Source organism: Pseudorasbora parva, chromosome 10 (genome assembly GCF_024679245.1).
Source record: "Pseudorasbora parva isolate DD20220531a chromosome 10, ASM2467924v1, whole genome shotgun sequence".
In the NCBI taxonomy this organism is placed as follows: domain Eukaryota; kingdom Metazoa; phylum Chordata; class Actinopteri; order Cypriniformes; family Gobionidae; genus Pseudorasbora; species Pseudorasbora parva.
In genome coordinates this window covers 33,675,466-33,797,361 of record NC_090181.1, presented here as the reverse complement: position 1 = coordinate 33,797,361, position 121,896 = coordinate 33,675,466, and the positions used below count along the sequence as shown (strand labels likewise).

General features: G+C 38.9%; 4 protein-coding genes across 4 annotated transcripts; 2 read left to right on the top strand and 2 right to left on the bottom strand.

Moving 5' to 3' along the window:
- Positions 1 to 10,374: 10,374 nt before the first annotated feature.
- On the bottom strand, positions 10,375 to 17,164 carry zgc:109986 (uncharacterized protein LOC553566 homolog). Its single transcript, XM_067454673.1, has 8 exons — positions 16,967 to 17,164; positions 15,908 to 16,029; positions 15,685 to 15,823; positions 15,478 to 15,599; positions 13,486 to 13,596; positions 13,287 to 13,393; positions 10,880 to 10,979; positions 10,375 to 10,746 (listed from the first exon to the last, which is right to left on the bottom strand). The coding sequence occupies exons 1-8, from the start codon at positions 17,061 to 17,063 to the stop codon at positions 10,624 to 10,626; spliced, it is 921 nt and encodes a 306-aa protein (XP_067310774.1). The 5' UTR covers positions 17,064 to 17,164; the 3' UTR covers positions 10,375 to 10,623.
- A 441-nt stretch (positions 17,165 to 17,605) lies between these two features.
- Positions 17,606 to 27,046, top strand: srp54 (signal recognition particle 54). Its single transcript, XM_067455946.1, has 17 exons — positions 17,606 to 17,695; positions 18,104 to 18,220; positions 18,349 to 18,450; positions 18,534 to 18,625; positions 18,711 to 18,795; positions 20,471 to 20,575; positions 20,683 to 20,749; positions 20,840 to 20,897; positions 20,991 to 21,141; positions 21,265 to 21,413; positions 21,500 to 21,600; positions 21,728 to 21,814; positions 23,428 to 23,501; positions 23,596 to 23,704; positions 25,780 to 25,950; positions 26,053 to 26,148; positions 26,370 to 27,046. Exons 3-17 carry the CDS (start codon positions 18,373 to 18,375, stop codon positions 26,459 to 26,461), a joined length of 1,515 nt encoding a protein of 504 aa, XP_067312047.1. The 5' UTR covers positions 17,606 to 17,695; positions 18,104 to 18,220; positions 18,349 to 18,372; the 3' UTR covers positions 26,462 to 27,046.
- A 713-nt stretch (positions 27,047 to 27,759) lies between these two features.
- On the top strand, positions 27,760 to 75,320 carry sec23a (Sec23 homolog A, coat complex II component). The gene is made up of 20 exons (XM_067455942.1): positions 27,760 to 27,879; positions 29,753 to 29,988; positions 30,172 to 30,229; positions 35,895 to 35,981; positions 36,078 to 36,314; positions 36,446 to 36,525; positions 41,764 to 41,908; positions 45,462 to 45,620; positions 46,992 to 47,107; positions 47,380 to 47,503; positions 47,630 to 47,710; positions 47,832 to 47,921; positions 63,048 to 63,154; positions 64,536 to 64,689; positions 64,809 to 64,886; positions 64,976 to 65,137; positions 67,240 to 67,326; positions 70,026 to 70,181; positions 74,455 to 74,520; positions 74,682 to 75,320. The coding sequence occupies exons 2-20, from the start codon at positions 29,768 to 29,770 to the stop codon at positions 74,769 to 74,771; spliced, it is 2,298 nt and encodes a 765-aa protein (XP_067312043.1). The 5' UTR covers positions 27,760 to 27,879; positions 29,753 to 29,767; the 3' UTR covers positions 74,772 to 75,320.
- Positions 50,319 to 59,995, bottom strand: LOC137091479 (adenosine receptor A3). The gene is made up of 3 exons (XM_067455943.1): positions 58,763 to 59,995; positions 54,804 to 54,957; positions 50,319 to 50,599 (listed from the first exon to the last, which is right to left on the bottom strand). Exons 1-3 carry the CDS (start codon positions 59,844 to 59,846, stop codon positions 50,404 to 50,406), a joined length of 1,434 nt encoding a protein of 477 aa, XP_067312044.1. The 5' UTR covers positions 59,847 to 59,995; the 3' UTR covers positions 50,319 to 50,403.
- Positions 75,321 to 121,896: the final 46,576 nt, after the last annotated feature.

Here is a 121,896-nt window from a genome sequence, read left to right as displayed (position 1 = left end):
GTATTTTATTTATTTATTTTCCCCTTTTTCTATTGTTGCACTTTGAGATTCTTTGGAATGAAAAGTGTGTCATAAATTAAATCTATTATTATTATTATTATTATTATTATTATTATTATTACATATGGACTACTTTGAAGATGTTTGTATTACCTTTCTGGACATGGACAGTAAAGTGTGCATAGACTGCTGGGACTAAAATATAAAATATCTTAAACCGTGTTCCGAAGATGAATGGAGGTCTTATGGGTGTGGAACAACATTAGGGTGAGTCATTAATTATATCAATTTCATTTTTGGGTGAACCCTTTAAGGCCTCTTTTTGCATCCAGCCAATACAGCATCAATTTGTCCTGGAATGACAGTTACATGTCCTTGTGGTCAGATGAATTTTGAGCCAATTCTCTTAAAGAACAGGGGTCAGGTCACTAGTGATGCTGGTGGATGAAACACCCAGAACTTGCTTCTCTAAAACACCCCAAAATTGGCTCAATATTTGTTAGATCTAGTGACTGTGCAGGCCATGGGAGATGTTCAACTTCACTTTAATGTTCATCAAACCATTCTGTTACAAGTCTTGCTGTGTGTCTTGGTGCATTATCATGCTGAATTATAGCGAATGCCATGATATTGTAGGCAAATCCATCACTGATCCTGTGCTTTACTGTGGTGTCTTCTCCACCACCATAACTCCCACGGATGTGGGAAAGATAGTGAAGGTGGACTCATCAGAGAACAACACGTTTCATACTGTCTACAGCCCAAGATATTCAGCGTCGGCACCATAGAAACCAACATTTGGCATTGGCACAAGTGACCAAAGGCTATATAGCAGCCCAACCATAAATATTGACTCCAGAGCTGTCGACAAATAGGTTTGGTGGAGAGTTGAGGTGCACCTTTAATTCTGCAGTGAGTTTGGTAGCTGTGGTTTTATGTTTTTTGTATACAATTTGGGTTTGTACCTGGACATCCCTTTCAGACAGCTTCCTCTTGTGTCCACTGTTGAATGTGGTTCATCCTATGTATACTGAAATTACCCTACACCTTTACCTCCTAAAGAAAGATTAAAGAAGATTAAAGAAAATAGTCCAAAACCGTGGTACAATGAGCACACTCTGGCCCTTAAACAGCAGCCAGAAAAATGGAGCGCAGCTTGAAGAAAACAAAACTGGAGGTTTTTCGTATCTCATGGAAAGAAAGCATGATTGCATAGAAAGGCTGTAAACTGCTAGATCGGCTTTCTAATTTCTTGACTCTCTTGGAAGAAAACAAAAACAACCCTAGGTATTTATTCGATACAGTGGCTAAATTAACCAAAAATTAAGGGCTAACGTCTGATGTTTGCAAACAGCACAGCAGTAATGACTTTATGAACTTCTTTACGTGATTGATAATATTAGGAAGAAAATTATAACCATGCAGCCATCTACTACAGTAGCACATAAGACAGAGCATTTTAGTGTCACTGAGGAAAAATTACATTCATTTGATGCTAAGGAGAAGAATTGGCTTAACTCATTAATATCTGGTGTAAATCTTACATAATAAACATGTATGCTGGACCATATAGTTTTCTGTTGCATTATTTTCCTGTTAAAGGTCCACTGAAGTCAAAATTGAAGTTTTTTTTAGCTTTTAGTATGACTGTGTTAGCCTTAAAGTTATGAATAAGCTGGTATGTTCCAAAATTATGACAAATTTTGCATTTAGGAGATATAAGCGTTCACAATGTGTCTCTCACTTCCGTAAAAACGAATCTCAGATTTTGGTGACATCATCGCAGACTTCACTTTCTCGTCAAATCTTCTGTCCAATCAAAATGCTGTCAGAATCTAAAAGCCGCTCCCTACGCTGCTGAAGCAGTGGCTGAAATCGGTCAGTTGTTAACACACATTTACTAATTTCTACATGGTGAAAGGCACATAGCACACTTTTGATAGGAAACGATTCAGTGTAAATATGCTTTCATTTGAGGCAAATTAAGTCCATTTTTACGTTAGTTTCACACACCGCAGCAGCGCACACACACCAACAGCTCTGGTCTAAATTTAGACTACAGACACGAGAGCGCAGTGCAGATCATATGCTCGAGTCGGTACAGACAACAAACATATCGACCCTTTTGAATTCTGCACAGAATGCTGCATTTCAAAGCGATATGGAGGAGATTATGATGATAAACAGTGTTAGAGAAAACTGGCTTTCCCAAACAGAAAGGTCCGCTCTGCGCTCTAGTCAAACTGTATATTAATGAGACGCTATTGGCTATTTCAAAAAAGGGGAGGAGCTGCTAACAGCTGGAGCCGTTTCAGGGGAAATTACGTCAACACATTGAATAATGCGGTGCGTTTCAAGGCACTTCAATGGGCCTTTAACACTGTGAAGCTGCTTTGAAACAATTGGACTTGTAAAAAGCGCTCTCTCTCTCTCTCTCTCTCTCTCTCTCTCTCTCTCTCTCTCTCTCTCTATATATATATATATATATATATATATAAAGGTGACTTGACTTGACTTGACTTGAATACCATAGCTCTCGATACATCACAAACACTTGCTGTGGTTACAGATGAGCCAGTGAGATGCGCACCAACAATTTGTCCTCTTTTGAACTCTGATATATCTCCCATTATGTTGTGTATTGCAATCTTTTATGTATAGGAGTGCTATCGCTCTGTTAATTCAACCTTCACACTCTGCTTTTACTGAGTGTTCCTGTTATCTCAATGAACTGAGGTTATGCTAGCAAGCAGAGCATTCCCTTTCGATATGATTCATTCATTGTGTCTTTTTTTTCTAACACTTACTGTATGTAGAATGCACTGCAAAATGCCATGCCACTAGCGCAGAATGAAAGGTCATCCTGTGAGTCCATTGTCTAGGGGGTGCTTGATGCCAAGTGCCCCATAGCACGCTACTAGAGAGATAGGGGCATAAAATATGTCTGATAAGAAAGGCTCTGATCCAGAACCAGAGCATGATGCCATTAGGAAAAACCCCAGAGAGTAGGAAACGACTAAGCAGACAATAGGCCAGATTTACTAAACAGGGCCAATTAGTGTGAGAGCGCAATCCCATAACAGCGCCAATGGAAGTGGAAAGTTCTGCGCCTGATCTACTGACAACACGCACTTCAAAGAACACTGACTCAGCCATATCATTTCCATAATGACCAATACATTCTACCAAGAGCAGCACAAATGAGCGTCTGGTTTAAGACATGTTTTTTTTAGGCAAATACTGGAAATTACTAGCAAATACTTTAGTAAATTGACTAGCACAAACCTTAGTAAATCACCTTGTGTGATTTTTTTAAATACTTTAAACACTTTTCAGTGATATTTTTTTCACTGTGTGTAGTAAATCCTAACAGTAGTTTAACGCCAAAAGAAGAATCTGACCCAATATCCATGCTTGAAGTGCAGGGACGTCTAGAGTGTAGAACCTGGCAAACTAAGGTGGATGGCGAGTGTTGTGTTTATGATTGATGAATAGTTCAAGGAGGCTCTGGGTGCACGCAGAATGTGCGTCTCTTGATTAATAGGATTTATTAAACTTGTTTTATGTCCATGACATGAGTGTTATCTTCTTTACATAAACTGCACTGGCAAGTGCTATAGCCAATAAGAACACAGCATACGTGCCGCTGGCATGTGATTGGTTTGTGGCAAAACTTAAGAATACTACATCCCCCTTCTTTTGAAATAAACAATGTAAATACAAAATAATGTGTATTACATTAGTGCAAGGAAGAATTCTGTAACCAAAATCACATGCACACTGGAACAGTAATAGATTAAAAAAAAAAAAAATCATACTGCCTGTATTCACATATCAATAGATTGTCACATTTGCATAACATATAAACTGCATTGAACATTGTGTGAACACATTTTTTCTTTTCTCGTTTGAAAGGGCAGCAATCCGCCTACATCCTTGTACAATTACAGATCCAGAATTACTCTGGGCTTTATCTGGCGTCCGGATCTGGTTCTGTAAGCGGTGGATTTGGGCAACTCATCAGTATGGGCAGGTGTGTATACAATGTCATTTTGTGGTTTACTGTGGATTGGTGTTGCGCATAGCTCAGCACCATCGTCAGAGTTTCTGCTTCCAGGATCTTTTGTGTCCAAAAGGTGACGTCTGTTTCGTCGATATTCCTGTCCAGCAGTAGTACGCACATGATATCATCTTTCAGTGTTGGCTGCTCTGATGATGACAGCTGGCTTCCAGTAGCCTTTCTCTTGTACTCTAACTGCTTGGCCTTTCTTGAACTGAGATAAGGGTCTAGCCGATCTGTCATAGTAGCTTTTTTTTATTCTGTTGCTTATGCAACCTTTTTGCTCTGACATCCTTGCAGCTAAGGACTTTTGGCAGATGCTGATGATTGGTATTCGGAAAGGTTGACCGCAGGCGGCGACTCATCAACAGCTGAGCCGGGTACTTGAAACCATCAACAGGGCTGTTGTGATACTCCAGGAGGCTGATGTGTGGATCTCTTTTGTCAGCTTTGGCCTTTTCCAGCAACATCTTAGCAGTCTGCCCAGATTTCTCTGCTAACTCATTACTTTGTGGGTGGTATGGACTTGGTGGTATGTGTAAATTCCCATGTTCTGGCAAATTACTCCAACTCACCCGAGCTGTACTGGGGGCCGTTGTCTGAAATGACATCCTGCGGGATGCCATGTCGTGCAAAAGCATCTTTTAATTTGTTTATCACAGCAGATGAGGTTGTGCTGCTGAGCTTGTCTAACTTAAAATATCTGCTGTAGTAGTCAACTGTCACAAGATAGTCCTCATTGTTCCAGGTGAACAGATCAGTAGCCACTACTTGCCATGGCCTGTCTGGGATTTTGTGACTGATCATTAATTCTTTGGTGTTGGATGGGCAAAACGTAAAGCAGATTGAGCATTTGCTGATGATGTTCTCAATTTCTTTCCCCATCCCAGGCCAGAACATGATATCACAGGCTCTCTGCTTGCTCTTTTCGATGCCTAGGTGACTGGCATGTATACGTGACAGCATGTCTGGGCGAAGACTTGTGGGAACGACAATCATTTCATCTTTGAATATTATTCCATGCAAGTACGAGAGCTCATTGCGGTGGTTCCAGAATTCTGACACACTCATGGGACATTTTCTTTTCTCTTCTGACCAACCACTTTGTATAACTTGTTTTAGTATCTGGAACTGAGGGTCCTTTTCAGTTTGAGCTCTGATGTCCTCCATCTTTGAATCACTGACGGGAAGACTGTTGTACACTGTATGTACTTGAATATCCATGCCTTCACTGAGGCTCGTATCCTGGTCTGATAGTGAAGTTATACTTCTGGAGCTGGAGGATCATCCTCTGAAGCCTTGGGGGAACTGATGCCAGGGGTTTCTGCATGAATGATTCAAGGGGCTTGTGGTTACTCTCGACGATGGCTTGGCGGCCATAGATGTATTGATGGAAACGTTTACAGCCAAACAGAATGGCGAAGAGTTCTTTCTCACTTTGGGCGTAATTGATTTCACTTTCAGAGAGAGACTTTGATGCATACACGATGGGTTTTCCATCCTGCAGTAGTACTGCCCCAAGCCCGTACTTGGAGGCATCAACTAGTAACCTGGGCTCTTTGAAAGGATCAAAATAGGCTCAGATTGGGCTTGGTTCGCATGTGATTAGCTCTTTTATCTTCTTGAAGGCCTTGTCCTGCTGGACGTCCCAGAAAAACTCACTTGACTGTAATGTGGTCGCTTGATGACCTTGTTAAGGTCCCTTGGGTCCAGACATACCCTTAGCTGACCGGTGCGTGGGTTTTCGGCCACGACCATGGAATTAACCCATTCGGTTGGCTCTGTGACTTTAACAATGACACCATGCCTTTTCATGCTCTCAAGCTCTTCTTTAAGATGATTACATAATGTGAGAGGAATGCCTCTGGGTGGATGGACTACTGGGGTTGTATGTGGGTCTAAGTGTATGGTACAATCATCAGGAAACAGTACAAACCTTGAAAACTCCTCCAAAACTGGCACTTCTGTCTGTCTCTCTGTAACTGATAGTACGAGCTTTATGAGGCCAAAGTCTATGCATCCTTTTAGATCTATGACAGGGGGCACCATTATGTCGTCTAAATAAAATGTCAGAACCATCTCAATGTCTCTGTGCTTGCACTTCATGTCACATTTCCCTTTCACCACCAGACGTTCACGACCGTAGCCAAACAGGGGACAAGATGTTGGCTGCAAGCATAGAGTGTTCAATTTGGTGTACACGTACAGAGGAATGACATTGGCTGAGGATCCAGTGTCCAATTTAAACTTGCATTTTCGTGATTTGGACCTATTTTAATGTTCACATAGACTTGTTCTGTGTCTGAACTCTGTTTGCTCTGTGTCAGCAAGTCAATAAACAGCTCATCAGACTCCTCAACCTGGTCTGTACTTTCATTGCTTATTGCATGGACAGCTTTCTCACAGCTGGAGCGACAAACTTTTGCAAAATGGTTTACTACATATTTTACAAACTTTTCCTTTTGCAGGACAGTGAGATCGATTGGCGTCAGGTTTGTTTCCACAGTAGCCACATCCTTTGGTGTGCACTGGGGTAGCATTTCTAGGTTGCAGGTTTTCAATGTATTTCTTTGTGTATTTAGCTGTTTTGGAACCACGCCCTGTGATGTGTGGCGGGCGATTGCATGCACTGCATGTTCATGTGAAGTATTCATGCTGCTTGAAATGGTTTTTAACTGTGCTTGTGCCAACTCATGAGATCCAGCGACATCTATCGCTTTTCAAGCGTTAGCTCAGAGCCCACATTCAAAAGTTTCTCTCTCACTTTCGGCAAATGTATCGCAAACGCAAACACAATGCGATCGCTGATCATCTCGTCACTATTTGCATAGTTACAATCCTTGACAAGTAGACGCAGCTCTGTCACAAACTGCTCAAAGGGCTCACGTCTCCCTCGACTTTTTCATGGAATTTATAACGTGCAAATATCACGTTTGCTTTGGGCTCAACATACACCAAGATACGGTCGTAATATGACTTTAGGATCTTTGCTTCGTCAGCAGACAGCGGCCATGTATTAAAAATGTCATGGCCCTTTTCTCCGACCCATAGTAGAAGATAGCTACATTTCTCATCCACACCCTTTTTCTTCAGAGGTCCGCTGAACATCAGCTCTGCGTGCTGTTGAAACTTCAGTGGTATAGTCTCTGCTTCCTAACTGAATTTATGTCAGAATTTTCAGGAAACGGTAAGGCTTAATCCAAGCCTGTGTTTGTTACGAATTGAATACTGCCCCCAGGTTTGAGATGCGTTGGGTGGGGGACAGCATGCTTTTGCTCAGGCTGATTCTGAAACTTAGACCTTCCAAGTTGCCACAGAAGGCAGAAAGCCCATCTCGACAGGGGGAAAAATGCTCTTTGTGTTAAGGTCTTTGTTTTTTATTTGACTATAATAGCAGAAATAGGTCTGGCCATGCATACCAAAGATAGCAAACACAACGCCGGGAAATGAACAAGGGTAATGGGAGGTGAACACACAGGTGCTTTGGGGACGCTCCAGCCTCGGTGGGACTTAGCCTTCTCCTTCTTGTGCCTAAGACATCAGGACTGCTCAGGATCCAGCACTAGCTTAGGGCGGAGTCCCTGGCGCTTGGGAAATGGGTAGCGCTTCACCACCCGTTCCGCCTTTTGCAAGGGGCCAAGCAGAAATGGGCGTCTGCTTGGAATGTTGACAATAACTTAAGGCCAACTCACACTGCACAGACAAACATCAACAAACAAGTTGCCAGCTGGATTTAGAATTTTATGAAAAATAACTGTCATGTTCACACTGTCCCAACATTTTCAGTCAGGGGAAAACAAACACGCACGAACACCAGCAGATGTCGAAAGGGGTAACACACTGATCTGACAAATTTTCTGAGCAGTGTAAACCGGCCTTTAGGGTGAATTAAGGCAGCAGAGGAAGTTGCTCGTTTTTGCAGGAAGTGGTGCATTGATTTTGATGCATTTTGTGCAGCTGTAAAGCCATCCACTACGTGACCAAATAAGCTCAGGGGAGGGACAGGGGTGTCCAGGAGTGCTGTTTTGTCTGTGTTCTTGATCTCCATTAAGTTTAGCCAAAGGTGATGCTCAAGGACCACTAAACTACTAGATTTTTATATTTTTAGTGGCACACAAGGCTCCTTGAAGGCTGCTGGGCCAGGAAAACTCTCGTCCATGGAATGTAGAAGTTAGGCGATTGAAGGAGAAAAACTCTGACTAAAATGGCTTTCAGTGAGACTTAAACACGGCCCGCCTGTTTTAGTGGCCTGACTGAAAAGCCATTTGTCTGGTGTGCAGACATGAACCATTCCCAGCCAACACGTGCATGTGAGGCCCACATGGGTTAAACATGGGCTACAGGGTACAGAGTAGGTATGGGCTCAAAATGGGCATCTTATCTGGGGCCCACTTGGGTGAACTAAGTAGGTCCCACATGGGCAAACCCAGCTGGGCTCCCCATGTGGGACCTAGATGGTTCACTAATGGAAAATTAGTACATGGGTTGAAAATGGGCTACTCAGTGGTCTAACCCATTCACAGTCAAGACAAGTGCAAACACAGTCAATTCCAAAGGTTGATTATATTGGTAGATAGTACACAAATATCACCTTTGAAATAAATTTGTATTGTTATTTTGACACTTAAACACAATGTGACTTCAATCTAATCAAAGTCTTAAAATGCCAGCACAATTGCAATTTTATCAAATATTCTGCCATGTAATGACATCAAGAGCAGAGAAAAAAAGTTTATTTTGTGATCACAGAACAGCGCCATACAGGGACCATTTTAGCTTTTATTCAAAAAGTGTGCACACTGAATGAAATATTTCCATCCTTAAATGTTTAATTTTCCATAGATATTTAATAAATGTTTATTTTGTCACAGAACTAGTTTCCACTGAGCAATGAGACCTGAGGAGCTTTATCTTCAGCTGCCTGTGCTTTTTTCCCCTTTTTTATTTAGTGTTAATTCAAATATCAAATGCACAAAAGATATCCAATATAACACTAGAGCGGATTTTTAGAGCAGTGGTTTTCAAACATGTCCTGGACGCAGACCAACCCTGCACATTTTGTGTGTCTCCCTCATATTTATCACACCTGATTCAACTCATCAGCTCATTAGTAGACTGCAAGAACTAAATTGGGTGTGTCTGATAAGGGAGACAAAATGTCTGAGATCCTGACACCTTGGACTTCTGGAGACTGCAGTTCTGGAAAAATGTGGTTCTGGAGACTAAAGGGTTTCTGATGGTTTCACACTTAATTCTTCACCTTAATTATTTGGCAGTTAGTGTGTGTTGTTTCTTCGCCATCTGTTTTTGTCTGACCCTGCTGAGCATTTACTTTAGATTAACTTGATGTGAGGTACCAAAATGCTTTAACTGTGAAAAAGGGAATAAAAAAGTGGCACAACGGTTGATTAATTTGTTTGGTCTTTTTCAAAGGGCCGCTGGGAGAGCGCTGACTGACAGGGGAGTGTCGAGCTACACTGTTTTTCTTTGATTTGTTTGTGAAATACTTTTATCTTAGACTGTACTTTTTGATACTTTTGTGTTGTAAATTTAGTCATTTTTAATTTATTATAATTATAATAAACTAAAGTATGAACTACTGGTTTCTGTTCATTGAATACTTTTTAACATTGTATTGTAGTTAGTGGATTACATGTAATGTTTGTATTTAGGGGTTTACTGTAAGATACCTCAAACAGAAAATATGGTAACCCATATATATATAAAATCTCTGTAAACCTGTTGTGGCCCATAAGCGCCCTACATAACACCTATCTGGGTCCCGTCATCAACCCATATGGGCAGACCCATGTAGGCCCCAAATGGGTGCTACCTGGGTTACCTATATGGGCCAGGTATGAGACCCATCATTAACCCATGTAGGCCCCAAATGGGTACTACCTGGGTTACCCATGTGGGCCTGGTATGAGCCTATTAGGAGACCCATCATCAACCCATCTGGGCTAACCCATGGAGGGCCTCCATGGAAACTGAGGACAAAATTAGCTGGGTCCCAGTTGGGTAGCCCAGGTGAGCCCCAGATATCAGCCCATGTGCAACCCCTTTGGGTCCCACATGGGTGTGTTGGCTGGGAATCAGGCTTCAGTAATCTAAGAAAACAGTTTTCCCATTAGATAAAATATATATATATATATATATATATATATATATATATATATATATATATACACACACAATTCTGTCAGCGAAAGAAAAAAAAACATCCCCTACTTTGTTTCAACAGAGAGTGGAACACAAAAATGAATTACAACAAAGTTTGACACCAAACCAATGAAGAGGGCACTTACAATAAAACATTTATTATTGGTCAGTAAGGAGCAGTGACATCATAGATTCTCTGACATGTATGGCTAGTTACATTAAAGGACAACTCTTCATAATGAAACTCAACTTTAAAAAGTTGACAAAGATCACCTTAAACAGGATGTTGTATGTTAAATGAAATCTATTTGCATAATTTGTCCTGTTGAAGGCCTCACTGAGGCTAATCATATTCATTGTTCCACAGTATCAGAAGAGTCCAGAGCTTTCTCTTCTAAGAGTCAAAGTACTCTATAAAGATGGATTTGCTTGAGAGAATCTGGATCGGTGTCATTTTTTGGATAAACACTGTAATCAAGTTGTATTTCCTCTATCCATTGCCTGAGTGCTAATGTCTCTAGGAACTGGAAAAGAAAAGAAAACAGAATTGTTTTATCAAATCTTGATAAAGGCTGATGTATTGAATTATGCAGCCAAGTGCCAATCACAAATAGGAGACAAATACAGTAATATCAGAGATAGAGAAAAGCTTCTTACAACAGCATCTTGAAGTAAATTAAGTGCTTCTTGAATGCTGGGTACAGTTACCAACAGTGCACCTTTCTTTCTGAAATTTTTATTAATAAACAGCCAAGATCTGAAAAGAAAATAATTGGTAATTTAGTGTAAACCTTATTTAAGACACAAAAATACTATACTATCAATTATCCAAACCACATTGATCTTAATAACTACCATTCGTTTTGTAATTCATCATTTATAAGTGATTTGTTAACAGAAATATCTAGTCAAATGGTCACACCTTGAAGGGATACTCCACCGCTTTTTCATATTAAACTGTTATGTTATTCCAGACTGATCTCATGAAATGGCGTACGTATGACATGCGTATGTAATTTTGGCATGCTATCAAGACGCATAAACGCTTTTTAGCGTGTTTATCAATGCTGTTTCATTCGACCCCCCTACACTGCCCCTGCCCCTAAACCTGCCCATCACTCACACACACACACACACACACACACACACACACACACACACACACACACACACACACACACACACACACACACACACACACACACACATCATTTGAATGAGAAATATGAACGACTGCACGTGTGTTCTTTTCACAAAGGGACACGATCATCATTTCGACAACTAAAACATTAAGATCATGTTCTTCACATGAAGATATGACTTCAGAACACTTGGAATGCAACATGAGTTAATACTTTTATACTGTTTTTTTGGTCAGTTTTTGCAATAAATACATGTGACTGTACATTTATTTGCCTGTTACGAGTTTTATATTGTTGAGAGTGGGTAGGTTTAGGGTAGGAGTTGTGTTAGTTGCTCCAAAATATAAAATTAATCGCCTTTAAAATACGAAAACATATACACTGACGGCGGCATTCGACGCCTGTCCGCGGCGATTAAATTTATATCAAATCGTAAATGTACATACTGATTTCACCCTGTGCTACAAGATACACTCATCCTGCAGCTCTTCTGTCAGAAGTCGATTCAAAATTGAGCTCGCGCGTTTATAATGTTCACGTCTGCCTGGTGTGAGATACCTGAGACACGGCGCTGAGCTTCAGTCCGGTGTGTGACCCCCTTTAGGCACAATCGGCTTAAGAACATGCATATAAACGCACTCAAAGTGTTCTTTTCCTCTCTAGGCAGGCATTTTTTTAGGTTTATTTATCAAAATGTTATTTTATATATTTTTGTGATGTTCTGAGTTTCGATCGCGGCTTTTAAATGTTATGAGAGAACGGTTAATTTACGAATGTGTAGTGTAGCCTAGTTTTGATAACTTTATTAAAAGTGGTGGCTGTGTGTGTAAAGTAAAATAAAAATAGTCTTAGCCTCCTACTGACTAGTGTCCTGCCCTTCCCAACCCGTTTATACCGTTTATTTTTTTCCGGTCTATGGTTTACACGCACATAGATGATTCGACTATCGGTCGACCATAGAGAGATTCAAAAATTCTGATTCGATTGTGTAAATCCTTAGTCGGGGACACCCCTAATTATTAGAAAGCTTACGAAATCAAGATTCACCCTGTGAAAACCGTTTTGAAATCAGACCTTGTGTTACCCTGGAAACAGTGCTCTAAATTATTCTAGCGGGCTCCTCCCCAAGTGGCGTCGTCATGTTTCATATTTATTTAACTACTTTAAAATTAAAACCTTTTCTAATCTTGACAAAACACATATCGTCAGAAAGGTCTGATTCTCACGGTTCTATATCTGCAAAGTGTTTTGTGATATTTGGACAAAAATATAAACATTTGACACAGGAAATTGCATTAAAAAAATCTATGGAATTTCAATGACACCCTGTGGCTATTTGTGGTAAAGCGCCTAAACGAAAAAAAAAGTCACGGATGAAAAATCCTCCCTTACATCTCCCCCTCACCCTTCTCATTCCGAGAGAGGATTTTTCAGCCGTGACTTTTTACTGCGCCGAGTCGAAGTACTCTCAGAAGTGATATTCCGCCATACATTATAGTTCTCCTTTTTAACCCGTGTAGAAAAGCGCCACATTTTATTTTGTGTCACCATACTTGATCATTCAACTATTTGTGTAACTGTATTTAAATAGGGGAAACGTGGAGGTGTTTGGTCGCTTCTAACTTGATCTCTGTTTGGTACCATAGTGAATGAACTGGGCTAAGCTAAATGCTATCAGATCGTCACCGCGCATCAGAGCGATTAAGTGCACGCACTGAGACGAGAGAGGTATGCATCAACTTGTCTTAGCTAAGGGAATAACATGGTTTAATATGAAAAGCGGTGGAGTATCCCTTTAATTTAGCAATTTCTATAGTATTTCTATTGACCTGCATAATAATTATGCACACACTATATATAATTAGTTTATTATTAAAAAAACATTTATTTATGTATTATTAAGATCACGGTTTTGCACTTACTGCATTTGATCACTTGGTTCCATGAAGAATTCAAAAACATTATTCATGATCAGAACGTCTGTATTTTGCACTAAGGCAGCCTGAGAGCAGATATCTGCATGTATCACCTATGTAGGGCACATTGAACATCTCTATAAATATCCTATCCGGACAAAACAATAACTAGATGAAAAAAGGAAAAAAAGTTGTGATCAATTACCTGAATTCTGTCACTGAAGCCATATTTCTCTATAGCCATTGTTTGAAGCTTGACAAACTCTGAACTTATTTCAACCCCCACAAGCTGAGATGCTGCACTGTAAAGGTAGCCCTGAGAAGAGAAAACAAATCAGAGGCAATATAATATAGATACATCATCAGACCATGAAAGAAAGATAAAATCTGGTGCCAAGGGGCTACAGATCAGGGGCCTCATTTGCAAAACCATCCATATATTTCATCCTAAAAGTGTGCGCACAAAAGATAGATTTTGCTTACACACAAATGTTTTCAGATTTATGCAATCATGCATATGCCAGAATGCTGGATCCTGGCTTTTTATTTTATTTTATTATAAAAACCTTTATAAACCCAGTCAGCAGAAGGCTGTGCTCTCCTCCCCCAAAATAACCATATATGGAGCTTGCAATGCCTAGTTTTACTATGCATATCCTCATCTCCATATTATTTGCATATGCATATTCATCCACGTGATACAATGTTTAACGGTACAAGACATTAAGAAAATATAAGATACGGATGTGCCATCGCATACATTGCTAAACTTCATTCAGTAGACTATCATTGCCTTGTTTTTGAATAAATAATTTTAAATTTTAGAGAAAGTTTTTCCTTAATCTATTCTATTCCACTGGCCAAATAGTATTTTTAAAGGTGAACTATGTAGTATTTTTGCAGTAAAATATCCAAAAACCACTAGGCCGGTGTTATATATTTTGTTCAGTTGAGTACCTACAATATCCCAGAAGTTTCCAACTATTTGTAAATTGTGAGAAAATTGCTATTTTAACTAAGGACAGGGACGTTTCAGCATTGCATTTGAGGGAGTCGCCGGTCAATTGCGTCATATCTGCGTTACCCTCGGTTTCGGCTTTTATTTCGCAGGAGCGCTTTACTCTTAGCAGTGTGAACAAGTGAACGCACAGAGTAAAGTCATAACATCGTTTTGAACACACTTAAATGTATCTAATATGATAAACAGAGCTACATTACCTCAAAATCATAACCGGAAGAGCGGATCTGTGCAGGCGCCCGGCGAATGTGTCCCGTCCCGTCATAATAAAAGTCCCGGTATTCGCGAGGCGAGTATTTGTTTAACAATCGCTCCAGCAGCTGTGCTCAGGTCCATAACACTCGGTCCTGCTCTGCTTTAGACTACAGTAACGTTAATAACCGCATGCATGAACGTGATTTCTGCCCGAGTCCTATTTTCCACCGGCTGTGATGAGAAGACCACATCTCCCAAGATGCTGCGCTCACACTTTGCGTCATCAAACTACGATTTATTTTGAATAGGCGCCCTCCAGTGGACGAAAGCTGCATAGTGCACCTTTAATTGCTTAGTATATTTTAATAGAAAAGGGGAAGACTTATTGCGCATTATTGATCATTATTTGCGCAAATATATTTTCTCAGACCACGAATTCTGACATTATCCTACGCCAAGCAATTCTCGCTGTAGTAAAAACATTAAAACACAGCATGCCAGAGGAAAAGTGTTCAAAAGCTTTGCATCCACAGCTTAACTCCATTAATGAGAATGGCAGATTTAATCTAAATGTGTTGTTATTGTTACTGTTATTGTGAACATGCACTATTTATGATTAGGACTCATAATGAGGATTTAAAGTGTTTTTTTTAGCTCACCATCAGTCGCTAAACTGCTTTGTCTCCAAAATGTTTGTACGCATGGGTCAGAGTGTGCATACAGATGTTTTTATAAATCACAATTTATGAGTAGGAAGTGGCATACTCTTCCAGGGCCTGTTTTGTGTGCACACAATGGTTATAAATGAGGCCCCTGTGCTGGTAAAAGGTTGCAGGTTTAAACCCAGTAGGGAAAGGCAGTTAACCACTGGTTGCCCCATGGCGACTGTTTCTATTTCAAGTACTATAAACATCATCTAATTTACAATTGATAATGAGTTTAAGTTAAACAAGTTACTTAAACAAACCCTCTTCAGCAATTTACCCCAAATAGCACAGCTCCTAGTCTAGATCCCACATCCACCACCAGTTTTCCAGTGAGGTCTGGAAGAATGTTCTGGAATAGGAACTGGAGCTCCGGGATTGAGAATGAATGCGAGATGAACTCTGTGAAAATATGATTAATTGCATATCATGATATTGCTTTTTTTTTAAATTTCATACACATCTAATTATCCATGCACACACTTACCCAACGGTGCTGTTCTGTGCGATCCACAGTTGAGGCAGTAGTTGCGACTCATTTTTCCCTCCTCACACAATGAATCCACAGTTTCCTCATCATATAAGAATGCATCTACATGCACTGTGGGATGGGGTTTCTGTTGAGTCTAAAATGTAAAGTATGTTTTAGGATCTAACAATGAAATGCAGTTGTGAATGCCAAAGTACAACACATCTAATAATACACAAACCTTCTGAATAGCCATAGTCTCTGAGGGAGCCATAGCCTCCAGTGGAAGGCAAGCCCTTAGATCCTCTGCAATACTTTGAAGAATAACACTTTGGTTATCCACCAGGAAGTCATCCAGATCATCTAAAAATGTTGATGAAAAACGATTACTGACGTAAGGCTGACACCACAGGTGAAAACTAGGGTTAACATTTTAACTAAGATAACACTATATTTCACCGGTTAATTACTTAAGTTACATTAACAATTGCAAAATTGTTCATGTAAGTAAGCAATGTTAAAATTGCACTAATTTCCAGAACAGATATCTGAACATTACATAAAGCCAGTAGGGATGCACCGAAATGAAAATTCTGGCCGATACCAATAACGATAATTCTTTATAATTGAAAGCTGATAACCAATTTATTGGCTGATAATCTAAAAACAAATGTTTATATGTTTTTTGAGAGCATGATTACAAAACCAAAAGTCTCACCATTAAAAGCAATGTCCCAATCACACAATTATAATGATGTTCTCATTATAATTTTATCTAGCTTATATGACAGAGACAGACTTGCATGTGTTAAACGTATCTGTATTTTCCTTTTCAATGTGATTCTGATCATATTTTAAGCAATTCAAAACCATCACGGCTAACAGTGTGCATCTGAAGTGTCTCAGCTGAGGAAATAAGATTTCCATTATTTATAGGCTTTTATATTTCTGTAAAATGTTCTTATCAGCCCGTTAACGATAACTTTAAAGACGAACATATATTGGATATGGTGTTAATAGTTAGGTGTATGTATGGCGAAAAAACTCACTTTGAGAAAATTTCCTTTAAAGATATTGCTACTGAAATATATTCCCATGTATTGTAATTAGTTATTACAGAGGCAAATAGATAAATTGTAATAAAATTAACACTTAAATGTATATTTTGGATGTTTTCTTTCCACTAGCCTGAATTAAAACAAGTTATGGAAGCAAAGTTTCAAAACTGAGCAGTGCCTGAAAAAAAAAGATTTGTAACGTTAATGTTATGAGGACACATAAAAAATGTTTCTGATTTTACCAGATGTTTTCAACCACTCAAGCAGCTTTGGAAGATGTTGTCTCTCCGTCTTTGACAACACCTGCAGCATTTCATTCTTAGCGTCGTTAAAATTCATCGATTCAAGCTCTAGATATTTATCTTACTCCAAACACAATCTAGGTTGCTAGAATACAACTGATCAACACTGCGCCTGGGCTGCGCTAGTAGAAGCAGTGCGGTAGTAGCCGTGAAGAGTGTGGTCTGCTTTAAGGTAGAACTTTACATTTTGTGAACATCAACCTAATAATATGATAAAATATTCCAGGTTGTAAAAACAGACATTTATGTTTGTAATTTCAATAGAAATTATAAAAAAGTGAAGACTCTTATAGGTAACAAATTTAACCATTTAGCGTTGAAATCAATTTGATCTACTGCTGTGCCACCTTAACACAAGCTTCCAGAGCTTGCCTCATGACCAGCTTCTCTAATATAAAGAATATTTTAAAAATAAATAATGATGGTATAATCGAATTTATATAAATAGAGATATGTATATAAACACTAGTATATACACATATAATAATATTTCACGCTAGTAAAAAATGACCAGTGAATGAAAACGAATGTAAACTATAAATAATAATAATAATAAAAAAGCGAACTTTTGTTTTACACGGAAGTAAAGTCACGTCACGGGAAGTTGGGGGTTAGATGACGTTTGTAGTCGCTTTTCCACTCGCCGAAAAACAGCTGCTACGAGTTTAGGTAAGTATTATTTCATCGAAACATATCTCCATATCTTGACTTTTCAGATATGGAACGGTTTAAATTAACATCGGTTTGTGTTAAATCTGAATTAAATCCTGTATTGAAGTAAATCAACAACGGTTGTGCGGTTTACAACGGCTGTCTGGCCTCTTTTCAGCATTGGGCTTTAACTGAGTCAGTTTTAACACACATTCAAATATAAATACTATGATGATTTCATAATGGTTTAAATGCTCATGTGTGTGCCAACATTTGTGTTTTTATGTAAGTAAGTTACGATAACTTACATGGCGTAAAATATTTCAAATTCATCAAAATCGTAAAGTCCATTACGTTAGCTGGTAATAACATATAAGCTCGTCCGCGATATTTTTGTTTAACAATTTCTGATTTGTGTTTGCTTAGGTTGAAAACATCATTGGGCTGGTTCCACTAAAGTCTTGAGGTTCAGAGTGAGCAGTGACAGGAGGGTTGTTTTGGGGGAAACCCCCACCGAATTGGAAAGTATCGTTTACATAACAAGTAAGAAAATATACATTAGATCAATTGTGATTGATCCCATTTTATTGTCATCACTCAAATCCTACTTGAAGTCTTTGTGAATGGAAGCTGGGGTCATCTGTAACCCCTGTTGATCATCCCTGTTGCAGGTTGGCAGCCTTTTTATCGCAAAAATGGTTTTAGCTGATCTGGGGAGGAAAATAACCTCAGCTTTGAGGTCTCTCAGCAATGCCACCATCATCAACGAGGAGGTACGGTGAACATAAGGCAGTTTGGGCTTGTTAAGCAATGTGTTCCATCATGAAATATCAACAATGTTTACAATCTTCCTTAGGTATTAAATGCTATGCTCAAAGAAGTCTGTGCTGCCCTGCTTGAGGCTGATGTGAATATCAAGTTGGTAAAGCAGCTTAGAGAAAATGTCAAGTATGTACCAAGAGTTTTTGTCATTTTATGGTAAATTCCCTATTATAGAATGTCTGTTTGCTCTATAACCACTCTGCAATTGCAGGGCAGCCATTGATCTGGAGGAGATGGCTTCTGGGCTGAACAAGAGAAGAATGATCCAGCATGCTGTTTTTAAAGAACTTGTCAAGGTAAAAGGTTTGTTTTTTTGTCTCTGTTCGATATTGGTTTTCCTTGTGGAGTCCTTTATGTGTAGGAGATCTCTAATTTGTCTTGGATGAGAGAAATTATATTTAGGAATGCACCAATATGAACATTTTGTCAGATACCAATAATATTTAATATTTGAGAGCAGATAACGTGATAAATTTTATCTTATATTGGCAGATAAATCTAAATACATTTTAATATAATTTTTAAGAGCGATTACTACAACAAAACTCTCACCATTATAAGCCATGTGCCAAGCACATAATTATGATGTTTCATTATAATTTTATACCCTTTGCGCCACTGCGCATGTTGCTCTTAACTGTATTTTTCTCTCTTTTTTTGAAGTGATTCCAATCATATTTCAAGCAATTCAAAACCATTATCAGTGCGCTTCTTAAGTGTACATTTACCGGCTTTTATATATCGGACAAATTTTCTTATCAGGCCAAAAACTAAAATATAAAAAATGGTCATATGTGACCCGTGCTGGCAAAATGAGTCGGAATGCACACAGGATCATTTTGAGCTACATGCAAAACAAGTAAAAAATGAGTTCATTAAGCATTTGTCTAGCAACCCCAATACTCCAAATAGCAATTAAGCATTTAAAAGTATCTTTATTTGTATATTTTCAGAGAGTAGTTGCCTACCTGTCTTTTGTCCATGAAAAAAACGATATATTACTCACACTGACTAGCAGATCTGACACATGCCCAAAAAGACATCTCAGACGGCGTGCGATCCCAAAATACAGACTTTCGCAGAATTACAGTACTTTAAAATAACTGTCTAGGCGAGTATTCACGCAAACCTTATCTGTTATTGTTATATACGTTTGGTTAACTGTCAGGGAAAAACTTTTTATGTAATATTATAAAAGATCCATGCAGTACAGTAGGCCTTAAAGCATTAGTTCACTTTAAAATGAAAATTTCCTGATAATTTACTCATCCCCATGACATCCATAATGTTAATTTCTTTCTTCAGTCCAAAGAAATTTAAGCTAAGGACATTCCAGTATATTTCTCCATATAATGTATTTCAATGGCAACCAACGGGTTGAAATTCCAAATCAATGCAGTTTTAAAGCACTTCGAAGGGTTTAGATGGCTCTTCAGGTTCCCAGCTGAGCATTAGGGTCATGGTTGTCATTGAAATACATTATATGCAGAAATATCCTGGAATGTTTTCCTCAAATGTAATTTATTTTCGACTGAAGAAAAAAGGACATGAACATCTTGAATGAGATGGGGGTTAGTAAATTATCAGGAAATGGTCATTTTAAAGCAAAGTAATTAATTAATATCTAGGCTGCCTGTTTCATTAATGTTAATCAAACAATTGTGGTATCATAGAAAACATTTTTTTATGTTGATTTGGTGTGTGTCTAATTAGGTGTTATTACAAGGTGTTTTTTTTTTTTTAACTCAAAATTGACTTTGCTGACTATCGACTTTAAACGGGTCATTTTTTGTCCAATTACAACAAACCATATATAATTTTGAAGGTTTTTTTGTGACTCATTTTACCAGCACAGGTCACACATGGTGGCCGATATATTTTGCATTCCTAATAACATTAAACCAAATTGAATTGACCGCTCAGTGATAGCAATTGATTCTAGAAGATTAATACTGAGTGCTTTTATTGCAGCTGGTGGATCCTGGAGTCAAAGCCTGGACTCCCACAAAGGGAAAGAACAACGTTATCATGTTTGTGGGTCTGCAGGGCAGTGGGAAAACCACAACATGTTCTAAGGTGAGCAGTTCTTGGGTGTTTGCCCAGATTTTAAAGACCTTTTAGATTATATACCGTTTTTTTGGAGCTAATCACACAAGCAACATCTTTTTGTTATTTTTTATTAGTTGGCATACTACTACCAAAGAAAAGGATGGAAAACATGTTTGATTTGTGCCGACACATTCAGAGCAGGTAAAGTCGACATGTCTTTACATGTATTTGCGCACTTATGCTTTGTGTACTTAAGGGGAAAAAGTCCAATATTTTTTTTTTTTTTTAAAGGTGCCTTCGACCAACTCAAGCAAAATGCAACAAAAGCCAGAATACCCTTTTATGGGAGGTAATAAAAGCACTATTCCCTGTACTCCACTGTTACAGCTGTATTTGCTCTCCAAAACCTGATTTTTTAATTCATGTGGGTGTGATTTAATAGTTACACAGAAATGGATCCAGTGATCATAGCTGCAGAGGGTGTGGAAAAATTCAAGACAGAAAATTTTGAAATAATCATTGTGGACACAAGTGGTAGACATAAACAGGAAGACTCACTTTTTGAAGAAATGCTTCAGGTGTCAAATGCTGTGGTAAGATAAAGACTTTCCCCTCTTTTGATAAAATATTAAACAGCAATAAAGATAGTAAAATATGCAGGAAATTGAATAAAATAAAGCGAAATGTTTCAAGGCCATTATCATCTGTTTCCACAGCAACCTGACAACATAGTATATGTGATGGACGCCTCCATTGGTCAGGCTTGTGAAGCTCAGGCTAAGGCCTTCAAAGACAAGGTAGATGTGGCTTCTGTTATTGTCACCAAATTGGACGGCCATGCTAAGGGTGGTGGTGCACTCAGTGCGTAAGTACACACTTTATGCTTTTGTACTTTCAGCACTTAAATACAGTAAATAAATAAAAGAGTTGACAGACTGTTTATGTTTACAGTGTGGCGGCCACAAAGAGTCCCATCATTTTTATCGGCACAGGCGAGCACATTGACGACTTTGAGCCTTTCAAGACTCAACCCTTTATAAGCAAACTGCTCGGTAAGGTTTGAATGTACTGCTGAGCTGCTGTTAAATCCTTTAGATAAATGCTTTAAACACAAAAACATCTAATTGTCATTGGATGCTGGAACTGCTACTTATGTCGCAATTCTTATTTTTCCTCAAGGTATGGGTGATATTGAGGGACTGATTGACAAAGTGAACGAACTAAAGCTTGATGACAACGAGGAGCTAATTGACAAGCTCAAACATGGTAACTATAACATTATTGATATCCACAACTCCCGAACTCTGACCTTTCCCATGATCGCTATGGCAACGTAGAACAAGCCGGTAACGAACTTCCGGTTTACGTTAGTCTATAGATACTGCTATCAGCTAAACGCTTGGTTGTATTATCAGGACTTAGGAGTAGACTTTTTACAACAACGCTTCAGGCAAAATGATCACCTCTCCCAGATGGTCGCATGGATCTGACTATCTTACAAGAACTTACTAATATCTGTAGCACTAAGCGATTCACCTGAGTTATGCGGTGCAGACATTTTGCCACTGTGTGGTAGGCTTAGCTGTTCCTATGAACCACGCGAGAGTTATCTTCCGTCCATGCGCCTGTAAATCGATTTTATTTCATTATAAATAAAGGTTTATTTGTTTCTATTTATTTTATTTTGTTAGATATTTCCACTTTGCGGGAGTCCCGCAAAATAATTTTATTTTCCCGCAACCTGCACACAATAATATCTTGCCACCCGGATCCATATTCACCCATCAAATATGAACTAATTATATAGACTCAATTCAATTTACAGCAATGAAATGTAAATTTAATGCACTTAAATTCCTTGAAGTTCATGCATCTTTTCATGTTGAAAAAAAAAAGTCTACTGACAATGTCTGACATGAACAACATTTCAACACAATTACAAATATTAAAATACAAATATTACTTCTACTTCACAATTCTTGAGTTAATTTGAAGCTTGTTGGGCATTGAATGGAGTGCGTAGGGTGCTCGGCAACATGTCAAATGGGCCCTTTTATGTTGCATAGTTTGTGGAAGCAGGTCCAAGCAGGTTTCGGAGGTGTGAGACCCAGGCGATCGGCAGCGCTCATAATAATAATAATAATAATAATAATAATAATAATAATTCATTTAATTTATATAGCGCTTTTTCTAGACACCCAAACCAGTTTACATATAGAAGGGGGGAATCTCCTCAACCACCACCAATGTGCAGCATCCACCTGGATGATGCGACGGCAGCCATTTTGCACCAGAACGTTCACCACACACCAGCTGATTGGTGGAGAGGAGACACAGTGATTAAGCCAATCATTATATGGGGATTATTAGGAGGCCATGATGGACATGGGCCAATGGGCAAATTTGGCCAGGATGCCGGGGTTACACCCCTACTCTTTATCGAAGGACATCCTGCGATTTTTAACGACCCCAGAGAGTCGGGACCTCGGTTTAACGTCTCATCCGAAGGATAAGACCCCGGGAGAGCAGCCTTAACTCGGCTAGTCGTTCTGATGACTGCCGCTGCCTGGCAGAAGCCCCTCCCATGACGCGAATTTGTGTCTGTTGTGTAGTGAATGTCACACGTTAATGAAGCGAAATGTTCGTGCGAATAGCTCGATTTATTCGCGTCCGGTGTGAACGCAGCATAACTGTTATGTGTGCTAAACTGGAACTGAGATACCGTCAACCGGAACTATCGAGTGTCATGGCGACGCCCAGTAAGACTTGCAGGAAAGTTGTGGATAAGAATGTGTTTTTGTGTTTTCAATGCCATATTTTGGACAACAAGATCCTTCCAGTGCTTTTTCACTAACAGATGTGACATTTATCTATCTTAGGTCAGTTTACACTCAGGGACATGTATGAACAGTTTCAGAACATCATGAAAATGGGACCTTTTGGTCAGATCATGGTAATGCCAACCTTAACTGAAAAGATATCTAATTATGATTATCCACAGAATATTTTTTGACTCATCATTTCTGTTTTTCTTTGAATGTCTTTAGGGCATGATCCCAGGCTTTGGAACTGATTTCATGAGCAAAGGAAATGAGCAGGAGTCTATGGCCAGACTAAAGAAACTGATGACAATAATGGATAGCATGAATGATCAGGGTAAGTGCTTTTTAAATTCTTTTAAAGGTGTCATGAACTGGCTTTTTATAGGTTTTTAACTGTTGTCTGAGGTCAACCTATGACGTTTGCATGGTTTTTACATTCAAAAACATCATAACTAATAAGTAATAGGCTGTTCTACACTGGTTTTGAGGCTCTATCCTGAAAGCTGGGTTTTAATGGGCGTGCCGCACTGAAGACTTGGACACCCACGGCTAGGATGGGATAAGATTTGCATATTTAATGAGCTTCTGCTCACATGAAAGAGGGATTGTTTTACAGGTCCTGTTCTTCGCGTGTTTTCAAAGCTTTGATTATGTTTACAGTGTGCAATATAACATGAGTTCATGTTTCGTGTGTAAAAAAACACAGTATTTTTAACACAATTTACTTATCTGTACAGCGCTGTTTCCTCTGTCCTAAAAACGGCCTGATGATTTCCTTGTGAAGAGAAGTCCCTCTTTCAGAAACACGTAATGAGTTCTGATTGGGCCAGTACTTCCCGTGTTGTGATTGGACAGCAGCTTAGCGCACTTTGCCCGGAAAGGTCCCGCCTCTTACCATAAAGAGATGCAAGCACTGAATATCCACGTGGGAGAGCAACAAGACCACGCCCCCTTTTTATGTGTACTTGTGGGCGGAGGGTTAGTCAACAAACGGTTCTAGTGACTTCATTACATCCCTGCACTTCCTGCTGTAGTCCAAACCGGCCGTTCGCTGTAGGCTTTGAAATGGAACTTCTGTTAAATAAAATATCTCGCTTATTTATGCTCTAACAGCAACATTTCACACTAACTAAAGTTTGAAAGATGGAATCGCGAAGAACAGGACCTTTAAAATCGGCAACCGGGATAATTCTGTGACAGGGCTCAGTCTCAAAATCAAACAAACACAATGATTTATCTCTCATCCACCCGTGATTAATTGATTTGTTTTATTTTTTATTACTTGGCCCGCCCGATCGGTGGATATAAGCGTGAACCGCACGCACACACTAACGCATTTGCGCGCTCTTCAAACACAACGGAGATCAAGAAATAAATGTTATTTCACCATTTAAGATTCACCGGCCTGCTGACGTGCTTACGTTTTGGTAGCCCTTCTGGAAAACACACAGACCCGGGACTTTGGGCTTTGCGAGCCCTGGGAGTCTGATCTCGCATTGAACCAACAAAAAAGAGATTCTCCAGCCTGTGACAGCTTGCTGGTATGCTCTGTTAGACATGTCACATACACATAATCAATACAATGTGTAACATTGCAATCACTACTATTGCATATACAAAATCATGTTTTACTCACATAAATGTGTTGCACCATTCCTGTCAGATCCAATATAGAAGGCACAGCATTGTGTTTTAATCTCAGTATGTCTGCATGTTGACCTGTGTCTTGTTTACAAACGATTATCTTGCTATCTTCAGCGTGTATTGCTCAGTAACGTGATCAGTTTAGCTCCACAAGTCAATGGGCGGGGCTACAGAAGCAGCGTACACAAAGAGGCAGCGTTTCACCCTTCTAATATGTCATTGATTTGAGAGTCTTGTTTTCTGGGCCTGGTGTCTATAAAAGCTTTTCTTTGACTTAAAAAGGAAGTTTTCAGCTCTGAAACTTACAGGATATTCTTATATTACCATGACCTTTTATATATCAAAAGCTCAAGGGAAAGTTGATTTCTCAATTCATCACCCCTTTAATAATGTCTTATATCAAAACTAATTCATTGACTTAGACTACCTAGCCTAAAAAGTGCTGCAGGTGTGAAGTTAAGATTTTCCTATGGGTTTTATAATGGGGTTTCTCACACCTCATCTAGTTACTTTTTAGAAACCTACATTACAAAAATTATATTCAAAATTTGTGTGTTCGATATGGTTGTGTAATTTACATTGTAGAACAAAATGTCCAAGTATTTGTTTTTTTACCACAGATTTCTTTTACTCACAGAAAAAACTAAACAGGAAAATATTGAAGGAACCATGTCTGATGGCACGTCTGCAGCACTATTGGGGCATTTTAGGCCCGGTTCTGAACTAGACCAGTTTAGTTAACATTTTGTGTTTTTTACAACTCAGAACTCGACAACAAAGATGGTGCCAAGCTCTTCAGTAAACAGCCTAACCGCATCCAGCGAGTGGCCCGGGGATCTGGAGTGGCTACCAGGGATGTACAAGAGTTGCTCACTCAGTACACTAAGTTTGCCCAGATGGTCAAGAAGATGGGAGGCATCAAAGGCTTGTTTAAAGGTTGAGTGATTTGTATCCAGTGATTGTGATCAAACCGAGAAAAATAATTTTGTTTCGTTAAGCATTTGAAAATCAGTGACTCATGGTATCGTTGCTTTGAAGGAGGGGACATGTCCAAGAACGTCAACCCATCACAGATGGCGAAACTGAACCAGCAGATGGCTAAAATGATGGATCCCAGAGTGCTTCATCACATGGGTACGAGCTTCCTTAAAACCTTAGTTTTTGCTTGACCATTGATTTTTACCTTTACTATAAATGGGGCAGTTGTTGCATGCAACAACCTACTTAAAATTAGCTAAAAAATGCATTGCGACTTGCACTTTTCAATGTCGTCATTAAATTTGTAAGGATTGTTGAATATCGATTATGGTTGTAAAAGACTTACTTAAAGACAGCTATCTTTGTTTCTTTGCAAGGTGGTATGGCCGGACTGCAGTCCATGATGAGGCAGTTTCAGCAGGGAGCTGCTGGCAACATGAAAGGCATGATGGGATTTAACAACATGTGAACCTCTGATCCCGCAAACGAAGGATGCAAATGTTGGTTTTAGAAAACCAAACCTGGGCAGATGAAGATGGTTTGATTTCTATGTCTTGCCATACATAATTTAATTCTTTATAAGGTGTAAAACATTTAGCAAAGACTCATTTCCATGTAAAGCCCAGTGTTTCTGGAGCAGAAAAATGGCGACTGTTAGAAGAAATTTTGCTCCCTGACTGAGATCAAGTCCAGCGATTGTCTAAAATGTCTTGTAATGTCAGAGAGTGTTCGTCTTGGCAAATATACACAGACATCTGAGTGCTTCACAATATTGTCAACAAAATTGACAACTGACCACTTTCACTATCTCAACTTGATAAAAGGTAAAGCCGTAAAGGTTATATGATTTTACAGTAATTGCTATGAACATCTTCATAGCATAATATATTCATGAGTAGAAATCATGGTTTATTGTATAATTTACTATTTCTGATTTCTTGATTTGCCATAGAAAAGCTTTGGCTTTGTATCAGATGAATACAGTAGTTGCTAAAGAGTATGTGGCAATATTTTGTCATAATGTTATAATAAAATTTATATGGCAACATTTTAACAGCAGTTGTCTTATCTTCTTTGATTATGCAGAAAATGTAATCAAATATTTAACTTTTTTTTTTTTTTTTAAAGACTGACCATAATACTTTCACAGTTTATGTACATTTGAAATCCAGGCTTTGCAAAACAACAGCTAGACACATTTACACAGAGATTAGTTGGTAATATTTTTGTTGTATCGCTGTTTAATTGAGTGTAACTGCATAAAAATATGTAAATTACAAAAATGCTTTTAAATTGTAAAGTATCCTGCAAAGAGTGTAAATTGTTCACATTTTAAGTTTTGTATAACTTTTAATGCTAAAACCAAGGCAACTTTAATTAAATATAATGGTACATCATGAAACATAAGATGTTTGTTTGTAAAAAGCTAGTTTTTTGCTTTAGTACTTTAATTGTATTCATTAGTTAAAATGTATTGATCCAATTAATTCCATGTGGGATTTTTAAAAATGTCTAATCAAAAATGTATAAAACTTTATTATATCGAATAATTCCAAAAACAAGATTATTGCACGAGAATATAGTCATAAAACGTGGATAAAAGGTGTAAAAAATAAATAAAATACATCACTACTATAATAATGCTACTTATACATTTGTTAAAATAAATTATTTAAGTAAATACATGTTCCTCCTGGTATAATTAACTTGAATGTAACGCAGTTGATCAAAGATAAAATGTAAATCACAACTCATGAAATGTGTCTCGGGCTCTTGACGTGGCACCGACTCCATGTTGAGTAGCTACGTCATCAGCTCGAGAGCGCTCGAGCCCGTGAGCGCGCTGCTGTCACAGAGTCTACGAGGGACACAAAATCAAGGCTTCAGGTATGTCAGAACACGACTTTCCCTTTAGAACGAGATGATCATTTAAATCACGTTAATGATTTGATTAGTAGTGACGGTTGTAAAGCGTTAGGTGGCCTGTAGCTCAAGGTATCGAGGGTTTAAAGGGCATTTAGCTTGAAGTCAGTGTGGAATGGAAGCATCATGTCTACATCAGCAGTCAGGTCACACATTTCAGTGTGTGTTTACTGAAATGTTTGACCGGGTCTTTAAGAAGTAGTTGTAGCACTCCGGTTGTTTTCTTGTTGATGTAAGATGATTAACGTTAATATTTCCTACGCTATCGAACTAGCTTTCTGTGGCTAATTTTGGAGGGTGGGCTGACGCCCCCAGTGGATCCATATAACTTTAGTTCAAGTAGCTAAAATAAAATAAACTAAACTTGGTCAACAAAGTAGGACGTGTCTGTATAGCTGATTATATAGCTATAGTTTTATGTATTTCCTTGCGAGAAATAAACACATCACTACTTTAGCTGTTAGCTTTATAATGTTAGAATAGTCACTTAACTGAAAACTGCAGACTGTTGCATTGTTTATTTATTCTGTGTCCTATTATTTCCCTAAAAGTGTCCTATTATTTCCCTTAAAAGTGTCATTTGCACACTTGGCTGTTTTGAATGTGTGTTTTTCACCATTGGTTTTGTTCTTCTCATCTGCACATGTGGCATTCTGTAGTTATGGTCTGTAACAGTTAATTAAACAGTCTGGGGTCTGCAAAGAAGTTCAGAAAAATAATTGTAAATGTTAAGATAGATGTATACTGGAATTCTATTTTTATAAAAGAAAATATATAGCTATTTAAATTATGTTGATGATCTAGCTTGGCATCAAAAAGTTTTTTAAACCATCTAAGTTAGTAGACAGCATTTCTTGTGTGTGAAAGTGACAAAAAGGGACAGTTTTTGTCAGCTCACCCTCATATTGTTGCAAACCTTTCTTCTGTTGAACACAAACAAATATCATTCGTTAACCAGACAGTTGATGGCACCCATTAACTTTCATAGTAGGAAAAAAAAATGGAAGTCTATAGACTACAAAAGTCTAAGAAAAAAATACCATGGAAGTCAGCAGGTGTAGTTAACTGGCTGGTTACCAAAATATATTCTTTTGTGTTCAACAGAAGAAAGAAACTCATACAGGTTTGGATTGGATCAACTTGAGGGTGAGTAAATGATGACACAATCTTAATTTTTGGGTGAACTATCCCTTGAAGGCCAACTATGGTAGCCCATACTTGGAATTTCTTCTCTTTTTTTCTAACTTGGATTTTCTAACCCATTCAAGTAAATGCACCATCTGCAAAAACACACACACACACACACCTGTACATGGAGCAGTGGCCAGTCATTTTTGCTGTGGCTCCCGGTGAACAATTGGGGTTTAGGTGCCTTGCGGTTGATAATTGATAATAATTGATAATTGAATCCGCAACTTTTGTGTTACCAGTCTGACTCTAACCATTAGGCCACGACTGCCCTAATGGATTTTTGCATCAAGACATAAAGATAAGCTGTTACCCTAGTGAGATGCCTACCTAGATGGCATTTGGCATAATTGTTTCTGAACAGAACTTCTATCTCTTATCTCATTCCAGCTTTTAATGATGTGTGATGAGACGTTATAGTTTGTCCTGTGTCCAAAGGGTAATGATGAATCAGACTGGGCTGGCCTGTCTCAGTAATATACGCACAGATCAGATTGCATGTCTTATTTGAATCCATGACTGCGTACATTTATTTAGATTTATTTGTTTTACTACTTGATCTTTTAGTTGTTCCTCAATTAAGAAGCTATTACAGGGAGTGAAATCATTAGTGCTTCAGCCGTTATTGTAAAGTTTGTATTACTTGTAGATTCCAGAGGGTGCTATGGCGACCTTCCAGGAGTTCATCCAGCAGAACGAGGACCGCGATGGTGTCCGTTTCAGTTGGAACGTTTGGCCGTCCAGTCGTCTGGAAGCCACACGTATGGTCGTTCCGGTGGCCTCCCTGTTCACCCCGCTGAAAGAGCGGCCGGATCTTCCCCCGATTCAGTACGAGCCGGTGCTGTGCAGCCGGGCCACGTGCCGAGCTGTGCTCAATCCTCTGTGGTAAGTCTGTTAAGTCAGAGCAGACAGCATAATGAGTTCACAGATGGAGGATCTTCTACTTATCCATTGCAGTAATTTCCAAATAAACACATTTATTATGAAAGCTGGATACATTATATGCAATGCTCTAATATTATGCTTCTGTTTTTTTTTCTTTTTTCCCCCCATTGTTTAAACAATCAGTCAAGTGGATTACAGAGCAAAACTCTGGGCATGCAACTTCTGTTATCAGAGAAATCAGGTAAATTCATTGCAGTTTTAAAAAGTGTAAGACTGAAGCAAACAAATTGATTGTTAATCGATGAAAAAAATCCAAGGATTAATTATATATATATTAAAAAAAAGCATTTCAGTGAAATAGATTAATTGCCAATTAAAAAGTGCTCTATGTAGGATTTTTGCAGTAAAATATCCAAAATAGACCAGGCCAGTGTTGGCATATATTTTGTTCAGTTGAGTTCTTGCAATATCCCAAATATTTCCAACTATTTGTAAATAGTGATAAAATTGCTATTTTAACCAAGGAGCCGGGACGTCTAAGGGAGTCGCCTGTCAATTGCGTCCTATCTGCGTTACCCTCGGTTTCCGGTTTTATTTGACACTTTAATAATAATTATTAAATAATAATTAAAAGCGCTTTAATAATAATAATACATTGTATTTATAAACCACTTTTCATTTGAAAGAAAATTTCAAAGTGCTACATAGGGAGGAAAAATAAAATAAATCATTTAGGGTAATTAAGAATAAGTTAAAATCAACAACAACAAAAATGTGAACACAAAGGCAAAGCAATTTAAACATTGAAAGACTTTCAAACAGGCAACTTTGTAGTCCCTTTTTAAACGCACCAGTCGTTTGTGGAGCCCTCAGATGTTCAGGGAGGGCATTCCACAGGTGTGGAGCAGCGGCATAGAAGTCTCTGTCCCAACTCACCAGTGGTGCTAGGTGGATGTTTGTGGAGCAGAAAAAACATGCTGAGATGTCACGATATAAGAAGCGCATAAACCTCAGCGAATCAGTCCTCTGATGACCTGCAAGAGACGAGACAGGGCGCACCCCTGCCCAGATAGAAGGGATGGTTTCACCAGACCGGGAAAAAAATTACTTTCGTCAAGCTCTTCTGTCAATGTAATGAGGCCATCATAGGAGTCCAAGTTTTTGAATAACTTATAAACATGATGGAGCATTGTAGTTGTTATATTCCATCAGCTGAATGGCCCGAGTAGATCATTATGCCAGCCACACAAACTTAACGTATGTCTTTAACCACCAACCACAGAGGCAATATGCAGAATAAAAGAAGAACTCGGCACCAAACAATCATCTGTGACATTACTAGGAAGATTGAGATCGCTGGTGATGTAGACAGCTGTAGAAAAAGCTGTTGGCCAGTTAGCGGTAGCACTACCAACTGTTAACAGCGGAGTGAAGTCATCTGAGACGGTAAAGGCTTTGCAACAGTCCCAATTATATCTCTGACTGATTAGACTGGTCACAGTCATAATAAATAAAATCTAAATCTAACATTATAGTTAGCTTGATTCAGGTGGAGAAGTGGCGAACAGATAACCCCAGCGTCCTCTCCCCCTCATTGCTTTACTCTTAGCAGTGTACAGCAATTGTCACTGCAGCTGCTGAGCGAACGTACAGAGTAATGTCATAATATCATTTTAAACATACGTAAATGTATTTAATATGATGAACAGAGCTCCGTTACCTCATACTCACCGGGAAAGCTGAAATAGCGCCGGCGACTGGTTCTCGTCATAATAAATATCCTGGTTCTTGTGTGCGATGTCTTGCCCAACAATCGTCCAGCGGCCATGCTCAGCTCCACAACACTCTGTCCTGCTCTGCTTCCAGAGATGTATAGTAACGAAGTAGAACTACTTCACTACTTTACTTAAGTACTAAAAGGCGGTATGTGTACTTTTCTAGAGTATCATTTTTTTCTCCTACTCCCACTTTTACTTCAGTAGATTTTTTCGGTTAGTTTAATACTTTCACTCCGATATTTTTTTATGTGCTGCATAGTTACTCGTTACAATTATAAAAATGCTACGAATCATTCCATTCCAAACAAACATACCACTGCCAGAACGGTAGATGGCAGGTTTGATGAAGCTGGCACATCATTGAGCGAATCAAGCGATTGAGGAAGCTCCTGTTCTGCCTTTTTTTGCCACCAAAGCCATATTTGTTCGGTGAGTGCTGTAGAATATTGTAACTGCTGCGAGGCGCATATGCGAGAGAGAACATGCGTCCTGGCCGCGTGCGCACATTCACCGTCTAACAACTCGAGCGCTCTCTATTATAGTCTTGTCAATTGCTCCCTAATACATTAACAGCTGTATTTTTATTAATTAAGATTGACAAAAAAATTATAATTACAGTAACAAATCTATTGATCATGGTTAGTTCATGTTAGTTAGTCTAATCCAGTGTTTCCCAACCGGGGTGCCGCATATTTAATATGGGCTGTAACTTAAAAAAAAATGCTTTATGTATTTTTCTGTTAATGGATACACATGCTGGCTCCTCAGTTATACAGTAAAACAACAGCGATAATAAAAGAAAACGTGGGCAAAACGGTCACTCTTTGTAAAAAAATGTTCAATGGATGTGAGTGCTGCCGTGTGTCTGAATATGACCAGTCGTTTTCTCCATCATCACCCGAGTGTAGAGCCAGGAGACGCGAATGAGAAGATCTCTGTGCACTCGTCCCAAAGCGTGCACACGTCTCACAGCGTGCAAATATTGAGTTCTCTTTCAAATCTTGCACTTGAACGGACAAACTCACACAAAAAGTATGTCTACATGTCTATATTGATGAGTATCCAAGCAGACATAATAGTCTGTATGGCTTAAGAGAACTGTATACAGTCGAGAAAGAGGACATATATCCCTGTATTAGGTCTTAAAGGGGCAGCAGCCTTTACTGCTCTCTGTTTAGAACAAAACAAAAGATAAGGACAATACTCATTGCTCTTGATTGAATAGCTTTTGTAAGTTTAATAATGATTAATTTTTAATTTAAACTATATGTTAAATATTATTTTACTTTTGATTACTTTATTCAATTTCTCTACCTTAAATCTAATGTTAGACCTAGGAGTGAGGTGAAAACAGGAAAAAAAAGTGCAAACCGAGTTAGCTATCAATTATATATGGTAGAAAATTAGACTATACATCAAAATAATTTTTTTGGTAATGAAATATTATCAAACTTTTGACTTCTTTCTTTAATAACTACATAATACAATACTTGCACTTTTACTTTTAGTACTTGAGTAGTACATTTTTAAATAAACTAATTGCAATACTTAAGTACAAAAAATGTTGAATACTTTTGTACTTCTAAGAGCACTTCCACTTCTACTCAAGTCACTTTTTTGATGGAGCACTTGTACTTTTACTCAAGTCTTGGTCTCTAGTACGTTATACATTTCTGTCTGCTTCATACTACAGTAATGTTAATCAATGTTGAGGTAGTTACTCAAAAAAAGTAATTAGTTACTAGTTACTTCTGTAAATTGTAATGAGATTACTTTGCTAGTTACTGCGCATTTGCAAAGTAACTTCACTACTTATTACTTTACTTTCCCGTTTCTTCATTTAGAGTGTAGATACATGGTCAAACATCATAGCCCTATCATCACTTATCCTGTCAGCATAGTGTTTATTGTATAAATGTTTACAAAATGGCATGTAAAATCCACAAATAACAGGGTAAAGGAGGCTTTAATGGGGTCGTTTTAAAATGTCAACACACAAGTTTCAAAACACAGGCTTTGGGAAACATAAGAACAAAACCAGCTTTTTATTAGATTTATGGCACACACAAAAAATAAATAAATTAAGTGGACAATGAAAAATATAAAGATAATGGTCACTATGTTTAAGAGAGAGAATGAGTGTGATTCAAGGCCAATTCTTGAACATAAAGTTGAAAACTCACTCATTTAAGAACATGAATTTATTGCATGGACAGAGCTGAAAATAATGTAGCTAAGTGATTAAAATGCAAAGCATAGTTCAGATAAGAATAAGCAAAGATAAGAATAAAATAAACAATGCTTTTCAGGTTTTTCAGGTAGGTCTAACATTAGTTTTTAGGTAGAGAAATGGAATAACGTAATCAAATGTAAAATAACGGCATATTTAACTGTTTAAATAAAAAATTAATCATTATTAAACTTACAAAAGCTATTTAATCAAGAGCAGTGAGTGATGTCTATCTTTTGTTTGATATTGAACACACAGCAGTAAAGGCTACTGCCCCTTTAAGGCAGCTTGCAAGGATAGTTGTCATCTTTTTTGTATAAAGTTCACCTAAGGCATATACAGAGTAGACTACAGACTATGTCTGCTTGGATACTCATCAAGACGGACATTTTGACATACTTTTTGTGTGAGTTTGTCCGTTTAAGCACAGGATTTGAAAGAGAACTCAATATTTGCGCTTTGGGACTAGTGCACAGAGACAGATCTTCTCTCAGGGCGCGCAAGTTCTCATTCGCGTCTTCAGGAGAATATACCCGCGTGATGACGGTGAAAATTACTGCTCGTATTCAGACAAACGGCAGCATTTGCATGCATTGAACAAAGTTTACAAAGAGAGACTGTTTTGACCAAGTTTTTTTTTTTATTAGCGCTGTTGAAGTGTATCACACTGAGGAGCCAGCACATGTATCCATCGACAGAAACATACATAAAGCATTACTGAGAGCTATTGAGAGCGCCGTGACCACGCGCGCTGCCGCGAGATAAACGCGTGCCGCAACTCTGTTATTCAACGGCTCTGGTTTTAACTGTTATGCCACACTAAATGCGCCAAAATGCAACAAAATTTGTTTAAGACTTACGGTCGAATGAAACGCACTGAGTGTGTGTGAGTGAGTGAGTGAGTAAGAGAGGCGCAAAGGCGGAGGGAGAGCTAGGAAAATCCGCTGAACGAATATGCGTGCGTCGTAAAAATGAATGATAAATCAATGTGGCGGCCAGTGTTGATTCTGTGGCGGGCCGCCACAAATTAGTCTATGTGTGGGAAACACTGCCAGATATTTTAATCCAATCCGCAAATTCGTTTGAAGAACCAAATTAGCCAGAGATCAGTTATCACCATTAAAAGATCTTGTATCTGTCAAATCATCTCGGATGTATTAAGCGAGGTAGGAAGAACACATGTTCCAAGATTTCGAGCTCAAACTTGCCGTCATCAAACCACGCCTGTGTTTTGAAAAGGCGCCCTCTAGCGGACGGAAAAGTTACATAGTGTAGATTTAACAAAATTGTTATTCCACATCCTGCCCAATGTCCTCAAAATATGCAATTTGAAGGCAATGTAAACAAATAAAGTGAATTTGTATATGTGAATGTAGATACCAAAGGCTCTGGCCAATTACTTTGCTGTAAAATTACATTGCGACTCTCTGTGGTCATAATGTAATTCCATGGATTGAAATGATGAAAAATCCCAGGGTGTCCTTCAATAAAGAGTAGGGGTGTAACCCCGGTATCCTGGCCAAATTTGCCCATTGGCCCCTTTCCATCATGGCCCCTAATAATCCCCATATAATGATTGGCTTAATCACTCTGTCTCCTCTCCACCAATCAGCTGTTGTGTGGTGAGCGTTCTGGCGCAATATGGCTGCCGTTGCATCATCCAGGTGGATGCTGCACATTGGTGGTGGTTGAGGATGTAAATGTGTAACATTTTCCCCCTTTTTATGTGAAACGCTTTGAGTACCTAGAAAACGTTATATAAATGTAACAAATTATTATTCATTTTTTTCATTATTGATTTTTTTCGATTAGTTGTTGCAGCCCTGAAAAAGTCCATAGCATTTTTAAAAGTGCCATTTAATTATTTTCATTAACAATTTTCATGTGCCCTGTCATAGTTCCCACCAACGTACGCTGGAATATCAGAGGTCAACCAACCTGCTGAGCTTCTCCCACAGTTCTCCACTATTGAATATGTTGTCCAGGTAATACCTTTAATTAATTAGCTTTCATATCCATAGAAATATTTGGCACTACAATTGGATTTATCAGTAGCCACTGATTCTATTTCTGTTCTGTAGCGTGGTCAGCAGATGCCCCTGAACTTCCTGTATGTGGTGGACACATGTATGGAAGATGATGATCTGCAGGCGCTGAAAGAGTCGCTTCAGATGTCCCTCAGCCTGCTTCCTCCCACTGCTCTGGTTGGCCTCATAACATTTGGACGCATGGTCCAAGTTCATGAGCTGGGCTGTGAAGGCATCTCTAAAAGCTACGTCTTCAGGGGCACCAAAGACCTCAGTGCTAAACAGCTCCAGGTGAAGATTCTTGTCCTGTTGCCAATGGAACTGCATGAGAAACTAATTTACGATACAAGTGTTTGACTGAACTTGTCAGCACAAGTGTCTCTTAATGTGCAGTATTTGAATATCATGAATCTTGTTTACAGGAGATGCTTGGATTGTCTAAACCAGCTGCAGCGCAGGGAGGCCGAGGTCCACAACAGCCGCAGGTTCCTCCTTCAAACAGGTGAGCTTGATTAACAAACTGTAACAATTAATAAGCTTTAACTCTTTTGGCTATATAGATGAATAATTACTTTGTATAATAAAATTGATGCTTGAAAAAATCTTGATAACTTTTCATGGGGCAACTTCTGTATATTAAAAAGGGTCATGACATGCAAAATCAAATTTGCCTTGATCTTTTGATGTCCTAATTCTAAACAAACCATTTATTTAAACTAGATCCTAAAAACGGCTTGTTTTTGATATTGTGGGATCTGTGATATCACACAGTCAAAACTTGTGCATACTAGCCACTCTAAATATGTGACATTAGTAATATTCAAGATATTGGGTGCTTCTCAATATCACTTCTCGTTTCCTCGCTCCTCCGTCCTCCATCCTATAACCCAGAAACCGATGGAGCTCAGCCATCTTGTAGGACATCTCAATTCTCTAATTGCACCGCGAGGAGTGAGAAGGCTTCTTGAGGAGTAATGAGCAAGGATATACAGGTGTACCCTTTGCGGAAGTGTTTTTATTGATTAAACGTGACACAAGCATTAATTCTCCTGCCCCTTCACATCGTGCCACAGTTTATTCATTATTATTATTATGTTTACATGTACAAGACACATGTTGGTCAAATAATAACACCTGACAGTTGCAGAATTATATCAAAGCACAAGAAAATGAAAGAAACTGATGGAGAAACTAATAGAAACTAATACTATACAACAAATAAAAAGCAGTTAATAACTGGAGGTCATTGTTAATAATAACTGGTAATATTAATTAAATTATGGACAAATGTGATATTTTGTGGAGGTTGAAGCTTACAATATAAATAGTTATCTCTAATGTTCAAGAATCCTAACTAAATCCAACGGTGCATAGTCATCATTAATTGACTATGCTTTGAAGTGATGTTAAAGGGAGCAAGGATATATCATTTCACTTTATTCAATTCCTCCATCCTCACGTCCTTTCCTTGCATCCTGAAGGGATGGAGCTAATGCGTGAGGAAAGAAAGCTAGGAAAAGGAAACAAGGACACACAAATAAGAACTGGATAGCACCTATTGACTAGCAGTTTTACATCAATGCACACTGGCATTCAGTCGATTAAAGGCATAACTCACCCCCAAAAAATACTGTCATTAATTACTCACCCTCATGTTCTTTCAAACTCATAAGACATTTATCCAGGACACAAATGAAGATCTTTTTGTTGAAATCTGAGAGATTTCTGTCCCTCCATTGACCGCTATGCAACTACTGTTTTGATGCTCCAAAAAGTTCATAAAGAGATCCTAAAACTAATCCAAATGATTTTAGTGGCTTAGTCCAAGTTTTATGAAGAGACTCGATTGCTTTATACGATGAACATTTAGGCTTTAATTCACATATAAACACTGATCAGGGAACATAAACAGGAGCTCAACCCAACGTGCTTGATGAGAACAAACCTCATTGGCCGTTGCCAAAGCTCAAACGTGCTGCGTAACACAAGAATGAACCTCATTGGTTCTCGCACGTCAAGTAAAAATACTTGAGCTTCCATTTACCACAACTGATGTGTGAGCTGATGAATGTTTATAAGTGATCAAGCGATCGTGTCTCTTCAGAAAATTTGGATTTGGATTTCAATTCGTATGTATTCGTTTTCCGATCTCTTTATTAACTTTTTGAAGTGTCAAAGTAGTAGTTGTGTAGCTGTCAATGGAGGGACAGAAAACTTAAGATTTCATCAAAAAGATCTTCATCTTCATAAAAATGCCCTTACCTGTGTCCTTCAAACCAGCCGCCTCTGGAGGAAAGTATGAAAAAAGGACTGGTGGGATGATGTCTTGCTCCATTTCACAGACGATGAGTGAAAGGAGAATTTTAGAATGACACGACAGTAATTCATGACACATCATTCAACAACAATAACTCATTCCTCATGTTATACATCATGCCATTTCTACGCCATTGTGCTTTTCATTCCGATCAAGTGTTTACATGTCCTATCGATCAGATTTAAAAAGGAATAAACTAGGGCTGCACGTTTTCAAGTTTTTTCATTAACCGTTAACCGAGGCCCTTAGCGGTTAATACTCGGTTAACCATAGTGTGCGTCTGGGTTATTTTTAGTTTATTAATTTGACGACCGCCATCTCCGTAGTGAACGCGCCTATAGAGAGAAATGCACATCATGGATTACATAAACAGAGAGTAGCCTATTTCTTTTCGTTTTAAATTGTTAAAAGACATTTCAAGCTTTCTTAAGATATATTTCATGTCTGTGAGGCGTATGCTGTGTTTCGTTAAATTAGGATGAGATGCACGCTACAGTTCACAGAGCAATGCAAGTGGCCGCGAGGGCGCCGGCATGATTAGGGCATGTAGTAAAATATGCAGCCGAGAACGATTCACATTTCACACAGCGTTTGACTCGCGCGGCTGAGCCTCTCCCGGCAGAGTTCAAGCATCTGTGGACTCGTCCCTTCAGCTCTGGCCATCTTGCTTTCAGTCCGCGATTAGCTTTTTTGTTTTCTTCATTACAGTTAAAGTAACGTCTGCTTTTCTCTAGTCATTCACAAGTTTCTCACTTCAAACTTTCTTTCTTCTGATCCGTTATGCACTGCGCGCGCGGCTCCCGATCTGCTTCTGCCCTAATGCGACTTATAGTCCAGTGCGACTTATATGTTGTTTTCCTCTTCATGACGCATTTTTTGACTGATGCGACTCATACTCCGGAGTGACTTATAGCCTGAAAAATGTGATAAGCATTGCATTGCAATACTTGCATTTTGCCCCGTCACTCTCATTTTTAAAGTGCTTGTCACTACTCGATCTGTACCGGAACACGATTTGTTCTGCGCATGCGCGAAAACGTACTTTTGACGTCACTTCCTGTCATCGCCAAAGTTTTTTGCGACAACGGTGTCACTTTTTAAATATATATATTATTATAATTTTTTTATTGAACAAATACAAAAGCAAACAGCCACAGTTCAAAAAGGATTCAACAACAACAACAAAACAAATATAAACAATAGACCGACAGCAAAATGAATTAAACAAACAAACAAACAAATACATAATTAAATAATAAAAAAGAACACTATATATATAAAAGGAAACTATAAAAAAAAGCACAAAAAAAACAATAACAAAATTGAGCGAGGGGTGACATGCAATTTATAGTAGCCTAAATTAGATTCAAGAGAGTGAGACAGTGAAAAATATGGCAATGCCTTTTTTTCCCTTTTTACATATATTATATAATATTATAAAAAGGTATATATACTTCTTGCACCGCATAGAGGACTTTAAAGCTTTGGCATTGCTGGAAGAAAAGACAGTATCTAAATTACATTTCAGATCTTTACAAAAAATAATAAAGAAAGGTTTAACAGACTTGTGTATAAAAAAAAACGTAGCTAAAAAAAATAGATTTATAAGAAAAAAAATAACTTGTCTTTAAGACTATTGTCAGAGTTATACAAAAAAATACAAATGGGACATCAATATAATTGATTTCCTAAATTTCTTCCAAAAAAAAAAAGTAACTACATGAAAACATGAAAACAATCCCAAAAATGTGAGGGACAGACTCATCTTCCACTCCACAAAAGGAGCAAAGGGGATCCATCCCAGGAAACATTTTTTTTAATATAAATAAATTATCCCGTGTGTTTCTTAAATGCAGACATATGTATTCTTTATATTGTAGACAAGTATGTTGAAGTAGAAATGTTTTTACTTTTTCATTTAAAAAATGAAATATTGAATGCAAACAAAAACATCTGAATTTCCCAAATGGGGTCAAGCAAGTCTAAACTATTTAATCAATGTAATTAGTGCCACATAATACATTTGTATTTTCCAAGTGAGGTCTCGTAAATGTGGAGACTTAGATTCTTATAAAGATTTTATTTAACTAGGCTATATGGTATAAAAGCATCAAAACAACTTAAATTGTATTTGTATGATGGGTAAATATTATATTAACAAAGCAAGATAGGCCTACCTACCTTAATTTCAAACCTAACTGCAAAGTATTTGCTTATGATTAATGTTATGTTTAAATCCAGGTAAGCATGAGGACAAGAAATTTCCCAATTCTCAAAGTTTGTATACAGTCCAAAAGCAGGACAAACAAAACAACAGTGCCAGATGGTTACGTTGACAGCAGGTGCAACAACTCTTCCATTCTTACGATACCTTTATATAGGTAACAACATGTGAAATATAGCGCCATCTCCTGACAAATACACAAACACAACAATTAACATTTTATTATCAACTCTTCAAAAATCACATATTCATTGTTCTTTATTGTTTATTTTGTATTTATTTATAGTTATGCAATAAATAAAAAACTATCGCGGTACGGATCGAGTGGTAGTAATTCAAATAACTGCCGTAAATTGCTTTGCCATGTCAAACAGGAAGTAGAAACATTTTCGCGCATGCGCAGAACAAATCGTGTTGCTGGTACGGATCGAGTAGTGACAGTGCTCCCACGCTTTCTTTGCCCGCTTAGAAAGCGGGTCATGACTTCTTCTTGTGGATATTACAAATGTCTGGGAGCGCTCTGACGGTCTCTAGGGGTGCAAAAATATATTACAACTAAATTCAAAGCACGTCATTGACGCCACTTAATCGAGCAAAATGTTTTACTCGGTTACGCAATTTTTAACGGTTAATCAGTTAATCGGTTAACCATGGACACCCCTAGAATAAACCACCCCTTACAAACCGATCACTATTGCATTCGGAACAAACTTATTTGGGTCTATTAAGGTGTTTACATGAAAACTTTTCAGTCTAATTGAGTCGTCAATCCAATTACTAATTGATTATTTAGTTGCATGTAAAATAGCCAGTGTAATGGAGAGTTTGCAAAGAAATGTTTTTGGAAAAAAGCAGCAGCCAACTGTACTGGATCTGACAGCATATGCATTACTAATTGTAAGTAAATGATTTCATGTTTTGTCTGTAAATGATTATTTAATATGCATAATGTTTTCAATTGCATGCAATAGAGAGTGGGTGCAGTGAGAGTCACTGTTTCCTATGCAATGAAATAAGCCAATCATAGCAGTGGCTATGATTGATAAGAGTTCATTCATTTCAGACAGAGGGGCAGAATGAAGGTTGAAAATAAAAGTTTCTCCATATTAATTTGCTGAAAAACTATTAACATTTTTAGAGTGAATGTCATGACTCCTTTTAATATATTTTAATATGGTGGTCACTGATTATGTGCACAGGTTTCTTCAGCCAGTACAGAAGATCGATATGAATCTGACAGATTTGCTGGGAGAGCTGCAGAGAGACCCCTGGCCCGTCACTCAAGGCAAACGACCGCTGAGATCGCTCGGAGTGGCCCTTTCTATTGCTGTCGGTTTGTTAGAGGTGACTTATGTTATTATCTTTAATGATTTGCTGTGCTGGCAGCTTTGCTACCAGCTGAAGTTACAAAATTATACGTTTACACTATCGGTTTGGACACACCTGCTTGTTCTTTATTATTTGGAAAAAAGTAATAATAAAGAACAACCACTTTTGACTAAAGCTGCACAATAAATTGTTAAAAGATCACAATGTCATTGTCAAAGACACACAATATCAATGTCAACGCCCCAAATATTTTTTTTAATTCCTAAATGAAAAATGATTTAACACTGCCTATTAAAACACTTCCTAGTAAATTGCCTAGTAAAACACTGCCTAGTAAAATACACAATATTAATTTCAACACCCCAAACTATTTTTTTTTATTTCTAAATTAAATATTATTTGACACTGCCTATTAAACCATTGGCAAATATGACCACAGTGGAACATTGAACATTGAGAGAGCAGTTATCATTTATAAGTATGAAACGGCTTTAAAGTCTTTTGCTTGAGTCTTTCACACAGTATCATTAATTCTGTTGCAATAATTCAAATGATCTCAAAAGTGAAAATGAAAGCTTGTAGTTCAGATATGAACACTGACTTGTATGGTTGATGTCTATGAAAATGAAGCAAATCACTTTTTGAAAGTAACTTGAAACTTCAAATACAGGTCCTTCTCAAAAAATTTTGCATAGGTGATAAAAGGTCATTATTTTCCATAATGTAATGATACAGATTTAACTTTCATATATTTTAGATTCATTGCACACCAACTGAAATATTTCAGGTCTTTTGTTGTTTTAATACTGATGATTTTGGCATACAGCTCATGAAAACCCAAAATTCCTGTCTCAAAAAAATATCCAACCAATAAAAGAAAAGTGTTTTTAATACAAAAAAAGTCAACCTTCAAATAATTATGTTCAGTTATGCACTCAACTTGGTCGGGAATCCTTTTGCAGAAATGACTGCTTCAATGCGGCGTGGCATGGAGGCGAATAGCCTGTGGCACTGCTGAGGTGTTATGGAGGCTCAGGATGCTTCGATAGCGGCCTTAAGCTCATCCAGAGTGTTGGGTCTTGCATCTCTCAACTTTCTCTTCACAATATCCCACAGATTCTCTATGGGGTTCAGGTCAGGAGAGTTGGCAGGCCAATTGAGCTCAGTAATACCATGGTCAGTAAACCCTTTACCAGTGGTTTTGGCACTGTGAGCAGGTGACAGGTCGTGCTGAAAAACGAAATCTTCATCTCCATAAAGCTTTTCAGCAGATGGAAGCATGAAGTGCTCCAAAATCTCCTGATAACTAGCTGCATTGACCCTGCCCTTGATAAAACACAGTGGACCAACACCAGCAGCTGACATGGCACCCCAGACCATCACTGACTGTGGGTACTTGACACTGGACTTCAGGCATTTTGGCATTTCCTTCTCCCCAGTCTTCCTCCAGACTCTGGCACCTTGATTTCCGAATGACATGCAAAATTTGCTTTCATCCGAAAAAAGTACTTTGGACCACTGAGCAACAGTCCAGTGCTGTTTCTCTGTAGCCCAAAGTGGCTTGACCTGGGAAATGCGGCACCTGTAGCTCATTTCCTGCACACGCCTGTGCACGGTGGCTCTGGATGTTTCTACTCCAGACTCAGTCCACTGCTTCCGCAGGTCCCCCAAGGTCTCGAATCGGTCCCTCTCCACAATCTTCCTCAGGGTCCGGTCATCTCGTCTCGTTGTGGAGCGTTTTTTGCCACACTTTTTCCTTCCCACAGACTTCCCACTGAGGTGCCTTGATACAGCACTCTGGGAACAGCCTATTCGTTCAGAATTTTCTTTCTATGTCTTACCCTTTCACTTGAGGGTGTCAATGATGGCCTTCTGGACAGGGTCGGGTCGTCAGTCTTACCCATGATTGCGGTTTTGAGTAATGAACCAGGCTGGGAGTTTAAGGCCATGTCCACACTAATACATTTTCATTTGAAAACGTATATTTTTCTCTCCGTTTTGGCCTTCCATCCACACTGAGACAGCGTTTTAAGTCAATGAAAACGTATCGTTTTGAAAACGCTCTCCAAAGCGGATGAATTTGAAAACGCCGTCATCGCGTCGTAGTGTGGACTGTGAAAACGGAGGCTTTTTAATACGATGACGCATTTTTAGCCATGTGATGCAGTCATATGACCAATTCACGCCGTATTTATTTTGGTACGTCTCCCAGTCTACATTTTCACTTGCTTTTAGCACTTTATATTCATGTGTTACTCGCAGCAACAACTCCACCTCACTGTCGACCCATTTAAAAAACTCAGTGCCTTTTCTCGACATTGCCGCAAAATTTCAAAGAGTAAATAAACAAGTAGCGGTAATGACGCAAGTCGAAGCGTCTTGGATTTGCACATGCGCAGTACAGGGATGTAAGCGTTTTCAGACGTTTTAGTGCAGATGAACATTTTTTGGAAAACGATTGAAAATGATAGTGTGGACGCGGAGCGTTTTGAGACGAAAACTCAGTTTTTAAATTTATCCGGATTAGTGTAGACGTAGCCTAAAAGCCTCAGGAATCTTTTGCAGGTGTTTAGAGTTAATAAGTTGATTCAGATGATTAGGTTAATAGCTCGTTTTTTGAACCTTTTCATGATATGCTAATTTTTTGAGATTTTTTTTAGCTGTATGCCAAAATCATCAGTATTAAAACAATAAAAGACCTGAAATATTTCAGTTGGTGTGCAATGAATCTAAAATATATGAAAGTTTAATTTTTATCATTACATTATGGAAAATAATGAACTTTTATCACATATGCCAATTCTTTGAGAAGGACCTTTAAAGATTGTATCCGTTACATCGTTTCACCATTAGGTGGTGACAAGTGACAAGTTAAAAAAAAAGTTATTGAGTCATTAATTCAAGAGATCAAAAATGCTGATTCGTCCAGTACGTGAAGGCAATGAATCATTCATTCAAATAAAAAAAATTAAAAAACTCAAATTAATTAAAAAAAATTTAAAGACTGCAGCAATTCACTTTTTGAAATAACCTCTAGTAAATTGGATGCTACTTTGTTTAGTTGTCTATTCAGAATCTTGATCTCTTTAAGAATAAAAATGGATTCTCATTCATCCATAATTGTGCAGCTCTACTAAAAGAATCACAATTATGAAATCACACAAACAGAAGTATGGGAATTATGATGTGACCAAAATGTATAGCTACTTCAAACTCAACATCATGTAGTGCATACTGGGATGCTTGTTAAACAGCATTTGAGAAGTTACTATGTATGTGGAATCGTTGCTGACTGCTTTCTTGTTCTTCTTTTTGTTTTTTTTCCCTCAGAAATGCATTTATTGTAATGGAAATATATAGTGTTCTGAATACTTCACATGTAGGCGCAATTTATAATTGTATTACATTTTATATTGGTATTAAGCCTTTAGGTTTTTAAGTTCATGAAATGCATAAATTAATTTAAGTGTGTCCATGCATAAATTAATTTAAGTGTGTCCAAACTTAAATTGGTCATCTTGCACTTGTGCTTGTTAATTGGTTCCCTCCATTTACTCCCCTAATGTAGTGCACTTACCCTAACACTGGCGCTCGCATCATGGCTTTCATCGGTGGACCAGCCACTCAGGGTCCAGGCATGGTGGTAGGGGATGAACTGAAAACACCTATTAGATCCTGGCACGACATCGAGAAAGACAATGCCAAGTTCATGAAGAAAGCCACTAAAGTGAGTTTTCTCATATTTTTTGTCTATATGATTGGCTTGATGGAAGTACCAACATCCTGATGGTACCAATGCTTTCATGAAGATGAAGTATCTTCAAGTGGCTATACTGTTGACTGATGGGTTTTAAAATGTTAATGTCACAGATAGGTGGGTTTGTGATATAAACAAAATCTTGTATCATGATATATATCATAATAAAGTTTTTATATCAATTTGATACCAATTTTATATTATATCAAGTTTTTTTATACCAATTTGATTAGTAACAGTACTACAAAAACAGACAAATGTATAAAATAAATGTATCACATTTATAATAAAATCATAGTCTTTACTGTGTAAATTAAATACACATTATATAATCACAAAAGTGATTCAGTCAAGAGCGGTGAGAGATGTTCTCTTTTTTGTTTTATTAGTATAATAATAATAACAGCAGGTCAATTTTGGATGCTGCCACTTTGACCGACTGCACAAATCCATTATACTCGTGCTTTGTTCCTTCTCAACTGTTTTTGTTCACTTAAGACAAATGACTGTTTACATGTCACATAAATGCCACTTTGACACATAGGTATGTGTGTTTAACTGTTCAAGCCCAATTAGGTGGCAAAGAGTTCAGTTATCTCGCTCTCTATGAGCAGCGCTTCATTATGTAAGCAATAAGCTTTCATGACCGTGCAGCACAGCAATGTCACATGAGTGTAACTGCGATAGAGATGATGCGTACCAGTTACCAGTTCTGCTGGTTAATCGTGTTTACCGGTATATCCTAGTCACAGAGATGCATTGGAAAGTTCACAATAAAAAAAAAAAAGTCTGCATTCTTAACTTTTTGACATTTCAGACCAGAACACTGTAATATCTGAATGTTATTATCTGGGGGGGATAAACTGCATGTTTTTTTCTTTCATATGTGTGAAAATAGCTAATAGCTGCTTTTAAAAACTGATTCTCATAATTCGTAATGGATTTGGGTTTACATTTATGCATTTGGCACACACTCATTTTAAAGGAACACTACACTTTTTTTGAAAATAGGCTTATTTTTCAAGTCCCCAGAGTTAAATAGTTGAGTTTTACCGTTTTTGAATCCATTCAGCTGATCTCTGTATCTGATGGTAGCACTTTTAGCATAGTTTAGCATACATCATTGAATCGGATTAGACCATTAGCATCGCGCTCAAAAAAATATCACTGCGCCACTTCACCCATGGTACGGCAGGAAATTCCCTGATTATTACGCAGGAATGATAGAATATTTCCTATCCATATCGGTCTAAAATCTGTTTGGGCCACAGGAAGGCTTTCTCAAACTTAATTTTTTTTAAAGAATTTGTACACATTTAAAATAGTATCATTCCCTTGTAGCACTATGAAGCCTTGGCCAACCGTGCCGCCGCCAATGGACACATCGTTGATATTTATGCATGCGCTCTGGATCAGACGGGATTACTGGAAATGAAGTGCTGCACCAACTATACAGGGTAAGTGAATCCAAAAAGTTTTCAATTTTCATTTTAAATTGTGTTTCAGCATTCTGACAGAGTAGGCTTAGATATTGGAGGTGACTGGTGCATATTAAAGCATGTTAAGAGTCAGCAAAACAAATCTAGACATATCCCCAAGATTTTCAGCATGGATGAACACTTATTCAACTTTTTTTTCTTTGCCATTATACCTGTTTACTGTATACGTGCATTCATGATGAAAGTCCAAATAAAGAAAATGCACCTTTCTGCTTTTCTGTAATTGTCAGGGGTTATATGGTCATGGCGGACTCTTTCAACACGTCTCTGTTCAAGCAAACTTTCCAGAGGGTTTTCACTAAAGATGTGCAGGGTGCCTTTAAAATGGCACTTGCAGGGACTCTGGAGATTAAGGTGGCTTGCTTTTTTACATAATTAAAAAAAAGTTGTTCTAATTGGCTTGTTTTGGCTATTTTACTTAATTTATTTAATTGTGCTATATATGGCTTTCTTTTTAACACTGTTAAACGATTATTTCAGACTTCAAGAGAGATAAAGATTTCTGGAGCAATTGGCCCGTGTGTCTCCCTGAACGCCAAAGGTCCCTGTGTGTCAGAAAACGTAAGTAGCGCATCTTATTTAAACCAAACAGGCTCAATTATATAATATTTTCTCTTAGGTTTAGCTTTATCTCTGGCAATACAAAGAACATACTTATAGTCATTTTGACATCTGCTTGTAGGAAATAGGAACTGGCGGCACAAGTCAGTGGAAAATTTGTGGACTGGACCCAAATACCACTCTTGCATTCTACTTTGAGGTTGTGAATCAGGTATGTGCAAGTAAACTTTTTTTATTCTCTTTTTACATTCTACCCTTGATTTACGCGTTTACAAGTTAACATTGCCACATATGATTTTGGAAAACCATCACAGAACAATAATTTTGACATTTATTCCCTTATTTTGTAAAAAAAATCAAGCAAAAACTCCCTTCACAGTATTATGCATGCGTACCATATTTTGTTGATCCTGGTACAACATTCCTGTCTAAAAAATGTAGTCTTAGGCTGTGTTCGAAATCGTCCCCTGAACCTCATTCAATGTTCCCCACATTATCCCTCTAATACAGTTCGCTTAAAGGAGTGAATTAAAACGAGAATTCGGGCACTGAGTGTATTGGTAGTGCTGTAGCTTTTGCAGTTTGTGCTTGTTGTTTAATAATTATTTGAAACTTAGCTAACTGGCAGCTCCAGTAATGATGAAAAGATTTATCTTGAACTACGTCATGAAAACTAGTATGTATAAACCTTATTAAATTATTTAATAATCAGTCAAAAAATGTATATGATGTGCGCTAAAGCCACATTGGACCAGCGGTTTGGAAAATGGATGGATGAATGATACAGTTGCTGGCATCATCTTCTGGTCAGGTGCGGGAATTCATTTGCGCGGCCACTACAGGGCCATTGAGTGTACTTCAGTTATACGCTTAATTGCGGTGCATTATGGAATTGAACAAGTGCATTTGATAATGTCCAATATGTTTCAGGACATCACTACAAATGTCTGTTCCAGAATTCTTTCTGACTCACCCACCGCTAGCCTAGCTTAGAACAACGACTGGAGGTAAACGGCTCCATCTAGCTTACTGCTCAATAAGTGACAAAATAACGTCTACATTTTCTGAAATATATCATATATTGTGTATTAGCTCAATCAGTGTTTCAACTGCAGAAAGACAATACAAGTAAAAGACTTGTAAACAATGTCTCGTAGGGTCACAGTTACATAAAAAGTCATTCAGTGTTCACAGCTGTTAGTTCACTGGAGAGATGCAATCTTTAGCTAACTATATGCACTATATTTAGCATACGACTGGAGTATATATATTCATTATACTTAACATTTTAGTGATGTCTATTATTTAATATATATTTAAATAAATCTATCATGAAAATATGTATAAATTTTGCCATTGTGTATAAATAATTATATTTCAAAAACAAATTCGAGGGAAAAAATGGCCTTATGTGTTATTATATCTTAAAATAAAATAAAAACTAAATTTATGATAATAGTTTGGGCTCTGTTGTTAACCTTTAATATTATAATGTGTAAGTAAGGGCTCCCTATATAGTTTACAGCATTATCATTTAGTTAAAATTGAATAAGGACAGACAATTTTTTTTTCAGTAAACCACTGTTGAATAAAAATAATAATAAAAAGCACAAAAAAATGGTAAAACTGCTGTCCCGAACCCATACCAAACCACCAGTTTTATCTAACTCCAAAAGATATGGTGAATAAGCTAAAGTCGCAAAAAGTCAGTGTGTTCCTTTTAAACTTGACATAAACTGTAAACTTCTCTCAAACGTCCCTCAAATTCGATTGGATGATTAGAATGTTGTTCCAGGATCAGCAAAGATGTTGATCCAGGACCATGTTATACTTGATAAAATCACCAGTCACAGATGCTGTTGTCCCTGCAGTCTGACACGTTTCAGGTTCATGTAGATTTCCATCTTATATGCAGGTGATCCACTAGAGGGCAAACTTCCATCATACATGGGATGTTTTGTTTTCTTTCTTTCTGCAATTTGAAGCATTACTTTCCTGCAGTAGTTTTTAACCTTTCATAGCTTTTAGTGATTCACATAATTCACAATTATTCCAAATGTTGCTAAATATATTAAGGAATATGACGTGACATTTTTACAGTGAATCATTTCAAGTTAGTCTCAAGTTCAGTTATTTTTATATTGTGAATATTCAGTGTATGCATGGCATTAATGCTGGCCATCATACATTTCACAGTTAATGTACAGTGAGTATTTAGCTTTTATATTACGAAAACTATATTTACATAGCAAATGATATACAGTACATCAGATCAGATTATGCCAGCAATATTATATAAGTTCCCATTGAAGTCAGTCATTATTAATATGGTTTTCAAGTTTCTGACTGCAGTTGGACTATAATTGGCAGTTTCAGATGTCTGCTAAACATTTTAGAGATAGCTTTTTCTCATTCACATTGCACTGTCCTTTGAGGATTCCTTTAAAAAAAATGATTCTGCTCAAGTCATAAAAGAAAACAATGCATCTTTTTTTTGATGCAAAAGTCTTGTTGAATATTGCACAAGGTTCCTTCTTTCTGTCTGCAAGTCTGTTTACATCATAAATTGCTTCTGGTTAGCTCCGCCAACCCAGTGTCCTCTTCTGCTGAGGTGAAACGATGCTGTAGATGCTTCCTTAAGTCATGATTATTTCTACACTATTTAATCCAGCAAAGGTCAATAAGGGTCGTGCTCAAACCAGCGTGAGGTCCTGTTGGGGTTGGCTGTTTGTTTGTAGTGCCGGTGGTTCACTGGGAGCTGGTGAAGAGAAGCTGTTGCTCTCGCGGCGTGGCTGTATGGTTTTGCACTGGGAGAGGGAGTTTTTACGAGGATAGTCAAACATCTGTCGGATTTTATTCAGGCTTTTGCGCAAAGCAGCTCTGTACCTACTGAAAGACACAAACAAGGTCATGGTAAACCTCCCACATACTCGCATGCTCTTCGAATCTAAATAACCACATATCAAAACTATGATTCATAGCCGCTGTAAATGTTCTCTTTCTAGATGTTGCCTGAATTGGCCATTACGTTTTACACCAGCAGGTTTTTACCTACACCTTCCTTTTACAATCCTGCTCCACGTTCAATACCTGCCGCATTTTATTTACGAAACATTATTGAATGTGGCATGTATTAATATGAGATGCCACATCTGATACTAAAAAGGCCAGAAAAGTCTTAATCAACAATAGAAAGGTAATGTCTGTCCATGATTACATTTCCCAAAATAGAGAGCTTATTTCCTGGGAGAATATGTCTTATGGGTCTTCCTGTCTGTCTTCTATCTATCTTGACATTTAGGGCTGAATGACTAAAATCTTATACTTACAGTATTAGTAATGAGATATATCACAATACAGTGCTTTCACCTAAATATTCAACAATTATATAGTTTATATAATAATATATAAAGGCATAGTGAATAGTCCACAAAAAAAACAAAACTAAGAAAGGACAAAAGAAATTTAGACTACCGTTAAAAAGTTTGAGGTCTGTAAGATTGATACATTTTGTATTTATTTGATCAAAAATAAAATAAAACAGTAAAATTGTGAATTATTACAATTTTGAAATATTTTAAAATTAGATTTTAGAATGTAACCTATTCCTGTGATGGCAAAGCTGAATTTTCAGATTCATTACTCCAGTCTTCAGTGTCATAATCCCCCAGAAATAATTCTAATAAGAGAACTTGCTGCTCAAGAAACTGTGATGTATTATTATCAAAACGGATGTGGTGCTTAAAAGGTGTCATGAACTGGCTTTTGTTTTGTTTTATACTGTTGTCTGAGGTCAACTTATGATGTTTGTGTGGTTTTTACAATCAAAAACATCATAATGAATAAGTAATAGGTTATTTTTGACCCTAATTTTGAGGCTGTCTCCTGGAATGCTCGTTTTTATGGGTGTGCCACATTGAAGCCTTGGAAGTAAACGCCCACGCTTGGGATCGGAAAAGCTTTGCAAATTTAATGAGCTTCGGCTCCCCTGCGGGGACACTTGAGGGATTGTTTTGAAAGCATGCGGGGAAACGGCAACCGGAAATATTCGCCCAGCTCGCAAAATGTCTAAACACAATGATTTCTCTCTCATCCACCCGCGATTAATTGGAATGTTTTTTTTTTTTTTTTATTACATGGCCTGCCCGATTGGTGGATATAACCGTGAACCGTGCATTAACACACACACACACACACACACACTTACACACTCCTATTTGTGAAATGTGGACATTCCATAGGCGTAATGGTTTTTATACCGTACAAACTGTGTTTTCAGGATTTTATGATTTTTTAAGCATTTTGAAAAGTGGGGACATGGGTAATGTCCTCATATTTCACAAAAACATGAACGACTTGAATTTAATTAACATTGTTTATTTCAGGAAACTTAAGTTTATTTCAATGATATTTCAATTTTCATTTAGTTGATTCGGGTTAACATTCTTAATTTTGTCCAAAAATATTAAGTTCAATTATACTAAAATGAATATCAAACAAAAACCATAACAAGTAATCCAGTGTAATTATAGATTATAGATGTTATCTAACAAGAAAACCTTTTACAAAATCTTATTGGCTAGCGAGAAGATGGTTTTGTTACATCCATGGCATGCCCAAAGTAGTTGTTTTTTATTATTGAAACAAATTGAATTGTTATTAGCAGGTCCTAACTCTGAGCACATGCTCTACACTTCACCAAAGTGGTAAACTCCAAAAACACTAACATAACACACTTTTAAATACCATTACACATTAAAAAGTCCCTCCATTTTCTCATCTTGTTAAAAATGCATAAAATAGCAATGTATTTAAACATTTACTCTCTGAATTCAGCCCCTTTGCAAAGCATGATGGGAAGTGAATGTCCAGTTTGTTTGGGTTACTTGATTGAATGTTATTTGAAAATAAAAATATGTCAAGATATGTCAAAGAGAGAAAAAAAATTAAGATATGTCTGAGTAACGGTTTTATGTCAATATAACATGAAGTTACATTTGAACCACAAACCTGATATAATGGTGTTAAATCAAGATGGCTAACTTAAATAAAGTGAACAGTATCATGCAATAAAACAATTTTTTACCCGCACAAAAAAATGAAGCATGTTGCTTCTTTCATTCATGGAATCTCATCCTTTCTGCAAATCCAGTCTCTTATTTACAAACAAATCCAAACAAATTACAAACAAATCCCCCCCCCCCCCCCCCCACGTCACCTGGATGTTCATTTAAAGATAAAGTTCATCCATGCATTCATAATATCGGGATCTGAATGAAGTTTATGAAGTTCATTGCTTGGAAATTCGATCTGGTTTAGCTATTTATCAAGTCCGTGGTACGAGTCGGTGGGCGGGGCTAATCTGGCGTTCTTCTTCTTCTTCTTCTTCTTCTTCTTCTGTTGAGGCAGTGTTTCACCACACTCTGACGTCACAGTCTGGCATATTCTGAGATTGATCATTTGCTGGGCCTGGTGTCAACAAAAGCTTTTCTTTGACTAACAAGGAAGTTTTTACTGTGAAACTGTTACCATGATCTTTTATTTATCAAAAGTTTAAGGGAAAATTTTATTCTCAATTCATGACTCCTTTAATAGTTTTGTGGATGCCGCGATGCATTTATGACGAATAGAAAGTTCAAAAGAACAGCATTTTATTTGAAATTGAATTGTGCAATAATGTGAAAATCATTACATTTGGATGATTTAATGCATCCTTGCTAAATAAAAGTATGAATTACTTTTGAAAATAAAATAATATACTGACCCTAAACGTTTGAACAATATTGTACTTTATTTAATATGATAACTTTATCTTTTAATTTGGAAACTAAAATAATTCCGAAGACTCCTGCAAGAGGCAACAACTTCAAAGTTAATTTAGTTCTTTCTGTCTCTCCAAGATTGACTGACCACCAGAGAGCTGTGATAAAGCAGTAAAGTACAATATAAATGGTATAGCAGAATCTGTACAGTCATCACTGAATATATTGTTATACTCTCTAGCCCTATATGCATTGTAAGAAACATACCTGGCAATGGACCCTAATTCCACGATATACAGTAGGGGTGTAACAATACACTTGTTACGATTCGATACAATCGCGATTCTAAACTTACCATATAATAATTATTGCGACAAGTCAAAATAAAGGATTTTTTATTATTTTTTTAAATAAAATTATTGTTATTATGGTCACTGAAACTATAGTTATTATAGAGCACTGAAACACTGAATTAACTTTGGGGTTTCCCATTTTTACACACAATAACCTTTCTGTAATTATTGTTAATTTTTTTTTTAAATGATAAAGTGTGTGAAATAAATTCTTCAAATCAAGAAACGGTGCTCGCTGTGTCCCACCTCTCCTGCTATTAATGCACTATACATATAAGAATAAACCATCTAATGCTTTGAATAATTACACTACTAAAACCAAATGTGATCTGCTAATTTAAATGATGTTTACGCTCTCACTTTGAGGAGTGTGCGCTTCAGATGATCAATGCAATCAGTCACAGTTCTAATCGCAAAAAAGCGTGTGAAAATGACTATTCCCAAACTGTAAATAGTTACTTCTGCATGTTGTTTCTGCTCGTCACGCAATCATTTGAACGTCGTGTTTACCACCGTATGTGCGATCGTTGTGAATCTTTTCATCATATAAAGCCCCTGTGTCTCTTCAGAAGACTTGGATTTGGATAAGACACTCGAGTGATTATTTTTACGATGCCTTTATGACAGTTTTTTGGGATCTTTTAAGTTTGAGAGGAATGGAGGAGCTTTAAATGGAGAGACAGAATTATTTCTCTGGTTTCATGAAAAAATCTTAATTTGTGTTTTGAAGTTAAATTAAAATCTTATAGGTTTGAAATGACACGAGGATGAATATATGATGACAATTAAATTTTTGAGTGAATTATACCCTATAAATACAGTAAGCTGAGCCTTGAATAAAACAACTCTAGATCCCAAATAATATAAATGACATCAACGATACATATCGTCGCATTTTTACATTGTGATATCTCAATATACGCTGTATCGTTACACCCATAATATACAGTCATCAGACTGGTGGACTTATTGGCTTACGTTTGAGTCATGGAGATGATCCATGGGTTGAGAGTTGAAGTGAAGAGGACAAGCCATGTAGCAACAGCCGAGGCAGGCTGCGGGCTCTCTTTTCCCGTCAGAGTTTCATAGAAGCAGATAACGATGTATGGCAGCCAGCAAATAAGCAGGCACACTGTCAACAACACACACAAATTACACACAATGACATGGTTAAAGATTTCTGGGGCAAGCTTATTTCATTAGCTCAAGAAAGAGGAATATTGACTTGCATTCTCTCGAGGTTTTGTTGCATGTGTGATGTATTTTGCTAATTAGTTTCTCCATAATCTACCTGGACCCTTGCTGGTCACCAAAGACAGCGGAACAAATATCATACATTTTAAATAATTAGGTTTTCAGTTGATTAAAAATGTAAATCAAATTAATTACATCGAGTTAAATCACAATTAATCCACAACAATTAATTTTGCAGTCAAGCTTGATGGCCTGTCCAAGACTTTGACAATATGCAATATTTTGAATTGTTGGTCTTCATATATACAGTACACACAGACTGTCTGTGGCCACTGTAACTGTTATTTCATTCTCTATATATTTTCTGATTTGCCTAACTTGTCAAAACACATCTTCTATTTTTTTTATTATTTCCATAATAGGCAAAACTTTCAAATTTAAAAAGAACACAAATGGAAATATAAGAATTATGATATGCTAATGAATAGTATTGTGACCAACTTCATGAGGTGGATTGTAGGTACCGTTTTTTTAAAACAGCATTGAAGTAGTATGCTGTACACTTTTTGGCTGTGTTTCCTTCCTCTCCAGTCCAACTCTTCCATTAAATAAATTAAAGTTTTAGTTTTGAATAGAAATTCATACATAGACAATTTATGTTTGTCAGCAAAACCAATTTAAAAAATTTAAACAGAAGCCTTTATATTAAAAATGCTTAGAGGGTTATGAGAAACATTGAGAGTGAATTGAGTTGTAACAAAGTGTGTCTAAACTTTTGACTGACAGCAATACTCTACCAAGACAAGTCACAAATGAGGTTTCTTTAATATCTCAGTTATTTTTTATAGGCAGTAAGGGTGAGGAAATTAAGACAGCTGTGTATATAAAACCAAAAAAAAGTTTTTTTTTTTTACTTGCATCTGACACAGATAGGAAATAATCTGCATAAGATCCAGTTTTCGCATCCAATCAAAGCCAATTCCAAATGTGTTTTACATCAGCTCCATATCCGATATCTGAAAATCTGACCTACATTTAAGCACACACATCCGATTTGATTGTATAATTTAACCAACAAACTTCAACTATTAAACTACTCATTCTCTCTCTCCCATTAATTCATTTGAATTCATACAATGTTTCTTTTTTAAATTCATTTCAGAATTCTAGATCTAACGATCTTCCGATAACCTAACAAATGGAAATGATCGTTCTTCCATTATTTCCGCTCTATAGAGCTCTGGAAGTTGACATAATGCAATCTAAACCCCGCCATTTTGACAAGCAATCAGGGGAGTGCTAGAGTTTCTGTTGCATTGGTATCTATAGTGGTCGAACAATAATTTAAAAACAGGCTGTTTAAACCTTACTATTTCTACATGGTGGACAGCTGCTGTGTGCAAGGATGCCCGAACAGGTGGGGGAAAGCCAAGAGGAAAATAATGTATCGTAGTAAGTTGTTGAAATGCTGTGAATTTTAGTTAATTCTTCCTTCAAACTAATTTTGCCTCACGCAACGAATGCTAAAAATAAGTTCCCATTAAATACGACACCTAATCATGAATAACATAAGTGTTTTTATATTTAAATAACATTCAGAAACTGTAGGCTATTTAAAATTAAATTTAAGGATCAATAAATAAATACTGGAACAAAAATTAAATTTACTGATTATGACTTATGATTTTATTTAACATGCAGTCTGTCTGCAATTTTATTCTATCCGTTAACATCACTCCTAATCGGAAGCTTCCGTAAATATTTAGTTTTTACGTAGATTTAGGCTTCAACTAAGTTTAATGGTGCAACGCAAAAATATTTAGTGGTGCATAAGTTTATATCAAAACTAGGCTAATTACAACTTGCGCAGAGCTCCTTTTTCTCAAGATATCATTATCCTTATAATTGTATATAATGTAAAACGCAGCACAGCAGACCCAGGCAGAGCGTACTAGCTCACTGATTGGCTGTGCTGCGGCAACTGCACGAACCTATGGCGAGGCGGCTGAGGCGTGCACCAATCGGGTCACTTCGCGCCCAAACGAAACTCTGACACCGCTTAATTTTGCATATTTAAAGGTGCCGTAGAATGAAAAATTGTATTAACCTTGCCATAGTGAAATAATAAGAGTTCAGTACATGGACATCACATACTGTGAGTCTCAAACCTCATTGCCTCCTCCTTCATATGTAAATCTCGTAAATGTAAAACTCCACGGGAAAAAGAAGTGCTTCTCAACATAAACTCAACCATGACGCAAGCGTTGGGGATCATTTATACGCACGCCCCCAACATTTGCATCTGTGCAAACATGTTCATTGTCAGGCGGAAATGAAGGAGCCGAATCTATTGATGGTAAACAAGACACTCGAAGATAGCAAAAACGGCTCTCATGACACATGGTTGAGGTTTATTAATCGGATACCACAACAAATCGTTCGTTTGTTCGGCCCATTTCAAGCAAGCTTCACTCAGCGTCTTAAACAAGAAAGGGGCAATTACACTATATTCCTGCAAGCAGTAAGTAATTTATCCACTTATTGACTAGCTGTTTAAACAATTTCTGATTAAATTGAAAGTTTCTTAGAGAGACCGCATTGTCTAGATAATGCAAGATGCTTACAGTAACAATAGGAAACACCAAGTACCATACAAAATTAAATAGTGTGTCTAATGACAAAGGGTAATATTATTTTGTATTACAAAATACAACCGTAAATACCGTTCACTCGATCCTTCTAGCAAACGTCACCTTTTCCACCATATAAGTTAAAACGATACTCAATGGAGATTGGTGAAATGCAGCCTACTTTTTTATTGGTGTTTTCAGATTATCCGCGCGCAAGAGATCTCGCGTGCATATGGTTGCCAGATTTGATATGTTTAGGTAAAACACTGGATAGCATACAGGTTTTTTTCCACAGAAAAGCTCTGTTTGGGGGATTTAATTACTGAACATTTTATCAATCTCCATTTGAGATGTTTTGCTTAAAGTGTCATTTAGTCGGTCTGTGTTCTATCAGGACGGTCAGGACTCACGAGGATGAACAACTGAACTTGTGTGAGCTGCTGAAATAAGCCAATCAGAGCAGAGCTCAACATTAACATTCATGACTCTTCCAAATAAGGCAAAAACAAACTGTATCTGGCCACATACCCTCTATGTAGATATCAGAGAACAATTTAACATATTGTTTCAAATCATTCTAGGGCACCTTTAAGCTATAAAAGCCCATGTAACGCCATAGGATTCAGGTAAAATCGTCTGAAGCAATCCCCTGATCTAAACACAAGCACTGCGGGATACGCAACTCGTTCCCTACTTAAGGAGCAAATCAGCATATTAGAATGATTTCTGAAGGGTCGTGAGACACTGAAGATTGAAGTAATGATGCTGAAAATTCTGCTTTGCCATCATAGGAATAAAGTACATTTTAAAATGTGTTCAAATAGAAAACTATTTTAAATTGCAATGTATAACACAATTTTTTACTGTATATTTGATCAAATAAATGCAGCCTTGGTGAGCATAATTATTTCTGTATAATTATAATTATAAAATAATTAATTGTGTACATGCTGACATTGTTCTGTGCTTGTATTAAGCAGGAAAAAATCTTTATATGGCAAGGTATAAATAAATGTTCTTAACAGAATGATGTCAGAAAGATAAGCACTTAATGAACATGGCAAAATCAAATACAATAAAACAGCTTTATGTCCCTTTTTTAATTATGCTTACCGATGGTTATCACCATTACTATGGAGCTTTTGAAGTAAGTATTGGCTGGCACGTAGAAACAGTGGTCTTCGTTGCAAACAAACGTCCCACGACGCACCTGGTTCCTGGCTATGTACACTATATATCCATACATGGAGCACATCAGTACAATGGGAATGATTATTCCCAACACCATGAAGAGCATGTTGAAGGCGATGCTGGACGGTTTGAAGCTGGGAACGCAGAGGAACTTTGTCTCGCTGTAGGTGTAACTTCCAAAACCGAAGAGTGGCAGAGCTGCGGTGAGGATGCTGTAGACCCAAACAATCGCAAGGATGATTTTGGCCCGGTGCGATGTAAAGATTACCGGATAGCTGAGGGCGAAGCAGATCTCCGTGAACTTGTCGACAGTGGCCCAGGTGAGGGAATGGATGGAGGCGAGCTGGAGCAACAAAAACAGAAAGGCACTGCCCTTGCAGGTGGCGCTCTTGCTGGGGTAGCTCTTCACTTGGTAAAGACTGTTATGGATACCAAAGGGAATGGTGGAGGCGCCCAACGCCAGATCACATAGGCTGAAGCTCAGTGTGAGAATCCAGGTGTCCGTTTGCAAGTTCTGGTTGAGTAACACCACCAACAGTAGTAACAAATTCCCCAAAACGGAGCAGATACTGGAAATAATCATCAACACTGCATAAACCACCGAAGTCCACTGCATGTTTACATGGGAGTTCAAATGCAGACATGTGCAGTCAAAACATAAACACCCATACGACGGCAGATCACAATGGAAGCTGCGGAAAGAGGTTGTCACGTTATCAGTGCCAAACCACCAGGGAAGGTGTTGCTGTATGGGAGGAGTGTACCTCATGCTGATCTTTAGGAGTTGAGTTGATGATGTACCACGTTTTACCAAGCACTGATCTCTTTGGGGAGTGTAGTCAAGCCCCCCTCCGTCTTTACTATCATCTCCTGCCACAGCCAGTTCGAAAATGGCAAACACGTTGCTTTGAGAGGCAAAGCTATGTGAACAGCTACAATCACATGTAGCGAGGTAAATAAAGCATCTAACATTTAAAGAGCACGTTTCTGTGGACACAGGGAGCATGGGGAGGCTAGAGCGGCACTGCTCGGCAAACACAACGCTTGAGATTCAATATCCTCTGTTGCCAGCTTTATGAGGCTCTATTCATGCTAGTGTTTTTTTTAGTATAATTGGTGAGAAACATTACCCTAATTCGGTTTAAGTCATAATTATTCATTAAGGCTTCAGTGCCTTTACCCAGAGATTAAGCCTTCTTTCCAGTTATATCCTGTTACATTTGTCATTTCATAAAGATGTTAGATTACAGGTTTTTTGTTGGTATTGCACAAGTTGTCTTTGCAAAACCTTACTTGGATGTAATTGTTTAGTCAAATAATTAGATTAAAATGTAATAATCATTTCACTTTTACAGTCAGTTTATACACATGTTGAGCATGTATGAACCATGACTGAGGTACATACTAGTTTATGTTTTAGAGAAAGGTGTTAGTGTTACATGATCCTTCAGAAATCATTCTAATATGCTGATACTGAAGAATAATTTATTTTCAATGTTGCTTAATATTTTTGTGTAAAATGTATTATACAACCATTTAAAAGTTAAGGCTAAGATAAAAAAAAATGGATAAACTAATAATTGTATTTAGCAAAAATGCATTAAATTGTCAAAAGTGAACATAAACCATTTGTTACAAAAGATTTCTATTTCAAAGTACTATTTCAAATGCTGTTTTATTTTATTATTTTTACTTTCTATAAATTAAAAAGTAATTGAAAACTATATTCTTATAGTATTTTCACAAAAATATTAAGCATCAGAAACTATTTTTAGCATTGATAATAATAACCATTATTAACAATTGAGCACCAACAGAGCTTGACATTAACACCCACCAACCTGCAAAATGTAGGTGGATTTCAGCAGTGGCGTGTAACAAAATCACTCCTACTATCTACTTTGGCAGGTTGAATTTTATATATAACATATAAACTATATTGCCAAAAGTATTGGGAGTCCCCTCTAAATCATTGAATTTAGCTTTTCCAATCACTTCCATGGCTACAGGTGTATAGAATCAAGCACTTAGGCATGCAGACGCTTCTACAAACATTTGTGAAAGAATAGGTTGCTCTCAGGAGCTCAGTGAATTCAAGTGTGTTACTGTGAAAGGTTGCCACCTGTGCAATAAGTCCATTTGTGAAATGTATTCACTACTAAATATTCCACAGTCAACTGTTAGTGGTATTATAACTAAGTGGAAGCAATTGGGTACAACAGTAACTCAGCCACGAAGTGGTAGGCCATGTAATTTGGCTACTGACTGCATTGTGCCAAGTGTAAATTTTGGTTGAGGGGGGATTATGATGCAACATTTTGGACAATTTCATGCTCCCAACTTTGTGGGAACAGTTTGGGGATGGCCCCTTCCTGTTCCAATATGACTGCGCACCAGTGCACAAAGCAAGGTCCATACATGGATGAGCGAGTTTGGTGTGGAGGAACTTGACTGGCCTGCACAGGGTTCTGACCTCAACCTGATAGATCACATTTGGGAGGATTTAAAGCAGAGACTGTCCACCTTCTTGTCCAACATCAGTGCCTGACCTCACAAATGCGCTTCTAGAAGAATGATAAAAAAATCCCATAAACACACTTCTAAACCTTGTGGAAAGCCTTCCTAGAAAATTAAAGCTGTATAGATAAAGTGTATAGCAGAATAGATATAGGACGCTCTCTCTCATCTCTCCGACAGCAAGTGAAGCACAAACCTGCCTCCCCTACTTTCATTTGCACCAGATGAATATTGTTGGTGGCTTCAATTTCAGCATGGGATTTTACTTATTCCTGCAGATTTTGTGCTCTCATTCAAAGTGCGCGCACCTAAAGTTGCCTCTCAGCTCTATATTGAGTTCTTTTCGCCTGCTTATTGCGCTTCAACAGTCAAATACTCATCAAATAATGTGAAAATGCTGGTTTGGCAAGTATTCACATAAACAAAGTTAGTTATTTTCCTGTTACCATTGTGAAGCTGCTTTGAAACAATCTGCATTGAAAAAAGCGCTATATAAATAAAGGAGTTATGTTTGGCCAGTTGAAAATGCTGCATTGTTACTAACTTGAAACACAGTGGCTGGTGAGCAGAAACGTTAATGTCAAGCCCTGACACCAATAATAGATAACTGAGCAGCAAGTCTGCAATAGAATGATTTTTGATGTATCATGGGAAACTGAAGACTCGAGTAATGATACAAAAAAAAAATCACAATATTATTCTTTTTACTTAGCCTGACGTGGTCATACTCAATTCTAGTCAGAATATGAGTCTGAAACCGCTCCATTGGGCTGTGATTATGAGGCGTGTTTCATCCGAACCAGGAAAGACATCAATTGGATAGACCAACAACCAATCAGAGCAACGAAGCAACGCATTGTCAAATGTCAACAGAGCTCAACTGCACTGTGTTGCCAAGTACGCGTTTTCTCTGCGGGTTATTTTCTATGTCCGACTATTGAAGCGACTATTATGTGAGACCCATGAGTGCGAATTTTAGCAGGCAACCTTGCCAAAATAACACACATTTTACCCCCCAAACGCCATTTTTTCCCTGGAGAACCCCCCGAGAAGCTATTGTTTAGGGCTAGTAGTTGGCGGGTTTTGTTGTAAAAAGTTGGCAACCCTGTCTGCACGTTCGCTGGAATACACGATCTTTGCCTGTGTTGTAAAAAAATAAAATAATTTAATGATACACAGAGTACTTACCCAACAAGAAATTGTGAAGGTGAATGCATATACAAACAAGCTCTCTGTTTAAGATTCGATCAAATATAATCCAAGCTCCTTTGATGACGTGAATGATTACGTTACTGTTGATCGTCTGTCCGTCATCGTCTAAAGCCCGCCCTGATTGGTCCGAACAGTTTCTGTTCGGGGATAATTACTCCTCTATGGAGCAAGGCCAGACCGAACTGCCCGACCTAAAAAAATTGTGGGCGGGGCTAAGTTCGGCTGGCATCCAGGCTACTTTTTACTGTAATTTTCATCAAATATCCAACATGTAAAATTCTTGCTCAACTAATAGTAACTTTTGGTGAGACTACCTGTAACAAGTTTCTGAACAATAGCAGACTGGTGCCAGGGAAGGTTTGGTAAACCTGATTAAAAGCAGTACTTTAATTTTGCCATGCAATTTGATGTGATCGTCTTTAATATTATTGAACAAAATATCAGGCAGTATTCTTGTTTTTTTTCCCCTCTTCCTCAGCACAACGCTCCTATCCCACAGGGTGGACGTGGAGCCATACAGTACGTAACACAGTATCAGCATTCTAGCGGACAGAGGCGCATCAGAGTGACCACAATTGCAAGGAAGTAAGTCATTTGCCCCCTACATTAAGGGAAGTGTATGTAAGATTGTGGCCAAAACTGGTACTGCAATCATTTTTAAATGACTGCAGAGCGGTGTATCCCCTCTCCCCCTCCCCCTGACTCGAGGTTGCCAGATATGCTGCAGGATCCAGCAGGAACGTTTGTAGCTGCCGCTGTGGTACCTAGAGCAGATCTGGCAATCCGGATGCAGAAACACTACTGACTTTGTGATTGGTCGATAGGTGGAGGGTGGAGTTTTAGGCCAAAACATAACATGTCAACATCAACATCAGTTGAGGGCTGCAAAAACAACTTTTAAATGACAATATCCTGGCCGGACTACTGTTGTCAGTGATATAAGTATTTGAAATTAACTTGATTTCTTAATGTCCTTTGACATATCAGTGCCATTTTATGATTCATTAAAAAACGTTTCTTACATAGTTTTTTTTAATCATCAATGATTGCTACATGCATTACCATTTCAAAGTTACGGGTTAGTAACTTTTTTTTTTTTTAAAGAAGGGAATTTTTTTAAGGACTTTTTTTCAGCAAAGATGCATTAAATTGTTAAAGTGAAAGTAAAGATGTTAATAATATTAAAGATTATTTCTATTTCAAATAAATGCTGTTCTTTTGAGCTTTCTATTCATTAAAGTTGGGGGAAAAAATCAGTTTTCTCAACAACTTAAACAACTAAAAATAATATTAAAAAGTTTCAATTATAATTAATTTCAAAATATTAGTTTTTACAGTGTTATTGTCAAAATAATGCAGCCTTGGTCTGCATAAGATATTTTTTTTAGATCTTACTGATCCCAACATATTTAAAAATATGGTAAGGCTTTTAACCCAAAATGTCACTGTTTTTCTTTTGTGGGACACAAGAACCGATACAGTCCCCAAAGTGACGTCTTTGTTCTCAACCCATAATACTATATACACAAGGAACTAGGGCTTTGAAAACAACATGATCGTAGATTTCCTCCCAGTTTGACATCATCTCTGTCATGGAAACTTGTACATGGTTGTTGAGGATAACATGGATAATGTGCAATCCTCAACAACTATGTCCAGTTTCCATGACAATGTGAAAATGAAATCAAAAGATTCCACTTTTAGAACATTGCGTTTGTTTGTCAGAATCAGTGCGCCTCGAAAGTGTACATTCAGTCTTCGACAAAGACTAATGCGCTGCTTGTAGCTTTCAAACGTACTAAAAATGCTTTAAGTGCCTGAAAGATTTCAGAGCTCTTTCGCTTTTCTTCTGCTTTTTGAATTTCCAGACATTGAGGATGAATAGGTGTGAGTCAGACTGATGATGCAGAAGCTTGTGTTAGAAGGTCACTGTGCTATAACATGTTCTCCTCATCCTCCTCTTCAGCTGGGCTGATGCTCAGACTCAGATCCAGAGCATTGCTGCATCTTTTGACCAGGAGGCCGCTGCCATCCTAATGGCCCGCCTGGCCGTCTACAGAGCTGAGACAGAGGAGGGCCCAGATGTTCTGCGCTGGCTGGACCGACAACTCATCCGCTTGGTAAGTCTTTCAGCCTTTCTTCTTTCAGCTGGGATTAGCAACATGTAATTTGGGTATAATCAGTTATTTATTATTATGGATGCACAATCATTTCTCTAATTGTTTTTTTTAATTTGTAGTGCCAGAAATTTGGAGATTATCATAAAGACGATCCCAACTCATTCCGTTTCTCCGAGACATTTTCGCTGTATCCTCAGGTATTTACCTTCTGTCTAGCTCTCTAAGGCAGCCTTGAATCTCACTTAACAGCAGAGCAAAAATGAGATCTTTACATTGTCTTTGGCAGTTTATGTTCCATCTGAGGAGGTCTCCATTTCTGCAAGTGTTCAACAACAGTCCTGATGAAAGCACCTATTACAGACACCAGTTTATGAGGCAGGATCTGACCCAGTCTCTGATAATGATACAGCCCATCCTGTATGCATACTCATTCAATGGGCCACCAGAGGTAAAAATGCTGAATTTCTCCCATTGAACATGTAAAATTTGCATGATTCAGGTGACCAATGAGGGACTTCATAGGTGTTAAATACCATGTTCCCTGAGGGGAACTTCAACTTGCACATGTGAAACCCTTTTAATTTTGGCCAAATTGGTAGAAATCAATGTGTATATAAGCAATATAATTATTTTTAGCTATTTTTAGCTGTATTTAACATATAGCGTAGACTATATACCTTAATGCATAAATGTACTGCTCATATACTGTTAAGTCCTAATAAAATTACGATTTTGATAGATATACACTACTGTTCAAAAGTTTGAGGTTGGTCAAATGTGTTAATGTTTATAAAATAAGTTTATGTAATGTTCACCAAAGCTTCATTTATTGGATCAAAAATACAGTAGAAACCGTAATATTGTGAAATATTATTACAACTTAAAATACATGTTTTCTATTTTGAATATATTTTAAAATGTAATCTATTCCTGTGATGCAAAGTTGCATTTTCAGCATAATTTCTCCAGTCTTCAGTGTCACATGATCCTTTAGAAATCATTCTAATAATCTGATTTGCTGCTCACAAAACATAACTGGTCACACTTTAGGGTCCAGTTCTCATTATTGAATATTAACTACAACTTTTGCCTTAAATAAACTAATTACTGCTTACTAATAGTTAGTAAGGTATTTGTTAAGTTTAGTTAAGTAGGATTAAGGGACATAGAATATGGTCACGCAGAATAAGGCATTAATATGTGCTTTATAAGTCCTAATAAACAGCCAATATCCTAGTAATATGCATGCTAATAAGCAAATAGTTAACAATAAAAAATGGACCCTAAACAAACGTGTTACCACATTCCATATTATTATAAATGTTAAAAACGATGAATAGATGGTTCAAGAGACCAGAATTCTACCATTATAAATGTTAATCTTTTTTTTATTTTTTTATTCTTACTGACTATGGTAGTGTATAGAAAGTGAAACTCGCTTAATTTTGTAAAAGTGTTAAACATCAGTATTAATTCAATGGGCTTAATAAGAAAAATCACGTGTCATAACTCACGTTGATAATGAAGTGCAGTGTCATGATTACTGTGCACTTGATGTCCCCTGGCACAAAAGATTAAAATGTGTTCTGTTTAATTGGTGTGCTGAGATCTTTTGTTCTCATTTTGTTTAAGCTCGTATTATTGTCTTTAAATATTTTTCCAAATGCATGGTACCATTTGTACCCAGGGCCAAGTCCTGCACTGGTCCTGTTTGGTAAAGCTGCACCCGCACCCAACCTGTTATCCGACAGCAGCGCTAATTTAATTCCATAACCAACCAGACCCATTTGACTTAAATACAGCAACCCAAACTGCACCCACATTAAATATGCTATATCAAGTAGACAAAAATAATTAGTTTTCTCATGTAATGCAATCAATCAAATCAACATTAGGCTTCTGAGTTGGTGCATTTAAGAAAAAGACACACAGGCACAGCCCAACGTGGTGGTAATTAACAGGAAAAAAAAGCTTATTTTGACATATTTCAAACAAATATGCATAAATCACAACATATAGAGGTCTCCATAAATTAAAAGAATGCAGCCAAATATGGGTCTTTACTATCATATAACATCAGGGATATTTTAATGCATTCATTCAGCATTTAAATGCCTTTCCTGACCTGCAACGCAAATGACAATGTAAATATTATTCCACCGTTAACATAAAAAATAGCGGTTCACCCGGCTGACCTTGGAGCCTGAAGGTTGCATCCATTTTAACAGCATTATTGTGAGAGAGAGTGAAAGGGAGTAAGCATGCAAACAGGCAAATGTTGTATAAACTCTACATAATGATCTGATGGCCTATAGTGCTTGTTCTTTAGTAGTACTGACTGAGTTAAACAACATCAGGGCGATGATACAATGAGCAACTTAAACTGACGCGTGTGTATTCTAATCTGCTTTTAATGGGGGGCTTTATGTCACTTACTCTTTTTCCCCTGACACGGGGAACAGAAGGGGGGAAGTTTCAGGAAAGATCATGAAAGCATCTAATTAACAGTGACAGACCAGTAACAGGCTTTGTTTTTTTCTGTTGTTGTAGCCCGTGTTGTTGGACAGCAGCAGTATCTTGCCTGACCGCATCCTCCTCATGGACACCTTCTTCCAAATTCTGATTTACCACGGAGAGGTAATGTGTAAAATTGGATAAACTTGATTTTGATGGTCCACTTTAGACTATCTACTAACTATAAGTAACTTTACAACTACATGTTAACTAACTGTCACTAGAGCAGGGGTCTCCAACACGTCGCTCGCGAGCCACCAGTAGCTCGTGGCCTGATTGGAGGTAGCTCGCCAAGACGTAGGCTACTTTGCATCTAATCAGAGTGAGCTAATTTAGACTGACTTCGAATTTTTTCATTTATGAACAAATGTCAATGTAAACATGCAAATATAGGGTTTTCACAAGTACAGGTAGGCTACTTTAGTACGATGTTGGTAGTGAAATAAAAAAAATGACAATACCAGGATTTCTGTATTACCGGTTGTACCAAGTCCCGAGTATATTCTGTACACGCAGCTTTCGTGGTAATCCAAGCGCAGGGCTCCAAAATGTAGCCGAATATATACTAGTGTCTGTGAATATTAAACTGCAAATTACTATTTAAATATTTCTCCTGCAAATTCTGGATAACAGGCGCAGATGCGAGAGCGCGGCAGCGCGTGCCAGCGTGTGCACACACACACACACACACACACACACACACACACACTCACGTGTCTCTGCACACAACATACAATGATTACTTTTTAAACAGCATACGGCCTTTAAATGTTTAAATGTATGATTTACTTATAATAATTATCATCATAAATAATAAACGTTTTAAATTTAATTGATTTTTTTTTTTAAATTGTAAAAAAAAAAAACGGGAAAAAAAACCCATTTTGCTGTGGTACCAACATTGGTAGCCTACTGACTACCGTAAAATGTTTATGGTATTGGTACCGACTACTGGAACTTCTACTACACTCTTTCAGGTGTAAAACAGTTTGGATTGTTGTTAATATGAGAATTATGATGCATTATTTAAGAGTTTTAAGTATTGTAAAACATGAGTAGCTCTTGGCGACTTTCATTTTTAAAAAGTAGCTCTCAAATGAAAAAAGGTTGGAGACCCCTGCACTAGAGTATTTATTAGGGGTGTCAACAATAATCGATTCGGCGATGCATCGCGATGCGGGGCATGAACGATTCAGCATTGATGCGGCAAAGTGCCATAATCGATTATGTCACTGTTTATTTTCTGGCGGACGATAAAGTTGTGAAGTTTCAAATATTTCCGGTTCCGAGAGAATAACAACAACAACAAGGAAGATGGCTGAGGTGGAGGGAGATGACCGCGATAGACGGGTTATTAAAAACGCGCTAACGACCCGAGGTGTGTAGGATTGTACGTATATATTTTTTGCACAATAATAAATTAATCTATAATGACGAAATACGGCGCAATTCACATTTATTCCACAAGGTGGCAATGTCTGATACCCAATGATGAAGTGACGTTTCACTCATAGTTACCTCTGACAGAAAACGAAACAATAATTATAATCTGCAAAACTTGAAATGGCTCAGTGATTTACTTCAGAGAGCAAGTACTAAACACAATCATATGTTAGTGTCACTGTCTCTTGATGATGGATGTGGTCAAGAAGCTGTCAGTGATCAAAATATTGATTTTGAAGACATTGAAAATGAGTTTGGAGAATATGCTGGAGATCGCGAATATGAGGCAGATGCTGAATATAAACGAGCTCTGACGAGGACAGATGATGATGGTATTAAACATCTGCTCAAACTGAATCCTTCCAAGCTCACAAAGGTAACAAAATAGGTTTTATTTTATTCTTCTGTAGCTGTTACTCTAAAATCAGGAGTTTTATATATTATCACAACAGGTAGAGGTCTATCCATGTTAAATATAGATCTGGGTCGCTAACGACCTGAATATGTAAGAATGTTTGGTGAAACAGTCATGCATTTAAGGGTTAATTGCATTTTATTTAATTTTATTTAATTACATTTTATTTTATTTAATAACTTTTATGTCAAAGATACAGGAGACACATAGCAGCCAATACAATCTGTTGTTTAATATCTGCTTGTATTGCCTCATGACTGATGAAAAATTTGCTTTGTGTGCAGTAGAATTTTGATGCATCACAATGCATCGTAGAATCGAATTCAATCGAATCGTTACCTGGTGAATCGTAATCGAATCGTGAAGGCAGTGCCAATGCACACCCCTAGTATTTATAGACTGTTAGGTTAACTGCAAAGTTACTTATCGTAAGTTAAAAGTCTGTTAGGGAGCATCAAAATAAAGTGTTAACAGATATTAAGCAGGTTGTCTACTAAAACTAATAACTGCAAGTTCACATGTAGTTTCAAAGTTACTTCTAGTTTGTAGAATGTCGATATAAGTTGTAACCGTAAAAATCACAGCGCACATTCTGCCTTCTGATTGCATATATTTTCCCCTGCGGCTGGGTTAGACGTTGGTTTAACGCCAAGTCTTTTTCATGTTTTCAATAATTAAGAATGCAGTCTGTTTTCTTGGTCTGCGCACATGAAATCAGTGCCAGTTTTTCACTGAAACCATTTTAAACTTGGCTGCATTTCAGCAGACATTTTCTGATGAAACGCTTGTAGGTGTCTTGCTGAAGTATATGCTAATGAAGTGAAATTTAAAAAACAAATGAGTGAGATGTTCCCATAGTCACAGCAAAAAAACTTAATCAAACATTTATTAGCAATAGTAAATATGTTTTCAGATTTATCATATTATAGTATGACTTCTGACAGGTATGTTATCCCTTGTGTAGACGGTGTCTCAGTGGCGTAAAGCCGGGTACCAGGACATGCCCGAGTATGAGAACTTCCGCCACCTGCTGCAGGCTCCCGTTGATGACGCCCAAGAGCTTCTACACACTCGTTTCCCCATGCCACGCTACATCGACACAGAGCATGGCGGCAGTCAGGTACAGACAGATGTGATGACAATTTCTTTGTGAATGCCTTCCTGAATATTTATGAGGCATTCATACTAAACTAAATAGGCCACACCGATTTACTTTCAGATTATTCACCTTATTCCTACGTCCCATGACGCTTTGCATGATTTATGGGTTAACCTTGCGCTGTAAACAATCAGTGAAAGGCTCGCTCCATGAAGGCAATAATATTCTTTTTTTTATACTGGGTGTAATGAGATGGCATTATTATTCTCACCTTTCAACCATAGAACATTAAAGGGTTAGTTCACCCAAAAATGAGAGAGGGAGAGAAAATTACATATAAAATAGATTTTTTTATTTCTAAAATAGAAATAGAATACAAAATATGCAGGGCTGGTGGTACTCCAGGACAGGTTTGAGAACAACTGGCATAGATGATTACGTTACTGTTTATTATCTGTCCGTCATCGTCTAAAGCCCGCCCCGACAATTTCATTGGTCCGAACAGTTTCTGTTCGGGCATAATGACTACTCTATGGATCGATCCAGACGGAACGGCCCAAGCTCAAATGTTGTGGGCTGGCATCCAGGCTATATATCAGTATCATATAAATGTGAATATTTGTGTGCTAAATTATTAATGTAACTTCACATTAAATAATATGAATCTCCTTTAGCATACAGTATTTTAAGTGACGATAATAGGGGTGCTACTGCTAACGTTTGCTACCAGTTCACTAATTTAGGCCATCCTTAAAAATATTCTTGTTTGCCGTAACCCGACCGACCCTGTCAATTTAGGGCCGACTCAATTTTTTATTTTTTTTCCCTTTTAGTCCGACCGACTTGCCGGTTGTAAATTGGCTTTAAGACCGACCAATTTCTTTTTTTTACTTTTCAAACAACTAATACAACAGTAATAAAATAATATGAATTATATTTTAGTAAGTATTATAAATGTATAAATTGCCTGGGCCATACAAACGAAGGCTACGTTCTTTCGTTTATAGAAAAACCCGTGACGTCATCTATGTTTACACTATGGTTAACGGATGTCACACTATGGCCAGCACGTGCGTTCGGCTCGGCTCATACTCTCATTCACTGTAACGTTTTAAAGCCCTGTCGGAGATTTCGCCGCATTGTGTGATAGGAGTCAGGAGGACCATGGACACGTTACACACACCAGGCAAGTGCACTGCAGAGGGGCTTTGAGCCCCTGTCCTTTTTGAAAATGAATCAAAAGTGCCCCCTCAACATTTATCATTACTATATTGTGGCGAATAAAATAGATTTTGAATTATAATTAATATAACAACGTGTACAAAACAGTAACAAATGGTGGAAAAGCCGTTTATCTTGTCTCTGTCAGTCTGAAATGTCGTTGTCATAACGCGTTGCTATGGGTCGCGTGTGTTCTGCTCGACCCCAGCGCGTGGTGGGAGCGGCGGGACTGGTTGTAACTTGAAAAATAATGCTTTATGTATGGTTCTGTCGATGGATACACGTACACTACAACAGCGATAATAAAAGAAAACGTGGGCAAAACGGTCTATCTTTGTAAACTGTGTTCAATGCATGCGAGTGCTGCCGTATGACCAGTCATTTTCGCCATCATCACTCAGTATATTCGCCAGAAGACACGAATGAGAACTCTGCAGTGAGAGAAGATCTGTCTCTGTGCGCAGCGCGCGCACGTCTCACAGCGCGCAAATATTGAGTTCTTTCAAGTCTTGCGTTTGAACGGATAAACTCACACAAAAAGTATGTCAACATGTCGATCTTGATGAGTATCCATCAGACAGTCTGTATATGCCTTAAGAGAACTTTATACAGTTGAGAAAGACGATGCATATCTCTGTATTAGGTCTTAAAGGGGCAGTAGCCTTTACTGCTCTCTGTCAAACAAAAGATAAGGACTCACTCACTGCTCTTGATTAAATAGCTGGTTATAGACTTAATTAATTGAATTCATAAAAACAACTTTTTGCTTTTTAATATTCAAATGCACTAGTCTGTATCACCAGATGCGTTGGTCTGGCAAGAAGTGGAAGCCACTTCAGAGACAGACACAGATAGTTGTGTGTTCACAATCGAGCGTAAAACGACCCCTTTTTACACAATCGAGCGTAAAAATAAGAAACATATCACGGGAAAATACTAAAACGGGAAGACAGCGGGAAAAGAGCTAAAATACGTGAGAAACCTGGAAAAAAAGGGAGGGTTGACAGCTTTGAGTCAATGACAGCTAGCTGGTGGTTGGACACTTTTCTTTAAGAATGCACCGGAAATTTATGCAATAAACATGTTTTTGACAAATATTTCAATTTGTTTGTGGTCTATATAGCCTGCAATTAGCCTACACGCCCGAAGGCACAGCTTGAAGACCCAGTCAGTGATGTCACGATATGCCAATTTGTTTAAATTCATACCTACGTAATCACCATCACCAAAAATGTACTTTTTTTTTTTGTATTAAAATTTGAAAAAAAAAATATAGACCTACCTACCGACCCTTTTTTTAAAAATTTTTACTGTTACTGCAAACCAAAATATTTTTAAGGATGGCCTTAACAAAGAAAATAGTACAGTATTTACAAATGCAACTGACCTACACTTGAAGCCCTAAACAAGTCAGTAAGTTGGGCGTTTTGCTGCTTTTTGGGAGCGCTTTCTTTTACTTTTTTTTTGCCCTTTTCCTCTCCGCCTGACCTGCTGCTTTCTCCATCATCGGGTGCTGCCCGCTTTTGGCTGAGGCAGAAAGTCGGTCAAGACTAACAGATTCATGACTTATTTTTATTATTACTAGTTTTATTGAATGCCAAATTTGAAAATTAGCACTTTAGTGAAGGCAATAATATAAAATAAGAATTATAATTAAAAAAAAACCTGGCCATGGCAGCAGGCCAAATTAGTTGCCATGCCACCGGGATTTCTCCCGGTGCTCCCGATGGCCAGTCGCGGCCTGGTTCCGTCAACTGGCCCGAGTGTCTTTCACGTTGGCCCCGGGCCATCAGGCAGTTCTTACTTTTGAGCCCTGTACATGCCAACTTCTTCTACTAAACCGAACCCAAACCTAACAATCTACTCAAACTCCAAGGAGAGTTAGTTCACATGAAGTTGCAAAGTTACTAATAGTTAGTAGAATGCCCCAAATGAACCATTGAAATAGTGTAAGCAGCGGTTTTACTTATCTTGTCACAATGCATTTTCATTTTCCCATTCAATGATTTATATTTTAGTCAGCACAATGTGTCTGCCTACTTTTTGACATAATGATCCCTTAAATTACTGTCTAGGTGGGAACTTCTTAGAAGCTCACTAAGTTTTGAAACAGAACCATCTCAGTTGTGTTAAAAAAAATCACAGTACCATGGTAAAATCATTGTTTAAAAAAAAAGAAAAGAATGGTAGCAACATTTATAATATTAAAGATGGCAATTTTTAATAAAAAGTTAAATTGATTAATTTTAATAAGAAAACCCAAACAAACAAGCAATCATTCTGCCAAGTAATATAGTTCATTAGCCTGATGGAGGTTTATGGTTGCCAAGCAGCACAACAAATCAAAGATCATTCTGTGTTGCAGCCAACATTTAAGTGCACTTGGCTCTTAAATATAGAATTTAGCTGTTTGGTGTGTGCGTGTGTGGTCCTGGTAAACCCTATGTTATGGGGACAAAATGTCTCCGCAAATCCTTGTCCTTCTGGGGACATTTTTTGGTCAGCTAATAAATCAAAAAGGTTTTTTTTGTTGTTGTTTTCATTGTTGAAAATGTAAAAATGCAGAAGTTTTCAGTCATGGGTAGGGTTAGGAGATCATTATGTATAGGAAATGTCCCCATAAAACATGGAAACCCAACGTGTGCTGGCCTACCGGCTATTTTACAACCCATTTTTGCAGCCAGACCCATCTATTCTTTTAAATAATAGATTTGGTTTGAAAGAGCCATGTTGTTAAATGGCAAACGACAGTTGTTTGAATCAGTCATTTTGGATTAGTCAGTGCAAATATTTAATAATTGCTTTCACAAAACCACCTCCATTTTATCAAGCCTTGATTAATGGCGGCTCAAATGGAAGGTGCTACTTAAAAAAAAAAAAAAAAACAGTTGTTCTGACAGCTCTTCGGTCAATTTCTACGCTTGAGAAACTCGCCCTAGAGGATTTTTAAATGCTGCTTGTGAAAAAATGACTGTAATGGGTCATTGAGACTTGGCAACTGTTCTGCATATTAATGCACTGTTTTTAAGGTCTGAAATTATACCATGATTTATTTATTTTTCTCCCCCTCCAGGCTCGTTTCCTCCTTTCCAAAGTGAATCCTTCTCAGACTCATAACAATATGTATGCATGGGGTCAGGTGAGTGCTGTATATCTCACCAACACAAGCACATTTCCTTTGTGAGGAATATTGATTAGTCTACTGTAACAAGCTTTTGTTATACAACTATTAGAAACATGTCTCGGCATTTTCTGCTATTCGCCGCCACTGATTGAATCACACTTCCTGTGTTTGTGTAGGAGTCTGGCGCACCCATTCTGACAGACGACGTGAGTCTTCAGGTGTTTATGGATCATCTGAAAAAGCTTGCAGTATCCAGCGCTGCCTAACAGCCTTCCATTGTCAATCTTTTTCTCAGTAACACAGCCAGCAGGATCACATTGGCACTGCCCTCAGTTTTTCCTATTTATGTCATGCATATATGGAACCCAGACCTTTGAAAAAAAGAGATTAAGTCAGTCGGAAGTGCAGTGTCATTCTTTAATGTTTAATTATGACAAAAAACTATGGCAACCACCGCATCCTCATAACACTACATGTTGAGTATACATCAGGACAAGATATTTGTTACTGTTTTAATCAGAATGAATTTATTTAGCTACGTGAGTGAAGTGGCTACATAGTTTAAGAAATGACAATTTAGTCATTATTTACTCCTTCTCATGCCATTCCAAACCCACAGGCTGTTTTTTTTTTTCCTTGGAGACCAACTGAAATTTGTAATCGTTATAGACAAAACAATGATTTCAAAGGCTTTTGAAGCCGTATGATAACTTTCTAGTTGTCCTGGCATTGTATTTGCCTCCAAAATTCAAAAATAGCATGTTTCTTACTAAACAAAAAAACAAAAACAAAAACAATGCCGTTTTCAGTTAAAGAGTTAGTTCACCTAAAAATGAAAATGCTCTCATTAATTACTTACTCTAATGTCTTTCGACACCCGTAAGACCTCCCGTTCATCTTCAGACAGAGATGAAGATATTTTTGTTGAAATTCGATGGCTCAGAAAGGCCTCTATTAACACCAATGTCATTTCCTCTCTCAAGACCCATAAAAGGCACTAAAGACGTCGTTACAAAGCTCATCTCACTACAGTGGTTCAACAATAATTTTATGAAGCAACAAGAATAGTTTTTGTGCGAGGAAAAAAAAATGAAATAAAGACATATGTAGACATATGACATCACACATATAGTGATGGGCTGATTTCAAAACAAAGCTTCAAACTGTTATGAATCAGCATATAGATTCATGATTCAAACTGCTGAAATCATGTGACTTTGGCAATCCGAATCATTATTCGATACTCTGATTCATAATGCTCCAAGGCTTCAGAAAGCAGTATTTTGAAATGGGCCATCACTATATAAATCGTTATTTAATTGTTTTTGCGCACAAAAACTATTCTCGTCACTTCATAAAATTATTGTAGAACCACTGTAGTGAGATGGGTTTTGTAACGACGTCTTTAGTGCCTTTTATGGGTCTTGAGAGAGGAAATGACATTGGTTTCAATGAAGGCTTTTCTGAGCCATCGGATTTCAACAAAAATATCTTCATTTGTGTTCCAAAGATTAACAAAGGTCTTACGGGTGTCAGACGACATGAGGGTAAGTAATTAATGACAGAATTTTCATTTTTGGGTGAACTAACCCTTTAAAAGCTTTTATGCACCATTTTTGTATGTGGACATGAAGTATCTGGATAATGAGTTCGGTCTGTTCCTCGCACAAAGCTATCGTACTGCTTCAGAAAACCTGAAATGAGTCACATTGATTATTTTCATTGTGCTTTTTTCTAGTGGCAAAACCCACAATGGCACGTTACCACTGTGTTTTATGGAAAAAATAACAGCAAGGTTTGGAAAAACACGAGTGCGAGTAAATAATGATAGAACATTCATTTTTTTGACTGAACTGTTGCTTCAGCTCTGATGTTTACATGTATGAAGCTCTGTGATGAGACCTTATGTTGAACGGAGGGAGGGAACTAGCTGGTTTTAGCATACCTGCAGCAGATACTTTTGTTTTCCTAGTCAAGGAAGGTGAAAGCAGTGCCAATGTAGCCAATTAAGCATGAGAGCTTGAACGCCGCCTCTAGCCAACAGCGCAGAACAATGCATTATTTTTAGAACCTGTGCGCGTCTCTCGTCTCGTGGCTGTCGATGGTTTGTTTTTCAGCGCAAGGTTGAGTGGCTCTTTCCAAACACAGACTTGCGGAATATGTAAGCTGCCTTTCTGTCTGTCGCTCTGATATTTATGAGCTGTTTCTAGCAGTATTGTATGTTTTGTTTCTAATAAAACTGGCTTCATGATCCCACCTGGTCTGCAGTGTTCAGATTTTGAATTTTGGAAACCGAAAACTTTTCTTTCAAGTCAGCATCCTGCGAGTCTCATAGGACAGGGAGGCCTATGTGTGCGTCTTTAAAGAATTGTTGTAAACACTTTATTTTTATATTTAATATATATTTAATATACATATGTATTGATATATTTAATTTTCTCACCCTCATGTCATGACTTGTTTTCTTCTGTGGAACCCAGAGGTTTTGTATAATCTCTGAGTTTGTCTTTTCCATACAGGCTTTGATCAGCATGATGGGTGAAATATTCCTTTAATGGAGCGCAACTATTGCATATTCCACAAGAAAGAGTGTGGGTTGGTGTGCAAAATAATTAATTGCTTTACACCATCATGAAATTTGCTAGCACGGTCTACATCCAACACAAAGACTCCGAGATTTGCTTGACAGCGACATGACTTGCTCATTTACAGCTTTTGTGTGGTTGTTTTCACTGATGGCCACATGGGAGCAGCAATTAACTAAGAGCACCGGTTCAGCTGCGATTATTGGAGAAATCAAAAGTTCTTTTAGATGCTGTATGTAAATGATGAATCTCTCACGACAGTTGATCCAGATTTTTCAAATCCAAGTTTTATGGAAAGATAATTACCGATTCATGCCTTCAGTGTTCATTATTTCAGAACTCGCCATGTTATTCCCAGTTCATTTTTTTCATCATTAGTCTCCCTAAGCCATACTTTTATGGATCATCCTGTCAAATAGGCATGCCTACATTTTCATACTTATTAAATTAATGAATTAAACTGCATTAGGCCATGTAGCAACGTATAATGTAATAACTGCAAATAATGTAATTAGTGTTACATTATTATTATTGTAATAAAATGTTCATAATGTAATAATTTTTCAAAACGTATTAAAATCTTGAGCTCATTATGTAATACAACATTTTACATTATAAAATCACCAAAAACATATTTTCATTATTTTAATAGCTTTTAAAAAATATTTGTTTATTTTCACAGCATTTTGTCCGACAAAGCAGTCAAAAGAGTTAGTAGATTACTGTTGGTGGGCTTGAACTTAAAGAAACGGTGTATACTGATGTCTTTGTAGCAATATCAGTATATAATGTAATTTAGTAGCAATAAAAACAAAACAAATCATGGCTGGTGTCCTTTTTAAAAGATCTGCAGTGAAAAATGCAAGCAGGTTGCAGACAATCTGAGTAGAAACGCTAAGCATATTGCCACAGACTATACACTATATACTTAATCAGTAACTCAATCAATAACACTATCGCTTCATCACAGCACCTGTAGGGGGTGGGATATATTAGGCTGCAATACCTAGGTCAGCCGGAACTGGGAACATTTACCATAACACCTGTACACATCATAAGAACGTTCATACAACAAGTTCTCAGTCACCCCGAGGTAATGCTAAAAACACCCCATAAACACCCCAATGTATAGATACAATCAAACTAAAATCAGGCACAGAGAAAGAACTGATTTTTCATTACGCCCAACAGCCAATCCATCCATCCATCCATAAAGCTGAGCTTACGGGTTACTGCTATGTTCCTAGAGAGGGGGAAGATCGATGATATAAGTGTTTGTGACTTTCAAAACATAATGACTGCTACTGTTGATGGACACTGGAAGCGCCATTTCTTTGTTAAAATCTTGCCATGCTGCAAACATACAGTGTGTACATGGGGATGTGAGAGTTACCCAAGTGCTGTGGTGAATGTGTGTTCATGAACAAACATATTCGCTCAAGGTTGCAATTGTTCAATCGTTACCTGCTGATATGATTTTGGGAAAAGATTTGCCTATATTACTTGATTTACTGCATGGTTCAATGAACTCTAATGGTCATGCTAAATCAAACCTATCATGTCCAGTTTTAACACAGTCCAAAGATAATTCTGGGTTGAAGCCCTTACCAGACTTACACCATAGTCTGATTCAGGGTGGAAGATAGGGCCCCAGAAAGTTACCCAGACAGCGGCGTGCAGCCAAATATTTGGGTAATTCAGACCCAGAAGTTAATGCTGAGGGTTTGGAAATGAGTGATTCTGGAGAACAATGGGAACTTACAAAGAAAAGATCTGTCTTCGCAACCACTGTTTGTGTCTAATGTTGTGTTATGTGCAAACAGTGATGATGGTTATCACTATTTTAATTAATTTAATTAAAGCACTTTGAATTGCCATTGTGTATGAAATGTGCTATATAAAAAAACTTGCCTTGACTTCAAACATTTGGTGTTGCCTACATACTGTCACAATCTTGTTATGAACATAGCATGCTCTGTTCTATGGGCTGGGCATCTAGGTCACCACAAGACATACACATGTATAAGTGAGGAGGTGAAACCAGTGCTGATGGTCAGGAAGGTGGAGGTGGACGATGAAGACTGTGAGGCTCAAGTTTAGAGGCAGACATAACCACTCGATTTTACCGCTCTTCAAGATGATGAAAGGTCTGACCTACAGCATCTTCTATCCCACAGCATCTTCTATCCCAGTTTCCAAAACTGCTTCAGCAGAGTCCTGGACGGACGGATATAGCCCAACACACCATCCACTTAAATGACCCTATACGCCATCGAGACAGTGGCCGTATTACATCCCTGAGTACTAAAAAAACGAGACGATGATACAATTGGTTGTCATCGAACACTCAACAAGTGTGTGGAGCAGCCCATTGGTCAGCGTGCCCAAGAAAAACAATACTCTTTGCATCTACATACTTCCGTACTGTATTATGAAATCTCAAGCTTGTTTGGACAAATTAAGACATATGTCTCTACCAAAGGCACATCTTGAATGTTTTTAATCCCGCTGTCTAGTAACATCCTCCAGAGAGGTTGCAAATTATCTTATCTCCTGCCAGAAAGGCTCCATTAATTATTGAAAGATCTGCTGCATTTTGGTGCAAAATATGTACTTTAATTATGCATTAGAGTTGATGATAAAATCTCCATGGCTTACTGGAAGAAATTCAATGCTACAGATTTTGGGTCAATGTGTTTCACTTTTCCAATTCATTAGGCATGATAGATCCAGCTAATTAACCCACACAATGCTGGCCTCTCACAGATGGGTGGAAATTTACTCATTACACAAAATGAAGGTGATTGAAATTCTCAATATATCTCTCCCTATTGAGTTTCTAAATTACCGAACTCAAGGCACCCTCATTCAGCCATATTTGAAAGCAGACATCACGTCACATCAACCACAAGCAGGGGTTTCAAACCCCTGCCTACATAAATGATATAATCAGGTCTTTCAAGTAACTTTAAAAGAAGCTTGTATTTTGTCCTTGTAATCAGGACAACCGTGTCTTCTAAGCAGGTTGCTGTAGTAGAGTCTAGACTGAATAGACTGCGCACAAGATGATTAGCGCATCATTTATCTGACTCTATTAGTACAGTAATGACACAAAAGAGAATGAGACAGAGTATCTGACTGTGTACCAGAAATTACAGTTAAAAAACAACCTATATTTCATTAATGAAGTGTTAAAGTGCCCCTTTTATGGATTTTTGAAAATTACCTTTCATTTAATGTGTAACAGCTCTAAGTGAATAAAAACATCATGCAAAGTTTTAAAACTTAAAAAAAAATCTGTGTATTAACTTGCACAGATTAATTGTTCACCCTAAGACCTTTAATATGTGCTAACAAAGTAAATAGGGTCAAAATAGATTTTGATTTCATGAGGATGCTGCTTTAATGCTGATGGTAAGGAATGACAGTTGAAACATCTCATTATGTACCTCAAACTGAGAAGCATCACTAAGAAACCTAAGGTTCGGGTTGAATAATGTTTCATCATCTATTCGGACTTGCGCTGGGATTGATGTACAGTATTGTTCAAAATAATAGCAGTACAATGTGACTAACCAGAATAATCAAGGTTTTTCGTATATTTTTTTATTGCTATGTGGCAAACAAGTTACCAGTAGGTTCAGTAGATTCTCAGAAAACAAATGAGACCCAGCATTCATGATATGCACGCTCTTAAGGCTGTGCAATTGGGCAATTAGTTGAATTAGTTGAAAGGGGTGTGTTCAAAAAAATAGCAGTGTGGCATTCAATCACTGAGGTCATCAATTTTGTGAAGAAACAGGTGTGAATCAGGTGGCCCCTATTTAAGGATGAAGCCAACACTTGTTGAACATGCATTTGAAAGCTGAGGAAAATGGGTTGTTCAAGACATTGTTCAGAAGAACAGCGTACTTTGATTAAAAAGTTGATTAGAGAGGGGAAAACCTATAAAGAGGTGAAAAAAATGATAGGCTGTTCAGCTAAAATGATGCCTTAAAATGGAGAGCAAAACCAGAGAGACGTGGAAGAAAACGGAAGACAACCATCAAAATGGATAGAAGAATAACCAGAATGGCAAAGACTCAGCCAATGATCACCTCCAGGATGATCAAAGACAGTCTGGAGTTACCTGTAAGTACTGTGACAGTTAGAAGACGTCTGTGTGAAGCTAATCTATTTTCAAGAATCCCCCGCAAAGTCCCTCTGTTAAAAAAAAGGCATGTGCAGAAGAGGTTACAATTTGCCAAAGAACACATCAACTGGCCTAAAGAGAAATGGAGGAACATTTTGTGGACTGATGAGAGTAAAATTGTTCTTTTTGGGTCCAAGGGCCACAGGCAGTTTGTGAGACGACCCCCAAACTCTGAATTCAAGCCACAGAACACAGTGAAGACAGTGAAGCATGGAGGTGCAAGCATCATGATATGGGCATGTTTCTCCTACTATGGTGTTGGGCCTATTTATCGCATACCAGGGATCATGGATCAGTTTGCATATGTTAAAATACTTGAAGAGGTCATGTTGCCCTATGCTGAAGAGGACATGCCCTTGAAATGGTTGTTTCAACAAGACAATGACCCAAAACACACTAGTAAACGGGCAAAGTCTTGGTTCCAAACCAACAAAATTAATGTTATGGAGTGGCCAGCCCAATCTCCAGACCTTAATCCAATTGAGAACTTGTGGGGTGATATCAAAAATGCTGTTTCTGAAGCAAAACCAAGAAATGTGAATGAATTGTGGAATGTTGTTAAAGAATCATGGAGTGGAATAACAGCTGAGAGGTGCCACAAGTTGGTTGACTCCATGCCACACAGATGTCAAGCAGTTTTAAAAAACTGTGGTCATACAACTTGAGTTTGTACAGTCAAAGGTAGACACTGCTATTTTTTTGAACACACCCCTTTCAACTAATTGCCCAATTGAACAGCCTTAAGAGCGTGCATATCATGAATGCTGGGTCTTGTTTGTTTTCTGACAATCTACTGAACCTACTGGTAACTTGTTTGCCACGTAGCAATAAAAAATATACTAAAAACCTTGATTATTCTGGTTAGTCACATTGTACTGCTATTATTTTGAACAATACTGTATGTAAAATCAATGCCATTGTTACTGTCTTTAAGTGTATACAATCTATGAGCTTTAGGAAGCCTCCGGACAAACACGCTGTACGCGGTAGACCAATCACAACAGACTGGTCTAGACAGATACCAATCAGAGAAGAGTATAGCTCGCGGAAAGGAGGGATTTAGAAAGACTGATTCATCCATCCAATCTTTTGAGAATCATTGTAGTGATTTTTACAACTTTGTAGTGATGTGCGATGTATATTACCAGAAAATGAAACAATAGGTTACTGTCGTAACCCTGGTTCTCTGAAACATCGAGTGGAGAGATCCACCTATGGGAAGGGCATCCGTACCTGACCTCTGCAGAAGCATCCAATTGCACCAAGTCTGACAAGACAGGCAGGAGCATGCAGCCAATGCCCAGTAAGGCCCCACCCCTTACCTGCGGGCATATATGGGCTGCATATGCTACTGTACATCAGTAAGTATATTTGCTTCTCGTGCGGCAAGAGGGGCAAAGCTGGTGGATCTCTCCACTCGATGTTTCCGAGAACCGGGGTTACGGTTCATCTCGTTTCGAGATCCACCTATGGGAGAGACATGGACAGCTCCCCGATTGCCCAATACACTCACAGTGAGGTTCTGTTAGCCAGAAAAAGACGGTCACCCCGAGGGGCGGTGCGCGATGCGTCTCATAATCATGAACTCGCCACACCGACGTGACCACACCGACGTGAGGCTATGTGTGGCACACATAAAGAAGGCAGGGTTAGGAAGACCCCACCCCCAAGACCGAATGTGCTACTGAGGTTCTGGTGACATCCAGCCTGTAGTAACACACAAACGTATGGGGAAAAAACCCAACTGGCAGCAGAACATATATCCTGCAGTGATACTCCCCTGAACAGAGCCCAAGAGGCGGCCAAGCCCCTCGTGGAATAAGCTCTGATGTTCCCTGGGGGTAGCACTCCCTTTGATTCATATGCCAAGATTATAGTGTCCACAAGCCAATGTTAGAGGAGTTGTTTAGAGAGGGAATCCCCTTTGCGAGGAGGAGCCCATGAAACAAAGAGTTGGTCACTCTTCCGGAACGCGCTGGTCCTAGACACATACGTTTGTAGCGCACGGACGGGACACAGGGCATTTAGCCTCTGATCCTCCATGGAGGGTGAAAAGCGGATAGTTCCAACACCTCCGATGTGAACGCAGGGAAACATTTCGGCATTAGGTTGGATTAGGCCAGAGAGAAAATGATGCATGAGGAGTGGACTGAGAGTGCATGTAACTCACTGACACGTTTGGCTAATGCCAAGGCCAAGAGCAAGGCTGTTTTGAAGGACAGCAACTTAAGGGGAATATTCCCCAGAAGCTCAAAAAGGAATTGAGACAGAGCTTCCAGCACCATGGAGAGGTCCCATTCAGGGATCGTACTCCTAATGACTGGCAACGAGCAACGGCCGCCCTTCATAAATCTGCAGATTAGAGAATGCTGCCCAACCGTTGAGCCCTCAAAACCCACATGACAAGCAGAGATAGCTGACAGATAGACCTTAATAGTGGAAAAAGACCTGCCCTTATCCATAAGGTTTTGGAGGAAACACAAGATATCAGCGACTAAGCACTGACATGAAGTGAGACCCCGCCCATCACACCACTCATCGAACACCTGCCACTTACAGCCATACAAGGACCGTGTAGAAACGGCCCTGACATTCTGTATAGTAGCCACCACGTGCGGGGGAAGCCCTAACGCAATTAGGTTCGTCCTCACACAGGCCAAGCCCAGAGAGCTACCCTGTCCAGGTGTGGATGATAAATCTCCCCGTTCGCTTAAGACAATAGGTCTGTGCGGAGGGGGAGGCACCACGGCTGGGCAACAGAGGGATTATCTCTGCCAGCCACAGCGCTTTGAGCCACCTGGGTGCTATCAGGATGAGAGAAAAGCCCCCCTCTCTCGCCCTTGCCAGTCTGAGAATTATCAGGCACAGGGGAGGAAAGGCATACAGCAGCACTCTGGGCCACGGGTGGGCCAGTGCGTCCACCTCGAGGGGCGCGTCCAAGTCTTTTAGCAAGAAGAACATAAGACAATGGCTGTTGTCCGAGGCGAACAGATCTACGGACGCCCGTAGCCTCGTCCATATCATGTCTACTATCTGAGGGTGGAGGCGCCAATCTCCAAAGAGCCGGTTCTCCCTCGATAGAAGATCTGCGCCTCTGTTCAGAATTCCCGGAACATGAGTCGCGCGTAACGACAGGAAAACCCGCCCGCTCCATACCAAAAGCTTGTAAGCTAGGGCATGAAGATTCAACGAGCGCGCGCCGCCTTGGCGATTGATATAAGCCACTGCCGTGGTTTTGTCGCAGCATACGAGCACATGATGTCCCTGCAGACGAGGCAGAAAATGATTCAGAGCCTTCCAATTGGTTAGAAGCTCTTAATAATTGATGTGCTCTGAACATAGTTTGCTCGGCCACAAACCGTTAGTTCTCGGCCGCAAACCATGCCCTCCTGGGTGGCACCCCAGCCTGTTAGGGACGCGTCCGTTGTCACGACTTTCCACAACATGACAGTCCCCAGATGGGGAACCTGTACACAAAAGTCCTTGCACTTCCAGTGGCGCAGAGCTGCACCGCAGGTGCACGTCACTGTTATAGAGCGGCAAAGATCGTGTAATGGGCTGAAATGTAGTGACAAAACCCATTTCATGAACACCCTTATCCTCAGGGGTCCTAGTGGCAAAAACTGGATAGCTAAAGCCATAAGACCCTGTAGCCTGAGACATGAGCGATATCGCACCCTCGCCCCCTCTCTGAACTGTGACAGACAGTTCATCAGAGAGAGAACGCGCTCTTGAGAGAGACACGCTCGCATGGAGACTGAGTTCAGCTCCATGCCCTGGAAGATCACCCTCTGACTGGGTGTAAAGTTGCTCTTGTTCACATTCACCCTGAAGTCCAGAGATTGGATGTGTGCAAGCACACGACAGGTGTCCTGCAACACCTTTTCCCTCAAATCGGCTATGATGAGCCAATCGCATATGTATGTCAGGATCCGTAGACCAGACATTCTCAGGGGAGTGAAGCCTGCTTCCACATGCAAACAGAAAGTTCGGGGGCTTAATTTTTGCCTGAAAGGAAGCACCGTGAGTTCGTAACAAATGCCTTGATAGGTGAAACGAAGAAACTTCCGGTGTGGTGGATAAATGCTTATGTGGAAAAAAAGCATCTTTCAGATCGACCGATGTGAACCATTCGTTCCGTTTCATGACACAGGCCAGTGAACCATGGGTTAACATTATGAATCTGTATTTCCTCAAATGTTTGTTCGACACCCTGGGGTCCAGAATAGGACGGAGGGAACCGTCCTTCTTTGGGACCAGGAAATAACGGGAAAAGATCATTAGACGTTGATATTTTGTTAGTTTTAGGTTGTGTTGTAAAGTAAACAAAACACAATGTCCACACAACGTCATAATGGTAACGTCCACACAACGTCAAATTCTAACATAATTAGACGTTGATATTTTGTTTGTTTTAGGTTGTGTTGTAAAGTAAACAAAACACAACGTCCACACAACGTCATAATGGTAACTTACACACAACGTCAAATTCTAACATCATTAGATGTTGATATTTTGTTTGTTTTAGGTTGTGTTGTAAAGTAAACAAAACACAACGTCCACACAACGTCACAATGGTAAGTCCACACAACGTCAAATTCTAACATCATTAACCGTTGATATTTTGTGGGATTTAGGTTGTGGTATTAACTAACCAAAATCCAACGATGAGCCAACATCTCAAGCCAACATCATATTGATATCAAATACTGACATTGTCATGAGGTATGATGACCGAAACACAACGTCCACACAACATCATGATGGTAACGTTTATACAACGTCAAATTCTAACATCATTAGACGTTGATCTTTTGTGAGTTTTAGGTTGTGTTGTAGTAACCAAAATACAACATTGAGCCAATGTCTCAAGCCAATGTCATAATGACGTCAAATACTGACATTTAGTCATGAGGTATGATGACCAAAACACAACGTCCACACATCATAATGGTAACGTCCACACATAATTAGACGTTGATATTTTGTTAGTTTTAGGTTGTGTTGTAAAGTAACCAAAACACAACGTCCACACAACGTCAAATTCTAACATCATTAGACGTTGATATTTTCTGGGTTTTAGGTTGTGTTGTAAAGTAAGAAAGATTTAACATATTTCACAAGTCAACATCTGCAACACATTTTAACATCCTTACACATGGATTTTTGTTTTATTTTGAGGTGTGTAAAGTAACCAATATACACCACTGTGGTAACGTCTCAAGCTAATGTCATATTGATGTAAAATACTAAAATGTAATGTTGGGTCAAAATCTCACTTCTAAATTAATTGGGGTTTCCGTTGATAACGACCCTCCACTAGCAATCATGCTTGTGGTTGCCAGAAGAAAAGAGCTTAAATCCCCCAAAGAGAGCCTTTCTACTTAAAAGGATATACTTTCTTCCCGTTGTTTACTTAATCTGTGCAATCTGGCGACCCTGCGCACGCGCCCTCTAAACACGGAAGGAGTGCCGATGAGCTGAAAACAAACACATGCGCTGGAGTTTAGCGATCTCTACTGGGAAATCATGCTTCAATGAAAGTGTCACAGCCAGTCTTCGTTTCTTCACAAGACACTTGAGCTATTTTTGCGACGAATTTCAACAAATGCACACGGATCTCCTCCTTACTGTTTGAAGAATAAACGCACCTTTGCAGCCGATGTGACAATTCATTTGGGAAAAAGAACCCAATTTAGAATTATTCATAATATTACGTAATTATTTCGTAATTATTTATAATATTACGAGTTTCGCCGGTTTATCTTTTAAATTTCCTAAAGCTTTTAGCAGTTTTCATGTGAATCAGTTGAATATGATATCACCACTGGTAAGTTCTAAAACGCTTAACATGAAAATGGGAAAAAGCTTAACGTGGTTTAATTAACAAAGACAGTGTTATTAACTAACCACACATTAAATACTAATAAAGCATACTACAAAAACAAAAACAAAAAAAATAAGTGCAGAATTTGATCTTTTAATATTACTAGTAGGCTACATTGTGACGTTAAACTTTTTCTTTATAACTGTTTTATGGGAGGAAAACACAACGTGTAATTAAACGCGTTGTGTTCATATTCTGGGCTCAACTGTTTTGCTGTACAGTAGCCCATGGTTTCAAGAAGTCCTCGCTGCTGCAGCCTGTAGCACTATGATGTACTCGATCAGATCCAACACGTAGCTACTGGCCGCGCATACGCGGTGGTTTCATTCACAATTCGATGACGTCATATACGCATGCGCAGAAGAGTTTTGGGGACATTGAATTGAATGCACAGGAGAGTTTTGCTGGATAGATAAAAACTCAAACCGCTCACGCCAAAATAATGATTAATAACATGCTCACGCCATCAGGACACACGTTTTACATTTTCCCTTGAATGTGTAGGCTACTGGTATTTTAAAGGGGGGGTGAAATGCTGTTTCATGCATACTAAGCATTTTACACTTTTAAAGACTAGAATTCCCATCTTAAACATAGACAAAGTTTCAAAAACTAATGTTGGTTTGATGGAGTATTTCTGTGTCAAAAATACTCCTTCCGGTTTCTCACAAGTTTCGGAGAGTTTTTTTCGAGTATTGGTCCGCTTGACGTCGACAGAGCGGAAGGTCCTCTTATGGGCCGTACGGGCTCTTCTCCTCGGGCTCCTCTTATCATCGGGCTCTTCTCGGGCTATTCTTTAAAACTGCTTCAAATGTCTGTGTTGTTGGCTATTGTCGCGTAAGTAAACATCAGTAAACAACACGATCGTGTATAACTTTAGTTAATTTATCAATAGAACATGCGATCTATGGTGTGTGTTTAAATACATTTGTTTAGCGGACCACTATAGGTGTCAGTTAGCCTAGAAATCTAGACGCACCCTAGCGGCAGCAAATTTAATCTGCCCACAAGTGTCGTCTAGCAACTTTCAATGCCCTTCTGAGCTGTATTCCCCTAACTCTTGCCGGGCCAATCACATCATGTATAGAGTCGGTGGGTTGGGCCATAATGAAGACGGCCGAGTTGCGTTTGTGTGCTTCTAGTAAACACAGAAACTGGCGAACGGCGGTCTTTCGAATTAGCTTTGACCACGACTCTGGAAGACTTGGAGTTAAGCTTTTCTCTGACTCTGAGAAAAGGACAAAGAACGGCACTAAAGTCATTCTTAAAAAGGGAAGATGTGTTCTGAGTTTTGCCGACCGGATACGGCGAATGTTTAATCTATCAACGAGCTCTGTTTCACCTTTGTTGCTCTGGTTGGTGTAGCGCTATCCTATCGAGTGCAGAGGGAGTTTGAAAGACAACCGTTTATCCCGCCCCTCGGATTGAGCCCTGTCTATGGTGAGTTTCCAGACCAAACATCTTGATGTGGGTCTGGCTTGTCAGGCTAGGTGTCAGTTTGTTTATTGTAAAACCACCCAAAAATAAACCTAGGGGAGGTTCTCACAAAGCGTGCTTCGTCATTCAAATGCGCTAACGGTTACTCCATTGTTGTTCTATGTATAACACTAGTCTGACGTGCAAACCCATTTTGCTTGCTACTGCTAATGTTTAGTCGAATACAATAGTCCATAAACCAAATCATGTCCTCATAAGCTGCGAGTAAACACACACAAATGTTGACAGGCCACTAAATACAGTACATACCACAGAGACGGACGTCCTGCTGTTGTTGCTTCTCGTTCAATTTATTTCAGCCTCCGGATCCTATTCTGGATCATATCTGTATTAGTTGAATCTGATTTAGGGTAGCATTTTCTTGTGTGTTCCCTGTCACAAGAACAAGCACTTCACCAGGAGTGTTCGGATCTAAAATGAATGAAGTACTCCCTACAAGCAACCTTGAGAAGCAACACAAATCTGAAAGACTGTTGTAAAGGACATGCATAACAACACACATTGGTTTGGTATTTATTATCAACAATTTTATAATGAATCCTAAACCACCTTGGTTTTGCATATTAAAAAAAAAAATCAGTTGGGTTGCTGCTCAAAACGATGTTTGCAAGTGTATGCCCCAGTTTTCCCCCATGCCTCGCCCCACACAAAGCCGACCAAGTAGCATGACAGCAGGGGCACTGTTACATTGAGCGTATTTTTCAGTATTAAACACACTTATACCAATTAAAAAGAAACCTAGGTCTGCGTTCATCCCCAACAAAACGTTGCAAATTGTTTTGTTTTTTAAACGGAAACGGTGCTGCATTGAACACCCTGTTCTGATGACGCAAGAGATGCAACTATGGCAGCTGAGAAGGCCATTCTTTGTATGTTTTTGAAGAATATTCGGAGCCTAATAAAATTGGTATAAATGTGTTTAATACTGCAAAATATGCTCTAAAAATACAGTCACTACACTTTCCGTCCAGAATAAAAGAGAACATCCCAATCAAGTGAAGGGATTTGTGGAAACACGAGGCCTCACTAGGCCTTAGCTGCAGTAGAAGCTGGCCTCGGCTGAGCACCAAGAAACCAAGGTCTGCCGCTTGTAAAAAAAAACATCAAAGCGTGAGAAACAGGAGATATTACATTAATTATAAGGGAAAAATTAGTGAGAAGCGCTGGGAAACTGTCATGTTACCGGGAAGGCGGGGGTGGTCCACAGACAAATATGATACATTGTTTATATATAATTGTGGAAAATACCATGAGATGACTGTAAAAAGAATGGTGCCTAATGGATAAGAAAGAAAAACTAGTGGCAGTTGGCCACCATTACAAAGAAGACTAGATAAGTTTATGAATAGAGCAACTGTGGCAAAAAGTGTGGGGAGTAATGCACCTGCCATGAAACCTTGAGCTAGAACTGTATAAAAGTGTGAGCTAAGGAAGAGATGGTCAGATGTTCAGCTGGCATCTCACTTTGTTGTTCATACAATAAAGTTCATTTCTTCTGAGACCTGGAACTTCGACTCTGAGAGATTTTCTTTAAAGCACCGGAGACAATCAAGAACTTAGAATTTGCCACGTCTACATCCAACGTCGGACGGACGTTGTATTTTGGTTGAAAATGAAAATCAGGTTGACGTCAGAACCCAACTTCAGAGTGACGTCTACATCCAACGACGGACGGACGTTGTATTTTGGTTGAAAATGAAAATCGGGTTGACGTCTACATCCAATGTCGGACGGACGTTGTATTTTGGTTGAATATGAAAATCGGGTTGACGTCAGAACCCAACGTCAATATGACGTTGGACAGAACTACAGCAAAGCCAGATGGCTATCTGCCTGGGCTGACATATCTGGATATAGCAAGAGGAATAAATCCCATAGTGGAAAAGCTACCACACTTCCTTTAAGAGAAATTGCTCTCTTATGGCATGAAATACAAAGAACAGTATAATGCCTCATTCCCTCCTTTCTGGTATTTTGTGAACTTCATCTGTTATGAGGCAAAGGCCAGAAAGGTCCAAGCTTCACAATTGCTGGTCCTTCTAAAGGTGAGAAATTCTTGAGCAGACAAACACATCAAAGGATGCCCATTTCTGTTCATAAAATGGATGTTTCTCAAAAGGCCTACCCCAGTAAGGACTCGGGCACCAGTGATGAAAACCTAAAAAACTGCCCTATATAACAAACCTAATCCACTGAAGAAGTGTTGTGGGTTCCGGATGAAGCCATTGGAGGAACAAAAGGGCCTACTTGAAGTAAAATGGTATCTGCTTTCAATGTTGTATGTCTTCTTCCCACATAGCATGCAATTGTAAAGCTGCAGTAAAGTGTACAGAATGTGACAGTGAAGACCACAACACTGCCCTCCACCCAGGACTAGCACCATGGGTCTCCAAAAAAATCAGCTTCCTCTTCAGATCATGCGGGGAGGAAGAACGTTCATCCCCTCCTGTGAACAGTGCCTGTACTAAAGTCTGTAGAGAAGGTTTGTCAGCTAAATCTTGTTTGAAGATACGCTTAGTCAGAGTATAACAGGTCACTAGTAAAATCTGAGTTTTTTCAGGCTTTTCTGCATAAATAGTGAGACTTCTCCTTATCTCCTGAAAACCTATGCTGGGACTATTGAAGCTTCTGGAAGGAGAGCTGTTGGATTTCAGATAGAACCCATTAGTGGTGATATTAGCCTGGCACTACCTACTTTAATCGAGTGCAACGATATTCCAGATAACAGGGCAGAAATACCTACCCCAGAGGTCGCTCAAAATCCTCCTCATCTTAAAAGAATAGCCTCTGAGATTCCAGAAATGGATGACAGTGCCCAGATCCTGATGCTTTTGGGTCGTGATGGTCTGAGAGTCCATAAGGTGAGATGCCAGATAAATGGGCCCCATAATGCTAGCTTTGCGATAAAAACAACAGATTTAGGCTGGCTTATAGTTGGAGATGTTTGCTTGGGTAATTCTCACAAACCAAGTGTGTTGATTTACAAGACACATGTGCTGGACAATGGCAGAACCTCATTCTTTCCTCCATGTCGAAGTCACATCAACTTGAAGGATAACTTAAGTCTCACAGCTGAAATACAAGGTATCCCTCATATCTACAAGGGCACATGTGCAAGCAAAAAAAAAAATCACATTGGCTGTTCGGTGTTTAGGCCCACAAGGGATGACAACAAGCCTGCTCTGTCTGTTGTGGATCATCTCTTCATGGAGATCATGGACAACAAGTTTTTTTAGAGACAGTGATAAAGCTAGGTGGGTCCTCTTCCTTTCAAATACCCAAGGTCTCTACTTCCCAATAACAGAGAGCATGCTCTCTCTCGGCTCAGCTCTCTGCGTTGCACTTTACAGAAAAAAAACAGAGATGAAACAGCAGTTCACAGACTTCATGCAAAGGTTGTTTGAAAACAATCATGCCGAGTGCTTCTCCCCTAAGTGATGACCAGGAACACTGGTATTTGCCATTCTTGGGGGTTTATCATCCTAAAAAGCCAAACCAAATTAGAGTGGTGTTTGACTCCAGCGCTCAATATCAGGGTCTCTCACTGAATAGCATCCTTTTGACAGGACCAGATTTAAGCAACAGCTTGTTAGGCGTGCTGATTCGATTCAGGAAGGAGCCTATTGCTGTAACTGCTGATATACAGCAGATGTTTCACTGTTTCACAGTGAAGGAAAATCACAGAGTTTATTTGAGGTTCCTATGGCTCCGTGACAATGATCTCGACAAGGATGTAATTGAATGTAGGATGAAAGTCCATGTTTTCGGAAATAGCTCCTTCCCAGCAGTGGCGATCTATGGACTCCATCGAGCTGCAGAAGAAGGAAAGCTTATACATGGAACTGACACCTACAACTTTGTGAAGAGAGATAGATTTTTATGTTGACGATGGTCTGAGATCTTTTCCAACTGCCTTTGAAGCTGTTGATTTACTTCTGAGGACACAAGCGTCAAGAATCAGAACCCTGGCAGAATCAAATCTAAGGCTTCACAAGATAAAGTCAAACAGCCCATTAGTGTTGGCAGCCTTTCCACCTGAAGACTGTGCTGAAGGTGTCAAAGATCTTGATTTCGGAGATGAAACCATGCCTGCTCAATGTAGTCTTGGCCTGACTGTGAAATATCAACAGATACCTTTACATTTCACTCACCAGATAACAGCAAACCTCTGACTCGTCGTGGCATTTTCTCCACTGTTAACAGCTTATATGACCCTTTAGGCTTTGCAGCACCTGTCACAATTCATAGAAGATTCCTGTTGAGAGAGCTGTCAAAGGAGATATTTAACTGGGACGAGCCCCTCTCAGAAGAGAAATGCAAAGAGTGAGAAATGTGAAATCCTTTCAGTCCAAAAGTCTGTCTTTCCTGAAGAGTACAGTGCTCTTATGAGACATGTTGCAATCTCTCATAATGTCATCTTATTAAGTTGAATCCTGTTCTGGGTGAAGATGGACTAATCAGGATTGGTGGTCGTCTAACAAATGCACCTGTGGTCAGTGATTAAAGAAATCCCATTGTTTTACCAGGACGACATCATATCTCCACTTTGATAATTCGTCACTTCCATGAACAAGTGAAGCATCAGGGCCGGCTTCCCAGCCAACATTGCCATGTGGGCCCCATGTGGGTTTTTGATGGGCTGTCACTTGGGCCCTGCATGGGCAACCCAAGTGGGGCCCGTATAATTTTGTCCATCGGCTCCACATGGGCCCCATGTGTGTTAGCCCACAGGGGCACATGATGGGTCCATAGTGGGCTCTAAGTGGGGCCCATTTGTGTGTTCATTATAGGGGCCAACATGGGTCCCATATGGGCTCTAATAAATGGGGCCAATGTGGGCCACATACAGAACCCTTATGGGGCCTAAATGGGTTGATGACGGGTCTCTTGATGGGCTCATACAGGGCCCATATGGGTAACCCAGGTAGCACCCATTTGGGGCCTACATGGGTCTGCCCATATGGGTTGATGACGGGATCCAGTTGGGTCTTATGTAGGGCTCTTATGGGCCACAATGGGAATATAGATGGGCTACCATATTTTCTGTTTGGGTTATCTTATAGTAAACCCCTAAATACAAACATTACATGTAATCCACTAACTACACTAAAATGTTAAAAGTATTCAATGAACAGAAACCAGTAGTTCATGCTTTAGTTTATTGTGCAAGGTTTATTTGAAAATGACTACATTTACAACTTTATAATACCAAAGTATCAAAAGTACAGTCTAAAATAATGTATTTCACAAACAAATAATAGAAAAACAGTGCAGCTCATCACTCCTCTGTCAGTCATCGCTCTCCAAACAGCCCTTTGAAAAAGACCAAACAAATGAATCTACCATTGTGCCACCTTTGGTACCCCACGTCAGACAAAAACAGATGGCGAAGAAACGACACACGCTAACTGCAAAATAATTCAGAATTAAGGTGAAGAATTAAGTGTGAAACCATCAGAAACCCTTTAGTCTCCAGCAGCACAATTTTCCAGAACTGCAACCTACCTGGAGTCTCCAGAAGTGAAGGTGTCAGGATCTCAGAGACTTCAGTGTGCTAAATGATCCTAAAAAATGACCCCCACTTAATAAGAATCACAAGCAGATGTGTTGTAAAATACATGGTTATGGTTATAAACCTGCCTTGGAGTATCACCAGCCCTGCAAATGTTGTTTGTCTCCCTACATCTGACACACCCATTTTAGGTTTTGCAGTTTAATGAGCTCATGAGTTGAATCAGGTGTGATAGATGTGGGAGCCGTTATATAATTAATTATAAAGTGAAGATCCTGGTGTAACCTACTAAGACTGACTGAGTATTACCAAATCCTTCTGAAGGCATTACAAATTATTTGTAACAGTATTCTAAAGTGTTACTATATTTGGTATCTTTTGTGCATTTGTTATTTGAATTAGCACTAAATAAGAAGGGAAAAAGCGGCTGAGTGAGGAGATGGATAAAGCTCCTCAGATCTCATTGCTCAGTGGAAACTAGTTGTTCTGTGACAACATAAACATTTATTAAAGATCTATTTAAAATGAAACATTTGAGAATGGAAATATTTCCCTCAATGTGTACACTTTTTGAATAAAAGATAAAATGGTCCCTGTATGGCGCTTTTCTGTGATCACAAAACAAACTTGTATTGCCCTTTTTCTCTGTATCCACAGACTCTTGATGCCTGTTACCGCTAAATGGCATCATATTTGGTCAAATTGCAATTGTGCTGGCCTTTTTTAGATTTTGATTAGATTGAAGTCACATTGTGTTTAAGTGTCAAAATAACAATACAAATTTCAAGGGTGATATTTGTGTGCTATCTATCCGTGTCTAAAAAGTACTAACTGTTTGCACTTGTCTTGACTGTGAATGAATTAGACCACTGAGTTGCCCATTTTCAACCCATGTACTCATTTCCCATTAGTGAACCAGCTAGGTCCCACATAGGAAGCCCAGCTGGGTTTGTGGGAAGAACTACATTTATTAATATACAAAAAATCTCAAAGTGCTACACACTTAAAACAATCAACAATTTAAAAAATAAAATAAAATGGAAATGTTATATATAAACTTATGAAATACTTAAAATGCAATAAATGTAATCAGTTGTTAGGGTTAGGCTGTTACCCATAATTGCACAAAAACAAAACCAACTGCAAACAATAAAACGTTACAATTCTAAATATAGCCCAAATGTGGCCCACATGGGACCCTCAAGTAAACAATAATGGGCAACCTAACTGGGCCCCACAACTTTATCCAAGATGGGGCCCACATTCAGCCCATCAAACTGCCCACCCTGAGCCCATGCCCAGATGACGCCCATGTAACCCAGCTAAACCCCATGTGGGGCCCACATGGACATGTTGGCTGGGTTTTCACCGAAGGCGCTCTACACACAGCAGGATCCTGGCTAATTCATGGAAAGAGATCGATTAGTAGTGTCATACATAAGTGTGTTGTTTGTAGGAAGTTGCGTGGGAATACAAAGTTTCAAAAAATGGCAGATCTTCCAGAGGAGCGTCTCATTCCATCCCCACCTTTCAATTATGTTGGCTTGGATGTGTTTGGTCCTTTCTCAGTCCCAGCTCGTCGTACAAGAGGAGGTCCCACAGAAAGCAAGCGCTGGGCCATTCTCTTCACTTGTATGACTACGCGAGCTGTTCACATAGAGGTAATAGAATCTCTTGACACCTCTAGCTGTATAAATGCGCTACAGAGATAAGTGAAGTTAATAAACGTAATTTCGGGAGGAGTACACTCATCTAATCTTTAAATTAATACCAAGGTATAAAACCAGCAGCTTACCTCTTCCCCTTTTTAGTTTCTGCAGTATCAGTGCCCCGCCATCTTGAGACTGCCGCTGCAGTGCAGCGCCAATTTGAGACTGCTGCTGCAGTGTTTTGCTCAATGCTGCTGCATTGCCCCGCCATTTTGAAACTGCCGCTGCAGTGCCACGCCATTTTGAGACTGCTGCTGCAGTGCCCCACCAATTTGAGACTGCTGTTTTAGTGTTTGCTCGATGCTGCTGCAGTGCCCCGCCAATTCGAGAATGCTGCTGCAGTGCTTTGCTTGATGCTGCTGCAGTGCCCCGCCAGTTTGAGAATGCTGCTGCAGTGCTTTGCTTGATGCTGCTGCAGTGCCCCGCCAGTTTGAGAATGCTGCTGCAGTGCTTTGCTTGATGCTGCTGCAGTGCCCTGCCAGTTTGAGAATGCTGCTGCAGTGCTTTGCTTGATGCTGCTGCAGTGCCCCGCTCAATGCCAGACTGCTGCTGCAACACCTCACCTGTTTCTAAACTGGCACGGCAGTTACCTACCTCAATGCTGCTACAGTGCCATCTTCCATTCAGTCTATTTTACACTTTTGGGGGGGTCTTCTGGAATAATTATGCAGACTCCTCCCATAATCATGAGCTGTTCAAATAGCCATAATTCTTGCTTGCTGTCTATTTCTGCATTATGTTTTTGGGGGGCAATCAGAGCCCGGGTAGAATATCCTCTCCGAGCCCCTCTATAGCAGACAGCAAGCCAAATCTGTTTACCACTTTCACTAAGATTATATGGGCACACAAACTCGTGAATTTGCCATTAGAGGGTCAGTGAAATATTTCCCGTCAGATTGTGGAACTAACTAACTCTGCAAGCAAAGAACTGCGATTCTCCAAAATGGTAAAGGACCCAGAGATCCAAGAATACCTCACCAACTGCTCTAGCTCATGGGAATTCAATCCACCCCATGCTTCACACATGGGGGAGCTTGGGAACGTTTGATTGATTGGTGTAGTAAGGAGGATTCTGGACTCAATGTTGATAAAGTATGATTCTTGTCCCCTCTCACATGAGGTTCTATGCACATTCATGGCTAAAATTTCTGAAAAATTATTAATGCAAGGTCCTTAGTTCTAATCTCCTCAGACCCTGACTCACCGCTTATACTAACCCCTGCCATGCTTCTGACTCAGAAGGTTGGTACTCCTCCGGCTCCGGGAGACTTCTCAGATATAGTGACATGTTCAGACAGCATTGGAAACAAGTGCAGAGTCTCGCTGACAATTTTTGGTATCGCTGGAGACGTGAATATCTCCCAACACTACAAAGTTGTCGAAAGTGGAATAGTACTCAACCTGACATTCAAGAAGGAGACCTTGTACTCCTAAAAGATAATCAGAGTCCTCGTAACAAGTGGCCTATGGCTCTTGTGTCCAAAGTCTTTCCAAGCTCTGATGGGAGAGTACTCAAAGTTCAGTTAAAAGTAGGGATGGGTATCGTTAAGGTTTTAACGGTATTACTACTCTTACCGATACTGCTTATCGGTCCGGTACTTTAACGGTATTCTTATCGGTACTTTTTGAGATTATATATAAATATATATATATATATATATATATATATATATATATATATATATATATATATATATATATATATATATATATATATATATATATATATATATATATATATATATATATACACATACATACATACATACATACATACACACACACACACACACACACACACACACACACACACACACACACAATTAACAAAAATACACAGCCTACACATGCAGTGCTTTCATTTCAGGAAGAATTCTACTAATCAAATGTAAAATAACATTTTTCATCATAAATAGCCAAATTAATGCTTATTAAAGCTGAAGTTATTCATGCAAGAGTTGTGAGTGATTTTCTCTTTGCATTTGGTTGTTTAATTCTTAGTAATTCGTCAGCATGTTTATTTACACTGCTGCCTCTTTAAGACAGACGTGCAGATCTATACTGATAATAGGCAGATGGACTATATTTTCTCCTGACTATATCCATAATAACTACGTCCATTTTAGACACAAACTGTGTTGTGTTTAAGAGATTCCCCAAGCCGACATAGATGACATTTTGACATAGATGTTTGTGTACATTTGATCGTTTAGACGCGAGTGTGAAACCGAAAGTGTAATTTGCTCGTCTCGTTGCGGCTGTTTCAGAGCGCGCGCGCCGACTTGGGAACAATCTCTTGCGCACATTTTTGTGCATTTAATCGCTCTTTTTATTATTAAACGCGTCCCACAATTTACCAACAGTGGCTAGACTGTATTTTACAACAATCACAGATCGTGCTGATTCTGTCATTACGTTTTAGTTTTATGGAGAAATGACAGCGTACTGCTGCAAAGGGAATCAAGTTGCGCTAGACATAAATATTATTATTATAATCTTTGGAAGACAAAATCTAAAATAAAAGCAGACTATCACAGATCTAAAGTGTAACCAGGCTATGTTTGAATGTTTGGTTCCTTCCTCGGCTGTTGTTTGCGGAGCTCTCTCTCTCTCTCTCCCTCTCTCTCTCTCTCGTCACGTGTATTTTCAAAAGTACCGACAGCAGAACCGATAACGTACGAGCTTATCGATACAACGGTCTTTCAAAATTCAGCCCCGGGGCCCGTTTAATACCGGTTTTCGGTACCCATCCCTAGTTAAAAGTGACTAAAAGTGGAAAGGATGTAAAGTATCTCAGACCAATTACAGAGGTTGTTCTACTGTTGCCTAAGAAAATCCTTAGGATGTCTGGTGGGGAGTGTTCTGCTCCAAGTTTACTTGTCGCTTCTGTTTTGTATAGTTGTTTTAGTTTTGGCGCCACCTAGGGGCAATTCTCTAGAAAATAAGTGACCACATTTCAGCATCATCTGTAAGTTAATTCTTCATTATAACGCTTGATTATACATATTTGCGATACGTTTGCTTAAGGCTTTGAGTTAATGCGTTTTTTGTGATAGCCTTTAGCCTTTGTCTGATATAGCACTCAGTGTGTTGATTTCAGTCTACATTGATAAAATAACTAATCTATATGCGTGAATATCTGTATTTGTTACTGTTTTCTTGGTCATCTGATGATCCCATTTATGTAAATTGATTACCGTATTTTCCGGACTATAAGTCGCATCAGTCAAAAAATGCGCCATGACGCGGAAAAAAACATATATAAGTCGCACTGGACTATAAGTCGCATTAGGGCAGAGCTGGAGCCGCGCGCATGCGAGCACCTGCTCGCGAGCACTCGCTCGTGCCCGCTTCACTGCATAACCCGAGCAGAAGAAAGAAAGTTTGAAGTGAGTGAGAAACTTGTAAAGGACTGGCGAAAAGCAGAGGTTACTTTAACTGTGATGAAGAAGAAAAATAAATCTACTTGCGGACTGTAAGCAAGATGGCCAGAGCTGAAGGAACGAGTCCACAGAGGCTTGAACTCTCTGCCGGGAGAGGCTCTGCCGCGCGAGACGAACGCTGTGAGAATCGTTCTCCGCTGCATGTTTTACTACATGCTGTTTGTATTTTGCAAAATAATATTTTCTTTATGGGGGCATTTTGTTTGTGTTCAGTCTTTCTAAGTTGTTGTCTTTAAGTAAATATTAGGCTACAGGAGCAGCATAGAGCGCATTCTCATGGCTATATGTTTATTCTTGTCAGTCAGTATGAATTAAATTTGATATATAAGTCGCACCTGACTATAAGTCGCAGGACCAGCCAAACTATGAAAAAAAGTGCGACTTATAGTCCGGAAAATACGGTACATTGAATTAATTTGGGACATTTATAGATAAGTTTCAGAACTACATGAATGTTCTTTAATCATTGGATAATTATTTTAATATTGTTTATTTGCTGTTTATTTACAGTTTTACTCCTTATTCATAATGTACTTGGCATCTTATTAAACGGAAAAGACTAAGATGAATCCCGACTCGTCTCTACTTAATGAATGGAGTTAGGCTCGCTGTTAAATTGCATCTATACATGCAAGGAGAACAGTACAATCTCAGTTTCAGCTTTCCTGACCATGAATTCACATTATTAAATGACAGTCATAGCTTTTTGATAAGGGTGATATAATAAAATCTTCACAGAGGTGCATTCATATATTCAAAAAAGAAAAAGAAAAAAAACATCATGGAAATGTATTATGAAATGACGATATATGCATTATGAGAATGTAAGCTGACAGTTGTGGTATATGAATTTTTAGCTGTCTATCCATAGCCTCATTTTTTGTTATTTGTTATCTTTTGTGAACAACAATATTTAATAATATACCAATTTAATTATCCAACCCAAGTTATCTTCTGAACTATAAGAAATAAAATCATGCTTAGAATCTTACACAAGTCAAGTTTGGTTCTGTTTCCTGTTGTTAGCAGCTGTGTGTATTAAGAAGAATTATGTAGGGTGAAATATAATTGCATTATTAGGTAGAGATGCCATTGCTTTGTAGTTATAGTTGCCCTTTAATAGCTGACCTATATGTAATTTCATATTTGCAGTGTTTCTTTGTTCTGTTGCCAAGTAACGAATGCCCATTCATTTGAGTACAACTGCATTTGCCTGAGTGTGCACATCAGTAAATCTCATTTATCTCAGCACACAATCTCTGAGGATGGTCTGCTCATTCAGGGCAAGTCTCAAATGTTCAGAAACAAGTGTCCCAATGAATGAGATTTCTCCGATATAGCGCTGCATACTCACTGAACTCTCATTTTGCACGTCACTGATAGATCACTCTCCTGTGCAATTGACAATTCTATTTCAGTCAGACAATCTGATCTGTGAAATACAGTGGGAGAAGAGAATTGATCTTGGCTGCGTCTGAAATTGCATTTTCTCTGATTATGTACTTCTTGTAAATAAATAAATACTTGTCAAGCATTACAAAGTTCTATATAGTATACATGAGTGTATGAATAAAATCAATGCATCATTGTTATGTGATGTACCAGCATAATTTGGTAGTAGTAAAGTGTCCAACAGATGCACACTTCAGAATCCCGATGGAAGTAGTAAGTCATCTAGGTACTTTTTGTCTTCTCTTTTATGAACACTGTAAATTTAAACATACTGACATAGACCAACTATTTATAACATTATGACCTAATATTGTGTTGGTCTCCCTTTTGCTGCCAAAACAGCCCCGACCCATCAAAGCATGGACTCCACTAGACCCCTAAAGATATGCTGTGATATCTGGCACCAAGACATTAGCAGTAGATCCTTTACGTCCTGTATGTTGCGAGGTGGTGCCTCAATGGATCAGGCTTGTTGATCCTCAGATCCTCGATTGGATTGAGGTCTGGGGAATTTGGAGGCCAGGTCAACACCTCAAATTCAGTGTTGTGCTCCTAAAACCATTCCTGAATCATTTCTGCTTTGTGGCAGGGCACATTATCCTGCTGAAAGAGGACACAGCCACCAGAGTATACCGTTTCCATGAAAGGACATTGTCTGCAACAATACTTAGGTGATACGTGTCAAAGTAACATCCACATGCATGGCAGGATCCAAGGTTTCCCAGCAGAACATTGCCCAAAACATCAGACTGCAACCACCATTAGTTCTTCTAATAGTAACACAAGCTTTTGAATAAATGTGTTTTATAGGTTTTATTGTGTTATATGTGTGTATATATATATATATATATATATATATATATATATATATATATATATATATATATATATATAATTTTTATTTTTTATTTTATTTTATTTTTATTTTTAAAAGTGGCTATTTACTACCACTTGGTGTTTTGTAGCACTTTGAGATTGTAAAAATGTAAAGTGCTTTACAAATAAAATTCATTATTATTATTATTAGTGCATCCTGGTGCCATGTGTTCCCCAGGAAGCACCAAAATTAAATCTAAGTTTATCTAAGGGCTCCAGACAAGCCAAATATATATTAGGCTATAGTGTCTGAATATTAAACTGCAAAATACAATTTAAATATTAATCCTTCATGTTCTGCGTCTCTATGTAAATTAATGTAAATTCAATTTGCTGCTCACACACGTGCACACACGACACTTGTTGTCTTTTTAGCCACTGGCGCACGTCACTATATGAGGACCTGAACGCATAAACTTCATAACCTCCGTTCTGAGAGTCACTTCATGAGCGATTCACTTGAAAAAGCTGTCATATCATGAACACAGACACAGGCTTCACGGCAACTCGTCAAAATAAACTTTCGGTTTAACTTAAAGGGGGGGTGAAACACTCAGTTTCAGTCAATCTAATGTCAATCTTGAGTACCTATATAGTAGTATTGCATCCTTCATATCTCCGAAAAGTCTTTAGTTGTATTATATTTATAAAAGAAATATGGGCTGTACCAAGTCTTTCCGGAAAAAAACGAGCGCCTGGAGGCGTATCATGTGGGCGGAGCTAAAGAATGACGAATGCGCAAAGCGGTGACGTCCTCAAGCGTGGAGAAACCCTTGCTATTGATCTCAGCTGATAGATATATGATCCAGAATCGGAGGCTGAAATAAATTGAACAGGAGAAACAGCCACAGCAGGAAGTCCGTCTCTGTGTTATGTACTGTATTTAGTGTCCTGTCAACATTTGTGTGTGTTTACTCGCAGTTTATGAGGACATGATTCGGTTTATGGACTATTGTATGCGACTAAACCTTAGCAGTAGCAAGCAAAACGGTTTTGCACGTCAGACTAGTGTACATAGAACAACAATGGAGTCCGTTAGCGCATTTGAATGACGAAGCACGCGATCGTGTCGTTTACTGATGTTTACTCACGCGACGATAGCCGACAGCATAGACATTTGAAGCAGTTTTACTCACTGGCTGCTTCCAAAGCAGGACCGAACCTTTATCGCTGGGACCGCTCTGTCAAAAACACACTTCTTTGGTATGATTTGGTGAAGTCGTGACAGCAGTGACTTGCTGTGCTGAAGCGTTGAAGTCGCTTGATGTCACCCATAGGAATAAAGTGGAATGCGGAGTGTTTATGGGCGTGCATTTCCTCTCTCGCTCTAGTCATGCGCGCGCACCCTACCGGGAGAAGAGCCCGTACGGCCCATACAAGGACCTTCCGCTCTATTAACGTCAAGCCGAGCCATACTTGAAAAAAACTCTCCGAAACTTGTGAGAAACCGGAAGGAGTATTTTTGACACAGAAATACTCCATCAAACGTCCAACATTAGTTTTTGAAACTTTGTCTATGTTTAGGATGGGAATCCAAGTCTTTAACAGTGTAAAAAGCTCAGTATGCATGAAACAGCATTTCACCCCCCCTTTAAAGAAATTGACAGAAATATATTAGACAACTGTTGTACAGTAGATTTAGCTACGTCTTACTGTAACACTACTTGTTATAATTATTATTATTATTAGGTGTGCATAGAGGGTTGCTTATTTTTCACTTTTTATAAACAGTGTTTACTTTTAAAAAGCATGTCACCTTCAAATGTTTATGGGATGCTAAAGAGGAAGGGATGCTCAAATGAAAATGGTCAACGAAAGAAGGTAAATCTGCTGTATATATACACACCTCTTATCGTTGATTAGCTTGATGTGCTCCACTTGTGTTTAATTAGGTTTAATTATCTGTGTAGCAGATATCAAGTGGTACCCTCAGGACAGAAGGACAGCCAAACATGGATGAGTTGAAGGATGTACATTTACTTCCCTTTAGAGAAAAATAGGTTGGAGCAAAATTAGAAAACACACACACACTGGAAGGCCTACTCTCTCACTCCGCACTTCCCCGTCTGCATTCACAGTCAGACTGAGCGCGAACTAGGGATGGGCGTATCGATATGAAGGATCGATATATCGATACTGATGTGAGCATCGAAAGTATCGATACTCAAATAAAAATATCGATACTAAGGTGTTTTTTTGTTTTTGTTTTTACCAGTAATTATGTTTATTTTAAAAGATTATTTAATGCATACAATACAAATAAACGATGTTAATTGTGTAGTATGGGACTATTTTCCTGCTCATCTTAACCATGATCTGAATGCATGCAAACGCTACAAGACAGAATCAATCGATCACAGAGAGAGCGTTCGTTCACTGATGACACTATTCAAACAGAACTGCGTTTCCCGAAACTATCATAAGAAACCATAGATGCTTTTGAACACACAGCCCAGAATAATGCTCATCAAAAGACAGAAAAACATAATAGTTTGAGTTATTTCACAATAAACAAATAGAAATTGTAGCCTATATAGTGCAATCACACTCTTAAATGTAATGTTAAAAGTTAAAATTGATCATGTTCTATGCTGTAACTAATGATAATATAAATCACTTTCAGAATAAAAAGGTTGCATTTTATGGTTGCAATGTTCAGTCACTGGCAGTCCCTTGTGAAACTGAACCATGTTTTTTTTTTTTTTTTTTTTTACTACAGTAGCCGTAATTCAAATAGGCTAGTATTTGTAGGTTTCCATGGTTAATTTCACTACTACTAAACATTTTATCCATGTTTTAAAAAATTTGGATCTAATAAATTGCAATTAAGGCATACTGAATTTTAAAATACCTTTCAAATATGTTAAGTGGGTATTTTTACTCTTAGTCATTTAAATAATTTAATATATTTAATAATTAAAAAAAAAAAAAGTTTAAAAGTATCGGAACCATTATCGATATCGGTGATACTGGCCTTGAAAGTATCGGTATCGAAAACAAAATAAGTGGTATCGCCCATCCCTAGCGCGAACGCTTAAAGGCGGTGTATGAACTACATTGCACATATGTAGGCAATCAAATATAACAGTAATTTCAAATAAAGTGATACTCAGAGTACTTAATTGCAACACTCCATGTAAACATCATGAAAATATAAAAATGTGTGAATTGTATTGATGCAATCATGCAAAATCCTTAAATAACACTGGACCATATGGTCCTTAATGTTAACCAAGTATTATTTCTTAAGATTGCTACAATCACATTTAAACATAAACTATATAATTGTTAAGTGCACAAACATACCTTTAGAGAAAAATAGGTTGGAGCAAAATTAGAAAACACACACACTGGAAGGCCTACTCTCTCACTCCTGCATAGAAAAGCACACGTGCGAATGAAGCACTCAACATACCACGTTTTAAATGTGCCACTTTCTAAGAGAATTTGCTAATAGAATGAATATACATCATAATATATTCAAATGAACACAATGAACACTATAATGAAGTTACAGAAACAGTATAGGAGATAGATGCAAGAGAGAGTGAAAGTTACCGCACTTCCCCGTCTGCATTCACAGTCAGACAGAGCGCGAACGTGCGCCACTAATTAAGGCCCAACCTACAACAATTGGTAGGAACTCCCGACTGGAACCATTGAAAATTAAACATAAATAACAATTTAACATTAATGTAACATTAAGTTTTGATGAAGTTAACACATTTACAAACATATTTCTTTCAACACAAATAAGGTAAGGTAAAATAAAATAATAAAAGTAGGATGACATAAAATAAAAAGGCACAAGCAACTGGCTACATCTGCATGTGCTCCTCCCGAAAAGTTATTAATAAAACTTCACTAATTATCATCATAAATAATAAACTCATTGAATTAAATTAAATATATTTTTAAATAGTTTTGCTTTAGTACTGAAATTGGTACAGACAACCGTAATATTTTTATCGTATTGCATGCTTGGTACCAACTACTGAATTTTTCATATCGTGACATCCCTAGTAGATTGTTTGTTTGATCGGACCACACGCCACCAGCCTTCACTTCCCACTTGCATCAATAAGCCTTGGCCATGACCCTGTTCCCTGTTCACCACTATTCCTTCCTTGGACCACTTTTGATACTGACCATTAAATGGAAAGAAACATTTTCCTGCTTCTTATATTCATCTCTTGAAACAAAGACATTTTCTCATTTGCCTATCTAGACTTTCAGAAGAGATTTCAATGTCTCAGCTTACAAACTGTTCTCAGCTTTCCCACGTTACCAATCAAAAATCATAGATCTCAAAATATGACCTCAAATTTTTGACCAAAATGACCAAAATGTTCTGAAATGTATCCACAAAAATTATATCTCTAATCTATACTCCTTCAGTATATCAACAAATGGTCTAATTTGTCTATTTTTAGGGGGTTCAGTCAAATAAAACAAAAATGGTTAACACCTTTTCCCATTGCAAACATTACATATCCGGTAACATGAACTAAAATAAATAAATATCACCGTTTTCACAAATCCAGGAGACCATAATGTTATCGTTTTCAAAAACGTGCAATTTTTAACCTATTTTCAAAAGTTTTCATGCGATTTCAAGCCCCTAAAGGTAATTTCAGTGTAAAGGAATGGGCAAAACGAATTAAAAAGTTTTCTATTTTCTGTTTTTAAACAATGGCATCTACGGCCCTTAAATGTTCTATTTAACTGGCAGACCTCCAAGCAACCATTTTTCATTTGGGGAATTCATCTGGAGTTACGCTGTTTTTCTTTTTAAGGCAGCTTGAAAAGCAGCTAAATTTAGATGGGTATTTTTTGATTAGCCACAAGGCACTAATTTGTCATATCTACATCCACACTCACACAAGCTGCAATAACAACATGGATCTGATGCTGTGCGTTTGTCAAGTATGTGTGTGTGCTGTTAATTATTTATGTTGCCATACAGAGCGCTGTGAGCTAAAAGTGGTTTTCATCCTGTTTATCTATATCTGTACCTGCGGCGCTGATTACTTCGACTGAACAGCATATAATCTCCTGATATAAAAACGACACCTGCAGGGAATTGCAACAATAAATAACTAGTCGATAAAGATGCTGCCAAGCAGGATTTTGAAGAATGTGAAGGTGTTACTTCATCATGACCCTTTAAAGCACAAACCCTGGACTGTGTTCAGAATGGAATACTAGCATTTTGCTCACAGGTCATTATATATTCTGCCTCTATACACTAAAAATAAAGGTTCCAAAAGGGTGTCTTCCTAGTAATGCCCTTTTAGATCCCTAAACAACTTTCATTGAACAGTTCCTTTTTTTAATTTCTTTTTATTGTGAATACTGTTTTAAAACTTTTTAAAAAAAATTGAAATTTTTGTGGAATGACCATGTCAATCATCGATTTCAATAAAAAAGAGTTTACTATTTTTTTTATAGTATGCAGCATACAGAATGCTAAAACTGTTGACACATGACTTTTTTGTGTTACATGTTAATTTAATCATAAATAAAATTAATATTTTTTTATGTAGTTTTGTGAAAAAAATATGATTGCATTTGTGCAGTTTTTCCTTTTCTACTTAAAGGGGTCATATAATTCCATTTTTGTACAAGTTAAAGGTAGGGTAGGACGGACTGATCTAAAACACTTTTTTCCAAATTTGTTTAAACTTTCTTTATATGTCAATACATAATTAAAATGTAAGTACTCTGAAAAGGAGAGTATAAAAATCGAGTGACTCTAGACTTTTTAATCTGCAATAAACACCGCTCATTATTTTCGTTCGGGAAGAAACAAGTGATTGGCGGGGCGACTGTCACTCTCTCTCGCTACCATGGCGACCACCGCTTTCGCTACAGGATCTGCCCACGTGCGCACGCCCGTTTGATTCGAGCAGTTCAAGAGGCAAGAAACCTAGGCAAAATAATGGCAGAGAAAGAGCATTCAAAATTCACAGTGCAGGGTTTTATAGTCAGTGAAGGCAAACAATGCAAAAAAAGGAAGACAGTACGAGAAAAGGCAATGAACAAAAAGTCTTTGGATAAACAAAGAAATCAAACATGAGTAAATATCTGCGTGGCTTTTCAACGATGGCGAGAACTGAGGGACCTGAAAAACGAAATGTTCTGGCTGTATTTCTGCTGGACAGGTAATCTTTCATTTTGATTATACATTTTTTTGGTTTATGTTTTCATGAAGCATGTATCAAGAGCACATGAAGCTCTGCCTAATATAGCTAACATAACGTTACTTAGCATAAAGTTACAATATTATACACTTTGCCATTAGTATAGATGATAAATACTCTATGCTTAGCTCAAGTTGATCGCTGTTGCGTTGAATTTTCAATTCCTATCTATCCTACCTTTAATATGATTTTTTAGTGTCTAAATGAAATATTTTTAATATACTTTAATAAAAAATTATCATTAGTATTGTACGAAAACACTCAATTTTACCTGATCAAAAACAGCTCTGTTTTAACCAAACCAATTCAGTGCATACGGCTTTAAATGATAATGGGCTTTGCTCACCCCGCCCCTCTGTTCTGTGGGGCGCTTTCACACAACACTGGATGCGTTGCCTGGACAACAGTAGAGGCGAAAGAATGGTGATGGGAGTCTCTGAGGACACATCTGTGCAACTGTATCAATTTGAACCGGACCCGGAAAAAGAGGATGTTATACACAGATAGCATGCCGTAATTTAACTTACCCACTTTAGCCGCATTCATCGTGAAGCGTGCACATGATTCAAACTACACTCACTTCTTCTGGAGATGCAGCAGGAACACGAATAGCTTGTAAAGATCCTTTATTCAGGAGCAGCTTCTTAGCAAAACCTGCTTTATACTGACCCTCGGTTATAAAGCAGTCTGGTGAGAAATGCTCTGCAGTTCACGTAAACATAAAAGCATTGACGAAAACAAAGCTCAGGTTCGGATTTGACATCAAAATGACTACGGTGTTCATTATTACACCCAAGAACTGAACACCACAATCGCTTAGACGCAATTCTGTTCCAGCGTATTAACAATGGCGGACTATGATGATGACAGCTTGAGCTCACTCAGGGCGGGTCTGAGGTGAAACGCTGCTGTCAATCAACAGTCGTGGGAGGGGCGTCCAACCGTGTGACATCACACGGTCGAACGGCTTGATGTGAGACAGGAGAAAACATATAAGGAGATTAAAAAAAAACACTGGATGGATTTTTATCATTATAGGGTGGTTGTGTACAGGCACTGCCAACACACATTTCCATACAATCAGCTTGTAAAAGTGCATGTACTTTTACTGCATGTAGAGCAATTGATCAAATGCCATTGAACTGTGGAGCCCATAAAGAAAAGACAGCAGCATCCAGTTTGCAGTTCAAGGAGTATAAACACTAATGCATAAATTAATATTCTGTGCTCAGCATGCAGGAATAGGAATTGAATGAAAGCTTTTCTAAAAATGCTATGCACTTGCAACAAATTCTGGATGTGCCTGTCAGTCTCTAACATAAGCCGTCACTAAAGCAGGTGATTAGTCAGGAACCGTTTTTCCACACTGAGAGCGTTTACACGAATAGAGATTCATCACACTTTCAAAGGTCAAACAGCACTTCAGCACGACTATTAGAGAGGAAGATTTCTCGTTGGAAAAAAAGGTAGTCATCTTCCATATAACTTGCTTTTTGAGTGTGCATATTGGGCTGTCAAAATTCAAATGACTTTCCGAATTAAGAGATGTAGAACTTTTCTATGTCATGTACTGCGGTCTCCCAGATAAAAAACAAAACAAAAAAACATTAAACAAAGGTGTTGTGGCTTCATGACACCCACTGAGGAGTTAAATAGGACAGACAGTAAGAACAAATCAAGATAAATGTACATACACAAAGTGGTGAAATTATATTAGCCCAATGCAGAAAGAAGATGGTAAATAAAGAGCAACATTCACCCATATGCTCAACTCACACAGGCTTTATACTCTGCCAGCACTGCTGATAATGATGATCACCACATTAGCGGCCATTTACACGACAACTATACGTTTTGAGGGCCTGAAAACGCAAACGCAAAGTGCACGTTTTTGATCTCGGTGGTCTCAATGGTCTCGGTGTAAACAAAAACGTGAATTTGTAAAAACATTATCAACACATGTTCAGTCTATAGACCTTATGTAGCACTGCCCCTTTTCAGCGCTGCACTCATTGGGTGCTTCCCAATTATTTGTGCATCCTTGTTTCATTTCCTAGCTTCCTTTCTAGCTTCCCCCCTTCAGGATGCGAGGGAAGGACGCGAGGAAAAGATGCGAGGAAGGAGGAATTAAATCAAGTGAAATGATGGCTGCGTCCGAAACCTGGAAAATGCTGCCTTCGGAGGACACATTTTAAGGCAGGAAGGCATTGAGCCACGTCTGAATCTAATGTTTGCTCTACTTCCTGTCTTCTGAGATACCTTCATCTGATCGATTTTTGAAGGCATCATTCATGTATACTGCGCTGCCTTTGATATCCCACAATCCTGTGCTTTCCATTCAGAGACAGTTGAGCTGGGGGAAAAAGATGGCGTCTAGAAGTTGCATTTGCGGGTCAGTTTGTGTGTAAATGTAGGTTTTTTACCAACATATTACATTTCTGATATCATTTCTAGCGAGAAATCACTACTGTAGTAATTGAATATGTGTTTAGTTCTCACCAAAGCTCTCTCTATTTAGATGTAGATCATTAAACTGTTATACTGCCTTAGAAGTCTGTCCGAAATTAGTTCCGTGAGGTGCCTTCATGCACAAACGCTGCCTGCAGAGTCATTGTCTATTGAGGAAGCGAGGCAATGAGTCAGCTGCCTAGGTTTTCGGATGCAGCGGATATATCCTCGCTCCCTTTAATGTCACTTTAAAGTGGCGTCAGTTAATGATGACTCTGCAATGCTGGATTTAGTCAGGATTCTTGAACATTAGAGATAACTATTTATATTGTGCACTTCAACCTCCACAAAATACCACATTTGTCCATATGTTCATGCTATTCACCTGGGGGTGGAGAATATGTGGATGGAACACATGTGGTTGGGACTCCGGATCCGCCAAGGCAACCAAAGTCTCTTGACCTGCCATGGCCGCCAGATATCCTAGTCCCACCCTGGAGAACTCTGTACCTGTTTGCACCTCCCCCTCACCTGTGTGTTGGTCTCTTGGCCCTCTTTGTTAGCACTCCCTTTATATTGTTCACACTTTCCAGCATGCCTTGTCTGTTCTTGTTTATGTTACCTGTGTATCTTGCTATCTTGTTCCTAAGTTTATTAAATGCCATCTTTATTTGAAGTCTGCTTCCTTATTTCCTTCCAGCACAACCTTGAGTCGTAACACTTGTGTTCATATTGTATTGCCAAACACTTTTACTGATATTGAGGTGGAAACGGGTAAAGTTAGGGACAGGTGTGGTGGTATGGGTAAGTTTAAGGGTAGGGTTAGGTGTAAGGGAAGTGTCAACAGAAATTGATTACAGATGTAATTACATGCAGGTATTTTTCAAAATGTAAGTACAATGTACATGTAAACAATAAGTGTGTTGTGTCAAATGAACATAGTAGTAGGCCACCCAATATAAAATGGGCCAAATAATGTTGCTTATAATTAAATTAATGTAATCTGGGTACTAAACAACATGCTGGCAAAACCACGGATAATAGTTCTAACTCATTCTGCAAAGCCAACAAAAACCAAACAACAAAAAAATGTTATATAAGAATTCCACTTACAATGGAAGTCAATAGGGCAGGACATTTCATAAAGTCTTAAAGCTGAAATAAGTTGCTTGTATTTTTCTGAAAGCACTTACATTCATTCTTCTGTAATATATACAGTATGCATATATATGTCAAGGGGTTGTATAGAGAAAAGGAGCGAGGACTCAATTGCAGGAAGAATGGGCTTTATTTAATAAAAAATAAATAAAGACAAACAAAAACTACCCCAAGGGGGAAAACAAGACTTGACTCTTGACAGTGCAGACAGGAAGAGAAACATGAGGTAAGTTTGACGACTATCCAGCACAGGACTAGCCTAGAAATCTAGACGCACCCTAGCGGCAGCAAATCTAATCTGCCCGCGAGTGTCGTCTAGCACCTCTCAATAACCGTCTGAGCTGTAATCCCCTAACTCTTGCCGGGCCAATCACATTGGCCCTCATTTATCAAAAGTGCGTACACCAAATTTTCAGCGTACACCTTGTGTACACCCAAACCCACGGTGACTTTGAGATTTATCAATATGGACGTTGGCGTACGGCACGCTCAAATCCTACGCCAGCTCAGGAGGTGGTGTACGCACGTTTGAGTTAGTGGGAAAATGCGCAGAAAAGCAATTCCTAACACCTCAAAACGCACTGACAAGATATGCTATATGACCCACTGTTAAAAACCACAAAAACAACATTCATAGTTTATTTTTGTGCAACATGAACGTCAATGTTTACTTTTTGTGACTTTACCAAAGCGTTTGATTTGTAGGCATATGTATTCCTCCAGTCGCGAGCCTGCGCGCTTTATCTGATGTTTCAGGCCCGCCTGGCCCAGCAGCTGCGCACGGACTGGGAATAATTCAGACTGACAAAATAATAAAAATGACCTTCTTCTTTTAAATAATAATAAAATCAATAAAAACGACATTCTTCTTCTAAATAACAAGCGTCATTAAGAATAATAATCATAATAATAAAAAGAAGAATCTTACAAATTGTCATGTAATTATTAATGTGAATGAATCTTACTCCACATCACATCATCATCACTATTGTACACCCCAATACATGTGCCGTGATACGAAATTAAATGCTATTTTTTTTTCAAAACGTGCTGTAGCCTAAAATAATGCAGTGATGGTAATTTATCATCCAAACAGCTATTTAAACTGCTGGAGTGCGCTTCTCAATCTCCACACTATTAACAGTACTCGTTATTTGTGTCCATATTTTGTTTTTGTAGGTGCCTTTAATTCCACTCTTTAAACTCCCAAATAAAACAATTTCGGGTTTTTTTTCCACTTCCCTGGTGATCTCGATGGGCGCGCGTCTCAATCATCTCAATAGGATCGTCAGTGATCAGGGAGTCAGCCCATTGACTTATGCCCTAATCAGTGCCCTGACTAGTGGACTAGTGAGATGATTGAGCGCGCCCGATCTCCACGTCGGCGAAGTTTCGCTTCTTTGCCGTCTTCTGTTTGTCCATGGCGTAAAATAAGGGCGTGGGGGAGGCGGAGACTTGAATATATAGGGGCGTGTTATTCTAATGACGATCGTTTTCAGCCGCCGCATTTATCAAGGGCAAGTATTGCGTACACCTGGATTGCAGAGGTACGCACAGCTTCATAAATCAGGCGGTGAGAGGAGTGTAAGCATAATCTTACGCCAACATATACACCAGTTTCTACGCAAGATTGATAAATGAGGGCCAATGTGTATAAAGTGGGGCGGGGCCATAATGACGAGGGCCGAGTTACATTTGCGTGCTTCTAGGAAACACAGAAACTGGCGAACAGCGGTCTTTTGCATCAGTCTTGACTGCGACTCTGGAAGACTTGGAGTTAAGCTTTTCTCTGAAAAAAGAACAAAGAACGGCAATAAAGCCATTCTTAAAAAGGGAAGATGTGTTCTGAGTTTTGCCAACCGGATACGGCGAATGTTTAATCTATCAACAAGCTCTGTTTCACCTTCGTTGCTCTGGTTGGTGTAGCGCTATCCTATCGCTTGCAGAGGGCGTTTGAGAGACAACCGTTTATCCCGCCCCTCGGATTGAGCCCTGTCAATGGTGAGTTTCCAGACCAAACATCTTGATGTGGGTCTGGCTTGTCAGGCTAGTGTCACGGAGTGACTTAATGCGGCGGAACCTAAAAGCCCAGACCGTTGTCCATGAGACACGCAGCCAGTTCCGGCAACTAAAATGGGGGGTTATTAAGAACAGGTGTGCGAATGGACGTGGCGATTGGCGATGGGGCAATTCCGAGAAGAGATGTGGGCCAGTTCTGCTTCATGCGTTTTGTTCATGGCTGACATGCGGCTTTGCTATGGCTTGATTGCGGCCTAAATCTGGCAAACGGGAGCGGACCGCCCAAGTGCCATCATTCCACGCGGGTAGTGGGCCAGATGAAAGTGTAAAGTGTGGGACGGATCTGGGCCAGAGCAATTTTGCTATCTGGGCCAGATGTGGGCCAGTTCTGCTTCATGCGTTTTGTTCATGGCTGACATGCGGCGTTGTTATGGCTTGATTGTGGCCTAAATCTGACAAACGGGAGTGGACCGCCCAAGTGCCATCATTCCACGCGGGTAGTGGGCCAGATGAAAGTGTCAAGTGTGGGCCGGATCTGGGCCAGAGCAATTTTGCTATCTGGGCCAGATATGGGCCAGTTCTGCCTCATGCGTTTTGTTCATGGCTGACATGCGGCGTTGCTATGGCTTGATTGCGGCCTAAATCTGGCAAACGGGAGCGGACCGCCCAAGTGCCATCATTCCACGCGGGTAGTGGGCCAGATGAAAGTGTAAAGTGTGGGCCGGATCTGGGCCAGAGCAATTTTGCTATCTGGGAAGGGTGAAGTTTATTTCTGCAAACGCTCTGGGTGAGACAGAGCGATCAGTGTGTTGGAGGGACGTATGGATGCGGATATTATAGACTGGGCGAAGTCAAAACAGAGTACTGGGCTGAAGAAAACACGGAGTGAATTATTTGAAGCATTCCTTTTTGAAGTAACTGTGTTGATATGTATTATTATTACCTTGAAGAGATTGTTTACACTGAGAAGTCACCGGGAACGTATTGAGAAGTGGAAGGAGTGTGCTGAAAGGTCGCGGTCTTGACGTTTCCATATGGTCATCCTCTGCACCGACCCTTTTCACTATCCAGGACCTATTTCCAGGCCCAACGTGGTGATCCTGACCCTAATTCACCGTGAGTGTGTGGAGTGCAGTGGGTGAGTCTTTTTTTGACGTGTGTACGCCTGAAGAATTGTAGTGTTGTGCTGTGCCCATGTTGTCAGCGATCCCTCCCCTGGCCGAAGAGAAAGCCCTGCATTAGAAGAAGTGAAGTGGTGACGGTGGGCGATTGTTGCATACATATACGCACCTGACTGGTGGCGTGGCAACTGTATGAAGTAAGAGCTTGCTCTGAATATTGTGTGGAGTATTGAAGGGAAGTTTGATTTGGCTGCTGCGTAGAAGGAGCTTATGTGCTGACTCTGTGTATGATTATATGTCTGTGGAGTGCTTTCAGGACTGAGCCAAGGGCTCTGGATCGTCGTGGGACTGTTCTACTACTTGTGGGAAGTAAACGTCAATGTGTTCCTTAGAAGTCTGTCCTAGTGAGGAAGGCTGGAAGTACGCTGTGTGTAAATACGCCCTCTCCATCCACCCGAGCCTTGAAGCGCTAAAGCTTGACGTCCGCTTATCTACGGGGCTGTGAGTTGCATCGATTCCAGTGTATCGCTCTGTATACTCACCTGTACGTCCAAAGCTAAGAGCCCAGTGTACCGCCCTGTATACTCACCTGTACGTCCAAAGCTAAGAGCCCAGTGCACCGCCCTGTATACTCACCTGTACGTCCAAAGCTAAGAGCCCAGTGTACCGCCCTGTATACTCACCTGTACGCCCAAAGCTAAGAGCCCAGTGTACCGCCCTGTATACTCACCTGTACGTCCAAAGCTAAGAGCCCAGTGTACCGCCCTGTATACTCACCTGTACGTCCAAAGCTAAGAGCCCAGTGCACCGTCCTGTGTACTCACCTGTACGCCCAAAGCTAAGAGCCCAGTGTACCGCCCTGCATTCTCACCTGTACGCCCAAAGCTAAGAGCACAGTGTACCACCCTGCATTCTCACCTGTACGCCCAAAGCTAAGAGCACAGTGTACCGCCCTGCATACTCACCTGTACGCCCAAAGCTAAGAGCACAGTGTACCACCCTGTAAACCCACCTGTACGCCCAAAGCTAAGAGCCCAGTGTACCGCCCTGTATACTCACCTGTATGCCCAAAGCCAAGAGCCCAGTGTACCGCCCTGTATACTCACTTGCAATTCACGTGTGGATGAAGAGAGGGAGTTGGGAAGACCTACCTGTACATCCCCGTGAGAGAGTCAGAAGCGACTCAGATTTTTAGTTCTCCAGTCCCAGAGAGCTAGGTCCCTTTTTTAAAGTATCCCTTTCCCCCCTTCCTATACCCTTTTAAAGAAATAAATGGTTTTAACTTGCCAGTCCTCGTCTGTTTGGTCATTGGGGTGTTTTTGGGACCTACTCTGGGTGGAAACTGAGGGAGGAGTGAGACTCACGATAGTGGTGGTCCACACCGACCTGTGACACTTGCACAGGACTGCAAACACAAGGAGACTGAATGGGGAGCAAACAAACAAGGGTTCCGAGAGAAGACAGGTGGGGCAAATGAACCAATAATCAGGAAACAAGGTGGGTGGGGTTAGACAATTGACATGAATACATGGGACAAGGAAACATGAACATGTGCTCACACCAAACGTGACATGAACATGCAGCCAATGAAAACTCATAAGCTGCATGTTCACACAAAACAGGAACGCATGCAGCTAGTGAAAAACACCCGCTGCATGCTACACAACACAAAACATGAGCTTGAATGTTCGAATCCCAACACAAAACTGAAGCCCAACTAGACTGAAGTGCTGGGATCCGAACACCATGCCCCACACAGAAAACTACAAGGACAGAAGAGACACAAGACAAACAATACAGGAGTGTCAGAGCTCTGTCACAAAAAAACCAAGAGAAAGCTAGACCGAAGTGACAGAACCCTGACGATAAATATATATATATTTAGCCATGGAGTTTTAGGTGGATGACGTTAGGTCAGGTAGTGGTACTTTAGTGGCTCAGCGGCTTAGCAGCTTTAGTGCCGTGACAGGCAATAAAACATTGAATCCAGCTTTAATAAATGATTTTATCATATTAGTCTCATATTAGCATGTGTAAAGTGAGTATAGATTCAAAACTGTGTGCATTTTAAGGTTTCTTCTGTTGCAGTGTGTGTTTGTAAACAGCTATGAAATGTTTTGTGGGCGGAGTTTTATATCTCACACACTGAAAAAAATCTTGTATCAGTCCCACATGAATCAATTATTTTGAACAAACATAGTTTTTTCATGTAACTTAATTTTAAGTGACCCAATTAAGTGGTCTCAAAGTGAATTTTATATGGCTCCTATATGATTAAGGTATTCAGTTTCATATATTCAATAATCCAATGTAACTTAATATATTTTAATGTTACACAACTGAATCTTAATACTGCACTAGCTAGCAATAGCACACATTAGCATCTTAAATGCTAAGCATTAAAAGCTTCTTCAGCAAAGCATGACATTATCAGTCCACAGCCCTAAGCAAACGCTCCACTCTTCTCCACAATTGTAACCCTCTGTAATTTAAAAGGTTCTAATAATTCCATCATAATTGAATATTAAACCCTTTTACTCACTATCAAGTTTCCCCCCTATTCTCCCACCCTCATATTTGTGATATCAACTCACAATTGCAAGACAAATAGTCAGAATTGTAAGATAGGCCTAAAAATGTTATGTTTAAATGTTACCTATATAAAACTTTTTATCATCTATTAAATATTATTTCATACTGTAACTTTTAAGCTATTATGCCCCTATAAACAGCATAATATTATGCAGATATTGTTTATTATTGTTTTCAAGGATATGACTCTATAAATATGAAGACCATCTTTTTTGCATTTCGATTCTGAGATTTGCCTATTTTTTACCTATTTTCATCCACTTCTTATCTGTGTTTTTCTGCCATCATAATACGTGCGCAGCTGCAAATGACGTAAACATGACGTTGACTCCAAACTGGTCTGTAGACTTCAATTGTATAAATGCATTATTGTAAACATGATTTTTAAAACAAGTCAAAATCAAAACTTTGTTTTGTATTCAACGTCAGAAGCTTACATAGTTTTGAATGCAGAACATTCCAAAAAATCAGCAAAAAAACATGTTAAAAGATAAAAAATAATAATATTTAAAAAAACATAAAAGCAGTGTTTAGCTTTTATACTAGGTGCCTATAGTATACTGAATGTATACTGACTGTTCTGAAATGCCAGCACATGTGAAAGCCTCTCTGCAGGTTATTCTGACATTAGACCGAGTTAATGATGTGTGAACTGTCAGTGATTGTGCCCCTAAGTCCAGCAGCGCCGCTCTCTCACCATCCTTTAACAGTGGTAGGTCATTTTAATCACAAAATGTGGAGCTCGACTAACAGCCTCACATTTCACACCCCACACAGAAATAAGCGTAGACAGCTTTATACCGATTCACTGTCTGCCGGTGCACTCCAACATTCTGCACATCGCTGAACGGTTGTGTGTTTTTCTCTTAAACACACAGCATACTCTAAAATTAGGCTTTGACTTCACTTTTCTATAATGTGTATATGCGTTTACACTCAGCTGGTGAAATTGCACTGAATTAGTGGTCTTTTTGGAGTAGGCTAATATCTTAATGGTTTCTGTTTCGTAATGATGGGCTGGTGTGTTTGGATCTGCTGAGGCTAAATGGCTCTGATGATGACAGTCTCCTCTTCAGTGCTGGTCATTACCAGTCATTTTAGCTCACTTCCATTTTCAGCTCTAACTACAAGGGACAAAGCGACACTAACCATAAATGAACTCAGTTTTTTAAAATTATATTATGTTAATTTATAGAACAATGGGGGTTTTCGTGCGAGGCGAATAGATCTACGGATACCTTTCCAAATCTCATCCATATCATGCCCACTATCTGAGGGTGCAGGTGCCAATCCCTGAAATTGACTATAAACTCATTGATTAACTAATATGTAATTGTGGTTATGAGTTTTACATTAATTCTGAATTAGTTAATAGTCGTGTGCCACAACAAGTAAAGTCAGAACATAATGACACCTTTATAAATCATTAGCTAATGATTAATTAAAGCAGACGACTGGAATTTGAAATGCATGACTTTGACCCCTTGTGGTAATTAACAAGTTGATTAAAATTTTAAGTTAATATAATATGTTATTAAGGAATTAATACATTACGACATATTTAACTAATAACAATTTCATGATTACTTAATCTATTAATCATGATGAATCTTCACTAGTTGCTGATGCAGTAATCATTAATAAATGTGTTAGTTTGCCATTAGTAATTCATTAACTCATGATTATCTGTACATTAATTAAGCATAATTTATATTTTATAACATATATTTTCTTGTCATGTAAATGACAATGTGAATGTGTAAGTGAAAATAAATTGGTACATTACTTAAAGTAGGCTACTTTTTACAACTAGCCTATTTATAGACCAATAATATAACTTAAGTTTAACATCAGAAACAACAGGAATTTAAATTGACAGCTAAACCAGAAGAAAACACTTTTCTACGCTGAGCGGGAGAAGCTGGGGGAGCTGGACCGGGATGGGGAAAAATGCACAATAGAGACTCTGGTAAGCCCTGAGCGGGACGTCATCTTCTGCATGATATTTACACTATCCGCAGTTTTGCGAGCTGAATCGGTCGACGGCTGGCATCATGAAAAGTATATAATGATAATGATATGAGATGATGATCGATTTGAATAAAAATAAGTAGGCTTAAATAAAGACTTGGATGTAATATATAAATGTTTAAAATATATTGTAGTTACATAAGAAATAAACTGTTAACTAGTTGCAATTTGACGATATTTAAACGGCTACAGATTTACGCTTATGGTCCGGTCTCCCATCGTCGCAGGCTTTGAAGCATGTCAAAATCCAATAAAAAGCTCTAAAAAATAATTTGCTCCATTTCTCTTTTTAAAATCTCACGAACATCTGATGTCAGTTGTCACAAACCTGCTAGGCCTTTAACGACGCTGGGTTCATTGTTGCCAAGTCTGGAATAGGGCTGCATTTAGGCTATACTGTTGCTTTGGGGTGTTTGTAGCCTATAGTCCACAGGTTAGGTTGTCTTTACTAGAGCAATATATCTATCGCCCGCGCCCTGCATTTTGAGATATTTTGGCCCATTTTGGCCGTGATTCCGCTACTTTTGATTAGCAATTGGAGGGGTTTTGTTGTTCAGACCTGGCAACCCTGTCCATCGGTTTGCCCTTTTGTGCCGCTTAATTCACTTTGAAGGCGTGGCCTGCCTGGCCTTCGAAGTGCATGGCTTTCGAAGTGCACATCCTTCACTTTGGGACACAGCTTTGGTCTTCATTTCTTCACTACTGGTCCTGGGTCATAAGCTGTTAACCCCAAACACCCTGTATCACGGGGTTCCCCCTCAATAGAAGGTCCGCACCTCTGTTCAGAATGCCCAGAACATGAGTCGCGCATAGTGATAATCATCTGCTCCATACATGGAGCATATAGTTTCGACGAGAACACTTGATGGTTGATATATGCCACTGCCGTGGTATTGTCGCAGCGTACGAGCACATGATGTCCTTACAGACGAGGCAGAAAATAATTCAGAGCTTTCCAAATAGCCAGAAGCTCTAAATTATATATGCTCTGAACATAGTTTGCTTGGCCACAAACTGTTCACAGTTCCACACTCTTGGGTGGCACCCCAGCCTGTTAAGGACACATCTGTTGTCACAACTTTCTGCAACATAACAGTCCCCAAGGGGGTACCCTGTGCGTAAAAGTCTGTGCTCTTCCAATGGCGCAGAGCTGCGCGCAGGTGCATGTTGCTGTTACAGAGTGGCAAAAATTGTGTAACGGGCTAAAAAGGAATTGACAAAACCCATTTCATGAATGCCCTTATCCTCCGGAGTCCTGGTGGCAAAACCTGGATAGATGAAGCCATAAGACCCTGTAGCCTAAGGCATGTCCGATATTGTACCTTCACCCCCTCTCTGAACTGCGACAGACAATTCATCAGAGTGAGAACACACTCTTGAGAGAGACACGGTCACATGGAGACTGAGTTCAGCTCCAGGCCCAAGAAGATCACACTCTGACTGGGTGTAAAATTGCTTTTGCTCACATTCACCCTGAACACAAGAGATGTGATGTGTGCGAGCACACGACAGGTGTCCTGCAACACTTTCTCCTTCGATTAAGCTATTATAAGCCAATCGTCTATGTATGTCAAAATCTGTAGACTAGACATTCTCAGGGGAGTTAAACCCGAGTTGAGGTGCCAAGCGATTAAGGGCTCGATAGGGGGCAGGTTGACCATCGCATGTTTGAAATCGAGCGGGTCGCTCCAGTAGTGCCTCGTGCCTTGCACATGCTTGAAGGTCAGGGAAGAGTTGTTTCCTCAGGCCGGGATGGCCTCCCAGCACTTTCCATCATAAATCTCCCTTTCTTGGTTGGTGGCAATCAGTGGAGCAGGCCACTCAATGTTGAGACAAGCAGCCACCTGCTCACACACTTCCATGAGGACAGACTAAGCAAGGCCATGGGGTGCCGGACTCGGCCGGTTTGCTGGCGAGCAGGAGGTTGCCGATGAAGGGAGGTCCTCTTCTGGGATCTCAGGATTGGGCTAGTCAGATGTGTTGTTGTCACCGTGTCCCACATCCAAGACAGAAAAGCCAAGCTCGACACACTGGGTAGCAGCAATTTTGAGGTGCCGTCACAGGAGTTTTTTTTAAGGCAGCACCAGACAATTCAATCAGACAAGGCCCAAGCAAACCCCGCAGAATGGATGGAGGTCCTTTGCGGTGATCAGAGCACCACACGTGGCCTGGCAGGCCAGTGAAAAGCTGTTATCAAAAGAAGCAGAAACAGAGAGCAACATACTGGCGAAAAACTCAGAAAAATCTGTGGCGGGCAGCCTAGGAAACTGGTAAGAATGCAAGAGCACGGGCAGCTCTGAGAGCAGACACAGTAAAACTGGTGTTGATCTGGTGATTTGTCCTCCTGCGGACAAGTAAAGTTAGCGCGACGATTCCGATCTTTCAAATATTCATACTCTTGTGTAATCAACGCTCCATCCTAAATAAACTTGTCCCTTGCGTGATACCCTGAAATTTTGAATATTCTGATCCAATATGATTTCTGACCTGTAAGGTTGCCAGAATAATAATCATACACTGTGTGTAAATAGGCCAGAGGAGAACTGGCACTCCGACTGAGTCTGGTTTCTCCCAAGGTTTATTTTTCTCCATCATGCCCTGATGGAGTTTTGGTTCCTTGCCACTGTCGCCTTTGGCTTGTCTTGCTCAGTTGAGGACACTAAAAT

Coding starts and splice junctions, on each gene's coding strand:
- srp54 (XM_067455946.1), top strand. CDS start 18,373: ATGGTTTTAGCTGATCTGGGGAGGAAAATAACCTCAGCTTTGAGGTCT. Junction 20,898..20,990: donor AGAATACCCTTTTATGGGAG/GTAATAAAAGCA, acceptor GTGATTTAATAG/TTACACAGAAATGGATCCAG. Junction 25,951..26,052: donor CATCAAAGGCTTGTTTAAAG/GTTGAGTGATTT, acceptor GTTGCTTTGAAG/GAGGGGACATGTCCAAGAAC.
- LOC137091479 (XM_067455943.1), bottom strand. CDS start 59,846: ATGCTCCCTGTGTCCACAGAAACGTGCTCTTTAAATGTTAGATGCTTT. Junction 54,958..58,762: donor AGTAATGGTGATAACCATCG/GTAAGCATAATT, acceptor TGTTGTTGACAG/TGTGCCTGCTTATTTGCTGG. Junction 50,600..54,803: donor ATCATCTCCATGACTCAAAC/GTAAGCCAATAA, acceptor TGTGTCTTTCAG/TAGGTACAGAGCTGCTTTGC.
- zgc:109986 (XM_067454673.1), bottom strand. CDS start 17,063: ATGAATTTTAACGACGCTAAGAATGAAATGCTGCAGGTGTTGTCAAAG. Junction 16,030..16,966: donor TGAGTGGTTGAAAACATCTG/GTAAAATCAGAA, acceptor CAACATTTTTAG/ATGATCTGGATGACTTCCTG. Junction 15,600..15,684: donor GCACAGAACAGCACCGTTGG/GTAAGTGTGTGC, acceptor ATATTTTCACAG/AGTTCATCTCGCATTCATTC.
- sec23a (XM_067455942.1), top strand. CDS start 29,768: ATGGCGACCTTCCAGGAGTTCATCCAGCAGAACGAGGACCGCGATGGT. Junction 35,982..36,077: donor CTATTGAATATGTTGTCCAG/GTAATACCTTTA, acceptor TCTGTTCTGTAG/CGTGGTCAGCAGATGCCCCT. Junction 45,621..46,991: donor TCATGAAGAAAGCCACTAAA/GTGAGTTTTCTC, acceptor ATTCCCTTGTAG/CACTATGAAGCCTTGGCCAA.